We start from the raw sequence: 123,011 nt of genomic DNA on the forward strand, positions 1-123,011 counted from the left end.
TTCTACATGCTTCATGGTTAGCTCGAGCAACACCATGCCATTCCAGGGTGGGCCTTGGGACAACCCAGAGCACCCCCATGGCAGCAGACCAATCTAACACCCAACTGCAGATGGGAGAGACGAATGCTGGGCCGCAGGAGGGGGAACCAAAAGGGCTGATGAATCAATTTATTTGCATGAGAAAAACAATAATAAGGGATGCCCAAACACTACAGCTTTAATGTGCCAATGAACAGAGAAACTTAATGTTGTAGTTTAACAGGTGAACAAGGCTATTTTGATATGTGCTGTTGGTAAGTGTGGGAATCCTGGGGCTTGATTTTAACGTTGGTGATATACTTTTTTTGGCACCTTTTAAAGTTCCACACTTTCATGGATTGCATTCTGGATTGGATGGATTCATCCCATGGAGTACTTCCTGGAATTGAATTTACTAGCCTAACCACATAAAGTAGGCCTTCCAGGTACAATAGCAGACTTTGTGAATAGATGATTTTGTACCTTTCTGGAGCTTAGAGATGACAATCTCATAAGCCCCTGTGTCTCAAGACCTGGACTTTAACAGAAAGGCTATTAAAAGTTGGCGGCTGAGAACCAGGAAGGTGGAATTGCCCCTGGGACAGAAGAACTGGACGATCACCTGAGAACCCGCCAGGAGTCTCAATTTATCTGAATACCATATCTTCCTGGGCTAGTTCGGTGCAATAAGGATCACAGGAAAGGCCCCTCCCCTCTCACTCCTGTAAAGCAGACAAGGAAAAAGCTTTAATGGGGAAAGCTGTAGATCAAGTTGTACTGACCCCACAGAGTCATGATGGGATCTTCTGCAAAGGGCCAAGGAGCCCTGGGTCTGCTGACAAACTTGTCTAGTTTGTCATTGAACCTGGACAATAGAAGGCTCACGTCTGGCATCCTCCACTTGTAACAGAGGTCTCAAAACACCTGTAGGTAAAGGGAACATTCCCCTGGAACAAGATGCTGATGACAGAGAAAGCCCACCTGGCCCACATTCCAGCCCAACTGGAATGTGTACTGAAGACAGGACCAGAAAGTAAAGCTCCGTCTAAGCTCGAGTGAGGTTTGCTTCTCTTAGAGCTGCATGACTCTTGGTGCCCCTCCTGATAGCTAATGTATGTCACTGCTGTGGCAATGTGACTAAATCCTGATTGGAAGACCTCAATGTCAAGAGATCCAAAGTTGCAAGGACAACTAGATTGTTCAAGATGTTGATTGGAAGTTGGGCTTCTGCCAATGACCAAATGCTCTGTACAAAGACGGTATCCAGGACTCCACCCCAGCCCAACAGGCTGACATCTGTCTTACATTGGGAAAAGGGACTAATTCCAGTGTTGGATTGGAAATACATCACACTAGGGAAACCCTGGTTTTGTTGGTCAGATGAATGGGACAATCCAAAGATTGAGCTTGCTTGTCCCATGCAGCTAGGATGTTAAGTTATAATGGTGTGGAGCAATGATGACCCAGGGCGTATTTCAGACTAGGATCTGAACCCGTGTGCGTTAGACTGCTAGCAAGCAGTCACTTGTATGGTCCAATCATTTGTGGCCAGGGCATTCTCCATCCTGCAACTTCATGTGATTTGCCCAGTACAGGTGATAGTATCCTGGCGGACTTGCACGCTTGGGTTTAGATCTTAGCTCAAACATACTCAAGCTTATTACTAGTCCAGAGTGAAATTTTCCTTACTGCCTTAAAAAGGAGGCTACCATTAGGCCCATGACCCTCATGCAAACAGTGGGGCATCTCTTGTAGTGTAGGGTCTGAACATGGGAGTGGAGGGCCAGGAGCTGTCCAGAGGGAGGAAGACCCTGGAGAGTAAAGTGCCCAGAATCAGGCCTAGATACTCCAAGTGGTGGGTCTGGTCCAGCGCTGACTTCTGCAAATATATTATCCATCCGAACTTCTGCAGGATTTGAGCTGTCCGATTAGACATTGGCTGACAAGGTCTAGACTGACTGTTCATTCAGCAGGAAATCATCCAGGTATCCCACAATGGGGTTATCCTGAGAGCACAGCAGAGCTGGGACAGGAGCGAACACCTTGGTGAAGACCAGCGGTGCTATGAAGATGCCAAAGTAAAAGCAAAAAACTACAATGTTACATGCCCACAGCAAAACGCAAGCTGCATTCATGCGGAGCAAAGATGGGAATGTGCAAGTAGGCATCCTTAATGTCCACAGAGGCCAGAAGGTTCCCCCGATTGACCGACCTGACAGATTTCATACGGAATTTATGAACCTGTTGGGTTTTTTCTAGGACAGGTGAATAATACCCTGCAGGAGCTGCTGGAGAGCAGTACAGAGATCCACCTGCCTTTGTAGCCCCTAGATACAGCTTTCTGGACCCAGGTGTCTGAGATCCCCTGCGTCCAGATGACTACAGAGGCAGATAGCCGCCCCCAGTCTTTCTAAGACGAAACGTACGTCAGATGGTTGACGCTCTGACATCATCGCTGAGTACCTCGTCCACAACGCGTGTTTGCTGGCCGGCCGCTGTGTTTTATCCATGCTTTTAAATCCGCATTTCTACGCAAGTGCAACCTTTAATCCTAATACATTTTGATATTTATGGATTTACACTATGGAGAGCTGTCTTTTCATTTTTCTGGGTCCTTGCTGCTGACTGCCTATTTGCCCACCGGACGGAGCCATCCTGTTTGTCTCTTTCTATATGGGGAAGCCGTGCTGTGACGGTACCACTGATTGGGCATCTGGTTGATTTACAAGCTTATACAAAGCTTGCCTTTTGGTAAGTGTGCAATTTATTTGGTGGTGGATTTTTTCACATGGTGTCATCTGTGGAATTGCAAAGCCTCATTGCACCTTTACTGAACATCGCTTGAATTTTTTATTTGGACTTTATTTCACTGTTGGGACTATTCATCGGTGTATGTCTTTTTCACAATCGCCTTGGTTTTTCTAGTGCTTATTTTTGACACACATATGGGTCTATCAGGGATCTTTTTATACACAATTGTTATTTGTTTTGTAGCGCAGTTCACATTTTTTTATTAATACTTTGTGCATATCTCACAATTTTTGAGCTGCAGCTCTCCCTTTTTTACATTGTTCGTTTTTTAGGTAGCGCGGTAATTCTTTTTTGAATTCCTATTGAGCGTTTGGAGCTAGATAAGATTTCACAGGGCTTTGATACCATGCAAAGCTGAAGGGCCGCCTTGAGACAGAATTGTGAAATTCCACTATTTTCGCACCAAAGAGCAACTACTTGCTGCAGTACATGCAAAGGATTCTCTCACTTCCCAAGGAAATTCTTAGCAAATCTTTGCGTGTTTTGAAACCCCCTTCTTCAAATTCTTCAGCAAAATCAGATATCATAATAATGGGGATTTCCCTTCTCCGTACGTTTCACCCACCTAAGTTCCAAATATTGGTGCAAATCTGCTGCTGAGTTGCAAAGTGTACTACAGGATCTACATCTCTTGGACAGATCGGTTTCTTTTTCTGATGGTCCTCGCCGACGTACTACATCTTATTATTATGCAAGTGAAGCATCCAATACCAAGGGAAACGGAGGCCAACACAGTCCCACTAAGCGTATTCGCTTCAATTCTCCCGACAGAGATCTTGCAGACACTATGGACTGGATTCTTCTCTTTTTTTTCCTAGATCCTATTCTTTCCAAATGTTCCGACTTTTTGTGACCTAATGGTTACTTCTGGCATCTTTATCTCTAGTTCGTTCTTAATCAAACTGACACATTTATTACTGAACTTTAAGAACTTTAAGCGTCTCCTACACCTCTTATAACTAGGAAATATACTTTTTACATTATACTTTTTTTTATCCCCCCCATACCCCCCTTTTTTTTTTTTTTTAAGCTTTTATCTTCCCCATCTCATAGGTATAAGTGTAACCATATACCTTCTCAAATATAATCCAATAATCTTATACTTAGAATATTAATTATTTTAGTTAGTTCTAAATATTATTTAAGGATATATAAGAAAACTTTACAGATATAGCACTATCAACCATTTATGTTCACATTTTCTGTTAACAAATAAGTCCACGAGTATACAAACTAAAAAGTTATAATAAAATATAATAGATGTCTAGCCATTTTACCCTTCATCTTCCCCCAACCCCTCCCCCCCCGACTCTACCAATATTTCCTATTTACTTTCCCTTACTGAGTATGTATTAAAGCTGATTTTGGGTGCTAGCACATTTTATTTTTTAGATGTTTAAAATTTTGGCTGTTGTGATCCAGAGCTTGTCACTGCTCTCCCCATTACTCTATCCTCAGGTATTCCTCCTATTTGTTTTCTAGGAAGATTTCCTTGGATAGATTTTTGGTCTCTGGGTCTGTATTTCCTACACACCCAGTACGCTGTATTTTTACTTGTAACTTACATAATTGACTTATTATTAACTGTTCATATGACTCTTATTCCTGTCCTTCCTTCTACAATCTTTTCTATGTTCTTCTATAGATCTTTGTTTTTCCCCGGGGTATGTGTGGCGACGCGATTCACATATAACATGTATGACCATATTGAGTTCATGATCTATGGCCCCCTTAAATGTACTTACTTTAAATGTACAGGGCCTCAACATACTACAAAAGCGTACTAAAGTATTTTGCTCCCTAGCTTCAACAAAACCGCATATTGTATGTCTCCAAGAGACCCATTTTAATAAAATGTCAACCCCTAAAAATTTTGGCTCTTTATAGCCTCAAGTTTTCACAGCTTCTGCTGAGACAAAACAAGGAGTATTGGTGGCATTTAACTGTGCAACACCTTTTTCCCTCCAGGCAGAGATTAAAGATCCTGAAGGGCGATATCTCATACTTACAGGGTATCTGACTCACCAATCACATTAGTATCCTATTATGCGCCAAACAAAACTCCAATATCTTTTCTTTCCCATTTATTACAGGTGGTCAAAACTCATAAAAGGAGCACCTTATTAATTTGTGGAGACTTGAATCAAGTCCTTTATCCATTTCTAGACAAATCCCCATCTAGGAACCCCTAGATCAAGCTTCTGCAGATTCATTCTTCTGGCATATCACATTCCCGTCTATCCCCTTGGCCCACCAAGATAGCCTTGAAAATCCCATAACCACTAGTGAAATTAATATGGCTATTAAATGCCCAGGCCCAGATGGCTTTTCAGCCATGTATTATAAGAAGTTTGCTCATATCCTAGCTCCATTATTGACCGAAGCCCTCAATTCTCTTCTTGCTGGACACCCTTTTCGACCTGAAACTAACAGCAATTAGATCAATGATTCCCAAACCAAATTCAGATAAAACATCTTGCTCCAACTATAGACCTATTTATCGACCTAATTTAGACATTAAACTATTAGCGAAAGTCTTAGCAACACGTTTAAACAATATAATAGGATCTTTAATACATAGAGATCAAGTGGGAGATAATCTATGTAGGGCAACATTACTGATACATGCTGCAAAAAAAGTTGAATTTCTCTTTGCCTCTTATCCTTAGATGTCAAAAAAGCATTCGACAGTCTCGTGGCCCTACCTTCATTATGTCCTACAACGCTGGGGGATTTGGTCCCCATTTCCTTAGTTGGACCTCATTATATAACAATCCCAAAGCCTTTGAAAATAAGCAGGATACAAATCTAATTATATATATATATATATATAGATATATATATATATCTATATAGATATATATATATATATATATATATATATATATATATATATATATATATATATATAGATAGATATAGATAGATATAGATAGATAGATAGATAGATAGATAGAGGAACTAGTCAAGGTTGCCCACTTTCTCCACTTTTATTTGTCCTCCTCATCAAACCTCTTGCTCAATCAATTCGCTCTGACCCTTCTATTAAAAGGCATTGAATTAGGTGGTCATCAACATAAAATTTGTTCATTTGCCGATGACATTTTAATTTTTATGTCCTCTCCACATATTTCCGCTCCTAACCTAATCCGGAAACTGCATCATTTTGCTCACATATCAGGCTTAATCATTAACCTTCAAAAATCTTTGCCACTTAATATTTCCCTATCTCCTTCAGAAGTACAAGCACAGGCATCTCTTCCCTTCTCATGGTCCACTACTTGCCTTTCTTATCTAGGAGTCACTCTTACACCCAATCTTACTGAACTCTTCTCAGCCAATTTCCCACCTATTTTTTACGTCACATTACTTTATTACCACAATGGTCTTCTCTCCCCATATCCTGGATAGGTAAAATGAAGGTTATTAAAATGACTATATTACCCAAAATCCTTTATCTTTTCTGGGTTCTGCCCATCTCTGTTCCGGCGTACTTTTTAAGAATATTGCATCGTAAAATGACGTTTGGGGCTCTTCAAAACCCTGTTTACCTAATCATACTCTCTACCTTCCAAAATGTGAAGGTGGTCTCGGATTTCCTAATCTACCTATTATTATGCAACCCATCTAGCACAAATAACTAAATACCATGCAACCTCTGAAATACCACTCTGGGTAACTCTGGAACCAATAGATTGTGATCCGCTATCTATTTCTAATCTTTTATGGTTGCGATCGTCTGATCATAAAACAATCACTAATCCTGTTACCAAACATTCTCTTACTATTTGGAATAGATTTAAATCAGCATACGGCCTACAATCTCCACATATCCCACTTTTATTATTCATTAAAAATCCCCCTTTCCACCCTGCCTGGACCTCTTCTAAATCCTTTAAAGCCTGGACCACTTCTAAATTAACTCAACTACATGATCCGATATCCTTGACTTCCTTTATAACATTTATACCAGACTTATGTGAAAGACATGGACTTCCAAATTCAGAACTATTTAGATATCTACAACATTTTTTACACCCCATATCCAAGGAAAATATACACTTGATAAATTGTCACATTTTGAAAGCATATGCAAAAATGATCCCAGTGCAAAATGACTTATTTCGACCCTCTATGCCCAACTCGATACTAAACCGAATCCTGATCCACCCTCGTATGTAGCTAAATGGGAGGCTGATCTGGTTTTTTTGCTGGAAGCAACCAAATGGGGCAGTATCTAGAATACTACAAAATCCTCTTCACAAACATAACAATTGCTTTAGAAACGAATTATAAAGTGCTTACACGCTGGTACTTAGTCCCTGCCATAATTGCAAAATTTGCCCCCAATTACTCCTCATCCTGCTTTCGAGGCTGTAGAGATCTTGTCTCTCACCTTCATACCTGGTGGAATTGTCCAGTAGTCAAAAGGTATTGGAGAGATAGATTTCTTACGATTTCAACCTTATTTGCAGTGTCTATACCTCCAGATCCTTTGATAGCACTCTTAAATCTAAAGCCGACAATACTTTCACACAGCCAATTCAAACTTTTACAACAGATTACTACAGCTGTGAAACAATAGCTAAAGCCTGGAAATCTAACAAATTGGTATTAAATGAAACCGAGCATAGAAACAATCCATGGTTCATGCCGAAATAGAGGCTATAACTCAAGACAAAATAAGTTATTTTAAGAGTATATGGCTCCCTTGGGTGACTCACTATTTACCATCAAATTTTGATGAAGCTCCGCTGATGCCTTGATAATTTTACTCACATACACACTCTCTCTTCTATAGCCATTCTTCCTATCGCTTCTTTTTTTCTCTTTTCTCTTCCTTCTACCTCTCTCTTCATTATACCTTTATCTTTTTTTTCCCCTTAGGTTCAAATAGCAATACTTTTGTATACTCTACCTGGTTTCATAAAATCATAGACATAAGCTCCTAGAAGCTATATAACAGTGATATTCTCTTATCACTCTTCTCTGATGAATATTCTAGTTTAGTTGTAACTTTTTACTTATCTGAGGCTTTGGTATACCTTTATTATCCATTTTAGATTCCAGCCTCTATTGACTAAACTATAAAAATAGGATTTTTGACTTACCGTAAAATCCGTCTCTGACAGACACAGCCTTCTTCATTCAGAACCATAGGTTATATCGCCTCCGCAGGTGTAGAACTAGGCTGAACAAACAAAACACCTGGCCACGCCCATGGGCTAGCCTCAGTCAGTATATAACCCCCTCCCTGTTCTAGGTATTCAGTTTAGTAGCAAGCAGTAATAAAAGTATCAAAAAAAAAAAAAAAAAAAAAAACACCATAGAGGGATGGGTGCTGTGTGTCAATGAACTCAGAGAAATGGATTTTACGGCAAGTCAAAAATCCTATTTTCTCATTCGTTCATTGACAGACACAACCTTTTTTTATAAAGAACCATAGGGACGTCCCAAAGCAGTGCCAAACGTGAGGGGTGGGACAACGAAAAATCCCAAGGCTAACACAAGAGCCAACCAGGACAAGCTGGAACCCAACCTGAACAATACCCCTTCAAGAGGGAATAGACCCTCTAAAACAGCAACCTGCAAAAAAACTTGCGGCCAAAAGAGGCATCCGCAGATGCCAACCCATCCACTTCATAGAACTTGTGAAAATGTACACCGACGACCAGTGGCCGCCTTACAAACTTGCGAAACGGACGCCTGATGACAGAAGGCCCAAGAAGCACTAAGTGCCCGAGAAGAATGCGCAGTAACAGGGAAAGGAGGAACCCAAATCCTGACAGAATAGCCCAGAGTCATCATCTGTCCAATCCATCCAGAAACCAGGTCGCAGAAAAAGCAGACAGCCCCTTTCTTGGCCCGTTCGTGAATACAGTGAGCCTGACCTCCAAACAGACTCAGTGGCTGGTAAATACATCTGAATCCCCCAAAAACACATCCAGGGCAGATAAGGCAAATTCCTTCGGATGTGCTGATCAAAGACACAAGAAAGACAACACAATGTTCAAGTGGAAATCCAAGGACGGCACTATGTAAAAAGGGCGAAGCACCACCTTAACCTGGGTAAGGTGAACGACAAGATAACACCACCATTTTCGACACTCTGCTAGCAGAGGTGATAACCACCAAGAGGCCACCTTCTGAGACAGAGTAAGCAGTGGAACCTCCCGAATATTTTGAAAAAGAGAGAGGCTTTTGGAGAACCGAAATCACAAAGTTCAGATCCCACGGCAGCAGAAGAAACCGCACCGGTGGAAACAGACGTCTAACCCCTTGAACAAAAAGGTACACATCAGGGAGTGCGAGACCAGGGGACGCTGAAGAAGACCACCCAGGCTGACACCTGCTCTACGGTACTTGAGGCTTATTCCTGCTCATCCCCCTTAAATGGAGGTCGGAATCGAAGCCACCTAGAAAGAACGAGGATGAATGCCCGGTGGCTCATACCAGGATATATGTGCTGTCCACATCCAGACGTAAAAACCTCCTAGAAGGTAGACTCCCTAGCCATCAGCAGTGTCAGAACTGCAGCACCTGGCTCATCACAGCCTGACCGTTAAAACCAGCGACTCTAAAGCAGGATAGAAAGAACGGCCCTTGGGACAGTAGGTCCTCCCTGAGAGGCAGTTGCCAAGGAAACGGCGACCAGGCGCACCCAGTCGGTGTACCCAGACCGACGAGACCCATCCGGAGCCAAAAGAATGACCGGAATCCCCGCAGCCGTGATCCTGCGCAAAAAAACCCAGCAGGAGTTGGAGAGGATGAAAGGCGTGGAGCAAACGTCACGGGCCCCCTAGGCCACCAGAAGATCCCGTGACCTTGCTGGAAACCTTGGCACCGTCCTGTTGAGCCAAGACGCAAACAGATCTACCTCAGGAGTGAGTGCCCCAGCGGAGATAAATTTGATGAAATACGGCCCAGTGAAGGGCCCACCCCGTGGCCCAACCCTAGCCAACTGAGGTAACTGTCTGAAAGTATTCCACTCCTGGAATGCGTACGTCAGGAAGGGCCTGAACGAGACATTCTGCCCACCGGAGGATACTGGCAACAGCCGCTGCCTTGTCTGACTGGATCCGTACCGGGAGCCCCCAAATTAGAACCGTCCATGATCCAGATCTAGTCTGATCTATTGAAGTTCCAGGATATTACTCGGCAGTCCGGGTTCCACAAACGTCCAACAACCCTGAGCAGAGCTCAGTCCCAGGACATCTCTCCACCCAGACAGACTGGCATTGGTGGTCATCCTGTTCAATACACAGGGAGAAAGTATTTTTCCTCGCCGAAGAACTGGAGAGCAAAGCCACCAGACTAGGAAACCTCTGGTTTCCCGACTCCGAATGTAGAGACCTTGGGCATTTGTCCCATTATGCCAGGATCTCCCCGAAGGGAGCTTGTATGGAACTGTGCAAATGGAATCACCTCAAAAAAGGTAGATACCATCAGACCTAACACCCACATGCAGATCCGCAGAGCAGCCCACCTGCCGGACAGTAAACGAAAAACGCACCATGCAACTTCTGGAGTCTGTCCAGGGGAAGAAACATGCTGACCAGAGCTGAAGCCTGGTCAGGCTCAGATAATTCAATGTTCTGGCAGGGCCAAAGCAGACTTCCGATAGTATAGACAACTGAAATCAGTGAAGGTCTGTATAGGAACTTCGTTGCTCCTCGGGGTAATCGAGGTCTGAGATGATCATCGTCCAGGAAGCCCAGGACGGTCACCCCAATGACGTAACTATGCCAAATCTGGGGCCAGCACGTTCTGAACACCCGAGGAGCGGTGGCCAGATGAAAGGGCAACCCCACGCGCTGATAATGCTCTGCACCCACAGCAAAAACGGAGGAAGTGCTAGAGTCGTAACAGAATGCGTAAGTAAGCATTTGTAATGTTGTAGAAGTCAGAAAGTCCCCATGATGGAGTGCCGCCGCACGGATGGACTCCATCCTGAACTTCTGTACCCACACAAGGCAGGTCAGGGCCTTGAGGTCCAGAATTAGCTGTACCATGCCCTCCATCTTTTAGACTGTGAACAGGTTTGAATAAAACCCCTGAAACATTTTCCAGCACGGGAACCGGGACAATCACACTCTGCAGCAACGGGGCTTGCACAGCCCTCCGCGGAGAACAGCAAACAGTCTGGCAACAGACGCCCACTGGAAGCAAAAAACAAACTTTTTGGAGGAACACAGCCAGAAAATTATCTTGTAACCGGACAAACTCAAGACGCGCCATGATGTCATTCAGGGTAGCCCCCAAAAATACATGTCTAAGCACCATTGAGGAAATAGACTCAGCAACCAGGGGAACTGCAGCCAAGAGGCATTGCAGACAAACCTCAGCGCCTACACAATAGGTCCGCCAAAGCAGCAAAGGCAGGGGGATTCTGCTCCCCCTCCAGGTATGTCAGCTGGACCCTTAGAAGCCAGAGATTCCTCTATTGGAGTCATGGTTGCCTTAAGCAGCCTAGAGACAGGGGGTTCACTACTGGTGGAACAGTCCCCTTCTGAAGGATGGGCTCCCCAAAGAGGTACCTTACAGCAAGCGTTTTTGGAAACACAAAAGGCACTTTGGACACTCCCAGTCTTCATGGACAAATCTGTCAAAATAAGTGGGAGAAGGGAACGCCTTTGCCATGCAAGATGGCTTATCCAAACTGACCGTCCAGTACCGGCCCTCCACCGCAGCATCCCCCATCTTAAAATGTTCCCGCACAGATGTAATAAGTGCAACAACCAGCGCCCCTCCGTGCACGTCTGCCGTCATCCTCACTCCCTGACAGGATAAGGAGCGTGGTGAGCCACATCCGTGGCGGCAGAGCCAGATAGGATTGTTCGACAGAGAAGGTAGGGTTCCCCTCTATACTAGGCTAAATGCCTAAGCGCTACCCCAAGAAACTCGGGGGGGCGGTGGGATGGGTTGGGGCCCACCAACCAGGGCACAGACAGAGGCCCCTCGTAGAGGGCACAGACCGTCTCACGGGGTGCTGATCCTCAAAGCACCACCCCTCTGGAAAGAGGCGGCCACGAGGCCCAGCAGGCCGCAGAAGCCGCGGGCCCAGTAGGTCGCCGCAAAAGCTGCGGGGTAAATTTTTGGCCACCCGCCGCAAGCACGCAGCCCACGGGGGGACCGGACCGATCCTGAGCCCTGAACGGCCACTCGGATGGTAGGCCGTAAAGGAACGCTGCAACGCAGATCAAGTCCTGGTCATATGCGACCTCGCGAGACGTTTAATTTGCAGGGCCAGGCCCTGTCCAGTGGGGCTATGTCGCAGCCGACCTAGAACGTAGCTGCGGTCTGCATGCGCCCACTGGCCAGACTGAGGTGACCACTGGATCAAGTGTCCAGCCCGGCGGTTGTTTGTAGATCTCACCAGAAAAAAGAGAAAATAAACAACAAAAATTCCCAGGACTAGAGATCCCAGCAGAGAACTAGGTCCTTACTCCTGACTAGGCATAAAAAAAAAAAAACTGAATACTTAGAGCAGGGAGGGGGTTATATACTGACTGAGGACAGCCCATGGGCGTCGCCAGGTGTTTGTTCTGCCTAGTCCTACTCCTGCCGAGGCGATATAACCTATGGTTCTAAATAAAGGAGGCTGTTTCTGTCAACATCCCTGTAGATTTGACAAACTTTGGGGCCTGTGGCTAGATACCCCAGGCTGGAGTCCGGTGGAACTAGTGTTGGATAGACTTCTTATAGGCTAGGTTGGAGTTATCTAACTAATACGCTTGCCGACTAGTGCCAAAAGGTGAGGAACGCACTTCTGAATGTCTTTATTGAGGTTATGGCACGGTTTTCTTTTCGTTTTTTCGGATTATTGCCTTGCTCAACTGCTTCTACCCTGCTCGTTGACAATGTTTAAGGTTTTGTGTAAAGCTGTCTTGGTATTTCCATGCATGTACTGCTTATTGTTTTAATTTTTGTTTTTCAATAAAACTTTTCTTGAAAGAAAAAAATACATGTTTAAACAGATATAGAACACAATGTAAATCTTCTAACTGTGACAGGTGAGCAAACTAAAGACTGTATACAGGAAAATGATGCATGCAGTATAGTGTTAGAGCACTTTTCACACTGGAGCTTGTGAAGAAATGGTTGTGGTAGCTCCCAGCATAGATACCAAGGCAAGTAGGGTAAGCCCAGGTTCAGCCAAATTGTCCAGCAGATGCTTACTCAGTTGCCAGCTACATCGTGGAGGCCAGGGGCCTTACTGACAAGCTCTATTTCTGAATGTACCATTACCAAATAAGGGTTGCAGGCACAGGTCCTAAACTAAACTATTCTTGCGGCCATACAATCTTTTTAACACTGAAAATCCTATAGAACACATCTGCACACTCAATTCACAAAGCTTTAGACCAGGGGTCTCAAAGTACCGGCCCGCGGACCGGTTAAAAATGGCCCGCAGGCAGGGCCGATCCAGGACTAGAGGTCGACCGATTTTTGGTTATTAGGCCGATATATAGCACTGGCCGCCGTTCCTCCTCCCTTCTCCACACTCAGCGCTTGATGCTTGTGTGAAACTAACACATAACAGGAAGAGAAAGAGGGATCTGTCAGATTTGAGGTTGATGTCGGGGGGTGGGCGGGACCTGGCTAATATCAAACACCAGCCAATGGGATCTGGGCGGGCCGCTACGTGTATGTGGCCGCCCCTTTTCTTAAGCAGCCCAATCATTGGCTGGTGTTTGATAGCTGCTGGTCCCGCCCACCCCGACATCAACCTCAATTCTGACAGATCCCTCTGTCTCTCTCCTCTGTGCTACGTGTCAGTTTCACACAAACATCAAGCGCTGAGTGTGGACAGCTCCTTGTCAGTTTCACACACGGTTACACTCCGCTCAGTTAGCCACCTGCCAGTGCCAATCAGTGCCAGATGCCAGTGCCACCGCCAATCGGTGCCACCTGCCAGTGCCACCTCCAACCAGTACCACCTGCCACCGCCAATCAGTGCCACCGCCAACCAGTGCCTGCCAGTGCAAACGCCAACCAATGCCACCTGCCAGTGCCACACCTGCCAGTGCCACACCAATAGTGCCACCTGCCAGTGCCAATAGTGCCACCTGCCAGTTCCAAACCAGTGCCACCTGCCAGTTCCAAACCAGTGCCACCTGCCAGTGCCATTGCCAATCAGTGCCACCTGCCAGTGCCACCTGCCAGTGACAGACAGTGCCACCTGCCTAAGCCAACCAGTGCCATCTGTACTGAGGACATCAAGTGTGTGGTAGAGTGACAGGAGCAAGCAGGGAGGAGTGGAGTGGGTGAGGGTTTTTTTTTTTTTTTTTTTAAATCGGCCTAAAATATCGGCCACAAAAATCGGCATCATATATCGGCCATCGGCCTCCCCGATTTCTAAATATCGGTATAGGCCAGAGAAAAACCCATATCGGTCAACCTCTATCCAGGACGTCTTTTTGAACTGCACCCAGGCACCACAGAGGGGGAGGAGCCAAAGAGCTTTCCCTCTCCAACTCCTCTGTTCTCTCCGCTGCACACTGCTGCAGCCCAGAGAGAGAACAGAGCAGAGGAGGGAGCGGAGGAAGGATCCGATCATCGATCCGCCCACCTAGGCATTGACGATCGACCAGAGCCTCAAACCAGGGTCCTGTTGCCACCTCAGGGCGGGAGATTGCGTTCTCTGGGTCTGTATGGAAGCCAGGAGGAGAGGACTCGGGAGGCAGATGATCCTGACTGCCAGGAGAGGTGAGTGAGCCATCACACTGAGGCAAAGTCCTTAGTGGGGTGACTGGGGTAGAAATTTGTGCAGTGTAGGGGGTATTTTATGCAGTGTGGAGGGTGATTGTGCAGTGTGGGGGGTAATTGTGTAGTGTGAGGGTAATTTATGAAGTGCGGGGGGTATTTTATGGAGTGTGGGGCTATTTGTGCAGTGTGTGTGTGGGGGTAATGCTGGGGGTTAATAATGCGTTTGCTGACACCAATGCTGGGTTAATAATGCGTTTGCTGACACCAGTGCTGGGGGTTAATAATGCGTTTGCTGACACCAGTGCTGGGGGCTAATAATGCGTTTGCTGACACCAGTGCTGGGGGCTAATAATGCGTTTGCTGACACCAGTGCTGGGTATAGTATAGTATATTATTGCTTTTGAAGTTTTAAAAGTTTGCACGGGCCCCCATGGGATATGAAAACTTGTCATGTGGCCCTCAGGCAATTTGAGTTTGAGACCCTTGCTTTAGACAAAGATAAGGATCTGTGTTTTCAGGCACATGACAAACTTTTAGTTCTAATCTTTTTGAGGTTGAGGATTCTTATCCTGGTGTGTTTGTTTTACAAACTGGGTTTATTTTCTTCATTAACCACTTCCTGACCATTTGGCATTTATAAAATGGCAGAGATTGAAGAGGTTATACCAGAATCATGATTGCAGCTATAGTAGTGAGCCTGGTATGCATTTTTTTTTTCAGCTGGCGATTCTCTTTTATGTAAAGGGGATCCTAATGGCTATACAGCTGCTGGATCACTTTTACAGGTGGTGGAAGAGGTTCCCCACCTCTACATGGCTTTCCCGTCCCATCGGGGAGCCTGGTAAGGAAGCGACCGACAGCATTGGCTTCTGGATTCACAGTCTAATAGACCCCATATCTCTCTATAAAGAGGACCTTTTATGGCCCATGTTATCACAATTGACGTTGTTCATCCCTCGTAAAAGCAATAAAGCTGATAAAAATAAAAGGTACAGTGTAAAAAAAAAAATGTAAATAAATAAAATCAATATTAAAAAAAAAAAAATAATAATAATTTCAAGCGACCCCGTGCAATGCAAACACACATGTAGGTCCCGCACGCATATGTAAATGGCGATGTATCACCCCAAACGTCAGAGCAAGAATTCTAACGCCAGATGTCCTTTGCAACTCTAAACTGGTAAACTGTAAAGGCTTTTAAAGTGTCTGCTGTGGAGATTTTTATGTACCGTAGCTTGGCGCCAATCCACAGGTGTAGGCAATCTTAAAGCATGACAAGTTAGGTATCTATTTATTCGACATATCTTTTATGTTTTACCAAAAAATTGGGTATTTTATTGTGTTCACTAAAACTAAAGTGTATTTTTCTCCAGAAAATTTGCGTTTGACAAACCGTTGCACAAATATTGTGCGACATAAGAAATTGCAACCACCACCATTTTATTATGCATGATTTCTGCTTGAGGTCAGTACTCTGTGCAGGCCAGTCAAGTTCCTCCACCCCAAACTCGCTCATCCATGTCTCTATGGACCTTGCTTGGTGTACTGGTGCGCAGTCATGTTGGAACAGGGAGGGGCCATCCCCAAAGTATTCCCACAAAGTTGGGAGCATCAACTTGTCCAAAATGCTGACATCTTAAGAGTTCCCTTCACTGGAACTAAGGGGCCAAGCCCAACCCCTGAAAAACAACCCCACACCATAATCCCCCCTCCACCAAAGGTTTGTAGGGGTGGCCTAATACTTTTGGTAATATAGTGTGGATGAGTGAGTTTGGGGTGGAGGAACTTGACTGGCCTGCACAGAGTCCTGACTTCAACCCGATAGAACACCTTTGGGATGAATTGGAACAGAGACTGCGAGCCAGGCTTTCTCATCCAACATCAGTGCCTGACCTCACAAATGCACTTCTGGAAGAATGATCAAACATTCCCATAGACACACTCATAAACCTTGTGGACAGCCTTCCTAGAAGAGTTGAAGCTGTTATAGCTACAAAGGGTGGGCAACTCAATATTGAACCCTACGGACTAAGAGTGGGATGCCATTAAAGTTCATGTGTCTGTAAAGGCAGGCGTCCCAATACATTTGGTAATATTGTATATAATTTTTTTTATTATGTTTGGGGGTTCTAAGTAATTTTCTAGCAAACAAAATTATGATTTTTACATGTGTGACAGATATGTCAGAATTGGCTTGGACTGGAACTTGTTAAAGTGACCAAAATATGTAATCGATAGTGCTGTGTGTTAAAATATAAAAACTCAAGAGAGATTTATTGTACTTTAATAAGAACATGGAAACCCTAATCAGCCCTTCACAAAAATCAAGGTACATGAAATTATATTAAAAGTGTTCTACGGTATAACACTAAAAAAAATTGTAACTGAATATATATATATTTTTATAAACACACCTGCAAAGTGGCACAACTTTACAGATGAAGAAATGCTCACCTTTCCAGAGGTCGGTATGGAAAGCTCTGAAATGTAAAACATCGCTGTCCAGTCCAGCTTATTACAAGTTAGGTTCACAAAGAAACCCTGTGTTTCATGCACTTTCCACTAATTTGCTGTGCTAAGATGCCTAATAGTGGCTGTTAGCATTACCACTTGTTCTAGAATGTTTTGGAGATCATTGATTCATTTCTTGCCCTCTTGAATGAATAAATCTACAGAGAAAAGTCAATCTGAAAGGAAGACTAAATTGAATGTGCCTTTTTTTTTGTAACACATGAAAACAGAGGTGGATTTGTTAAAAGGTCTAAAAAGGTCTTTTTTCATGAAAGAGTAATTATTTTACTACAAACCTATTTTTCTTAATAAATACATATGTGCAACCCACTTCCCCAGTAAAAGCATAAATTCAGCACCCCTCCTTTGTATTTAGAACTAGCATATTGAACTATGCTGTTTAAAATGGTTTAAACAACTTAACCGGTATTGCAAAACCTACAAGGACAAAGTTAAACTTATCCATTGTGTTAGACAACTGGGTGTAACATATTTTCTCCTGTAACATTAACTGTTAGTCAATCTAAAATTCAGGTTGGAGGATTCTTCAACGTCCGGAGAATAGCACACAAAAATCCAAATGCGCTCCTGTTTGTCCCCAGCTCTGAATTGTACTAGAAGCACAGCTGTCCAGTGCTAAAACGATTCAGTTAAGTGCATAAGTGAAACACAGTCCACATTACCTCAGATATGAGGCTATATAGAAAACCTGGGTGAATTTTAATGAATCCATACTTTAAGACAGCCACCTCTATCAAAGCAATTGAGAAATCACAATCCAAAATGACAAAAAGCTTTTGTCACAGTATTCTTCAGAGCTAAAAAAGAAAAAAAAAAAAAAAAAAAAAAAAAAAAAGGCGTTGTCTATGATCGAGCCAACTTTGATTCTTGAGCTCTTAATGTTCCGACAGCATCTTTCACTGCATGATAGATAATATTTTTCACCTGGAATGAAAGTGAAATCAAAATAAGCAACAAAAAAAACACTACATTATAAGCATCATGGACAGATCAATGGAATACAAGCATTACCGTATTTATCGGCGTATAACACGCACTTTTTTCCCCCTTAGAATCAGGGGTAAAATGGCGAGTGCGTGTTATACGCCGATCCCCGCTGACTGTGAGCGGAGTGAATGACGACCGCCGATATATATACATAGATAGCCGAGTGTACTCGGCTAGGTTCGGCTAGCTCTGCTCACAGTCACGCCCTATGATGGACACAGGGACTGGGCGTGACTGTGAGCGGAGCTAGCCAAACCTAGCCGAGGCTATCTATGTATATGGGCTCCGCTCACAGTCACGCCCATCACGGGCAGGACTACGAGAGGAGCCGAAAGTGGCAGAGAACCACCGAGATACACAGGACCGGCTCTGTGTATTTGGCGGCTCCATTTTCAAACTGCAGTGACACTGGAATGTCACTGCAGTTTAACTGCAGCCTGGGCAAGGCTGCAAATGGACAATGACTAAAGCTGCAGATGGGCACTGACAAGGCTGCAAGACTGCAAATGACTGCAAATGACACCAAGGCTGCAAATGACACTGGACAAGCATGCAGATGGACGCTGGACAAGCATGCAGATGGACACTGATAAGGCTGCATTGATGGGCATTTAATGTAAGTTTTTTTTCCTTAAAACAACAACGATAAATACGGTATTTATTTTTAAGCAAATTCTTCTCTACTACTTTTTCTGTCTTTTGTACACATTGGAGATCAAACATGAATAGTCTGGCATCACATCCCAATCATGGAAATGGCAAAACACAAAAAGATAGTAAAAAAAAAATAGATTTTTAGAGATGCCAGATATTACAAGAAAACACAATTATTGAAAAAAACAAATGTTTTATTCAATACAAAAATAAAATAAAGGCTGTTGTATTCCCTCATTGTTATACCACTTCCCTGCTACCAAAACTTCACCTCCTAAACATTGGTAGATATTTTACTGGCTTGTGATTTATGCTGTGCTGATGCAGCGCTCTCAACAGACGCAATTAAATCCTAGTGTTCAGTCTGCAGCACAGGTGCCAAGGGGCTCAGTGCGTCTTCCCACAGTAAATACAATATATAAAAAAAGAGAAAAGAGTCCCTTATGCAAACATTTATTGGCTACATATGAGCATTAAAAAGGAAACAGCTGACGGGTTTCGGCTATGACTAAGGCTCAAGCCAAAAGGCGTCAGTTTGCTTTTTAATGCTCATATGTAGGCAATATATTTTTGCATCAAGGACTTTGGAGTTTCCAGCTCTTCTCTCCCATATACCACCAAAACTAGGCTGCCCTTTATCCTTGGATCTTAGCATGATATATAGGAATTTTGACAACAACCTCATTTATTTACTTGGTCTGGGCAATTTACCCTTTTCTGCACTACACCCACAATTTTGTGGGGGTAGGGGATACTGATTGAGCAGGGTGCAGCACCATTTTCAATGTATATTATCTATGGACTGAAGATGCTTTTAGCGAAATGCATCGGGACCTGGTGGACACACTCTGCATGACATACAACAGCTGTTGAACCACCTTTCTGTAATTTGCTGAGCTGTATTTGTATAAATAGTATATTATCTACAAAAGTTTAGGAGATGCAGTTTTGGGAGCAGGGAAGGGGTATAACAATGAGGGAATACAATTGAGGCTTGTTTATTTTAAGGAAATTATTTTATAATTTTGTATTGAATAAAACATTTATGGTTTTATAAATAATGGTTTGTGTTTTCTTGAGGTAATAACTGGCACCCATAAAAGTCCCTTTTCTCTTTTCTGTTTTATACTTTTTCAATGTCTGTCCTTCTCATCTACAGCCAGTGAATTTCAACAAATATTGGCAGACACTTTTTCCCTGATGTGGTGAGGGTTCTGCAAATTGTGAAGCATGTGAAACACAGTCTTGTCCCTTTCACTTAGAAGAAAACAGTGTAGGTAGATTTAGGCATCCATTTATGGTGTTCCATGTACCTATCAAGTGGGAAATGGACTGGCTGGCTACCTCCATGACTCACACATTAAAGAGCGTTATATGGGCTCATTCACACAGCCATACGAGTTTAAAAAAAATCATGTCTATTTGAAGTGCAAATTAGGAAACGGGTGGCTCCTGATGAGAAGCCACCTTGGTTGCAAGGATGCTTAGCCACAGCAGTATTCAGGGTCAATAAGTTACATTTACACTAAATGCGTTTAATCATTGGCACCAACGTTTTAACACAGCCTTAAATTCGGTCCATAATCAGGGCTGTGGGCGCAAATATTTCTCCAGTCAAATGCAGCTCCAGATTACAAAGTTGTGTGCAGCAGTGTATATGAGCTTATTAATTAACATACATCTGTTTTCAGATCAGTAAAAAAAAACGTATGCATTACAAATCTGAAAACAGCATATTTTCATCCATGTGCATAACTATTTTACTTGAGCATACAGTAGACTGAGAAGCCCAGGCCCCTAGTACTCACACTTGCTTAAGCTCAAGCAAACGGTGTAAAGTATTAAAGTGGAGTTCCACCCATAAAATGTACTTTGCAGAAATAAACAGCGTTATCCTTCAGCAACAATATTTGGAAATTATTTTTTAATCACCCCTTCCTCACCGTGGTGATTGACGTCATTTCCCTCGGCACCTGTGCTCGCTAGTGCTCCTGGGAGATGTGTGTCATCCTTTCCCAGGAGTCATGGGCAGCGCCAAGGACTAGCATCGCGTTCTTTAGAAACCGGAAGACAGTATAAAAAGCAAAGCATACTCACCTCAAACCAGCGCTGCAAATGATTCCATTGCATGCTGCTCTGAGGCTTTTTGTGTGTTCTGTAGATAGCTTATCTATGAAACCATAACAATGGGGCGGGCACTTCCTCCTTTGCCGGCCATTGTTATGGCAACAAGATAAGATTCCTTTCCCTGCGCCCTGTGTATATGGCGTACGTGCGAGAATGGGAGGTGCATGCTGTGTATACAGCATCACCATATCCCGGAAGAGACTGCTAGTGGGCTTCACATGCCCACAGCAGAGATGGAAGCGCTCTACATAGCAGAAATCTAAAGTAAGATCTAAAAATGGGAATTGAGCGGTGATTGCATTTATAACATTGGTTAATAGTGTTTAACTAGTTTAAGAGAACGGATTACATTGAAAAAAAAAAAAAAAAAAAATTCTGGGTGGAACTCCGCTTTAAAGGCACCAAGAAATCTCCAGACTATCCGGCGTGACATTGACAGGGAAGAATAGAAGTCAGTGTGGTATGTTTATAGCAGTGAATCTCCAAGTTTGGGAACAAGGCCAAAAGTCACACCAGAACCCTAATTAAAGTGGCCGTAAAGCCCACTTTGTGATTTTTACCTACAGGTAAGCCTATAATAAGGCTTACCTGTAAGTAAAATTAATATCTACTAAACTTGCATTGTTCAGGAGATAGTCACCCTGGATGCAGCCGCCACCGGCACATGCGCTCTGAAGGTCCAGCATACCATGCTGGACTTTCAGCGCTTCTTGCCGGAACCGAGTGCTCCCGCGCACATGCGTAGGGGGGGGACATCATCGCAGCTTCAGCCACTCACAGTGCCGGAGCCCACAAACGTGGAAGAAAGAAGTCAGCCCCCTCAGCGGTGACAGCGCGCCACTGGAAGCGCTTCAGTCTAAGGTAAGCATTCCATAATGTGCTAGTATGCGATGCATACTAGCATATTATGCCATTGTCTTACAGATGCTTTTTGTTTTTTTAAATTGCAGCCCTTTACTAAAGGAGGAAAACAGAAAAAGAACCCCAAAATTTCAGAGAAATGTTGATTTTACTTCAATGAAGCAAACATATCAAAAGGTAAGCTTGTAAGACAAAGCACAGCAAATACTCTACCTGTAGCTTGTCCTCATGGTTGGTGTGGGTATTTGACAGGTGCCTAAATTCCTGTGTTAGGCGGAAGCAATGCTTCACATGCTCTGGAGACACAAAGTCTTCGGCTACTTTTATACAGCTGTATAAATTGTGTACCTTTGGTGAAAGAATAAAAAAAGTAAGTATTGCCTTATAGAACACTGAGTGTCTGTTTTCCCATGAAAGAAAACCCAACATAAGAGGATTTGGGATACCTTTGCCATCATCTTTATGACAAAGCTATTTGCCAGACTGCCAGCCTGATGCTCTGGCGTAAATATTCTGAACCACACCCAAAAGCTTGCACCAAGCAAGGTCAAGACACCTGCTGCTGTATAACTTTTTTGTCAGGTATTTAGGAGGAATGGAAATGACTGCACTCCGGTTGCATATAACTTCTGCTGCATTTTTCTGCAGTCTTTTTCTGAAATGACGCATATTTTCATTGGTGCTCAGCTCAAACTGATTAAATTGTGATTTACTTTAAAAAGTACATTGTGACTGTTGCTTTATTAGTGCATGTCTGGCTAAGAATGTTTTTTAAGTTAACCCTAAATCATAAGCCACGCCTTGGTACCTGATGTGGGGCTCCAGCAGGAATGAAGACTGCATCGCCAAGGAACTGCACAATTGCCCAGCCTTGTACACCATATTCATCATAGAGACGTTTACGCAACGCCTGATCCAAATACCAACTCTGATCATGTATTGGGTCATGGTCTGGTGGATTCTCTTGTCCTTGTTCATCCCCAAACTACAAAAGGTAAAAGAAAAAGATGACATTGGGATTAAGCTAGCAGTACGTGTTTAATGTGAGAGATGCATTAGGGCCAGTTCATCCCATAAAAACGCAGTCCGGATGCGTTCCAGATGCTTTTCTGCATGCGCGTTTTTGACCCGTTTTTTGATGCATTCCAGTGCGTTTGATGTGTTTTTGATGCAGTCCAGTACATTTTCCCCTCCCCTTTTAACTTAACCTTAAATGAGGACATGTGTGTTCCAGTGCGTTTATTCCAGTGTGGTTTTGATACGTTTTACCACGTTCCTGTACAGTCCCGCGCAGGAAAAATGCAACGTGTTCTACTTTTTTATCTGGAACTGCAAGCACTGGTGTGAACTATGCCATTGAAAACCATATAACCTACGTTCCATGCGTTTTTGATGCATAAAAAAAAACACACTGGACTGCATGTGGTACAAACTGGCCCTAAATGGATATATACAGTACCTTTCTAAGCAGTTCCCGTATTTTCTCGGCATCTTTGGCAGCATAAATATGCCATAAAGCTCCAGGCTTTTCTTTTCCATCATGAATACGCTTTTTTGTTACTTCATCAGCATCTCCCTCTTCTATGGTCCTAAGTACCTCTGAAATGTAAATGTGGTTACTTAAACATTACAACTTTACTAGAATACAAATGTCTATGCTTAAAGAAAGTGCAGCATTGTCATAATGAATTATCAGCTGTCCAGTCTAATGGCAAGCAATACAAGCAGTGCACAAACTGTGGTTTTGTCTTAAACATATAGTCTTACCTTCATCATGGGCACTTTCTCCTTTTGGGATGCCAACATAAACCATGACGTTTACTGCGTCAGAGACATCCAAATGCAAGTTTGTTGTACCAACCCTCCTATCTTCAGCAGTTATTAAGCCTTAACCAAAGCAGAATCAACCAGTTAATATCATATTCAAACATGCACTACATTAACTTGTCTTACAAGGTAGCTAAGGAAAATTGCCAGACCACCAGTTGCCACATTTGCTGCTCTTTAGATTACTAATCCTACCAAAATATCTACAGTATTACTGCATACTAATTACTAGCATTTTTAAATGTCCCATAAGCATGGACATTATCCACATTCCTTGGTACTCTGAGGGAAAAAGCTGCTTTCAAGCAAAAAGCTTTGCGAGATACAAAAATGTACTGTATCCCAGTTTCACTGACTTCATCTGAAAAGACTCCAGCAATGTGGCCAACCTCAGGATAGTGTACCTAATAAAAGGTCACCCAGTGTTGTAGCAACACGGGGAAAGCATTTGCCAGTACTAACCTAGAAAATAGGTAAGGTTTCAATAGATCATGTGCCCCTCTCCCTAAGGCAGTACAAAGATACAGGGAGAAATGCTAAAACGTATCTGATCTTACACTGCATATTATCTCCAAGATGCACAATCACAACACTCAATTTTTAACTCAGTCTCATATGTCTCCAGTTATTACAAGTGGAAACGTAACTGCAATTACTTTTAAAATATCAGCATATTGTAAATATAACAAAAAAAAAAACAATGGGGATTTGTAGCTTCTGAAAGCAATGTATAGTAATATATATATTAAATGAAGTCACAACTAAAGCATACCATAGGCATTGTACATTTTAGGTCCAAGATCTGGTCGAACAAAATAGCTGGGCAATCTAGAAGCCAAATTAAGCCTCCCATCTCTTTTTGTATATTCTGGCAAAGGAAGGTTCTCCATCAAATCTTCAAATCTAAAACAAAGTTGAAATAACTTAAAATGTCAGCCTCATGAAAGCATTTTAACAATGAAGACATAAAGCAAGCTGGACAATCCCTTTGTTTTACACCACTAGGCCTCACTTATCTATTTCTGGAATAAGAACTGTGTACGCAGGTAACTGGTGAGGTTAAAATCTGTACCTAAAAATGACAGAATGTTAAGGATTGGTTGCTTTAGGGCAGTGGTTCTCAACCTCAGTCCTTAAAGTAGAGTTCCACCCCCCCCCCCACGCCCAAAAAAAAAAAAAAAAAAAATAGTAATGTGTTTAAAAAAATAAAAAAAAAAAACATTTGGAGGAAATTTTTTTTTACTCACCTCTAAATGCCTGTTGCTAGGGGGTCCCTCGTAGTCTGCCTCCTTCGGTGCCTGGGCTCCTGACGTCACTTCCCTCGGAGCAGGAAGGGAGATCGCCTATCCACCCTCCCTCTTGTCAATCATGTGGGACATGTGACAGGTCCCAGATGATTGCGGGGCCAGTGACGGTGCGCGGCTCGCACAGTGGGTGCCCGGCTGTGAAGCCACAGCCGGGCGCCCACAGTTAAAATGCCGGCGCCGCCGAGCGGGGGGGGGGGGGGGGGGGTGGGGGGGGCGAACGGGGCTTCGATCCCCCGCATCACTGGACCCTGGGACAGGTAAGTGTCCGATTAAAAGTCAGCAGCTGCAGTATTTGTAGCTGCTGACTTTTAATTTTTTTTTTTTTTTTTTTAATGGGAACCCTGCTTTAAGTACCCCCAATGGGCCATGTTTTCAGGTTTTCCTTTACTTTGCACAGCTGCTTTAAAATAATACCAGTGACATGGTATTGATAAGAGCTATTTTATCTAAGGGAAGTTCCCAAAACATGGCCCGTTGGGGGTACTTGAGGATTGAGGTTGAGAACCACTACTTTAGGGCACTCATCAGTTCTCACACAAATGCTAAACATACACAAATCATGACCCATTGTTGAGCACAAAGTAAAACCACAGGATGGCCATAGAAAGCCCTTCACAAGCTAACAGCAGTTACAATTACAGACAGTGTCAGAAAGGGTTCAAGTCTTTTGACTACATAGTGCTGAAGTCTGTCCAGTTGTACTCCGAATACCTCTATTCATCAGATTCGTCTGACATCATAAAGATAATAAATAAATAATAACTATCTAGCGTACCAGTGTTGCAGGCAAGTGTATGAAGCCATTTATTTTGTATTGAGTGTGTTACCGAATAAAAAAAAAGTAGGCTTGTATTCAATGACAGATGAAAGTGTTTTTTCCAGAAAAAAAAAAAAAAAGAAGTACACTTATACAGTATATGTACTGGTTGAGCAGGAACACATTTTACCTTGTAGGCATCATGTCCCTAAAGTCTTCCCCTGGTGGCCAATCCTTCAGTTTAAGAACCATAGGCGTCCCATCCTCTGCTCGTAATCTCTCTGCCAAAATATTTAATGTTACATGTTGCATTAGTAAAGGTAGAGATTTCAAAATCATTGCAACATTATAAGCATTTTCACTACAACATTAGGTGTTTATAATAAAATATAAACACAAATAAAGCTCTCTCCCTTTCACAGTTAAGGCAGTATTAAACCCAAAGCTGAAAATTTTATATATTGCAGCTTACCAATCATTAGATGTGGCGGCTGCATTCGTTTTCTTTAGCCCCCCCCCCCCCCCCCCCCCTCTGTTTTTACCTGGTAAATTGGCCAGTAACACACCTCCTGTATAATACAAACACTACTCAGTATGATGGGGAAGATTTGGACAGCAGCATTGTAAGTCTGGGGGAGGGGAGCGAATGATTTAAAGTGGTTGTAAACTCCCATCCATTAATTGTACCTATAGGTAATCCTATAATAAGGCTTACCTACAGGTACTGTAAATAACTCCTAAACTTGCACCATTTAGGAGAGATTTACTGTATATGCAGCCGATGACGTGATTGGTTCAGGAGTGATGTCACACGGCTTCGGCCAGTCACACAGATGGTGTCCGAGGACCCGGAAGGAAGACAGGTGAACAAGGATGCGGCCTCCAGCGGTGATATCGCATCAGTGAAGGGCTTCGTTTGCTGGTAAGTTTCACATAATGTACTAGTATGCGATGCATACATACACATTATGGCTTTACTTTGCAGGGCAGAAAATAAATAAATTAACCCTGCGGTTTACTTCCTCTGTATATACACTAACAAATTGAAGCTGAACTCCAGTTAATACTTTATAATCAGTTACAGCAAACAGTTTTTTTCCTTTTGAGATAAATGTTTAACATAAATAAAAGCTGATCATTCTAAGCACCTGTCAATGATCTGTCTCATCTGTAACTGCAAGAGAGAGCTTTTCTGTTAAAAACAGGCTTACTGGCTGGATCACCAGATGAAAATAAAAAAGAAAACTAATGCAGCCATCACATCTAGGAATTAGTAAGCTGCAATATAATAAAGGTTTGCTTTTGGGTTTAATACTCCCTTCACATGTAACATTTTCCAACAATGTTTGGTATTGGAATACCCAATCTGTGTTAATTAAATAATGTACAATCAGTAACCGGGAACATGTTTAAGTGTATGTAAATCCTAAAAACAAACCTCTCTTATTTGCTCCCTTTTCAGTCTGATAAATATACCATTGTAATAGTTTTGTTATATCTGTTCAATAAGTGCAAACAAGTATTGCCAGGAATCTTGAGAGATGATAACTTTCTGTTCCTGTGCTCTCTGCCCCAGTTACAATATTTCCAGTGGACTACAGAACATTTACTCCCCAAATTATGGAAAGGAATTGTTCTTTAGCCCTCTCCTAATATGAAAGAGCTGTCCTTACAAAGATTTAAAACAGTATGTGTTGCTCCTCCCCCCCCCCTTCTCCCCAGTACTGGAAGTGTGTTGCTGGAAGGAACACAAGGTAAAAATAAAGGGGAAAAAGCCTGAAAATTAAACTAATGCAGCCACCACATCGAAGAACTAGTGAGCTCCAATAAATAAAAATGTAACTCATTAAATAGATTTTGGATTACATAAATGCTTTTTTTTAATTAAAGGAGTGTTAAGAGTAGACAAACTAGACAATATCACTTAAGGCTTGTTCACACAGACAGGGGAGGGGTAGTAAAAATAGGATTTTTTTTATAACAGCTTACCTGTAAAATCCTTTTCTTTTGATGTACATCACGGGACACAGAGCCTCAGTAATAACTGATGGGTTATAGGGTATCACTAGGTGATTGGACACTGGCACACCCTTACCAGGAAGTTCAACCCCCTATATAATCCCTCCCCTTACAGGGTACAGGGATACCTCAGTTTTGTACCAAAGCAATATAAGTGTATTAGAATGTGTCCCATGATGTACATCAAAAGAAAAGGATTTTACAGGTAAGAATCCTATTTTCTTTCTCGTACATCACGGGACACAGAGCCACATAACTGATGGGATGTCCCAGAGCAATGCTATCTGAGGGGGGGGGAAACCACAACCAAGTATGGTGCAATCAGACCTGAGGATCCTCTAGTGCTGCCTGCAGCACACTACGCCCAAAGGCGATATCCTCATGCCTTCTCACATCCACCTGATAAAATCTGGTGAATGTATGAACTGAAGACCAAGTTGCGGCCTTGCAGATTTGAGCCATAGAGGCCCGGTGATGCACTGCCCAAGAAGCACCAATAGCCCTTGTGGAATGTGCCTTGATCTGAAACGGAGGATTCTTCTGTTTCAAACCGTAAGCTTGAATAATCATTTGTCGAATCCATTTAGAAATGGTCGCTTTTGACGCTGCCTGTCCTCTATTGGGACCCTCTGGCAGCACGAACAAAACATCCGTTTTGCGAATTTGAGCAGTTGCTTCCAGATAGGCCTTGACTGCTCTTACTACATCCAAGGAACGTAGTGACCTTTCTTCCGAAGAACAGGGATCTGGAAAAAAGGAAGGCAGAACAATATCTTGGTTTAGATGAAAATCTGAAACCACCTTCTGTAAAAAACTAGGATGAGGGCGCAATACCACTCTATCCTTGTGTACAATCAAATAATGCTCTTTACAGGAAAGAGCTGCCAATTCTGATACTCTTCTAGCAGAAGAAATGGCTACCAGAAAAATTAACTTTCTTGTCAACAAGACCAAAGGAATTTGACGTATTGGTTCAAAAGGCTGTTTCTGTAAAACAGACAGAACCAAATTTAAGTCCCAGGGGTTTAGGGGCGCCTTAACCGGAGGGTTAAGACGCGTCAACCCCTGTATAAAGTTTTGGACCAAAGAATATGAAGCAAGTGGCCGTTGAAATAATACTGATAAGGCTGAGACCTGGCCCTTGATGGTACTCAAGGCCAGCTTCATCTCTAATCCCAATTGTAGAAAATCAAGAATTCTACCTATCACATATTTTCTGGGATGCAACCCCTGGATTCACACCAGGATACATAAGCTTTCCAGACTCTATGATAAATTACTCTGGAAGTTGGCTTCCTTGCATTGATCAAGGTAGATATCACAGGACCTGAAAGCCCACGACTCCTCAGAATGTGGGTTTCAATAGCCAAACCGTCAAATTTAGCGTTTGTAAGGCAGGATGGAACACTGGACCCTGAGACAACAGGTTTGGGCGTAACGGTAGGGTCCACGGGGAACCCACCTTCATCCTTACTATTTCTGCATACCAAGTGCTCCTGGGCCAGGCGGGAGCTACCAGAAGTACAGACTTCCTTTCTTGCCTGATCCTGCGAAGGAGTCGTGGCAGTAGCAGAATAGACGGGAATGCATAAATCAGTGAGAACCGACGCCACGGAATCACCAACGCATTTGTCCCGTATGCAAGAGGATCCTTTGTCCTTGCTACAAATCTGTCTATCTTTCTGTTGAATCTGGATGCAAAGAGATCTACATCTGGAACCCCCCATCTTTGGCATATAGCCCAAAAGACGTCGAGATGCAGAGACCATTACCCTGGGAGTAACTGCTGGCGACTTAAATAGTCCGCCTGCCAGTTCTCTACCCCTGGAATGAAGACTGCTGATATCCATGGCACCTGTTTCTCTGCCCAGACAAAGATCTGGTTCACCTCTCTTTGAGCAGCTCGGCTCCTGGTGCCTCCCTGATGATTGATATAAGCCACTGCTGTGGCATTGTTGGACTGGATCCTGACTGGGCAACCCTGTAGCCTGAGAGTCCAGGCTCTTATGGCTAGATATACCGCACGGATCCCCAGAATGTTGATGGGTAAGGTCCTCTCGGTTTTGGACCATACCCCTTGGACCGCAGACTGTTCCAGAACTGCTCCCCAACCTGAAAGACTGGCATCCGTTGTTACCACCGTCCAGGTAACCAGTAGAAAGGATTTCCCCTTCTGCAGGTTTTCGGGTATTAACCACCAATTGAGGCTCTGACGCACCGCCTGAGACAGGTGCATTGGAAAGTCTAATGCCTGAACCTTCTTTTTCCAGGTCGACAAGATACTGTGTTGCAGCAGTCTTGAATGAAACTGAGCATAGGGAACTGCTTCGAATGAAGACACCATCTTTCCTAGTAGCCTCATACAAAGGCGGACAGAAGGACCCTTCTTGGTTGGTTGAGAATCCAACCTAGGTGTTCCAGATACTCGACCGTGGTCCTCAAGCTCCCGTTCAAAGAGGCTACCGACCGGTCTATCAAGAGCAGGCTGTCTAGGTATGCTATGACAGTTATACCTTGAGCCCTTAATCTGGCCAGAGGAGGAGCCAAGATCTTTGTAAACACTCGAGGTGCAGTGGCTATCCCAAAAGGCAGAGCCACAAACTGAAAATGGCGCCCTCCTCTCTCGAAGCGCAGGAACTTCTGATGAGCAGGAAAAATGGGCACATGCAGATATGCATCTCTGATGTCTATCGATGCCAGAAATTCTCCTCCCTGCAGGATGGAGGCTACTGTTCGAATTGATTCCATGCGGAAGGACCGAATCCTTAGGAATCGATTCAGATCCCTTAGATCCAGAATGGGTCTGACATCCCCATTTGGCTTTTGGACCGTAAAAAGGTTGGAATAGAAGCCCAATCCTTGATCCTTCGCGGGAACCACCATAATGACCTCTTGCGACAAAAGCCGCTTTAACGCTAGGAGGAGCGACTGCTTTTTCTCTGGATCCCTGGGAACATTTGATCTGAGGAAACGAGGAGAGTGAAATGCTTGGAACTCCAGTTTGTAACCCAAGGTTACCGTGGAGATTACCCATCTGTCCTGGAAGTCCTCCTGCCAGAGCTTTGAGAACTGTAGCAGTCTTCCCCCCACTCGAGCGAGCGGGGGCGCCCCTTCATAAAGAGGCCTTAGTGTCTTGTCTAGTAGACTTCTTCCCCCAGGACTTCTTTTGTCCCTGGGGTTGACTCTTGTTTCTTGACCCAGAAGGAGGAGGCCATCGCGACTGCCTGGAGACTGATGTCCCTGGCACTGGGGAAAGAGTCCGTTTGAAAGAGGGACGCTTACTCTTTCTCTTAACAGGTAAAAGAGTGCTTTTCCCACTAGCGATCCTTTGGATTTAGTTATCTAAGTCTTCTCCAAACAGCCTTGCACCACGAAATGGAAACCCAGCCAGGAGCTTCTTACATGGTGCTTCAGCTGACCAATTTTTTAACCATAAGATTCTACGCATATACACCAACCCAAGTGAAAGACGAGAGGTTTGCATGATAGAATCTCTGATGGCGTCAACAGCAAAACATAAGGCCGCTGGAAGGTTAGCCAACCCCTGGGCCTGCTGTTCAGGTAAAACTTTGATTACCTGCTTAACATGGTCTCTTAAGTATTGACAGACTCCAATCGCTGCTACTGCAGGTTGAGCCACTGAGCCTGCTAAGGCGAAAATATCTTTCAACAGGGATTCCATCTTTTTATCCACAGGATCCCTGAGCATCTGAGCATTGTCTACAGGACACGTCAGACTTTTTTTTATGGAGGAAATGGCGGCATCAACGGCCGGTATTCCCCACATCTTAATAAACTTTTCTTTCATAGGATAAAGTGTTGAAAACTTTTTCGGTGGAAAAAACATTTATCTGGGTGATCCCACTCAGAATAAAGGAGCTTTTCAAGTAAATTATGAACAGGAAAAGCATGTGCTGTTTGAGGAGGCTTCAGTGACCCCAACGAAGAAGAGGGTTCTTTAACTGATTCAGATACAGGCAACTTAAATGTGGAGCGGACCAATCCAGCAAGGATCTGCACTAATGCCCAGTACACACAGTCGGACGTTGACCGGACATTACGACAACAAAACCCTAGGATTTTTTCCGACGGATGTTGGCTCAAACTTGTCTTGCATACACACTGTCACACAAAGTTGTCGGAAAATCTGATCATTCTGAACGCGGTGACGTAAAACACGTATGTCGGGACTCTAAACGGGGCAGTAGCCAATAGCTTTCATCTCTATTTATTCTGAGCATGCATGGCACTTTGTGCGTCGGATTTGTGTACACACGATCGGAAATTCCGACAACGGATTTTATAAAATTTTATAGTCTGCTCTCAAACTTTGTCAGAAAATCCAATGGAAAATGTGTGATGGAGCCTACACACAGTCGGAATTTCCGACTACAAGGTCCTATCACACATTTTCCGTCGGAAAATCCAACCGTGTGTACAGGGCATTAGACTTTCTCATCCTGAGAAGCTGAAGAGGGCCCTTCTCCACCTGATTCCTCAGAAGAGGAATCATCCGTCCCATCTTGATCCTCTGAAAAGGGATTCTTCTCCCCTATCCCAGAGCTCCTCTGCCTGAGGGTCCTGGGTAGCAGTGGAAGGCCTAGTGCGTTTTCTTCCACTGAGTGCCATTAATCTTTCCTCTACACCATTAATGGTTGAGGAAAAAACCTCCTGTGTAATGTATACAGGGGCTGAAATGCCAGAAGCAAGTGTAGCCCCTGACCCCAACGGCTCCCCCTGGCTAGCCGTCCCTTGCCCCTCAGGGGGGGAGGATGTTGCAGAAAGGGGGTCCTCAGAACCTGAAGGAGATCCCCTAGAGCCTCTGGTTCTTGGGGTATTTGAACCCCTTCTACCCATAGTGCAAAGGAACAAGGTGGAGGTATCACAAAATGAACACTGACTGCTGAGCGATGTAGTCCAGCAACAGCCCTGCTACCAATGCCCAGTCTAGTGTTTCTTTAGTAAATGCTGCCTAGGAGAATGCCTGTGTCCCACCTTACATGCAACCTGTCAGCTCTGCGTCCCTCCAAAGGCTGTGTGCACCTATAAATTGTGCCTCTTATAGCCCTGTAGCCAGCAATGTGGGCGTCTAAGCACGCTGGACGCTGCACTGACGCACCGCCCTCCCCTCGTCTTTCAAACAAACGAGCGCTTCACGTGCTAACCGACCCTCCGGGTCAAGCGTGGAGGAAGGCTGGGGGGGGGGAGAGAAGGTATGTGCTCCTGGCAGCCCCCGGTGGCAACAATAGGCATAGCATACATTTACTTAAAGGAGAAACCTACTAGAATTAAAAAATTCTGTGGAATCTCCCTTACCTTATCCAGCCGCAGGGTTCTGTTATACAGACCCAATCTTCACCTCACACGGTGGGCTCCGTTTGAAAAAACCTTCAGAGACTGGGGCCCCCTACGGATACGGGGATCCACAGTTCTGGGCCTGTAAAGCACCCGGCCAGAAATAAGGCTAGAAAAAACATTTTCTGAAAATGTGGGGTCCAGCTCTCTAAAAAGAGGAAGCGTTACAGGTAAAACCTTGTTTCTTCGGACACGAGGCCCGGGTACCATCCAATTCGGCCTAGAAAGGACACTTTGAAATGGATCCGGTTCGCCTGGCTTGCCCCAGTATAGGAAATTCCCTTTGGAGCTCAGCACAGGACATCTTTACACGTCCAACACCTAAGACACTGGCTAAAAAACTGAGGTATCCCTGTAAGGGGAGGGATTATATAGGGGGTTGAACTTCCTGGTTAGGGTGTGCCAGTGTCCAATCACCTAGTGATACCCTATAACCCATCAGTTATTACTGAGGCTCTGTGTCCTGTGATGTACGAGAAAGAAAATCAAGTTGTGATTTTATTGTCCCTTGGCTGCCCCCAATAAGCTGCAACAGGGATTGGATGGGGTGTACACATTATACCCCATGTTGCATTCGGCAAGCAGTACTGCTACAAAAAATGACCCAAGTGAATGGGACTATGCTGCAACTGCGTATAATTCAAGCTGTTCTGGTATCGGATGAAAAGCAGGCAATATATGACCTCCGAGTCACATCTCACTTGCCATTTAAAAAGCAATCCACTGTGGATAGCTTTTTGGAGGGGCGGCAAGGGCTGCTGCAAGTGTGGTTGAGCTCTTAATTCATAAAATGTCAAATACTCACTCAGTTGGGTGCAGTGTTATTCAGAATTGTTATTACAAGCCAGTGAAAATATCACCATTGTACTAATTACTGTGTATGCAAATGGCCTGATCTTATGCTAGCCATACATCTGTTGAAAAATCGCTCGAACAAATTTTCGAAAAATGAACACATGGTCCTGAGAGCAAACGATTTTGCCATCATGTAATGACCGAAATCTGATCGATAAATTGTTCAACTGACATAAATTAATCTATTTTTCGTTCGTTTTGCCACAAGCTCAGTGCAAACTGATCGGGCGAAAAACACATTAAACTTTTTTTATCGTCTGTTAGGCCGAAGTTTTCCAAACTTTTCCTTTGATTTTCCGTCTCAAAAAGTCACAACCGATTTTCAATTTGTGCCTATTAAACAAATAAACTGTCCAAATGACAGATTTTCTAACAATTTTTCGTCTAGTGTATGGCCACCATTAGTGTTACAGTAATGATTTATACAACCTAACTTTTTCCAGCTTATAAGGCAGGGTCGGCAACCTCCGACACTGGTGCCGCAAGCAGCACGCTAAGCCTCTTTTGCTGGCACTCGACTCCCACCCCATCAGCAGCGCAGGGAAGTGTCAGTGAGACACTAATGCAGCTTCAGAATTTCCAATGCTGCACCTGTACTGGAGGGGAAATTGTAAAAGATGGGAAACATTGTTTGGTTCTCTAACTTTGCTGTAGCCGCGATCGTCAGTTTTTGTGATGGGGAGGAGATTGGGTGCAGTCCTGGGGGGGGGGCAGTCCCTGCTTCCAGGAGGAGGAGGACTGTCATTGGCCACTGCTAAAGCCAAATCATGATTGAGTGAATGAGAATACCACAATCAGGTGACAGTTTGCGGAATTATTGTTGAGCTTCTGGGAACTTTGTTGAAATGATTCCTGAACCTTTGCGTCACTTACTACTGAGTCCCTTTAATTCACAGCCAGTATTCAGCGCAATGAAAATCACACCCAACTTTTGCTGCGGCGCAGAACGCCACACTTTTTCTAAGCTGCGGGGTCCAACTTATAATCCTGCACACAGGCCCACTGCTTTCAGAAAATGCCCCTGACCTAAGCTCATCACTGCGCATCAATTCCAGATGCTTGTATATGTAATCACATACAGCACATACAAGCACGAGGGCTGGATGCAAGATGTGGATCAGCAGGATAAGTGTGCCAGGAAAGGTAGATGTGTCTCATCCGTTTCCTTTCACCACTCTGCATATAACGCATTTCATAAGTGAGAAGAGGGTACAGCTGTGGAACAGATGAGCAGGAGGGTACAGCGGTGGGAAAAATGAGCAGGAGGGGTTCAGAGGTGGGACAGAAGAGCAGGAGGGTACAGCGGTGGGGCAGATGTGCAGGGAGTGATGGGGCAGATATGCAGGGGGGTTCAGCGTTGGGCCAGATGAGAAGAGGGTTATGCCCTGTACACACGGTCGGATTTTCCAACGGAAAAAGTGCGATCAGATTGTGTTGTCGGAAATTCCGATCGTGCGTGGGCTCCATCGGAGCTTTTTCCGTTGGAATTTCCGACACACAAAGTTTGAGAGCAGGATACCAAATTTTCCAACAACAAAATCCGATCGGTTAAATTCCGATCGTGTGTACACAAATCCGACGCACAAAGTGCCATGAATGCTCAGAATAAATTAAGAGACGAAAGCTATTGGCTACTGCCCCATTTATAGTCCCGACGTACGTGTTTTCGGCTTTTCCGACAACTTTGTGCGACCGTGTGTATGCAAGACAAGTTTGAGCCAACATCCGTTGGAAAAAATCCATGGATTTTGTTGTCGGAATGTCCGATCAATGTCCAATCGTGTGTACAGGGCATTACAGTGGTGGGCCAGACGAGAAGGGGGTTACAGTGGTGGGCCAGAAAAGGAGGGAGGTAGCACTGGGGCAGATGTGAAAGGGGGTGTATTGGTGGGGCAGATGAAAAAGCGGGTTACAGTGGTGGGGCAGATGAGCAGATGGGTTCAGTGTTAGGACAGATGAGAGGGTGATTCAGTAGTGAGACAGAAGAGCATGGGGGTATGGCGGTGGGGCAGATGAGCGGGAGGTTACAGTGGTGGAAAAGATGAGCGGGGGGTTCACTGTTGGGGCAGATGAGAAGGGGGTTCAGTGGTGGGACAGAAGAGCAAGTGGGTACAGCAGTTGGGCAGATGTGAAAGAGTACATTGGTGGGGCAGATGTGCAGGGGGGTACAGTGGTGGGGCAGACGTGCAGGGGGGTACAGTGGTGGGGCAGACGTGCAGGGGGTACAGTGGTGGGGCAGACGTGCAGGGGGTACAGTGGTGGGGCAGACGTGCAGGGGGGTACAGTGGTGGGGCAGACGTGCAGGGGGGTACAGTGGTGGGGCAGACGTGCAGGGGGTACAGTGGTGGGGCAGATGTGCAGGGGGGTACAGTGGTGGGGCAGATGTGCAGGGGGGTACAGTGGTGGGGCAGATGTGCAGGGGGGTACAGTGGTGGGGCAGATGAGCAGGTGAATTGGGGCTGATCAGAGGTGTGAAGGTGCATAAATTGGGGCTGAATTGGGGCTGATCTGAGGCGTGCGGGATGTTAATTTCTCACTACTAAAGTAGTTTACAACATTTACTTTATAAAAAAATCCTTTTCGTGATTGAGAGTGTTAAGTTGACATTTTTTTGTTATAAAATCGGCACACTTTGCTCAAAAGTTTGCCTACCCCTGTTATAGGGTGAACTAAATTGAAACAAACTTTCACTTTGGGCTTTACCATCCCATTATGTTACATACAATCCTTAGAGTCTGGAGAAGTAATATCTTGAAGTAAAAATCTGAGGATACACAACTTACATATAGGTAATGTTGGGAAAAAAATGCATGAAAATGCACCCAAATCCGCTATCAAATAAAAATATCATATGTTTTGATGCATAATATAGTTGGATTGACTACAAGAACTAAAAGTTATAAAAAAAAAGTACAGCATTAACATCAATGAAAAAATAAAGACCTAAGACTTTGCCACAAGTCACATTGGATTAAAAATGTATTCACTATAAAATTTGCTTAGTGATTGGCTGTTTTCCCACATATTGTAAAGGAACAGCAATGAACAGTGAATACAATATTACTGACAGGATGTTTTATTCTTTTTAACCAAGCTAAAAATAAATCATGGGCTTACTTTCAAGAACTTCGAAACCATCCCAAAAATCTCGCACTTTTACATCAGAAATAATGGCGCAGTTTCGACAATTCACCAGGTCTACATCTTGATCTCCAAATTCCAGGCTAAAAGCCTCAGGTTTCCATAACTCAGATTTAAGTTTCTTCTGCACCCCAGAGACTAACACTGGCTAAGAAAAAAAAAAATACAAGGGTTTAAATTCATTTTCAATCTCTATTACTCTGGCTGTGTAAGCAGATAATTGTAAGTATTAAAAACAAAAAAGTTCTCACCTGGCCTTGTTTCCAACATTCCCTAAAGATTTTCCAGTTATTTTTGTTGCTAGGGTCATGAAGACAGAGCAGTCTTCCATCACAGAGCCAGGAATGTGAGGTGTGTGGATCTAGAACATTTAGACCCATCACCATTTCCTTTCCCTCCTTCAGGCTTTCTGCTGAGCTACTGGCTCTTTTGCTGGCATCGGACGTCTTTTTGTTCTCTACGACAGAAGCTATAATGTGGTCCAGGAAGTTAGGCAAGCTAGATTTCCCCTTTGCCTAAAAGATTTAAATGATTTGGTTACATTAGTATGATAAATTACAATTGTAAATTGCAAAACAAATGGCCATTCTAATGCCACTGTAGCTGAGTGGAAACCACAAATAAAGTTCAGTTGCTTCAAGGTTCCCACAATACACACATCATTTATGCTCCATTTTTATATCCTTACGTTATTTATATAAATCACACTAAAATTTGCCCACTGAAGCTCAATGACGCAGAGCCTTCATCAACTGGCAATTCCTGGGGCGTTGGATGCCTGTTTCCCCCTAACATGGCCTATGCTTCCTCCTACAGGCACCAATGTCACTACAGAACACTGTAGGAAGATAGAGGTCAGCAAATGGAACCACAGTGCACAGATTGGAAGTAGGCAACAGAGACACCAAGAAGTTTGTTTAAAGCGGTAGTAAAGTCCACTGGTTTACTTGTATCTACAGGTATGCCTTCAACAAGGCTTGCCTGTAGGTACAGTGAATGTCTCCTAAATGTGCATCGTTTTGGAGATATCATCTGTAGCAGCCGAATTCGCTGGCACATGCGCACTACACTCTGAATGGGCGGCACGCTCGAGTGTGCTGTCCATTCACAGTGCTGTGGCTCCCGTGCAGGAGTGATGTCATCGGGGCCCATCCATTCAAATGCCTGGAGCATGCAAACCCGGAAGGAAGACCAGGTGAAGATAAAAGTCCTGTCAGTGGTGACATTGTGCCGCTGGAGGGATCCACTTTATAAGTATGTCATAATGTGTGGTGCATAGTATGTGGTGCATAATAGCAAATTATTACATTAACCTGCAAGGGGCCATTTTTTTTTTTTTTTTCATCAAGAGTTAAGGTGGCTGTAAACCCTAACATATAACCAGTGAAGTGAACAGCCTCAGATGACACATGGAGATTAAACAAATCTCCCTACATAAGTTTTACACGTATATCTGCTGTCTTCAGCTTTATATACTGTTTAGAAAGTGCACATCCTGTTAGAATTTTCTCTTCCTAAATCACCTGTGGCTTCTTGCCATACACTGTGAGACAGCCGATTGGAGGAAAGGCACACACCCACTCTCCACATAGGCAGAGACTTGCAGAGCTGTGCTGTAAATAGACCAGCTCTCCGCTAATTTGTTTGAAGCAACCACCGTGACACAAATTTCAGCCTAATTTATCACAGATGACAGAGAACTTGTCAGAAGTTATTATGCTGATATAACAGAAGAACAGAGCAGGAGAAAACCACTGGACTCAGTGCTTTGAAGAGAGATAAGAAAACACTGCAGATATATGTGCCCAGCTCAAATTTCATGAATGGGGTTTACATCCACTTTAACCCTTACCCGCTGACCTAACACAAATTAGCCCAGCCCCACTGGACTGGGCTTTTTTACCATGGGGCTGCATATTTGCATATCTTCCCTTGTGCTGGGAGCACGCTGCATGGCACACTCCCAGCACAGAGACTGGGGTCTCAACGTGAGCCCCGGACTAATGATCGGCACCCAGAACTTCCGATTCGGGGGGTCACCTGATCGCTGTGATAGCCTCTGTATGGCTATCACAGTGATCAAGCACTGTGAAGCCCGCTCCTGTGTTCTCTATGTGACTGGAGGAGAGAGATATATCGTATCCCTCTCTCTCCTTGCAGAGAAAAAAAAAAAAAAGTGCGTGTGAAGATAGATAAATAAATAATATTAATTTAAAAAAAAGCCTAGATCAAGGTTTGATCTAGGTCAATACAAGGGTTAGAGTTTGGGTCAAGGAAGGTTAGGGCCAGTATTTATTTTTTCTTTAATTAGTATCAATGTGTTTTAGGTAGAATAAAAAAAAAAAAAGCAAAATGCGCACTTGTTTTTGGGATGTACTACGTGTACATACAACTAACATACACATATGTGGTATTGCTGTAATCCTCAGCATTAGAATTTAATTTGGGTTGTTATTTGGTGGAAGGTTATGGCAGTAACAAGAAATATACAGCAAAAAAAAAAATTCAGGAGATATCCGTTACCATTTACCACCAAATTAAAGCCCAATTTGTCCTAAAAAAAACGTGGTATAGTCCACCTGGATGCACAAAGTAATATGTACACTTTTACTAACACATGTCAAAATTGCAAAATTGTGCTTAGGCATTAAGATTTGTTAGGCTGAAGGGGTTAAGTTATTGATAAAATACTCATGTTTTCCCTAAGTACAATCTATTAGAAGTTCATCAGTAAAGTTACATATATAAGGTGTACTACTCACTGTAGAATTAAACACAGGTGGAAATGGTACCCCTCCTTCTGTTCCTTGTGACAACTTTCCAGGGCCAGAGTGGAGAAGGTCTCTTAAACTGGAACCTTCTGATTTTGTGTTGGAGGCAGCTGGGCCTAATAAAAGGCTGTTGAAAAGTTTTGGGGAAGTAGAACTCTTCACACTGGAATTAGGAGATTCCAAACTCACAGAACACTCTTTAGGTGGTACGGTCTTCACAGAGCTAGGGTCTGAAAAACAAAGACATTTCATTATTAGTTCAATATGCTCTGACAGACAATAAATGTTCAGTTTTGTGAATGAAAATAGCTCTGGATCCTAAGTTCTGGTTCCATGCAAGACCTTGATTTTCTCTTCAAGGTGACATTAAAGTAGAATTTCAGGCTAAACTTTACTAGTCTTAAAAATGCTCCCTCCCCCTCCCCCTCCCCTAACATCTATGCTGACTAAGCCGTGTAAGAAAGAGGTATAAACTCGCCGATTTTCAGTTCACTCTGGTCATGTGATCTGGCTCCCCATGTCAGTCAGCGGCAGCTGCAGGGGAGAGGAGGGAGTGTCGACAATAGCTGGGTCTCAGGAGTTGATAGGTAATGTCACCAATCAAAGCTTTAGCAACCATTGATCACTATCTCCTCTCCCTCTAGCTTCCGCTTGAGCGGTTTGAAAATAACTAGAGTGGACTGGAATGCACATGCATAAGCAATGATGACTTCACTGTAATGTTATAAAAGAGCTGTCACCTGAGAGGAAGGTCATTGGGTCGGTCGCGGTTTTTTTTTTTTTTCTTTTTCGGTCCGTCAGCGGAGCAAGAGAAGAAGACGACTTCGTGGGACAGTTGTATTTTTTAATAAAGGACTTGTCCCCAAGCCGTGTCATGTCATTTTTACCATTTTCACACTTTTTTTGTGAAATGGTAGGGGTACATTTGTACTCCCTTACCATTTCACACAGGGGGGAGGCCGGGATCTGGGGGTCCCCTTGTTAAAGGCAGCTTCCAGATTCCAATAAGCCTCCCGCCTGCAGACCCCCACAACCACCGGGCAAGGGTTGTGGGGATGAAGCCCTTGTCCCCATCAACATGGGGACACAGTGCTTTGGCTACCCCAAATCACCCTCCCCATGTTGAGGGCATGTGGCCTGGTACGGTTCAGGAGGGGGGTGCGCTCTCTTGTCCCCCCTCTTTTCCTGCGGCCTGCCAGGTTGCATGCTCGGATAAGGGTCTGGTATGCATTTTTGAGGGGGACCGCCACACCATTTTTAAAAAAAATTTTGGCGCGGGGTTCCCCTTAATATCCATACCAGACCTGAAGGGTCTGGTATGATGGAATTTGGGGGGACCCCCAGGAAATTTTTTTTTTTTAATTTTGGTTCGGGGGTTCCCCTTAGAATTCATACCAGACCCAAAGGGCCTGGTAATGGACTGTGGGGGAATCCCATGCCTTTTTTTCAATGACTTTTATGTGTATTGCCGGGACTGACAATTCAATATAGCCGCGAGTACTTTTAAATGACTTTTTTTCCTTTAGAAATGTAATTTTGTGCAGGGACTGTTGTAAACACGGGAAACATGCGCCACTTTACAGGCATACTATAGACATCCCCCAGGTACGAAATTTAAAGGAATATTTCATTTCTATTGTTTCACTTTAAGCATTATTAAAATCGATGCTCCCGAAAAAAATGCCGTTTGTAAAACTTTTTTTTGCATTGATACATGTCCCCTGGGGCAGGACCCAGGTCCTCAAACACTTTTTATGACAATACTATGCGTATAAGCCTTTAAAATTAGCACTTTTGATTTCTCCCATAAACTTTTAAAGGGTGTTCCATGGCTTTCGAATTTGCCGCGAACACCCCAAATTGTTCGCTATTCGGCAAACATCGGGCTCATCCCTACTAGCCACCAATGTAAAGGGTTTACACTGACCACTAATGTAATAGGAGCATTCACAGTGACCACTTCTAGATTGTAAGCTCTAACGAGCAGGGCCTTCTGATCCCTCCTGTATTGATTTGTATTGTAAGTGTACTGTCTGCCCTCATGTTGTAAAACGCTGCGCAAACTTTTGGCGCTATATAAATCCTGTATAATAATAATAATAATAATAATAATAATAATAATGTAAGGAGGGATTTACACTGATCACCAATGTAAGGGGGGCATTCACACTGCCCCTAGTGTGACTTAAAGGATTCCACACCAAGCCCCAATGTAATGAGAAGATTTACACGGCCCAATGTAACCAAGACATTTAGCCTATGTTCACATTTGTGTGCGTCAGGAATGCATGCAAAATCACTTTCCTGACACCACAGAAACGTGGTGTTCTTCAGCATATACACAGCAGTGCCATTAATTGTTAAGGACACCCTCACGCATCTGCTGATGTGTGCGCTAAAATTCGGTGTGTGTGTGTGTTTTTTTCCCACATTTCTAGCGCATAAAGCAGCCCGCTGAAATTAAATGGCTGCCCTACATCTTTATCCACCCTGTCAGTACACCTTTGCAGCCTAAAACCCCTGCACCCCAAACCTCTACCATCCACATTTAACTCTACATACATCCACTTTCTTGCTCATCTGTGCACCCCACCAAACTAATTCCTCCTCTGCACTGTTGGCTTGGTGCCAGATACCACGGCATAACTTCACAAGTCTAGTGGAGTTTTTGCCTAGACAAGATATGGTGGCTGGTCATAATGTTATGTTTGATCAGTGTATATACTCTGTGTCAAATAGACAAATGTGATGTCAGGCAATAGCAAAAAGGTAAAAGTGAGGGGAAAAAAAAAACACTAAGTCAATCACCTTTTGTCTCTTCTTTTGCTTTCTGTGCTGCTAGGTCAGCCAGCCAGTGCAAGGCAGATGAAGGCGTGGTTTCTGGGCACTGCTGTTTGTTGGCTTTATTCTCTGCACTGCCCTGATTAATAATTGGTTCAGTCTTTGAGTCCTCCAAAACAATATCAGCAGTTTCTGGTTTTGAATCGTCTTCCATCTTGATGCTGTCACTACACTCTATAGGAGTGGATGGTAGTGTGCCCTCACATACTGAAGAAGGATTTAGACTTGGAAGCTAGTAGAAAGGGAATAAGCAGATAAGTCACAATTACTACTTTGCTAGCATGTTAGCTTAGTTGAAAAACAAAAAAAAAAAAAAGGTTAAGAAAAGTTAAGGACATAAATCACAAGTAAAAAAAATATGGTTCTCACTGCTAATTAGCTAGACACCTCTGAATGTAATTTAGGGATATGTGAAACCCATTCAAGGGTAACTCTGATTTACAGTGCTCAGCATAAACAAGTTACACCCCTTTTAAAAAATAAGATTTTAATCAATATCTCAATGAACACAAGAACAATTTCCAAAATGTTGACAGAACAGAGTTTTATAGAACAGTTGTTTAGCTCTAATTCATGAAAATAGGGTTAATAACATAACTTAGATTACAAAATCTTCAGTTTTGCTAAAATTAGTTGATGCAAAAATGAAAACACCCCACAACAAAAACTACTACATCTAGTATTTTGTATGACCTCCATGATTTGTAAGAACAGCACCAAGTCTTCTAGGCATGGAATGTACAAGTTGGCGACATATTGCAACATCTATATTTTTTCCATCCTTCAAGAACGACCTCTTTCAGCCTGGATGCTGGATGGAGAGTGATGCTCAACTTGTCTCTTCAGAACTCCTTAAAGATGTTTGATTGGGATCAGATCAGGAGACATACTTGGCCAAAGAATCACTTTCACCCTGTTTTTCTTCAGAAATGCAACAGTGGCCTTAGATGTGTGTTTTGGATCATCGTCATGTTGGAAAAGTGCACAACAACCAAGGGCACGGAGTGAGGGTAGCATCTTCTCTTTCAATATAGAGCAGTACATCTGTGAATTCATGATACCATCAATGAAATGCAGCTCTCCGACACCAGCAGCACTCATTTAGCCACACAGGACACTGCCACCACGTTTCACTGTGGGCACCATGCATTTTTCTTTGTACTCCTCACCTTTGCAAAGCCATCGGTTCCAAAAACATTCATCTTGGTCTCATCACTCCAGGGTACAGAATCCCAGCGGTCATCTTCTTTTTCAGCATGGGCCCTGGCAAATTCTAGGTGGGCTTTTTTGTGCATGGGCTTTGGGAGAGGCTTCCTTCGTGGAAGACACCCATGGCATGCCATTCCTCTGCAGTGTACGCCGTATTGTGTCAAGGGAAACAATCACCCCAGTTTGGCTTTCTACTTGTCTAGCTAACTGCATTGAACTTGCATGGTTGTCAATTTTCTTCAACCCTTCTCATCAGAAGACATTCCTGTCGAGGTGTTAACTTCTGTGGACGTCTCTGTGAGATGGTTGCAGTTCCATATTTGTTAAATTTTTATATCACTTTTGCATATTCTGACTGATAAGTAAAGCTTTGCTGATCTGCTTGTAGCCTTTACCTTTCTTGTGTAAAGAAATTTTCTTTCTCAGGCCCTGTGACATTTCTCTTCCATGTAGTGCCATTGCTGACAGCATGAAATGGGAAGGGGTTTTCTTTGTTACGCAACACCTTTTATAATCAACTGTCTGCTGGACACCCATTTAATGAATAGACACACCTGTAGTTAAATTCTTGTTAATTAGGATTTTGTTGTCTAAAATGAAGCTTTGCTCCTTAGCCTAGGTTCATTTTGATGCGATTTGGCATGCGATTTGACATGTCAAATCGCATGCCAAATCGGCGGCTATTGCCGGCAATGGCACCGTCCGAATCTGTGCGACGCCAACTTTGCGGTGCCGCACCTATTCCCAAAAGTAGTTCTGTACTACTTTTGGCGACTTCAATAGACATCTGTGCAGGAACCTGAAAAGATGTCTCTGAAATCGCCCCCAAGTCGGACTGACATGCGGGTATGAAATCGCACGAGTTCTGCTGAACTCGCACAATTTCAATCCTGCTGTCAGTGTGAACCTAGGCTAAGACTTTTATTAGGGTGTATTCATTTTTGCAACATGGTCTTGAATGAATTTTTTAGGAAAAATACTTTGTGTGAGCAAACTAACAAATCTTGATTGCAATCAATGGCCCGCATTTGAGGGATTATGTTGTAGTATAGTGTCCCACAGAAAATGTTGATTCTGAAAGGAAAGTAAATGATTTTCTGACAAATCTGTTGGGGTGTAATCATTTATGCTAAGCACTGTGCCATGCTGTTGGATCAGAATAGGACAGTGCTAAAATTGGTGTTATTACCTGACATATATATTTATTGCCATTCCTCTAAGCATCAACAGTTCATGCAAATTCTCCTTGTGTGTGGTGGGTGCAACATGTTGTACTAGCTACGACGCAGCAGTAAAAAGGAAGTGAGGCTTCCTATCAGCACAAATACTGCACATAACTAAAAGTTGTTTAATATTTTATTAGTAGTATAAAGTCTAATTGATTCGCTAGAGGTATGAAGTCTAGCTTGACACTACCTTTGTAGTGCTACAGGAGAAGAGTAATGAAAGTCCCATGCAACATTTTCATACAAAAGGCTACATGTGTTATTTAAGATTTTGTCACCATTAGAAAGAACAAAATTAAACTCCATCAAAACTTTCTACTTCTGGAGATAAAATTTGGAAATGTAAGAACATCTGTCTAGTATTTATCGCCTCATTGGGGAGATTTTCCCTTACTCACTGTCAAGACAGTAAAGATAGGTAAAGCCTACACTAAAAAAAAAATGGTTTAAAAAGTATAAAGAAAGAGAAAAACAATAACATGAATCGCTGCTGTGGAGTATAAATGTATATTGATAAATATAAATACCTGGGCCATGCCATTAGTGACTGCCGGTCTTAAAACGTTTTTGTTGTGTCTGCTAATACATGGACAGTTTGCTTTAATACCCCATTTCCCCCTTGCAGCATGGACCAAATCTCCAATGTTGTAAAGAGCTGTAAGTAAAAACAAAAATAAATCAAACATCACAGTAAAAGCTATCTTAAAGAATATGTAAAGCCAACATTTCACATTCCCGATATGTACCTGCTGTACCATGTACTTGTAAAAAAAAAGTATCCTGTTCTCTTTGTATTGCTTCCTTTGTGTGAAATCCCTGGTGTTCCTGTCACAGTCCCTCTGCTTTCCCATTTTTAAAAAAACTGACCACACTAGGCATGAGGGTACACACCTGAACACCCCCTGCACAGCCTTTCACTTAGAAGGTCATTGTGCTGACGTTTCTCCTCCCCCAGCTCTTATGCAGCTGAGAACAGAGAGAATGTGATTACTTATAAAAATAAAAAAAAGGGGGGGGGGGCGGGGGAGTGTTTATCGTGTTTTTTTAATATCTATACACAAATGTTTTGCCCTACATTTCAGTTTTAAACTGAATGGGTTGTTTTACAAGGTGAGGGTTTACATACACTTAAACCATAAAAGCGCACACAAAGTAATTTCCATCTTCCACCTACTCAATGCAGATGCTGAAACCAACTTAAGATGCCGTATTTTGTACCATTCTAAGGCAAGGAAAGCCTTAAGCCTCTAGTGCACAAGTGTAATAATTTACTGGTGTTTATACTCATGATCTTACTGACAGAAAGCTCCTGAATACAATGTTCTGAAAAAACCTTGTGTTAATGTGCATGTGTATACATGCCTAAACTTCTTTTTCATTGTTGCAATATACAAACTAATTCATGAGTATACACGCATTTTTACATTAATGCACTCTGATGCTTTCTATTTTTATTCTATAGCTCTGTACTCATGGCTGCATTACTGATCTTTACACAGTGTGTTGTGTACATTGTTCCATACACAACAAAGCACCTGTATTCAGATCATTAACCTCTTTGCGCCGAACGGTCGCATATTTGTGTGCAATACAGCCAATAGAGCTGTGCCGAGAGTGCGAGCCCTGCTCGCTCCCGGAATAGTTACTGGTGGCTAACTAAAAGCTCCCGTTTGCTGCTTGCCATTGGGAGCTTTCTGATCATGTGACCGTAGTGGACAGCCAATCACAGCAGTCACATGACCATAAGCCCCGTCTAGCGGCATTCTAAAGCGCTTACAGGGCTAGCAGTTGCCGACTCTAAGGGGTTAAAATCATGTTTTTTTTTACTCCCGAATGCAAGAGGCCTTAATAGCACATAGGGTTATTAAATGCATTTCTATACAGTCCTTAAAGTTAAAACCAATCTTACCAGTGCCAGGGATAATTTGCGTGGGCATAAGGTTTTCAGGTTCATGAGACTGTCCTTTAGCACATTTCAGCCAGGAAAATACTTCTTCATCAGCCACTTCGTCTTCTAAAAAAAGTGATTATAGCAAAAGAAGGGTTCAGGACAAGTGTAATTTCACTCAACTATATCTTAAAGTAAATACCATACACACTGTCATTGCACAGAATGTGACTGTAGCAGCATCAATATAGACTTTACAGCATTAAATTTTACTTTTGATAAAAGCAATTAACTGACAGTGTGCTAGTTCAGCAGACAGATACACTGACAAGCTGATCGCAGGTGCAATGCTTTACAGGCCCAAAGTAAAATAAATAAATAAATAAAATTAGAGATGCACATTTTTTACCTTCAAAAAAAGATATGCATTTATTATTTTTATTTTTTTTTAGAAAGGTGAACTTATCCTTTAAAAAGTCTATCAAACGTAGACAACTTGGTTGGACGCTGTGATTGACATGGATGAGTGCGCAGGATGTTGCAATGGACATGGAAGACTTTGCTGGACACCATTAGTGACACAGATTACTTCGCTGGTTGCCGTGATTGATACAGATGACTTTGCTGCATGACAGACAAATTCACTGGACACTGCGAATAACATGGATGACTTCGCTGGAGACTATGATTGACGTGGACAACTTCGCTGGACGTCATAATTGACGAGGATGGCTTTGCTGGACACCGTGATTGATGTGGACAGCTTCGCAGGACCCAATGATTGACGCAGACATCGCTGGACGCCATGATCGACACGTATGACTTCATTGGCTGCACTAATTGATGCATATGACTTTGCTGGATGCCGTAACTGATGTTTATGATTTCGCTGGACACAGGACTTGACCAGGTGAACCCGCCTCACGTGACATCATTGACCAAATATGGACATATTCATATATGGTCAATGATATCACCAGGTGACCCCCCCTTCTTTGTTTACTTAAGAGGACACTCATGGATGTCATCTGCATTGGTTGGGTGTTGGCGGTGGCTTTTTTTTGTGTGCAGATTGGCAGCCACCGAAACAGATGTGGGGACAGTGGAAAAGGAGCTCCAAAGACACTCTCAATCAAAAAGCACAGGGGGCCAAGCTCCAGTATCCTCAGATCCCGGGATTCTTGTGCATGCGATCGCAGCCAGCATTAGGATGCCCATATCTATTCCTAAGGCTTGAGGGGGGGTGCCCTCACATGTGCCCCCATGGGATCGGCACTGCATACGGGTGCAAAGAGGAGGAATCCGGCAGAAGGGGACCCAATAAAGATCAAGATTTTATACAAAAGGAACATCAGGGAAATATCAGGCTAGCCTTGCTGCTTTATGTTGCGCATAGAGAACATGGATTTAAAAGAAAAGTAGGTGGGAGAGCATGTATCCATAGTTTAGTCTAAATCATTCTGTCAGCAGTGTTTCTTGCAGGAAAGTGTGGGTATACAGTGGCTTGCGAAAGTATTCGGCCCCCTTGAAATTTTCAACCTTTTGCCACATTTCAGGCTTCAAACATAAAGATATAAAATTTAAATTTTTTGTGAAGAATCACCAACAAGTGGGACACAATTGTGAAGTGGAACGAAATCTTTTGGATTTTTGAAACTTTAACTAATAAAAAAATGAAAAGTGGGGCGTGCAAAATTATTCGGCCCCCTTGCGTTAATACTTTGTAGAGCCACCTTTTGCTGCGATTACAGCTGCAAGTCGCTTGGGGTATGTCTCTATCAGTTTTGCACATCGAGAGACTGAAATTCTTGCCCATTCTTCCTTGCAAAACAGCTCGAGCTCAGTGAGGTTGGATGGAGAGCGTTTGTGAACAGCAGTTTTCAGCTCTTTCCACAGATTCTCGATTGAATTCAGGTCTGGACTTTGACTTGGCCATTCTAACACCTGGATACGTTTATTTGTGAACCATTCCTTTGTAGATTTTGCTGTATGTTTGGGATCATTGTCTTGTTGGAAGATAAATCTCCGTCCCAGTTTCAGGTCTTTTGCAGACTCCAACAGGTTTTCATCCAGAATGGTCCTGTATTTGGCTGCATCCATCTTCCCCTCAATTTTAACCATCTTCCCTGTCCCTGCTGAAGAAAAGCAGGCCCAAACCATGATGCTGCCACCACCATGTTTGACAGTGGGGATGGTGTGTTGAGTGTGATGAGCTGTGTTGCTTTTACGCCAAACATATCGTTTTGCATTGTGGCCAAAAAGTTCGATTTTGGTTTCATCGGACCAGAGCACCTTCTTCCACATGTTTGGTGTGTCTCCCAGGTGGCTTGTGGCAAACTTTAGACGAGACTTTTTATGGATATCTTTGAGAAATGGCTTTCTTCTTGCCACTCTTCCATAAAGGCCAGATTTGTGTAGTTCTCTGCAGTTCATCCAGAGTGATCATGGGCCTCTTGGCTGCATCTCTGATCAGTCTTCTCTTTGTCTGAGCTGAAAGTTTAGAGGGACAGCCAGGTCTTGGTAGATTTGCAGTGGTCTGATACTCCTTCCATTTCAAAATGATCGCTTGCACAGTGCTCCTTGGGATGTTTAAAGCTTGGGAAATCTTTTTGTATCCAAATCCGGCTTTAAACTTCTCCACAACAGTATTACAGACCTGCCTGGTGTGTTCCTTGGTCTTCATGATGCTCTCTGCGCTTTCAACAGAACCCTGAGACTATCACAGAGCAGGTGCATTTATACAGAGACTTGATTACACACAGGTGGATTCTATTTATCACCATCAGTCATTTAGGACAACATTGGATCATTCAGAGATCCTCGCTGAACTTCTGGAGTGAGTTTGCTGCACTGAAAGTAAAGGGGCTGAATAATTTTGCACGCACCACTTTTCAGTTTTTTAATTGCTAAAAAAGTTTAAAATATCCAATAGATTTCGTTCCACTTCACAATTGTGTCCCACTTGTTGGTCATTCTTCACAAAAAAATTAAAATTTTATATCTTTATGTTTGAAGCCTGAAATGTGGCAAAAGGTTGAAAAGTTCAAGGGGGCCGAATACTTTCGCAAGCCACTGTAAATGTCAGTGTCAGGAATGTTAAATATTCCCAGTAGACAGAGGAGTTCAGAGCCACTGGGGATCCCATATCATAAAGGAAGTTGATCACTTGCTGCCAATAATCCTGGATTTTAGGAGTGCATCCAGCAGCAATCACCGCAGGTAATCGCTGGCTGTGTTGAGAGCAGCGAATAGCTGGGGTCGCCAGCCAGCGGCCGCAGCAAGAATCTTTAATGCCATTACTATTCGCACCAGTCCAAATTGCTGGTGTGAATGTAGCCTAATGCATGTTTTCTTTTTTGTTTGGATTTTGAGGCTATTGTATAACATCATTTATACTTACATCAGAAAAACTGGTCCTGAAGTGGAAAGACATGGGTCTTTCACATAAAATTTATACACGACATTTGTATGATCAAAATAATATGTTTACAAGACATTGTGTATTTGTTTTTATGAATAGACCACCTGGGTCTGAAACCGCACCAATAAATTTTAGCACTTTTCATGCATACTTTCTTGGGTTTGATACCATCTAGTCTTGAAGGCCAAGCAAAGTCCTTTTGGTTTCTTAATATAGGTTATACATCATTACAGGATGGTGGTAATCTTGATTTACTACAATTATCTAAGATTCTTTGCATTATATAATAATTCATGCAATATTTAGGGCATAGAGGGTTGTAGGAGTGTTTTATTTTAGAGAGACAGATAGGGGAGAGATGTTCGACATATATTTTTACCTTGAGGGCTTTTCCACGGTAGGTGGGTTGGCTGACGTTTTCCTGCACCGGAGCAACAGCAGTCACCCTAAAAGCACACAGAAAACAACTGTTTTCTATGTGCTCTGTTAATGACCCCCAAGTACAGCAGTGTTGTGCGTAAAAACACATACCATAGCTCACCTTTTGTATACTGTCCATTTCTACGCATCGTAACAAAACAGAATGAAATGTAATTTTCCATTTCAATAATTTGAGATAAAAGGCTTTGAACAAAATTAAGAGATGCGCTTCTCAGTTAACTGTGAAGAGGGTCAGTAAGAACCATAGATTTGTGGACATCCGCCCCCCCCCCCCATTCTCTCTCCTCCTGGGAAGCTTTGATAGATGCAGCCCTACCCATGTGTATAGATTAACCTACATTAATAGAGGATGCCAATGGAAATATGACAAGGTGTGGGCCCCATGGGCGAGCACATAGAGACTATAAGGGTGGGGTATGGGTATGTATATGTTTACTAGCTACATATATCTTCTCCTGTTCAATCCTGTTTATCTCGGATTGCAAACGTGTACTTAAAGTGGTGTTCCACCCTAAAAGATAAAAAAAATGCATGAATGTGCCTAAAAAAAAAATTAAAAAAAACATTTGGAATTTTTTTTTTTTTAACTTCCCTCTAAATGCCTGTTGCTAGGGGGTCCCTCGTAGTCTGCCTTTTCAGTGCCTGGGCTGGTGACATCACTTCCCCTCGGCACAGGAAGGGCTCATCTCTGCTCCCTCCCTCTTGTCAATCATCTGGGACCCATTACAGGTCCCAGATGACTGAGCGGCCAATCACGGCGCGCAGCCACAGCCCGGCGCCCACAGTTGCAATGCCAGCGCCGCCGAACGGAGGGGGGCTTCGATCCCCCGCATCGCTAGACCCTGGGACAGGTAAGTGTCCAATTAAAAGTCAGCAGCTGCAGTATTTGTAGCTGCTGACTTTTTTTTTTAAATGGGAACCTCACTTTAAAAGGGGCGCTCCAGCCGTGTTTTTTTTTTTTTTTTTTTTTTAAGTCAGCAGCTACAAACACTGTAGTTGCTGACTTTTAATAAGGACACTTACCTGTCCAGCGAGCCCCCAATGTCGCCCCCTCCCGAGGCCGATCCGTCCATCGGATCGGCTGCCGGCACCACCATCTTAACGAAGGGAAACAGGCAGTGGAGCCTTGCGGCTTCACTGCCCGTTTCCTACTGCTCATGCGCGAGTCTCGCTGCGCTTTGTCAATGGCCCCGTTGTTTTCTGGGACACACACATGTCCCAGAAGGCAACGGGGCTGCTCGCCGAAGAGGAGGAAACGCCGCGGAGTAGGAAGAGGCAGATTAGGAAGACTGCCTAGCAACAGGGGTTTCTGGTAAGTTAAAAAATTTTTTTCTTCAAATTTTTTTTTAAGAATATTAATGCTATTTTTTATTTTAGGGTGGCTCTCTACTTTAATCAATTACTCTAATTAAGGTTGTCCTTACCTTCTGTATGGTATCCAAGCATTTTGTAAGGTTTTGTTTCAAGCTAATCTGTATGCTCTGTCTTATTCATTTTGACAACAATAAAGCACCTTTGTTCTGTTAAAAAAAAAAAAAAAAAAGAACCATAGATTTGCAGAGTTTAGGGTGGTCCGATCAGGGTCTGTTGGCAAGTTGCTTTGGGGCAGGACAGGTGATGAGCTAACTGTGAGGTTATGGTATCTCGATGTAGTAACAGTCTCCCCATGGACTTTCCGTTTTGGATCTAACCCTTTTGCCCTCTTAGAAGGCCTCCAAATCTCAGGTTGCACCTTCATAAGGTGCAACCTTAAGGTTGTTAAGGTCATCTTGGCGTTGCAAAAGGGTTTGAAGTTAAGACTGCTGCTGTCTGGAAGAGCATTCTGATTAGACGCGTTTCCGTTTCAGTGACCCATTTACATAATTTCTCCAAGAATTATTGCTGCACCTGCTCAGACTTCCCTGGCATGGTTATACCTACTCCCACTCTAGCGGGTGTAAATTTTGCTAGACCAGTTTGGTTTGCTTGTAAAAAATGGAGTATAAATAAAATGCCTGTAAAATACAGTATGCACGTTTATTAGCGCTTTTTCCAAAAATGGATTTTCACTTTACCTGTTCAGTATTCTGTTGCAAAACAATGTCTTTAGATATACTGACTCTTACCTCTACGAGGCCTGTTCTTTCTCAGTCTATAGCAATCAAGACAGACGCCAAATCCACATTTGCGACACACCCAATGAATGTTGAAAAGTGTTGTTTCACAGACATCACACATTTCCCTGACACCTCTGACCGCTCGTTTCCAGGCTACCTTTTCTGTACAGGGAAAAAAAAAAAAAAGTCAAATTTCAGATACAGTATGTGTGCATGTGCCGGAATAAAAAGTATAGGTATTTTGATGGGAAAAAGCAGAATGTAACAACATTCATACTCATCTATGTGGCTGCAGCATCGGTCCAATGCTGCAGCTGTCCCCCATCAGCTCTAACACTGAGAATTGAGCAACCACATGACCACTAAGTGCTCAGTTCTCGTTCTTCACGGAGCAGAGAGTGGTGACAGTCACTGCTCTCTGCTTTGCCCCTCCAGAGCTCAATGGAGCACTGGGCTGTGGAGGGGGTGGATGCAGCTGGCACAGGCTCTCAGCAGTGCACTGAGAGACTGAGCCAGCTGCCGGTCAGGTATCAAGGTGGATCCCGACATTATTGTGTCTGCATCCCTGGAGAGCCTGGATCAGCTATGTGGCATAAGCCGACAGAGGGCTTTAGCCCACTGTCGGCTGAAACTTGGTCGTAGAAGTGCAGAAATAAGTGCACTCCTGTGACCCACACGAGAAGTATGGCCAAAAAAAAAAAAAAAAAAAAAACTATCCAAGAAGTTCTATTCTCCAGGCTTTAAAGAAGTTCTAAAAGGTTATTGAGCACATTAAAGAGAAAAAAAAAGGCCCAGTACTGTTACTACCTTTCTGAGCTTAAGGCCCCTTTCACACTGGAGCGGTTTGCAGGCGCTATTGCGCTAAAAATAGCGCCTGCAAACCGACCTAAAACTGCCGCTACTGTTTCTCCAGTGTGAAAGCCCGAGGGCTTTCACACTGGAGCGGTGCGCTGGCAGGAGAGAAAAAAAACTTCTGCAAACAGCATCTTTGGAGCGGTGTATTCACCGCTCCTGCCCACTGAAATCATTGGGGCAGCGCGGCTATACCGCCAGCATAGCGCTGCTGTAGCGGCGCTTTTAACCCTTTTTCGCCCACCAGCGAGGGTTAAAACCGCACAGCTAGCGGCCGAATAGCGACGGTAAAGCGGCGCTAAAAATAGTGCTGTTCTACCGCCGACACCCCCACCGCCCCAGTTTGAAAGGGGCCTTAAGCATAAATTTAAAGTGACATTAAACCCACGTCTGTAAAAAGTATCAATAAAATGCGGTTTTGCATGCTGAGCATACTCACTTGGCCACTATAGGATTTGTCTTCTGTATTCTGCAAAAACAAAAAGAAAACCCTGCTGTTCTGTCCCTCCCTCCTGTCTGTGTTCCCCGCTGCAACTGGAGATTCTGCAGGGCAGCCGTTGCCACAGCTTGTGAGCATGCTCGGTTTTCAGTGTGTTTCTATGCCAAGCATATCCTCCCTAGGCAGCCCATGTGACTATTTACACAGGGATAAATGACATCCCACTCCCTCAATCCTCCAAGTACATACACACAAAAGACAAAGGCTGGAACGACGTAGAGCCGGCTGTGACTAGCAGAACCTCCCTCTAGATGTCATTACAGTGTACATTTGTTAACTCAATAGAAGGTCCGTTTCCCTGAAGAACAGAAAGAGGTTGGCAAAGTTACATGACTGCTGTATATTGGCTATGAGAAAGGGTACTTCAAAGTGTTTTTTTTGTTTTTTAAAAAAGGGACACAGTGACATCATCCATATATGTAAATAGAAGGGATAATGTATGTTAAACTGTCTTTGTTTGGTATCACTAATTCCTTATAGCAAAATGTTTTCTTTTTGGCCCTCCCCCTCTTACAAAAATGTTTAAAGTTTTTATTATGATTAGTACCTTTAGGTGTTTTTTTGTGCTGGACTTCCTGGTTTTTAGCCTAGGCTGGGCCCTACTGCTTCCTGGGATTGCGATGTCACAGCTATCCCAGGAAGCAGTATGCTTATGCACTTGCGCATGCGTGGAGTTTGTGTATGCGCACAAACACTGGCAGCAACTAGAGTGCCCATACAGTCGCAATGGTGACACTTGAGCGAATTCGGTCATCCCAGCACACAGGATCTGTGCCAGAATGTAAACTGAGCTGTTCACATGCAGCGCAGTGAACAGTCTAAGGAACAGAAGGATAGGAAATGGATGGCCACACACGCAACAGGATACCAGTAGTACACCTCTTTATTGGATGAAGACAGATAAAAATCACAGGAGTCCATGGATAAGGTTAACGCGTTTCACACAGCTTAGTGCTTAAACATATGATTATGGTGGCAAACCAGGCCAGCACCTGTAAGGTTACCTGCAGTGGGATTGATTTCCCAGTCTCACCTGGAGCGGCGATCCCTTCTCTTACATTCTAAAGACAACTGCGGGCAGGCAGAGCTCTACTGCAATAAAAAGCCTGCCAGTTTTGTCAATGGAGATTTTAGTTCCACTCTAAACTTTATGATGTGATCTTTAAGCAAACTTTTTGGATGTTGTAAGAGGATAAACAGGATAATTGAACTACCAACTGACAGGGGATGTGCTGTATAAACTGTTCATCTATATATAGAATATTACCTATATACACCAATATCAGCTGGAAAAAAAAAAAAAATCAGGAGCCTCAGAAAATATTGCCATTCTACATTTTTATTGCCTTTTCTGTATATCACAATCATAGGCATGTGGTCCTGGCTCCTAGATTGGGCTGACAGCTGAATTCTGTATTAATTTGTCTACACCAGTCATTAAAAAAATAAAAAAAATGTCTGTGCGATCAGAAATGAATAGTAGAGCTGCACAATTCTGGCTAAAATGAGAATCGCTATATTTTTTTTTTTGCTTACAAGATAGATCACGATTCTCACGGCGTAACATCGTCTTTCACATTAAACAAAATAATTGGGCTAATTTTACTGTTTCGTTTTTTTTTTTTAAATTCATTGAAGTGTATTTTTTCCCAAAAATTGCGTTTGAAAGACCACTTTGCAAATACAGTGTGACATAAAATATTGCAACAATCACCATTTTATTCTCTAGGGCCTCTGCTTAAAAAACATATATATAATGGTTGGGGGTTCCGAGTAATTTTCTAGCAAAAAAATCTGATTTTAACTGTAAGAAACAAGTGTCAGAAAAAGGTTTAGACTTTAAGTGGTTAAACTTCCTCTTTGACCTAAGATGAAAGAGTTACAATGTTGTTAAAAACTTGGCAGACTGCCAGAGCGAGCAGAGAACTCTCTATACTTGTTACATGAAAGAATGGGGAAACACTGCAATACAGATTGTCAGAGGGGGGTGAATCGAGATTGCGATCTTTTAACAATTAATTGTGCAGCTCTAATGAATAGCAGGATTTTATTTTTGCTTTTCAACAAGCACTGATTCTATACACAGATAAAAGTATTTAAACAGAAATTAACTTACGTTGCGGCTCCACCATCATCATAGCTTCCTTCTCTGACATGACTAACTGACAAAACTGATCTCCAACATTAGCTAGAATATATTTCGAGGTCTCCAAGTCAATGCCTTCAGCAGGAACAGAGGAGGGAACCCAAAGTCGCATTGCTTCTGAATCACTTTGCTGGGGACTCAGAAAGCCTTCAACACGAAGAATTCCTTTCCGCGTAAAAACCAGCCTAAACAAGGAAGTAATTAATTTGTCACAAAGCAAGTAGGCTACCCACTTAATCTAAATTAAAAGACCTGAAAGCACACACACAGTACCTATGAATTTTGCTATAGAAAAATAAGCATGATACCATAGCATGATAGCTTCAGGTTTTGAAGGAGATCACCTACAGTTGACTAAATTAATGTCATATATTAATATATGGTGAGTCTTAAAAAAAAACAAACAAAAAAAAACGCAAATACTCTAATCAAGAGAGCAAAAACATCGGAAAACCATTTATGATATCTTGAAACATTTATGGAAAAGCTGGAAAGATCCCAATATGCTAGATAAAATAGGAATTTTGTACTCACTGTAAAATCCTTTTCTTGAACTCCATTGATAATGCCTAAATCAGCTCATCCCACACAGTTATAACCTTTTGTATCACTTGATCCTTCCTCTTAGAGCGTAAGCTCTAAAGAGCAGGGCCCTCTGATTCCTCTTGTACCAAATTGTATTGTAATGTCTGCCTTCATTTTGTAAAGCACTGTGCAAACAAACTGTTGACGCTATATAAATCCTGTATAATAATAATAAATCTGTCTATATCCACTTGCCTACTGGGCACTTAAACCCCCCTCCTGCCCAGACCAATTTTCAGCTTTCAGCACTGTCACACTTTGAATGACAATTACTCAGTCATGTAATACTGTACCCAAATCAATTTTTTGGCCTTTTTTTTCATACAAATAGAGCTTTCTTTTGGTGGTATTTGATCACCTCTGGGTTTTTTATTTTTTGCGCTATAAATGAAAAAAGACCGAAAATTTTGAAAAAAAACGCATTTTTCTTAGTTTCTGTGATAAAATTTTGCAAATTATTAATTTTTCTTCATAAATTTTGGCCACAATTTATACTGCTACATATCTTTGGTAAAAATAACCCAAATTAGTGGATATTATTTGGTCTTTGTGAAGGTTAGAGAGTCTACAAGCTATGGTGCAAATCATAAAAAATTGATCACACCTGATGTACTGACAGCCTATCTCATTTCTTGCAACCCGAACAAGCCAGGAAAGTACAAATACCCCCCCAATGACCCCTTTTTTGAAAGTAGGCATTCCAAGGTATTTAGTAAGATGCATGGTGAGGTTTTTGATGTTGTCATTTTTTCCCACAATTCTTTGCAAAATGTAGATTTTTTTTACATTTTTTATTTTTTTTCCCACAAAATTGTCATTGTAATAGGTTATTTCTCTCACATGGCATGTGTATACCACAAATAACACCCCAAAATACATTCTGCTACTCCTCCTGAGTATTACGATACCACATGTGTGGGACTTCCTGGCCACATATCGAGGCCCAACATGCAGGGAGCACATCACATGTTCTAGGAGCATAAATGACACATCTAACGTGTTGACTATTACACTTTTGAAGGCCTGATGGCAGATGGCACTGATACGTGGCACTGATGACACTGATGGCAGATGGCACTGATACGTGGCACTGATGACACTGATGGCAGATGGCACTGATGACAGATGGCACTAATACGTGGCACTGATAACAGATAGCACTAATACGTGGCACTGATGACAGATGGCACTAATACGTGGCACTGATGACAGATGGTACTGATACATGGCACTGACACGTGACATTGACAACAGATGGCACGTGACACTGACAGGTGGCCCTAATAACAGATGGCACTAATATGTGGCACTGATGACAGGTGGCCCTGATGACACATGGCACTAATATGTGGCACTGATGACAGATGGCACTAATATGTGGCACTGATGACAGATGGCACTAATATGTGGCACTGATGACAGATGGCACTAATATGTGGCACTGATGACAGATGGCACTAATATGTGGCACTGATGACAGATGGCACTAATGATAAATGGAACTGATGACAGATGGCACTAATGATAAATGGCACTAATATGTGGCACTGATGACAGATGACAGTGGGGACGGATGACAGTGGGGACGGATGGCACTGACGTAACTTTTTTTTCATTTTTTTTTTTTTTTTTCACTGACCTCTGCAGCGGTTCACTCTCCCTCCTCACACGCTGTCTCTGTGTGAGGAGGGAGAGCGGCGATGAGAGATTATCTCATATGTTTACATATGAGATCATCTCCCATTGGCACCGCCGATCACACTGTAAACGGTCGCTGTGATTGGCTGTTTATGGCGATCTGTGACTGGCTGTGTCCAAGGGACACGGCCAGCACAGAACTTCCGCGATGCGCACTCCCACGGGCGTGCATCATGGAAGTAAACAGCAGGACATCCAGGGACGGCCACCTGGCAGATAGTGTCCGCGCTGCAGCCGTCTTTCAGTTATAGCGCGGGTGCGAAGTGGATATAGTAGACAGGGGATGGATCTGTAAACAAGATGTTTTACTTAAAATAGAACTCCAGCCAAAACATTTTTGGTTGTTTGAATAGCATGAGAAAGCATAAAGAATGCAGCAGAATTTCTAAATCTATCTGTGACCTTCTTTATGAAATTTCCCCTCATTTAGGCTACTTTCACACTGAAGCGCCTGTGCCGTTAGCACTTTTCAGCCACTAGAGGGGTGTTTTTTTTTTTTTTTTTTTTTTTACTTTTAACCACTTCGCTACCCGGCTATTGTAATATGACGTCCACAGATGGGATCTCCCATCCTGGGTGGACGTCATATGACGGCCTGGGCTTCCTGGCCGCCTAGGGGGCGCGCGCCCGCCGCGTTGCTCAGGACCCGGTGCGTGTGCCCGGTGGCCGCGATGTCCGCCGGGCACCCGCGATTGCCTGTTAACCGGGCCGGACCGTGGATCTGTGTGTGTAAAAACACAGATCCACGTCCTGTCAGTTGTGAGGAGACCGATCTGTGTTCCCAGTACAGTGGAACACTGATCAGTCTCCTCCCCTTGTACGTCCCCGCCCCCTACAGTTAGAATCATTCCCTAGGAAACATATTTAACCCCTTGTGGTTAACCCCTTCACTGCCTGTCACATTTACACAGTAATCAATGCAATTTTATAGCATTGATTGCTGCATAAATGTGAATGGTCCCAAAAATGTGTCAAAAGTGTCCTATGTGTTGGCCATAATGTTACTAGTAAAAAAATAAATATTTTTTTTTCTTTAAAATGCCATAAATCTATCCTGTATTTTGTAGACGCTATAACTTTTGCGCAAACCAATCAATATACGCTTATTGCGATTTTCTTTACCAAAAATATGTAGAAGAATACGTATCGGCCGAAACTGAGGAAAACATTTGTTTTTTTTTTAAAAAAAATTGGGATATTTATTATAGCAAAAAGTAAAAAATATTGTGTTTTTTTCAAAATTGTCGCTCTTCTTTTGTTTATAGCGCAAAAAATAAAAACCGCAAAGGTGATCAAATACCACCAAAAGAAAGCTCTATTTGTGGGGGAAAAAGGACGTCAATTTTTTTTGAGTACAATGTCGCACGACCGCGCAACTGTCGTTTAAAGTGCGACAGCGCTGAAAACTAAAAATTGGCCTGGGAAGGAAGGGGGTGAAAATGCCCGGTATTGAACCGGTTAAATAAATTAAAAAAAAAAAAAAGTAAAAAGTCCCATTTTGCAGCGCTTTTTAACGCGCTTTGAAAGCGCTGCCTATTCAGTGCTCCCAAACTGCCCCAAGGATGCTGCTTGCAGGACTTTTCCTAATGTCCTGCAAGCGCACCACGCCAGTGTAAAAGCACATATTGCACAGAATGGAAGGCAGTTTTCAGACGCTTTTTAGAGGCTATTTCAAGTGCTAAAACACCTAAAACTGCCTCAGTGTGAAAGTAGCCGTACTATTCCTATTAATAGTATTTCAGCAAGAAAAAAAAAAAGAGGAAATCCCTGAAATGGGGATAAAGAAATAAATGTATTTTAGTAAAAATTTAGCAATTGTCAAGTTTTTATAGCTGTGCTATACAGTTGGGGAAATTTTCCAGATGACAGGACAGCAATGAAAGCAGACAAAGGCCTTTCACCCTCATTTTGAATGCACGGATGTCCAGAAGTCTAGATCACAAGACATTTTAAAGGCCAAACCTCAGCTAAATTAAAAGTTTACTCTTTTGCTCATTTTCATCTAGTGAGGGGATTCCTATTAACTGCTGAAATCATTTTTCTGGTTTCTACTTTGCAGATTAATGACAAGTGTACCTCTAAATACCATATTACACACATCAGTCTGCTCAAATCTTTCCAAAATCAAGGAGCAAGCGACAATGCAGCTTTCGACATGTGCAGTCACCATCCCCCCTGCAGTGGTCATACTGTAGACACAAGTTTTCCTCATGTCTCCACTGTGTATAATAATTACCACAATGCCTTACAGTGGTCAGGCACAATAGTGCGCATTAAGAGTTCCCACACCAGAAGGGTGAGCTACCACACTGTGCACACTGCTAGGAGGCAGGATCCTGCTTTTCTTGTTCTACGCATCATTAGAAAGGAAAGTCATATGATGCACAAGCGCGAAAGGCAGCTTTTTTTTGTGTGGGTAAACTTATTGACAAGATATCCTGGAAACCAAAATTTACCTTAACATAAGCGACTACTGTCTAAAAACATACAGCAAGTTAAAAAAAAAAAAAAAATACCTCCGGAAGTGAAAGAATCTACAAGCCACAGTGGAATCATCCTGATCTTGTTCTTTAAATTTCCGGTACCGCTCTAATCTGCACTCACGACACTTGTGCAAATGTGGTGCGACATTGATGCAAGATCCATCTTGAAGAAAAGGTTCACCTGACTGCTTCAACTTTCTTACTTTACTCATATCTTTTAAAATGGACTGCCCTACTGTTAAAAAAAAAAAAAAAAAAGAATAAAAATAAAACCACAAAAACTATTATACCAATTACATTTTTAAAATTACATAACCCTTAAAGAGGGTAAACTCAAGCATGTACACCAGGGGTCCCCAACCACTGGCCTGTTGATGACTGGGCCTCATCACAGGAGGTGAGCAGCGATCGCAATCACCACGGGTCTATCACAGACTGCGGATGCCGCTCACCTCCTGCTGTGCGGCCATGATGTCCATGTGTGCTATCTTGGCTCCTCCGCCCACCCGGGCATCAATGTCATCCTATCAGCAGGGCAGAGGGCGAGAGGAGATGCAGATCGGAATGGAAAGCTGCAATGAGAATTTTGGGCAGGAGGGGTTGGGGGCAAGACTGTAGGGGCATGGAGGAGGCTGTGACTGCTAGGGGCTATGTAATATAAATTGCACTGCATTGTAATCATTACAGTACCCCGTTTACAGAGCAGTCCCCTTGACATGACAGTGCCCTCTTTACAGAGCAGACCCCTTGACATCACAGTGCCCCCCTTACAGAGCAGTCCTCGTTACATTAATGTAAAGGGGCACTGTAATGTAAAGGGGGGCTGTGATATGAAAGGGAACTGAGGACACTGCTAAAGGGGGGACTGTGCAAGGGGGGTTGTGGTGTGAATGGGGGCTGAGGACAGACTCCATGAATATCCCATTCCCCGACCCAGCAACGAAACACCACCCCCCCCCCCGGTCCCTGGGAATTGGCTGCCATGGAACTGGTCCCTGGTGCCAAAAAGGCTGGGGACCGCTGATGTACACTAAATTTTCCAGTACTGCAAATATACATTCTGCTACTTGCCCATCATACCTTTGAGTGGAGTAGTTCTTGGCCTTCCTCTCCCCACTTGTTTTCCCCTTCCTTTTCCCAAAAGTAAGTCAACACCGCGCTCTCCATTAGGTCCTAGCCTGCCAACAAGATGTTCTGGAATCCCTTTATAGCCAGCTCTAGAATTCAACTGCTCCTCTGAATCGCTCAGGTCACTCAAGTCACTATTAGTGCTGGAATCAGAATCTTGCTTTGATGTTCTGCTTCGCTCATCTAGAGTGAATCTATTAACAGACTCAAAAGCTGCTTTCCCATCATGAGAGAATTCTGTGGAAAAAACTACACCAGGTTGTAGTCTACTTGACAGAGCAGTGAAAGTTCTTAGCAATGGATTGTCTAACTGCCCAGATCCTATTGCGGGTTTGTCTTCAGTTGGACTTGATGACAATGTTGGCATCTCAATAGGCTGATTCAAGCTATTTGCTGGAGAATTTGACCTCCCATTTCCCAAAAAGGCAGAGCTTTGAAGAGATTCATTAACTGATGGGGTAGAAGGAATAGGCAATATTTTTAAAGGCTCAGTGGAAAGAAACAGGGGTTTATTTTTCATTGAAGAGCCAGGGTCATCAGCTTTATGCTTATCTTGCCAAAGTAAAGATGTAGGTGTACCAGATAACGAACTTTGAACTGGCTGGTTTGAGAAGCCAAATGGTGAAACATCTTTTGTATTTGAAAAGGCTAAAAATGGATTTGATGGATCCTCACGGGATAGTTTTGGAGGCTGCAGAAAGAGATTTTCATGAGTCTCAGGTGGCTTTGCAGCGGGCACTTTGCCGGGAAATGCTGGAGTAAGTTTTGGCATAGAATCAGAAAAAGGCAATTTTGCATTCACTTTAGTTTCTGAAGGAATGAGAGGCTTGGGCTTAAAAAGGGTTGAAGAGAGACCTTCCTTACTTTGTTTAAATGGGTCCTTGTTTGAAGACTCTTCTACAGGACTCTCTGATATAGCAGTAAAATAGTTTCCGGGTGGGACATTCTGGGACATACACTGAAAAAATAGGTTTTTAGATAAGTCTGTATCTTTTGAATCTTCTTGTAAACTTGACCCAAATTGGAATCCAGATGAATTGGTACCTTGCACTGTACCATTCGATGCATTTCGACCCTCTCCAAAAGCCAACGGGTGGACCGACATCCCAAAGCCACTATTTACTGCCACAGGCTTTTTGAAACTCTGAGGGAAAAAAAAATAAAAACATTGTAATGACATACAGCTGAATCTCTGAAATGAAACAGTTACGCTTGCCATACATGGTTAGATAACAGTTTAAACATTTGTAGAAAAATCGTTCATCAGAACATTCTTTCTTGCCATAGTTGAGCGAGCTAATTTCATTTGAAAGCCCGCAGCATTTCATTCAAACATGCCAGTTGAATGGAATCCGGGCGTATTTAACAGGTTTCGTTACAAAATGTATTTTATTTTTTGCAAACAAAAACCATATTCATGGTTAGAATGTCTTCTTTTTTTTTTTTTTTTTTTTTTTTAAAAACACAAACATTTTCATACAAGACTCTACTGGAGTATGGCCAGCTTTATTGCACTTTGACCTGTACTTTTCACAACTTTTGGCAATATTTTAAAATATTATTTACATATAAAAATTCTTTTCAGGGTTCATCCTCTTTTGCCAGAACATGGGTAAGAAACAGCAAGTCGTCCATAATATACTTGTACATACCCTTAAAATTTGAAAAAAAAAGCAATCCTGTAGTCCAACTACAGCTAAAACGGCTTTTATACAATTCTTTTCTTCAAACTTTAGAGTTGGGAAGGGTCAGAACCTCTGTCATGTTATTATTGATTTCTTTGCCCACACTGGGGAGACTCTTTCGCTACTTTCTTCCCAGTTTTTCAAAGAGGTCATAGGCTGCCATAAAATCCTGGCAGAAGTTCCAATATCTAACCCCTACCCTGTTCAAAAAGAACACCTAGCTGAAGATGGGCTTTAAAGCATATTTGCACAGACTTCCCCACCAAAATTCCCCCCTCCAACTATATGTGTCTGCCGTCAACATGTTTACCTGCTCTTCTTCTGCGTTTGGCTTCCCTAGCCATCTTGATTGGCCAGTCCAAGTATGACATAGCCCCCACGCATGTGCACAGCAGTTCAGTCAACCTGGCATACCAAGAATGCACACTGAGCTGCACATGCACAGTTCAGTGTACATTCAAAAGCAACATTGCTGGCACCCAGAGATTTTATTGCAGAAGAAGAGACAGAGTATTTTTTGCAATACAAGCCTACCTGCCACCAATGTTTCTAGTTCCACTTTAAAGAGTAGCAGTGATGAAAGGGCACTTCAACAATATCAATGTCAAAATTTTTCTTACTATGTCTTTGGATTTGTGAACTCTGTATCAACATGAGATCTAAAGAATCAAAAATGTGTATTTCTTTGTGTGTGCGCCGAATGGATGAGATTTCTTGGAATGTGGTAGAGGAATGCAAATCAAGGAGGAATATATCAAACTAGCAGATTACACATGATGTCCAGTGGGCAAGATTTACAAGCAAAGCTGTTAGCAGACAAATCGTCTGGTCAACAACATAAGATCAGGTAGTCACATGAAATGAAAGACTGACTTCCCCTTGAAGAGCATGTTCACTAGAATTTAGGGTGCAACATGTAACACTGTGCCATGGCCACATTATTCATTTGCAGAGATCTGTGAATGAATAAACTACAAGCCTTCCACCATGGTACATGGGCTTGTCGCTGCCGATGACACACAACTGCTGTGATTACCACTCATAGTCCACTGACGCTTCTTTCAGCTCTCTAACTGAAAGTCTGTACCTCGCTGTGGACAGAGAGCTGGAAAAAGTGTGTAAGAGCCTTAAACTGCACCCCAGATCCACTAATCGTGGGTGCATTGCATTGCAGGCACATTTGCAAAAAATAATAAATACACAATTGTTTTCTGCAAATAAAATGCATTTATTTATTTTTTGCAAAAGGTGGCTGGCCTTTACATTTTAAAATGTTGAAGATAAGGATTCATAAAAGAAGTAGAAGCAAATGAAAAAAAGTGTAGTACATGGATTTTTAGACACATTTGCATACTAAACTTAGACAGCTCACAGAAATTAGATAATGGTCAGTCTAAGAAAAGATCACATGTGTAAAGCTAGGGCTGAAAATCATCCGAAAACAGTCAGTTTAGCCATTACCGGACGATTTTTGACCTGTGTGTACAGCTCCTCGTCCAACAGAAGCTGAACACGACCGGCTTATGTTAAACGAGCATGCTGGAAGACAAGCAGCTGATCAGCATCCGATCAGCACTTGCAGCCAATAGCTGTGAGCACTGACCACTGTGTTCTGGTGGGGGGCATCCCCCTGTCAGAACACAAGAGCCCAGTGGGGGAGATTGCTACACTAACATTGCATAGTTAGTACAGCGGCCTCAGTTTTTTGTTTTTTTCGGCCCACTGGGTTAAACAAAAAGAAACTTCCTGTGTATACCATGCTTAAGACCATGACACTAAGGGGGAAACAATAAATCAATAGAATAGATCATGTGCTGCAATCGCTATTATTACTCCTGCTAAGATTGCACTGATTCCTCCTCCATCCTCATTTGTGATTGAGCTCTGACTTATACAAATTGCTATTCATTCTGAATTAGAGGTCCACTGAATGGAAATTTTGGTGCCAAGACCGAAAATGCAGGATGCACTTAGCCGAAAACCTATACCGAAAATGACATTTTTTTTAAATATATTTTTTTTTATATAATTGTATTATATTCGACTTTAATTAACATCATTAATTTAAATTAATATGAATTTATTGTTGGTAATTACAAGAAAAGCTAAAAAAAAAAAAAAAAATGCAGTCTGCTAATAGTATTAGCAAAATTTCCATTCAGTTCACCTCTAGCAGACATGATACAAGAGATCAATGCAGCCTCACCAGTACCTGTATCACACAGCGGCGAACGCACAGGCCTGGGTGGCCGCTTTAACAAAGTCCCACCTCCTAGACCGGCTCTTATGATACATGTCATGCTGATTAAAATTCCCGGCATTGGATCAGTGCGACACCTATCACAGGAGCCTGATCTAGGAGGCAGGACTTTGTTACAGGGGCTGCCGAAGCTCTGTAACAAAGCGGGAGATCGCCGCTCTGCATGACACTCACAAGGAGAGGAGGGAGGGGAGCGGTGGACTCTGACAGGGGCACGCCAGGATGACACCCCCACAATGTGTGACACCTGGGGCAGACCACCCCCTTTTTGGTGCCATTATCAGCACCCTATTTTCTTTTGGCCGCACGCCGAAAACACAATTTTCAGCGGCCGATATGTTTCGGTGATCAAAATTTTGGTGCACCTTTAGTCTGAATAATGTAAAGGACATTTTCCCCTCTATAATCCCTTCATGACCAAGAATATTTTATGCAGGGAGTGATCTTGGATTCAAAGTGAACATATATTTTTGCATAGTGCAAAGCAATTGGTCTACTGCAATACTGGGCTCTGCGGCAGCTTATACTTGCTTATGTAATATTGAATTTGTATAACTATTTGGAATCAGGGGATATGAGATCTAGGATTTCTACTTTGTGTCAGTAAGAATCAGGGTTGTATATCAGCTGTAATGCCAGTTTTCTGTTGGTTTTAACAATGTACACCACCATAGAAGTCTATGCACCAAATTACCTCTCCAATGGCCCAGCCAGACTTGTTATTTTCTTCTGATGTCACATTGGAAAGAACAACGTCAGAAATCCGTACTGTGGTTGGAGTTACTCCAGCAGAAGTCACTGCCTCAGTTGTGCTTTCAACATTGTCACCTTTGCTTCCAGACCTCACAGATTCGGACCGCAATGAAGTTTGACTTGCAATGACACTAAATGATGGAAACGTGGTCCCATCAGCAACAGGCTGATCTTGCACAACTAAAGTACGGCCATTCTCTTTGGTGTAAGTTGCAAAACGAATATTAGGATTTATTTGTGGAACAAAATGCAATAGCTTTGATCTTGAATCTGCTGTGGGATCTGTGATGCCACTTCCTTTCCAGGATCCTTGACTGACCTCAATTGAATCCCCAGCAGTGCTGTCAGAATCTTTCTTCTCAGCTTTTTGTTTCTTTGAAGAGAAATCACCTTCTGTGTCAGGGTTTTTTCTTCGTCGGCTATCCCTCCCATCTGCAGTTTCTTTTTTCTTCTTCGATTTTGATGCTTTTACCTTTACGAGTGTATCCTGCAACAAATCAAGCGTTAGCTACTTTTCATCCTAATTACACAATTTCTTCATAAAATTGGAGCAAAGCAAAATGTTAGAAACATCGAGGGGAATTAACAAAAAGTTTCCTGTGCCATTAAAATGAAGCATGAAACATGACTCGAATGGTGTGCACCACATTAACAAAGCAGACAGACTTATTTGTATCAGGTCTATTTGTGCCCCCCCCCGGCGATTCCCTTTAACCTTACAAAGGACCTGTGTTTCCTTGGTTTTATACGATGCAGACTAAACAAGAAATGGAGGGGAGGGTGTCCTATACTGTACTACATGGTATGGAGTTTACAGGCAAGTAAAAATTACTCTTATATTAATCATACAGTACAGAACACAGTCAAAGCATTCAAACACCCTGGGACATCCCCAAGCAATGCATGAGAAGGGAGGGCAACAACTAGACAAACAGAACTGTGCCAACAGGCCCAATAACAACAGTAGTCAAAATACCCAACTTAAAATGTATGTAAATCCAACGTTTCATATTCCTGATATATGCTTGCTGTACCATGTATACCATACTTGTATGAAAATGTATCCTGTTCTCTTTGTATTGCTTCATTTGTGTGAACTCCCTGGTGTTCCTGTCAGACCCTCTGCTCTCCTATTAGAAAACTGACCACACTAAAGCAAGAGAACACGTTGCAGGCAGTTCTCTAGCTATTCTGGGAACTCAGCCCACCCTCCAATAATCAGACTTGTCCTGTCAACACCCCCCCCCCCTACACAGCCTTTCACTGGGAAGCTCAGAGCACTGCTGTTTTTCCTCCCCCAGCTCTTATGCAGCTGAGAACAGAGGGAATGTGATCACTTATAAAAAAAAAAAATGGAGAAGGTATCTATTTTTTTTTTTATATCTATACACAAATGTTTGCCTTTCATTTCTATTTTAAACAGAATGGAGGTGAAGCTGCAGCCACAGAAGATTGGACGTCCACTGATAGAAGTATGAACACAAGTCCAGGGGGTAGCTTTACAAAACTGGGCTACAGAGGCCTGATCCCAGAAAGCCCAGGAAATAAATTCTAATATACTATAACTATTTAGTTATAGTATATTACCTATACTAGAACATAAACCCTTTCAGTCACCGCAATATCAGCCTTATCATGAATATCTTTAGCAAATCATATCATAAATAATCCATTTAATTATAGCAATACATGTATCAATATATCTAACAAATTATATTAAAGATTAAAATATACAAAAAAACAGCGCTGGCAGCTAGCCCAATATAAATATGAATATAGCTAAAGGTGTCACTATATATATGTGACTAAATTGCATTAGGTGAAAAAATATTGTTACTGTTTAGAAGCAGAAACCATAGGCACTCAAAAAAATGTATTCATAAATATATATACCTCAACATATAACCATAGGCAATCAAAAAGGTGTTGTTAGTATATATAACTCAGTAAATGAAAATAGACAAATCAATATGAATAAATATTAAAATAAATTCGGGGTGGATATAAATGTTAATTCAGGAAAAGACCCAATCAGCAATGATAGCAGACTTCCAACTGCTCATCCAAACGATTGCATAAAGTCACCTGAAATGCTGCAGTAGATATATGAAGATTGGAATGAAGCTTGGACTGATGACACTAAGATATAACCTTGGGAGCCATGGGCATCATATTCCACCCAAAAAACAGAAATAAGATATGGTGTAATACTGTGGGGTAAGGATCAATTGCGCATAATGGCGCTACTCACAGAATGAAGATGCAAGACAGGCATTCAGAGTTGGTCAGTGATCGCCGCTATATCAGCGTGCGCTCCACTGACTACAGGAAACAGCGTCACTGGTTTTCAGACGTGAGCCGGATATTGCGTCGACGCGTTTCACCCCTCCTCCAGGGCGTCAAAGAAATTTTGATGCGCAATTGATCCTTTGGATGAGCAGTTGGAAGTCTGCTATCATTGCTGATTGGGTCTTTTCCTGAATGAACATTTATATCCACCCCGAATTTATTTTAATATTTATTTATATTGATTTGTCTATTTTCATTTACTGAGTTATATATACTAACAACACCTTTTTGATTGCCTATGGTTATATGTTGAGGTATATACATTTATGAATAATTTTTTTGAGTGCCTATGGTTTCTGTTTCTAAACAGTAACAATATTTTTTCACCACATACTTTTTTTACCTAATGCAATTTATTTAGTCACATATATATATATATATATATATATATATATATATAGCGACACCTTTAGCTATATTCATATTTATATTGGGCTAGTTGCCAGCGCTGTTTTTTTGTATATTTTATTCTAAGTCATAGTACTTGTATCCAGCAGCTGCAACAAGGTTTTTGGTGCACTTATTTTATTTTGCGAGCGCTGCTTTCTTATATATTTGTATTAAAGATTAGAAGTCGATATTGTTGGGGGATGCCGTGTAGGGCTCCTCCAACCACTTAGCCTCAATTTTTTTGTATTTACAAGGACAACCCCTGTTCACATAGGTGTCTCTATGCAATGGTAAACTATTAAACCAGTTCTTTCCAGTATACTAATGTGGGCGGCAATGGCTTCTTCCAATACAGGACACTAGCTTTTCTGGCATAAAACAGAGTAATATCAACAAATGCCGCTCTGCCTCTGTTGGAAGAATATCCTTAACCAAACCCAACAAACACACTGACATAGAAAACTGGCATACGAGTGTGTAAAATAGAATTTAACAAAGCCACCACCTCTATATCCCAAACCCTACAATGTATGGACAAGTCCAGAAAATGTGTGTGAAATCTCCCAGAGCCACACCACATCGACAACAGATGGGAGAACATGTAGGGTTTATCTTGTGAAGTCGGTATGACGTAAAATATGCTCTATGCACCAATTTAAATTGAATCAAACGATCTTTTAACGAGACCAAAGATCGAAAGTGAGAATCCCACACTTCATCCCAATCATCATTGTCTAAATCAGAAATGTCCCCGCAGCCATCTCGCCAAAAGGCCCTCTAACACCGGGGGAGAAACTGTGATAAAGTGAGAATACAATCTGGAAGTAGGTTTCTCCAAACAATCAGACCGAAGTACCATTTCCAAAATAGACTGTTCGATCATTGGGTTAGTTTGTGAAAACTGGGCATTGAAGACATGGGAAAGCTGATAATATCTAAACAAATGGGAACGGTAAGTGAAGCAAAAGAGGATAACTTCTGATTAATTACAACCTGAAAAACCAACTTAACATTATACTTTGTCCATACAATAGGTTCAGGTAATTTATAGAACTGGAGTAAAGTAGGATTCAACCATAGGGGGGCATTTGGAGAAATTGCTGCTCTAGGATAATGCTCACATGTAAGGCCAGCCTCCCAAGCTCGAATAGTAGTAAGGGGTCAAATGATAGGGGGCCTGAGGGCCTCTGAATAACAGAAACTTTAGAGCTTCTTTAGAGATTCCACCACCGCTGCTTCCAACCGAATGGAAGGATTGAATAGATCTGGGCATAACCACCATGCGGCCGTCACCGAGTAGCTAGAAAATATTTGTAAACATCTGTAAATTTTGGAATAATTTTCAGAAGATTAATGCGTCCCAATAGGGATAACGGTAAAGATTCCCATGCCTTCAGCTTCGGCCGCATGTCCCTCAAAACTGGGGTCAAATTCAAAGAAATTAACTCCGAAGTCTGCCGAGAAATCACTACTCCGAGGTACTTAAAATTCTCTACCCACTGTAATGGGATATCAGAAGGAGCTGTATTTCGAGCTTCAATGACTATTGGAAATAATACTCAGATAACCCACTTGGCAAGTACTTAGCATCTTTTATTGGTCTTCCTAAAACGGGCACTGGCTGAGACCCCGCACAGGGGGCACCACTGGACCACTCAAAGGGGGCACTGGCTGAGACCCCGCACAAGGGACGCCTACGGAAAACCAGCACAGGGGGCACCACTGAACCCCCGCACAGGGGACACCACTATGCCCTTCACAGGGGGCATCTACCGAGGCCCCTCATGGGGGGGGGGGGCGAATATGGAGGGCCCACTTAACCCCCCCAAAAGGGGGTCGCTCTCAGAGCCCCAACAGCACCGTCCCTCTGGAAGAAGGCGTCCAGTGTGGCAGTGCGGACTAGCAGGCCGCAAAAGAAACACGGCCCGTCCCGCACATCGCCCGGTCGGTAGGCCCCAAAAGCCTCGGCCTAAATTTTCAGTCGCCCGCCGCGAATGCTCGGTAGGCCGCAAAGTCGCGGCCTAAATTAGTGGAGGGCCGTCGCAGGGGGCGTGGATCTGCCGGTGCCAAGTTGTACCCCCCCACAGCGACAACCCTGGAGGGGGAGGGTTGACAGAGTGTCCGAAGCACCTAAGCCAGAGGCCAGGGCCTCACTCGGGGGGATGTGGAGAACCCCAGAGGGACCGACCACCCCAGGAAGTACCTGCGTCCCACACCACTAAAGGGAAGGAGAGGAGGGGGCGTAACGCTCCCAGACAGATACTCCTCGCCACCAAAGTGGGGGACTGTCGGCCATGAGGACTGCTGCGACACAGGCCGAGACCCAGTTATATGTGATCTCGCGAGGCATTTAACTCGCAGGGCCAGCCCCCGTCCAGTGGGGCTATGTCACGGCCGACCTAGCACGTAGCTACGGTCTGCACGCGCTCGCTGGGCAGACTGGGGAGACCACTGGATCTTAGTGTCCAGTCCGTCGCCCAGTCCAGCAGTTGTAGATCTCACAGGAAAAAATCCAAGAGAAAAAAAAAGTAACATAAAAAGCAAAAAATTGTCAGGACCAGAGATCCCAGCAGGGAACTAGGTCCATACAAAAAAAAACTGAAGGCCTAATAGGCATAGTCAAGTCTTTTCTGCCTCGTGTCCTACTCCTGTAGGGGGCAATATAACCCCTATGGTTCCGAATAATGGAGCGCTGTGTCTGTCAATGAACGAATGAGAAATATTGGTTTGTGCCTTCTCCCTGCTTAGGCTGGGAGAAGAAAAACAAACAAAACAGATTGTTCCCTCTGTACAGAGTCCTGTGGTGTTGGTCAGCAGGTCTCAGCAATAAATCACTGGCTCAAACCTGTTGACCAAATCTCTGTGTCTATGCCCCTCCCGATCTCAGAAGACAGTGCCGACGTACAGGTACGTAATTGTATTTGTACGAGCCGCCCACCCAGAGAAAGGTGGGCGGGCGGCAGGTGGTTAATGGAACGTAAAGCAGTTCCATTGGAGTGCAGTTTCTTCTTTGTATAATATGTACAACTGTCACTTAGGATAGCAGACTGTAGTATTGCAAAATAGAGACTTTTTCCGAATCCTTACTATGCTGTGTACCCTTTGAATGGGACTGTGTTAACCACTTGCCTAATGGGCACTTTCACCCCCTTCCTGCCCAGGCCAATTTTCAGCTTTCAGCGCTGTTGAATGACAATTGCGCAATCATGCAACACTGTACTCATATGAAGTTTTTAGCATTTTTTTTTCAAACAAATAGAGCTTTCTTTTGGTGATATGTAATCATCACTGGGGTTCTTTATTTTTTGCTAAACAAAATGAAAAGACCTGAAAAAAAAAAAAAGTTTCTGTTATAAAATTTTGCAAAACAGGTAGTTTTTCTCCTTCACTGATGTGCGCTGATAGGCAGAACTGGTGGGGCTGCACCGATAATGGGGACACTGAAGATCAGTGCCCTGATGATCAGTGTAGATATCCCCTTTCACACTGGAAGGTTACCGGCTCTCCTCCCCTCACGATGTGACAGCACGTGAGAGGAATGCCGATAGCCAGCAAGTGTGTTTACATTGTAATGAGCTGTGATTGGACACAGCTGATCACATGGTAAAGTTGCAGCTGTGATTGCCCCTTTACCCTAATCTGTGATGAGCTGTGTCCTTAGGACACAGCGATCACAGAGTGCGCTGGATGTGTGTCGCAGTAGGCAAGCGGGAGGCCTGGTTCTGGGAAGACGTCAATAGACGCCCTCCCAGAACTGGACGACCGCACTGTAGCCTTCATTTTGCTATATCACGGTCGGCAAGTGGTTAAACAGATTCCCATTACAGATATACAGTTGCAAGAAAAAGTATATGTACCCCTTGGAATTAACTGTTTATCTGCAGTAATGTGCCATAAAACGTGATCTGATCTTCATCTAATTAACCACCATAGAAAAACACAATAGGGCTGATTTACTAAAACTGGAGTGTGCAAAATCTGGTGCAGCTCTGCAAAGAAATCAATCAGCTACCAGTATTTTCTGTCAAAGCTTTATTGAACTAGCTGAAGATAGAAGCTGATTGGCTACCATGCACAGCCGCACCAGATGTTGCACTCTCCAGGTTTAGAACGTCAACCCCAATAAGCTTAAAATTATTGTAAAGTCTCTTTAAAAAAAAAGATAACATGTTATAGTTACCTGCCTTGTGTAGCCTGGATCCTCTTCTTGGGTCCCTCTTCGCTGCTCCAGGCTCCTCCCTCCTGTCAAGTGTCCCCACAGCAAGCAGCTTGCTATGGGGACACCTGAGCCGAGCTGCAGCTCCGTGTGTGTCCATTCAGAAGCGGTACTGCGGTTCGGCCCTGCCCCCCTCTCTCTGATTGACTAACTGACTTTGATTGGCAGCAGCGGGAGCCAATGGCACTGCTGCTGTTTCTCAGCCAACTAGGAGGTAGAGTACTGGACGGCCAAGGGACTCTTGGACATCGCTGGTTAGAGATGGGGCTCAGGTAAGTATTAGGGTGCTTGATGCATAGAATGCATTAAGAAAAAAGAACTTCTGCGTTACAACCCCTTTAAGCCAATAACACAAAACCATTTCTATTTTCTTGCATTGTTAATGAACACACAAATTAAACATTCACAGTGCTGGAGATAAAAGTAAGTGAATCCATATACAAATTACTTTAACAAAAGCTGATTGGAATCAGTAGTTTTTACACCTGGATTTCAATTACTGAAATTACTTTGGAGGTGGGGTTTTGAGCTACTTTGATTGATAAGACACTCAAACATTTTAAGATCGCTGTTCATAAGTAACATCAGCTGATGTGAATCATGCCTCGCTCTCTGAAGACATACGATCATAAGTAGTTGATCTGCATAAAGCTGGAGAGGGATACAAAGCAATCTCAAAGTGTTTAGGCATCCAGCAGTCAACAGTTAGACAAACGGTCTATAAATGGAGACAGTTTATTACAGTTGCTACTCCTAAAAGCAGGCACCCAGCCAAGATGACTCCAAGGCACTATATGCATAATCCTCAATGAGGTACAGAAAAACCCATGAGTAACAGAAGACATCAGTGGAAATGGCAAACATCCCTGTTCATATGTCTACCATATTTAAGTCTTTGAACAGGCAGGGTGTCCATGGCAGAGTACCACAGAGGAAGAGACTCTCTCTTCAAAACTCTCTTCAAGAGACTGCTCTTCAAAAGAAACATTTCTGATGTGCCTGAAGTTTGCCAAAGAGCACCCTGGTAAACCGCAACACTACTGGGAAAATGTTTTGTGGACTGATGAAACAAAATTTGAATTGTTTGGGAAGAATACTCAGCACTATGCATGGTGCAAAAAGGGCACATCTTACCATCAAAAACGTCAACCAACAGTTAGGTATGGTTGTGGGAACATTAGGATTTGGGCTTGCTTCACTGCCTCAGGGCCTGGACCACTTCCCAAGCTTACCAAAATATGCTACGAGATAATGTCAGGGTGGCTGTAGCCCAGCTGAAGCTTAAGAGAAGGGTGATGCAGCAGGACAATAAACCCAAGCATCAAAGTAAATCCACCACAGACTGGCTTCAGAAAAAGAAAATGCAAAGATGTGTTCATATTCACTCAGCCACTAGAGCATTTGTTTTCTGTAGACTGCAAACATCCTGGTTGATCCTGCTGTTCCCTGTCTCTCCCTAAATGTCCATGTCTCTGCTGCAGCCTAAGATTTTAAAGACCAGCCATTGACATCTACCGAGCAAGCTCCAGTTTCAATTCCATTCTAAACTGTTAATGTGCTCTTTTTTTCCTTCTCTATGCAGCCCATAGGTCTGCAGGGTCAGACATCTGTGCATACACACAGTGGTATAGGACACCCTCTCTCCTTATCTTCTCCTCTATGTCCTCATATTGCTAAACACTATGGGGGGCAGGATATAAAAGGTTGATTGATCCCAGTTCCAGCACATACACACCATAGAAACATGCTGGAACGGCATGACACAGCCTTTGATTAGCAGGACCTTCTCCAGATCTCTTTATAGTGTGAACAAAGTGAAAGCTATTGTCAGTAAACTTAAACACCACCTACACCATGTTAATGCAAAAATAATAATAAACATTTGCTTTGAACATAGATTTGTATGAATCTTTCAAAACACTTTGAAAATTAAATTTTTAATGAAAATAACATTATTTGCAACAAAAAAAAATGTAAATACCTCAGGTTCTAAGACTGAGTCGTCAACTAGCACCACGTGTACTAATTTTGGATCAATCATTACAGTCTCACCTCCCTGTGAATATATAAAAATTAGTGTCAACATAAGGACAGCAACATATCTGTAACCAAAAAAAACCCCCAAAAAAAACGTGGATTTCGACAGAACATACAAATTACAGCAGCAGAGGCAGAGATTAGGTTGGCATTTCTGAATTTGGGGGGGGGGGGATACATTGGTTTTGTTGTTTTTTTGTCACCTATACAAGCCACCTCAGTTGTTAAGGAAAAGGAAACAAAAATCTGGGATTATCACATCTGATAATCCCCAGTCCTATCCCTCTTTTTCCCTGTCTTGTTGTTGCTGTAAAGATTAATAGTGTAGAAATTTAAATTCAGACTTCATACTTATACTAGTTGCATGAAAAATAAATACACAGCTGCATGAATTTTTATCTTTATCTGCCTGGGCTCCAGATTTACTTTTAATTTAGTTACCGTAATGAAAATATTGCATACTTCTGTTTACTTATGCGTGTGGGATCGACGCGTGCGTTTGCCTTTGGGCATAAGCACGGGGCGGGATGAGGGCGCTTTAAAAAAATATTATTTTTACACTGTCTATTTTATCACTTTTATTGCTGTCACAAGGAATGTAAACATCCCTTGTGACAACAATCAGAAGTGACAGGTCCTCTATACTGAGACATCTGGGGTCTATTAGACCCCAGATGTTTCCTCTGACCTTAACCGCATCAGATCAGACCAAGATCCATGTGATCCGATGCTTGTACAAACTAACAATAGCTTGTAAACAAAACACTAAAACCGGAAGTGACATACAGGCTGGTTTCTAATACCATAGAGGAATTTAGGTCTCTGAACCCCTCTACGAAAAGCCAGCTCAACCGCTGGCTAAACATACAGGTGGGACGGGATAGCCTGAGAGAACTGCGGGAGGCGGCGGGAAGAGGGGGACCACCTCTCCTGCCACCTGAAAAGCAATCCAGCAGCTAACCAGTCACTAGGATGGCTAATACATGTTAGAGAATCACTGGCTGAAAAGAAAAATACTGGGATGATGCCTGTAGCTGCAGGCATCACCCTGGCATAACCCCTTCAACCAGAGGACGCATGTGCACATCTTTTTGGGGGAAGGGGTTAAAGGTGAATGTAGCCTTTAAACATGTGTGGATGGATTGAATTAATTATTTCTTGTATAAACTAAAATAAAAAAAGTTATTGGCCTCTGAACCTACAAGCTACAAAATGGCAGATTTTACAGTGGTCATAAATGTATGAAATGATCGTGGTCATGACAGGGTTAACGCATTGCTAAGAAGCCATAAACAGACATAAAACAGTTGATTGTTTGGGTACACAGTCTTCAAAGAGATTAAAATTAGATTATTTTTGGAAATGTATACATACTGCGCTCATTGTTACATTTATTATACGGCTGATGGGATCTTGATGGGTCACAAGCCCATAAATCCAATCTTCATCTTCATCTGGCCTGAACACTTTAACCTCCTGACCTTGAATACTGCAAATTCCTAGACAATAAAAACAAATTAACATACTGTTACTGCAGTATATATTTCAAATAACTGCTTTAAATCACACTTTGGGGGACCTATTATTGTAGTATTCCTTTAAACCATACAGTCCATTTAAGACAAGAAAGCAGTCACCATAAGATTATCAGGCATTTCAGAAAGTTAAAACAGCAACACTTCCAGCCCCATGCAAACGCCACCTTTCAGAACATCGAATTGCACAGAAATTTTTCAGGGGTTGAAAGAGAACCCTAGGCAGGCAGTGCTTTATATGCAGAAGGTGGTACATGAAGGCTGAGAAACACAGGCTTTTGTCAAACAGGAACTCAACCCAACCTATCAAAATTACATTTTATATCTTTTTTTGTCCCATTAGCTGATAGAGTCCAGCATTGTCTTACTTGCAGGCAAAGTTCTCTATATTGCCATCTTGAATCGAGACCCAGCACATGCGCAGACACGCCAAAGAGGTCTCTGCCAGGTCTATGGGGCCTGGCAAAGACCCATCTGCGTTTCTGCGCATGTGCGAAATCCCTCGAACTGTCTCCTGGGATGAGTGACTTAGACATCTCAGAAAGCAGTTCGCGAGATCTTGTGCACAGAAGTGCCTCAGCGGCTCCTGGAGAAACTTGTGTCAACTCTGCGAATGCTCGGAGGACCCCATACACATCATCTTTGCCTAGGCAAGAATTGAGAATAGGAAGTTAGGGAAAAAAACAAAGTATTTACTTTTTTTTTTTTTTAACGGAGGAAGGGGATGAAGGCAGGAAAGAGAACTTTAACCACTTAAAACCACCCACTGTATATATACTGTGCCAGGGCAGCTCTAATGCGTGAAATCACGTACCTGTATGTCATTTTGTGCAAAAGATACTGTGGGCGCGTGGGCCCATTGGACAGAGGGGGAGAAAATCAATGGGTCCGCCGGCCACCGGCGATCGTTCCCCAGAAAGGCGTAACGGTGATCTGCCTATGTAAACAAGGCAGATCACCGTTCTGACAGGGGAGGACACAGATCTTCTGTTCCCTGTGTTCACCTAGTCAGTCCATCTCCCACACAGTTAGCAAGCACCTCCTAGAGACACACTTAACACTTTGATCGCCCCTGATGTTAACCCCTTCCCTGCTAGTGTCATTGGTACAGTAGCAGTGCATATTTTTAGCACTGATCACTGTAATAATGTCACTGGTCCCCAAAAAAAGTGTCAAAAGTGTCAGTTAGATGTCTGATTTGTCTGCCGCAATGTCAAAGTTCCGCTAAAAATCACTAATCGCCGCCATTACTAGTAAAAAAAAAAAGAAAGAAAGAAAGAAAAATGCCTTAAAAATATCCCATAGTTTGTAGACGCTATAACGTTTGCGCAAACCAAATCAATATACGCTTATTGGGATTTTTTTAACAAAAATATGTGGCAAAATACAAATTTGCCTAAACTGATGAAGAAATGCGTTTACATTTTTTTATTGAGAATGTTTTATAGCAGAAAGTAAAAAAATAGTTTTTTTCAAAATTGTCGCTTTTTTGGTTTATAGCGCAAAAAATAAAAACCGCAGGGGTGATCAAATACCACCAAAAGAAAGCTCTATTTGTGAGACACAAAAGACATCAATTTTATTTGGGTACAGCGTCGCATGACTGCGCAATTGTCAGTTAAAAGTAATGCAGTGCCGTATTACGAAAAATGGCCTGGTCATTAAGGGGGTAAAACCTTCCAGGGCTGAAGTGGTTAAGAAAAGGGGTGAAGGTCCACCTTACTTAGAAGATATGTAAGCAGTCATGGTTGAATTATCTTTTTTGAAAATCCTATTCACAGGGCTGTTAATCCAAAGTTTTTAATACTTTGGAGTAATTGACACAGAACAAGTATTTAGAACAGGAATTCTGACTTTCATTTAAAGAATATATTACCCCAACATTTCATATTCCATGATAGGTGTCTGTTGTATCACATCTATGTGTTAAAAAATATCCTGTTCTCTTTGTATTGCTCCCTTTGTGTCAAATTCCTGGTGTTCCTGCCAGTCCCTATGCTTTCCTATTACAAACCCACCACGCTAGGCATAGAATCCCATACATATAGAATCTAGTGTGGATAAAATAGCTGCGCTAAACAGTGAGACCACTAGTGATGAACCAGTGCTAAACAATATAAAAATGAATACATATAAATAAATGTGAAAATGATCAAAAAGAAACAACTGAACCATTGAACAATTGTACCAGAATCATAAGAATATACTGTGATCCAAGAGTGAATGTAAACCTTGTATGAGTCCAAATCGTCCACTAAGGTGAATATTAAACTGTGCAACAAAGTCCAAAGTCCTTGTCTCATACAAGGTTTACATTCACTCTTGGATCACAATATATTCTTATGATTCTGGTACATTCAATTGTTTTGTTTCTTTTTGACCATTTTCACATTTATTTATATGTATTCATTTTTATATTGTTTAGCACTGGTTCATCACTAGTGGTCTCACTGTTTAGCGCAGCTATTTTATCCACACTAGATTCTATATGTATGTACTCCATATATTAGTTGCTGCTTTATAATCACTTTTAGTTTAGTTTCTGTTAGGAGGGCAGTATTCTCTTCTGTTATAGAATCCCAGCATGGTCACTTTTCTGGCTGTGCTGGGAGGAGAGCCTGTCTGTCCTTCAATGAACAGACTTGTGCTCACATACCACACAGTCATTCACTGGGAAGATCACTGCTCCTTCCCCACCTCCACTTCTTCAAGCCCCTTATTGCAGCTGAGAACAGAGATTATGTGATAATTTATTTAAAAAAAAAACAAAAAACAAAAACACAAACATCTTAGACTTACTGGTAACGGTATTTCTAGAAGTCTTTCAAGACAGTGCCTGAAAAGAGGGCAGCTCCACCCACTTTCCCAAGAAACACTGCGATCAATGCCTTTTAAGCCAGGACACTTCCACCATGGCCTCAGTTGTAATTGAGAAACCTCCAGAATTCTTAAAGACAGAATCAGAAAAACAGGCAAACACAACATAACAGTGCAAGTCACAACAGAAACCATTAGGGAGGGTAATAGCTGCTGCCCTGAAAGACTCCTAGAAATACCATAACAAGTAAGTCTAAGGTATTCTTAAAATGTATTTCAAGACAGCACCTGGAGACAAGTGAGAACTTACTCTAGGGTAGGACTACCGCCTGCAGGACCTTCTGGCCGAAAGTCTGCTCCGAGGCCGACAGTAAATCATCTCTAGAATGCTGGATGAATGTAGAGAAACTTGTCCATGTTGCTGCCTTACAGATTTGCTCGGGTGAGGCGCCAGCCCTCTCAGCCCAGGATGTTGCTACTGCCCTAGTTGAATGGGCCAAGATACCTTCCAGGGGTATCTGCCCTGAGGCAGTGTAGGCTTGTTTAATGGCCGTCCTAAGCCATCTTCCAATTGTGCTTTTGGAAGCACAATCTCCCTTACATAATCCTGAAAACAGTACAAAAAGAGACTTTGATTTCCTAACTTGCTTAGTTATCTCTAGGTATCGTAGAAGACATCTCTTCACGTCCAGCGTGTGGAAAACTTCCTCTTCAGGACCAGCTGGGGATGCACAAAACGTTAGAAGAACTACTTCTTGTAATCGATGAAAAAGGAAAGACCTTTGGCAGAAAGCCTGGGTCCACGTTTAGAAATATCCGGTCTGGAAAAATCGTTAAGAAGGGTTTGACAATAGAAAAAGCCTGCAGCTCACCAACTCTTCTGGCAGAGGTGACTGCCACCAATAGGACTGTTTTCAAAGTCCAATCCCTTATTGTAGCGTTTTCTAGAGGTTCAAAAGGTATTTTAGTTAGACCCTGCAGAACCACTGACAAGTCCCGACTTGGAAAAAATTTGATAGGCACTGGTCTTGACCTAGCCAAGGCCTTAAAGAACCTAATTATCAACGGATCTCGTGATAATTGCGTTTCCAAAAAAACTGATAGAGCGGCCACTTGTGCCTTCAAGGTGCTAACCGCTAACCCCTTCTCCATTCCATCATGAATTCCAGGGTGGAAGTTATCTCCTGTGGCAAATACTGCTTTGAAACGCACCAGAAGTTGTAGCATTTCTAAACCTTGAAATAAATGTCTCCAGTAGCTATTCAGTAGCGTAGAAACTAATGTGTCCAACAGACCCCCTTTCCTTCAGCAACCAGACCGCTAACCTGAGCTGGCTTACGTTTGTATGAAGGATGGGCCCCTGATTCAGTAGATCGTCCCGCAGAGGTAACATCCAGTGAGTTTCTGCCGCCAGGTTCAGAAGCGTCAAGAACCTTATTCTCTTGGGCCAATAGAGGGTTACAAGTATTAAATTTGTGGATTCTTCCTGAAATGTTTGAGGACCAGCAGTGTTAACTGGAAGAAAGGGGGAGCATAACACAAAAGAAAGTCCCAAGGCTGGACCAGAGCATCTAAGCCCCTCTTTTCAGGGAAAATTAAGCCGGAACCCTTGCGTTCGAGTGAGATGCAAACCACCATCTGAAAAACTTCTGAATTTAGACTTCACTCCGATTCTGAAATTTCCTTCCTGCTCAGGAAATCTGCCATCCAATTCAAACTGCCCTTCAGATGCAGGGCTGACAGGGACGCCAGATTCTCTTCCGCCCACACTAGGATCTCCCAAGCTAAAGTCAGGAGAACCCTGCTTCTGGTACCTCCCTGCTTTGTCACATAGGCGACCGCCGTAGCGTTGTCGACACAAAATCTGAACATGTTGGCCCCTGATAGTCTCCTGGAACCAAAGGAGCCCCATCAGAATTGCCTTTAGTTCCCTCCAATTGGATGATCTTTTTGATTCTAAGCTTGACCAGGCCCCCTGGGCAAAATGACCCTCCAGAGATGTTCCCCACTCCCAGTAACTTGTATCTGTCATTAGCATTCTTGAGACAGGGAACATCCAAAGTAGGCCCTTGTTCAGATTTGACTGGTTCCTCCACCACCACAATTTTCTCCTCACTTGTAAGGGAATCGTGAAACACTTCTCTAATGGTTCTTCGTGCTTCCAATTTTGCTGTAGCTCCCTTGAGTGGAAGCGAGCCAATTCAACAGCCGGAATAGAGGATGTTAGGAGACCCAATGCTGACATAGCCGACCTGACCGTAACTGTCGACCTTGTCTGAATTTGTTTTACCACTTTTCCGTCTTTTCTTCTGGTAGGAAAATCTTTTGCTGAACTGAGTCGATGTTGTAGTCCAAAAACCTTATCACTTGGGAAGGAGCCAGATTCGACTTCTCCTTGTTTAGGAGCCAACCCAAGCTTTGCAAGTGGTGTCCTGTTCTGTTCAAATTTGTCAGCAGCTGTTCTTTTGAGCTGACAAACAGAAGAAGGAGATGTCTAGATATGGATCATCATAATTCCCTAAATCCTCAAAGGCGCCAAGGCTTCCGCCATGATCTTGATGAAGATCCTAGGGGCAGAGGACAACCCGAAATGTAGTGCTCTGAACTGCAGATGGGATATTGTGCCCTCTGAGCCAATTGCCAAAACGCAAAAACTATTACCTGTTAACTTGATTTCCAGGAATCTTCCTGGGCGGCCTTATGAGAGAGTGGCTCCTCCTATCTAGCACAGGAAACACAAATGCACATTAGCATAAAAGGACAGGCACTATGCATGGTCCCTCAGTAATAACAAATAACCTAAGGCCTATACCGTATACCTCTAATAATCAGAATTACATAATCATAGGGTGGGAACAGCGCCGTCCTGGAAGATTTCTGTAAATCAAGTTAACAGGTAATAACTTAGTTTTCCCAAGTCATCTTCCAGGACGGCCTTATGAGAGCAACATTATAGAAATAATACCTGTTAGGGAGGGACTACTGCTTGAAGCACTTTTCTCCCAAAAGCCTGGTCAGTAGATGATAAAAGTTCCAGACGGTAGTATTTTACGAAAGTCCGGAAACTCGAGCAGGTGGCTACTGTGCAGATAGCCCCTGTTTCTCTGCCCAAGAGGTGGCTAAGGCTCTAGTGGAATGCGCTTTGAGTTTTGGTGGTGCTTGCAGTGCTGCTATGGAATAGGCCTCCTCAATAGCGGATTTCATCCACCTAGCAATAGCTGCTTTTGAGGCTCCTTGTCCTTTCCTAGGACCTGAGTAGAGCACAAACAGATTTGATACCGTTCTCCATTCTTTGTTGTTTCGATGTAGCATAACAGACATCTTCTGACATCCAGTTTGTGAAAATCTAATTCTATCAAAATTGCGTGCTTGCCCGCATAAGGACGGAATTACTATGTCCTGTGATCCGGGAAAATCAGTGGACACTTTAGGTAGGAACCCTGGGTCCATGGACAAAATGACTGTCAGGAAAAATGGAGCAGTAAGGTTCAGCTATTGATAATTCTCGTGACTCACTCTCCTGGCTGACCCCAGGGCTACCAGGAGTACTGTTTTGTATGTTAGAAGTTTTAAAGAGCTTTCTTCCAGAGGCTCAAATGGTTCTTTCACGCAATATTGCCGATAGATCCCAAGGAGGAAATCTCCTTTGTTGAGGAGGTCTCTTCCTAGAGAGAACCTTTTTTATCAGTGTTGTCCACTAATCTCAGGTCTAGATAGTAAGATAACGCCACCACTTGTACGACAAGAGTATTGGGTGCAAGACCCAAATCTGTACCGTCATGCAAAAAAATCAAGTACAGCTGGAATGACAGACCAGAATATTCTGCCCTTATCCTTCCGCCAGCTGCAGAAGGACTTCCAAATTTTGGAATAAATTAAAATTAGTGGACTTCTTCCTGCTATTCAGATAAGTACAGATCACTTTTTCTGACAGGCCTTTGTTCTTCAGCAATTCTTCCTCAGTAGCCAGGCAGTCAGAGAAAGACGGCCCAGAAGCGGGTGAAACAATTCTCCTTGTACTAGTAAGTCCTCTTACTGGAAGTTTCCAGGAGTCTGTGATCGAGAGGTTATGGAGAACAGGAAACCACACCCTCTTTAGCCAGAACGGAGCTATCACGATGACCTTTGCATGTGTAGTTTGGATCTTCTGTAAGACTTCTGGAATGAGCCTGAAGGGGAGAAATATGTATAGTAGATTCCCCGACCAGGGGTGGGCGAACGCATCCATCCCTAAACTGCTCGGATCCCTGTGTATCGAGAAGAATCTCCCCATTTTTGCGTTTTTTCAAGAACGAAAAGGTCCATCTCTGGATAGCCCCAGTTTTGAGCGATTAGCGTGAATACAACTTTCCTCAGACTCCATTCTGTGTGAGAGATCTGTTCTCTGCTCAGAAAATCTGCTAATGAGTTTAACTTTCCTTTGATGTGTATTGGTGCAAGGGAAAGAACGTTCTCTTCTGCCCAGGAAAAAATTACCCCCGCTATTACTCTGAGGGTTGCTGAGCGCGTGCCTCCTTGTCTGTTGATATAGGATACTGCGGTGATATTGTCTTAAAGGATTAATCTTTACCTTTTCTTTATGATGGATGCATGAACCTCTGAAGAACTCGTGCAAGTCTGGGCACAGGTCACTGCCGGAATCGCAGCTGTCATCTGTCCTAATAACATCATTATCTTCCTGATGGATGCTGTGGGATTCAGTATGAGCCAGTCGGTTTCTGCCATCAGCGCTTCCCTTTTTGCTGTCGGTAAAAAGATTTTTGCCTCTAGTGAATCCACTATGTACCCCAGAAAAGTAACTTCCTGTGCTGTGAGAAAATTTGATCTGTGTTCAAAATACACCCCAGGTTCTGAAGGTGGTTTTGTGTTATGTTTAAAGACCTTTCCAACACCTCTGATGTTTTTGCGAATAAGAGTAGGTCGTCTAGATATGGTATTATCAGGATCCCTTCTGACCTTAAAGTCTGTAGTGCTTCTGCTAACACCTTCGTGAATATTCTTGGAGCTGATGCTAGCCCGAAAGGTAAAGCATTGAAATGGAAGTAGATTGTCTGTTTTGGGCCTTGTACTGTAAACCTTAGAAAAATCTTGGAGCATTCCCTGATGGGAATGTATAAATAGGCATCTTTTAAGTCTATTGTAGCTATGAATATCCCTTGAGTCAGTAGTTCTTTTGTTTGTAAAGATGGTTTCCATCTTGAATTTTTTGTATCTGACTGCCCTGTTGAACAGCTTTAGGTTTAGAATGAGCCTGAATCTTCCTGACTGTTTTTTTCTTAGAAAGATGTGAGAGTAAAAACCCCCTTTGCTTTCCTTTTGTGAAAGTGAAGATATGACTGCTTGGTCCGTCATTTCTTGGAGCAGGTTGGTCATGGCAGCTGCCATGTCTGCATTTTTCAGTACTCTGGTTACCAGAAACTGTTCTGGGGGGACCTGATTGACTTCTATGCAAAAACCTCTGGCAATTAGGTCTAAGATGTATGCATTGGTTGAAGTGGCTTGCCATTGGAGTAGAAATGCCCCCAGCCTCCCTCCTACCCGGCAAGGGGAGTCATTGCCCTTTTTCTCAGTTAAACAGAAAACCCCCTTTTCCCTTTTGTTTTCTATTTTGCCATGGCTTTTTCTGATCTTGCTTGCCACCTGCTTTCGGCCCAATTTTCCTAAAAGGACGAAACCCTTTTCTGTATTGTTGTTATTTGGGAATCGGAAAACCTTGTTTCTTGTCCGATGAATGTTCCAACGCGGAGTCTAAATCTTCTCCAAAGACTACGTTTCCTTTGAATGGCAGAGAGCATAACTGCCTTGGAAGAGGCGTCCCCTGTCCAGGTTTTCAACCAAATAGCCCTCCTTGCTTGATTGATTAAAGCTGTGCATCTGGCTGCTTCGGCTGAAGCATCAGAGATATAGGTGACCACCTTGTTAAGTACCGCAAGTGAATCCAGAAGCTCTTCTTTTGAGGTATCACTCTCCAGTAAAAGTTTTAGCTGCCTTAACCTTAGTTCAAGGGTCCTGGCAACGCAGGTGGAAGCAATGGCAGGTTGGAAATTTGCCGCTCCTGCGTCCCATGCTTTCCTAATGTAGCCTTCTGCCTTCCTGTCCATAGCATTCTTAAGCGATCCTGCGCCTTCAAAGGATAAATCTGAACGCGTTGCTACACTGGACAGGACTGCATCCAGTTTAGGACACTTCTCCCATAGCGACGCGTCCTTCTCTTTAAAACGGAAATCTCCTTTTGAGGCTCCTAGGGAGAAAAACCCTTTTTTCGGACTCCTATCTCCTCCAGAACCCCCTGCTCCCCCTCTGCAGTTGCAGGTGTGGGAATCAGAGTTGCTGAGCTAGAACCGGAAGTACTGGGTATAGCAGTATCTGGAGGTCCTGAATCTTGGAGGATCTGAAGGATTCAAAATGTTTTAACCATTTCTGTCTTCATTGTATCTAGAAACTTCTTGAACATAAAGCTAGTTTCTTTTTTGGCTAAAGCTTCTATGCAGTCCCGACAAAGCGATTTTTTCCATGAGGATGACAACTTATGTTTACAAGAGGCACATCTCTTTTTAAGGGCTTCAGCAGGCCCTGCTCCATCCTTATCTTCATGGCTCTTCCCCTGGGGAGGCACAAAAGATACAAGGAGCTTTTTAAGAGAGCTGCCAAGTGTAAGAAAAAATAAGAGTAAGGAAGGAAAAAAAACAAAAAACAAAAAAAAAACAAAAAAAACACCAGTGTCTGCTCTCTGATTTTTACCAGGAAAAATAAATAAGGACACCCCACTCAAAGTGCCCACCCCCCCCCGAGTGGCAGGTACGGATAAAATGATGCACAGCATCACTGTCCTACCTTGGGGCTTGGATCCTCCTGCGTCCCCAGATCATCCTCCTCTGCACAAGCCACCTCCATGATGCACCCGCAGGGAATGATCAGCGCAGGGTCCTTAGGTAAGCTGGGACCGCCCAGCTCAGCCCACGTCCTCCCTCTGCCCCCGCCCTCCTTCCCTATACATAATGCCCAGGGGAAGAGAGGAGGGGGAAAAACATAGCCCTATAGGTAACAGCCCTGAAGCCTCTGCGGCTCCTGCTCCCGCCACTGCCTCCATGACTGCAGCGGACGTTGTGGCCATCTCTGCCTCTTTTTAAAAACTCCTGGTCTCTTCACCACTGCGAAGATCAGAAGTGTACGCCAGTCAGGGCCTGCCCCACTCCTCCTGCGTTCCACAGGCCGGAACCAGAAGCCGTGCACCCGACCAGAAGTCCCTCCCCTTTCAGAAATGAAGACACCCGCCATCGGAACGAACGGAGGCCCGGGAAAGCCCCCCCGGCAGGTCCCCAAGCTCTTGCCGAGCGGGAAAGAGGAGGGGAGCTCCAGAACATCCCCACCCCTCTGGGAGGATGCTGGGATGGCCTAAGGACCACCAGGGTCTAAAAGAAAAGAAAGAAAAAATAAGGTATGTCATGCCCCTATACACAGGACTTCTGCCTGAAGAGAGCGCAGCACACCTGCAGTTCCTCGCAGCGCTTCCACTATGGCTGAGGAAACGCTACAACTGAGGCCATGGTGGAAGTGTCCTACCTTAAAAGAAATTGATAGCAGTGTTTCCTGGGAAAGTGGGTGGAGCTGCGCTCTCTCCAGGTGCTGTGCTGCAAGTCGTTTTGAGAATAAATAATTTATGTTTATATATGCACACTAATGTTTTGCCATTCATTTTTATTTTTAACTGAATGGGGTGTTTTACAAAGGTTCACACATACTTTAAAGTGGAAGTGCATTTATGCATTTGTTTTTGGGTTGTGTAATGGTGTGCATCTCATTCTGTGAATTGGTAGTGGAGATCCTGTCATTCAGCTGTTCCTTTACTAAACTTCAGCTTTAAACCTTCAATCCAAAAGCGGTAATAAACCAAAAATGTAGTATATTGCAGCTTACTAAACATTAAATATGGTGGCTGCAAATTGGGTTTTTTAGGCTTTGCCCCCTCCGTTTTCCCTTGATGATCTGGCCAGTAATACACCTCCTGTATTAGAGTGGCTCTACTCTGGATGAATGAGCACAGGGGCCACAGCATTGTTAGTCTGGGGGAGTGGTGGATATACTAGCATATTTAAAAACACTAACAGATTAAGCCAGCTCACACTTTTTATTCAGTTACAAGAAACAGTTTTTTTTCATTTGGGATAAAAGGTTTTACATAAATAAAAGCTGATCATTGTTAGCACCCCTGCCAGTGTTAAATGGTTTGTCCCATACCTGTAAACTGATACATCTACTGGGTGAAGAACCAGATAAAAATTGCAGGAAAAAAAAACGAATACAGTGGAACCTTGGATTACGAGCATAATCCATTCCAGGAGAATGCTTGTAATCCAAAGCACTCACATATCAAAGCGAGTTTCCCCATAGAAGTCAATGGAAACAAAGATAAGTCGTTCCACATTAAGTTCTATTGCATGCAATACCACATGTGGCCAGGAGGTGGGGGGCACTGGAGAGATTTGGAAATACTCGGAGACCACTCGCAAACACTCGGGAACAGAGTATTTCCGAGTGTTAGAGTATTTCCGAACAGCTCTGAACGGTTCCGAGTGTCACGGGCGCCCCCGCACCTCTGGCCAATTGCGGTACTGCACACGGCAGAGGCTTGAATCCTGCTCGTTTTGCGAAACATCACTCGCAAACCAAGAATTTTAAAAAAATAATTGCTCGTATTGCGAAACGCTCGTTACTTGCAATCCGAGGTTCCACTGTACATTTAAGAATTCATAAGCTGCATTATAATAAAATGTTTGCCTTTGAGTTTAAGATCACATTTATTTATAAATAAATCAAATCTGTAAACACTTAGATTTTAAAAATGTGTGCATTTAACCTCGTAAAATGATCTCCTGGATTTTTCTTGAATTGATCACATCAGTTACAGCATCCCTCAAAAAAGGCTGCTCTTTCAAAACCAGTTTGTGGCTGTCTACTCCCATCTGCTGGAAAATGGAATAAGAACAAATGTCATTATTTTTCACAGAGACTTTTTAAGAATATTGCTTCTCACTGTAAAAGGAGTTACCTGGTAAAGACGAAGTGTACTGGCATCTGGAAGAAAATGCAATATTTCTTCTAGGAGAAACTCTATAGGAACCAGTGTTCCCAGTCCCAACTTATCCACCAAAGTTGTGAATGTCTGCAATGTTAAAAACAGCTTGTGTCAGATCTTTACTTCACAACATTCCATAACTGAAATAGTCTTTATGAAGATATACTATGTAAACCCATGTACCGACTCTCATTTACCGATTCTTTGTACTTCAATCCACATCACAATAAATAACTTTGTGACTGACAGTCATGAACAATTAGGTGCTATAAATAATCTGTCAGAGGTGGCACACAAGTTACATAATTGCTTCAGCAGTAGATAAAACCTTACAGCATTTTGTAAATCTGCTCCTCACATATATCTTTTTTTTTAAATCAACCACGTTTCCACTCATTCCATTCAGTGATCATCGATGTCTTTGGTTTGATATTAAAGCGGAAGTAAACTCATAGATTTAACAGTTTCATGCCGGGAATGTAAATGTCACATTGGTTGTGCTCTCAACAAAACTGTCAAACCATCCAATGGCTGGTGTCATAACTGATCACATGTGCAGTATCATGGCAGTTGAAGATTAAAAAGAGGCCAAGATGGCAGTGTCCATGGCTGAAAATGATAGGGATTACTTTCACTTTAAAACAAAAACTGAAAAATCATTACCAAAAACAAACATTTTAGATTTCCAAAAACAAATTGCGCTGTAATGGGTGCATTTCTAAAAGATATATACAATCATATAGTGATTCCGCGCTACAGCAATAATGTGCAAAAAGTGCTCAATAAATAAAGTAAATAGACACTGTGTGAATGGTGCCCAATGAATTGGGATAATAAAAGTGCAAAAGTGATTAGTCCATAAGTTGGTATATCAATCTAGGGGCATTAGATTCAATATGATGATGGTCTCTTGATTTAACATTTTTCAGTAAATGTCCAAAAATAAATTGCACAGCAAACAGGCGAGAAGTTTATAATCCCATAAATGAGCTCACAGAACCCTCGCCTTCATATCTTGAAATGTCAGCATAAGGTAATCAACAGGGATCTATTCCCGTTATTCCAACTTCCACCACCAGGGGGTCCTCCGTTCCATTAAGTGTAAAACCTTGATATCTTGAAATGTCAGCATAAATAATGTACAGGAATCTATTCCGCTATTTTAACATCCACCACCAGGGGGTCTTCCGTTCCATTAAGTATATAACCTGAATGGATACTCCACATCTGCGTCCTCATGTATTCCCGTGCCCGCAGCAGAGGGGGGGAGAAATGGGTAAGGATGGGAGAGATAAAACTCCAATGGTGTAGTATGTTAGCGATAAATAAAACTTTATTAGAAGATAAAGCTGGACTCTTACATTAAAAGATTAAAAACACAGGCATAAACAGCTAATATGGCGTCTGGACGCCGTTCTCACATCACTTCCGGTATACCTCAACCTCCGGCCACTCCCTACGCGTTACGTCATCATGTGACTTCATCAGGATCCGTGACGTGATGACTTAATGCGTAGGGAGTGGCCGGAGGTTGAGGTATACCGGAAGTGATGTGAGAACGGCGTCCAGACGCCATATTAGCTGTTTATGCCTGTGTTTTTAATCTTTTAATGTAAGAGTCCAGCTTTATCTTCTAATAACATTTTATTTATCGCTAACATAAAAATAGCGGAATAGATTCCTGTACATTATTTATGCTGACATTTCAAAAAATCAAGGTTTTACACTTAGGCTCGGTTCACACGGGGGCGACTTGTCAGGCGACCTAGCCACCTGACAAGTCGCCTCCCGTGCTGTACAATGGAACCGTTCTAATCGGAGCGACGCAAGTCGCTCCGACTTAGAAGAAAGGTTCCTGTACTACTTTGGGGGCGACTTGCATAGACTTCTATACAGAAGTCGTCTTGCAAGTCGCCCCGGCAGTCGTGTGCAGGTCGCCTCGGTGAGGCGACCTGCAAGTCGTGCCGCATCTAGTGTGAACCGGCACAGAATGGAACGGAGGACCCCCTGGTGGTGGAAGTTGAAATAACGGAATAGATCCCTGTTTATTACCTTATGCTGACATTTCAAGATATGAAGGTGAGGGTTCTGTGAGCTCATTTATGGGATTATAAACTTCTCGCCTGTTTGCTGTGCAATTTATTTAACCACTTCCTTACCAGGCCAATTCTGACATTTCTCTCCTACATGTAAAAATCATAATTTTTTTGCTAGAAAATTACATAGAACCCCCAAACATTATAGATGTTTTTTTTAGGTAAGACCCTAGAGAATACAATGGCAGTTGTTGCAACTTTTTATCTCACACGGTTTTTGCGCAGGAATCTTTCGAACGCATTTTTTTTTGGGAAATAAAACAGTTTTGTGTCTAAAAAAAAAAAAAAACAAAACAGTAAAGTTAGCCCAATGTTTTTGCATATTGTGAAAGATGAAGTTACGCCGAGTAAATAGATACCTAACATGTCACGCTTCAAAATTGCACACGCTCGTAGAATGGCGCCAATGTTCGGTACTTAAAAATCCCCATAGGCGACGTTTGAAATTTTTTTACTGGTTACATGTTTTGAGTTACAGAGGAGGACTACTGACAAAATGATTGCTCTCGCTCCAACGTTCGTGGCGATACCTCACATGTATGGTTTGAACACCGTTTTCATATGTGGGCGAGACTTACGTATGCGTTAGCTTCTACGTACGAGCACACGGGGACAGCGGCGCTTTAAAATGTATTTTTTTTTATTGATAATTATATTTTGTTTTTTTTATTTTGACACTTTTTTGAAAAAAAAAAAACATTTTTGATCACTTTTATTCCTATTACAAGGAATGTAAACGACCCCATATCTCAGCACTAGGCTGGGAAGCCTGAAATTAAAAAAAAATAAAAATAAAACGATCACCGCTTCCCAGCCGAAGCGGCGCCGTTTTTTTGAATGGAGAGGCCGGGCGTGACATCATAACATCGCACCCGGCCTCCGATGATCATAGAGACTCCGGCGACCATCTGGTCCGCCAGAAATCTCTATGATCTACATCCGGCGCCGGTGGATCCGCTCTCCGCCTCACCGATCGTAACAGTGAGTCGGAGCAAGCACCGGAGGGTGGCGGGAGGGGGGGGGCGTCCCCCCTCTCGCCTCCCATAGGAATGATCGGCCGCTATGATCATTCCTATGGTGTAGAGATTCTCCGACTGATACCGGCAATATCTGAATGATGTATGTAACTACAGGCATCATTCAGATATACCCGCCCAAAGCCCAGGACGTCATATGACGCGGGCGAGAAGTGGTTAAACACATTTTTGCAAATTTACTGAAAAATGTTAAAGAGACCATCATCATATTGAATCTAATGCCCCTAGATTGATATACCAACTTATGGACTAATCACTTTTGCACTTTTATTATCCCAATTCATTGGGCACCATTCACACAGTGTCTATTTACTTTATTTATTGAGCACTTTTTGCAAATTATTGCTGTAGCGCGGAATCACTATATGATTGTATGTACTTATGAGTGGATTGTAAACACTGGAAGATCCTGCTGCAGACAGCTTTCTTCATTTCATTTGATTGCACTTTAATGCACAGTACGCACTTTGGTTATTTAATTGTTTATTTACAAAATTTATAGTTTACGAGGGTTTCCCTCTTTTGATGACTAAGAGATTATTTTGAACACATCTTAGTAGCGCGAAGGCCTTTTGTATTTTTACAATTTCTAAAGGATAAATTAAAGCAGAATTAAACCTAAAAAAAAAAAAAAAAAAAAAAAATGAAAAATGACAGACAGGTAGGAATTTTATGACAGAAGAGAAAATATTGGTGTCTTCAGTCATTAAGCGTTTCCCCAGCCTAACAACATTTGTGTACACTTGGCTGCACTTGCACAGCTCATCATACATTTATAGCATGTGTGATGAGACGACATGACTCCTAAGCGCATGTGCGAAAATGACATTTCAGCCCAGCCAATCAAGCAGCCAAAGGGTATGAACCTGGAAGGAAGACTGAGATGAAGATTAAAGTACCTATGACAAGCAGGAGTGCTGACTTTGCAACAATAGAGGGGGTGGTTTGCAAGGTAAGTCAGCCATAATGTGGTGCATTCTAACATTATGTTAAAAAGCTCCTGGGGTGCCATTTTTGTTTTTGCAGTTTTAATTTCATTTTAATTGCTTAAAAATGTTGAAGTAGACCGGCAGGAGTCAGTAATCAGTGGGCAGCGTTAAAGTCTACAATCTAGGAGGCGACCTAAGGCCAGCCATACAGGGTTCGAATCTGAATCGAATTCCTGCTGAACCAGCCGAGATTCGAACTGTTAATGGGCAGGCTGAATGTAACAAGTTGATCGGCCTGCCAGATTCTCTTGCGATTATGACTGTCTTCTCCTGGTGGGGACGGCTTCTCCTGCCCCTGCCGGAAGAAGGCAATTGCCTATTCCCCTATCAGAACTACCTGTGTTGATGGGGAAATCTCTTTCCTGCAACCCTTACCAGGAGCCTGTGGCCACAACTACTGTCTTCAGGGGGAGAGCAACGCGAGAGAGGGGCAAATCCATGCCTCAATCTCACACTGAAACAATGAAATCAGAAGCGATGATGAACACTTCCTGTTTCAGATCTCCCATTTCCTGGCCCGTACACAGCCAGGGGAAACATCTAACCGAGCTGATCTGGTTAGATGGTGTGATGGGCAGGAAAAACACTAATAGACTCCTAATGTCTCCAAAAAGAGTACCAGTCACAAGCCCAACGATATCACATGGAGATTTATTAACCCTTTTGTGATAGCAATCAAGAAAAAGGTTTTAAAAAAAATGTATTAAAAAAAAAATGTTTTTAAAAAATTGCTGTAGCCCCCGTTGCCCCACACACGCTCAAAAGCACACCCAGGGTGCGCACAAGTAGGTAAAGCACGGTCGCACCACATGCGTGATGTATCGCCACAAACGTTAGAGTGAGCAACTAGTTACACAAATACTTTTGTTAAGCCTTCTCAGACATGACACTAACAAAAACAAATTGGGGATCATATTGACTGTAGCAATGAAGGTTAATTTTCATGGTTTCTAGAGGTAGCAGATGAAGCTTGCTTAAAGCTTAATAAAGCAATGGATTCAGAAGGTATTCATCCCAGTGTACTAAAATAACATTGATGTATAGTTGTTGGACCATTAACTGATTTTTGTAACCATTCTATGTTAACAGAGGAAGTTCCCCATGACTGACGGACAGCTAATATGGTACCTGTCTACAAGAAGGTTAGTAAGAAAAGAGCTAACAGGCCATTAAGTTTAACACAGAATTAGGCTCCATTTGCACAGGCATTTAGCCACACTGCAGGTCCCAGAGACAGGAATGTTGTGGCTGGGATTGATAGCTATGTACAGAAAGCTGCAGCTGCCGAGCTCGTACAGTGCAATGACAGGCTGTCGGTGGCCACAGCTATTTGCACAAAGCTGTTAACTGACAACCAGCAGTGCTTAGCACACAAATACGAATCCATGAACAGAGAAATGGGGAATTATTCATTTAATTGTATTACTCCTCTTTGTACTTATCTCTAAGATGTTATAGTCATAAGTGATTCTGCTCAATTTTATATTGGGCAGTTTTTTTTCCTATCCAGACATAGTCTCAGATTGACAACATACACAGCTCCTGGCTGATGCACTCCCCCCGCCATATCTGCTGAAAACATGCACAACACGCATTTGCTGCACTTCCTGATGCCTTCTACTACACAGCCACAGGAACACGATTGGAATCTGGGTCTTTGCATCTTCTGCATTCTGAACACGCAAAAACCCATTCTTGTGCATCCCATTCCGTGAGAACTTTTCTTTGGATCATTTTAGCATGAACTATTTTTTGGGGATTGGAGAGAGTAAAGAAGAATAAAACTTCTGTTTTGTTGCTATCCGTGTTCTGTTGGGGAACTCTGATTCCCTCATTTTCTGTCCTGTGGCGCAATAAAACAGACGTAAGGGTTTTCGAGTGTTTATTTATTTAACAGAAATAAATGGAACCTTAAAAAAAATCTAGTTGGCAGTTAATTTGAGTGGCTTCTATTAGAGCTGCATGATTAATCGCTAAAAAAAAAAAATGCAGTCTCGATCCCCCACCCCCCCACAATCCTAATCCGACATTTCCACGATTCAGTGCAGAGCCGTTCTCTGCTCACAGCTGTCACAAAAGAAATAAAAAAAGGCAGCCTGCCAAGTTTATGACAACATTGCTCAGTGCTGAGATAAAAAGAAATAATGTAATCTGGTTCTTTTAGATCAAATGGATGAACTTCGATCTGTAAATGAGGGCAGTTTAACCACTTAAAGACTAAGCCTTTTTCTAACACTTGTTGCTTGCAAGTTAAAGTCAGTATTTTTTACTAGAGAAATCCTTAGAACCCCCAAACATTATATATTTTTTTTTACTGAGACAATTGAGAATAAAATGGCGGTCGTTGCAATATTTTATGTCACACTGTATTTGCGTGGCGGTCTTTCAAAAGCAATTTTTGGGGAAAAAAATACACGTCAATGAATGTAAAAAAAAAACAAACAGTAAAGTTAGCCCATTTTTTTGTATAATGTGAAAGATGTTATGCTGAGAATCCTGAGGGAATCGTGATCTTTATTCTAAGCAAAATAAAATTGTGATTCTCATTTTATCCAGATTCGTACAGCTTCTACTGACCATTACTTACCAAAGCAGGCCAATGAGTGGGGCAAATACGGCTCCCTTGGACAATTATAGGTTCCTTCCTTGGAGACCAAACTAGTGGTCCTTCCAGTAAGATTACCAAGACATCTGCTCCATGAACTTGTACCCATGACGGTGTTCTAGAACTTTTCTGGTCAAACTCCACATATACCTGAAAGAAATAACTTGCTATTATTACATGCAAACGATTACTGTAAAAAAAAAAAAAAAAAAAAAAAGGCAATGATAAGTTATAGTGAACTTGCAAAGCTCTGTTAAAAAGAAGCATGGCCAAAGATTTTATAGTCATACTTCTCTTCTGAGTCACAGGAGTACACTTACTTTTACACTCCTGTGACCGTGAGTCAGCCAACAGAGGCCTATAGCCTACTGTCGGCTGATGTCACAGTCGCTCCAGGCTCTAAAAAGGACCTTGACTATATTGCAGGATCCACTCAGATGCCTGACTGCTAGCTCTAGCTCCCAGCTGCGTTTGCCCCCTCTCCTGCCTGGTGCTCCAGTGAGCGCTGAAAACGTCAGTCATGCAAAACACTGAACACTGACTGAAAACACTTTCAATTACATTAATAAGACAAATGACTTAAATGAGACATAACATTTTTAAAAATGCTAATGGTAGGGTTTTTATGACAGAAGAGAACCCTATTGGTGAAGATGTGACTCCAATATGCAAGCGTGGGAGCGACATCATCAAGCAGCTGAACAGACTGAACCCAGAAGGAAGAATGGGAGAAGATGTGAGCGCCAGAGACAAGCAGGAATTATGACAGTGCAGCGCTGAAGGGCATAGTTTACAGGTAAGTAACAAAATGTGCTAATATGTGGCACATACTAGCACATTATGAGGAATTGCTCTTGGGAGCCAATTTACTTAAAAAAAAATTGTGAAGTTTAAGACTGATTTAAACACCAACTGAAGTTTTTCCATAAGGTACAGAAGCATTTACTAGAAAGCCAAAAGCTTACAGGGAAAACTCTTAATGTTTACACTGCTTTTACTGCCAGCCCCAGTTCAAAAACTCTAGATGGTATAGGCAGCAGGCTGAATAGAAAGACTGCTGCTCCCTCTCTGGGAGCAGCTGTGTCCATACAGCAGCTGAGCACATCCCTTGCCTTGCTAGCATTACACATTAGAAACTATATTACAGAGAGATTCAGAAAAACCAAAGCTTTGTGGTAACACTAGTGACAGACAGGACCATACATGCATTTTTTTTAAATTGACAGTTCCCTTACAATATAATTTAGGGTTCATGCACAAGGGTAAGATTTGACTACCTTCTACATGTCCTACAGTTTTTTTTTCTATTTTTATCCTCAAAAAGCTCCTTGCATAGTTTTAGAATACACCTGGAGTAAAGATTAAATCAAACCTGAAGTGGAAGTAAAATTAGTGGACTGATCATATTTGGAACAGGTATGCCTTGCATGAAGCCGCAGCAGGGCAGAATTTGTCTAAAGTCTGAAATTTGGGGGTTACCAGAGCACCCTGGACAAAGTGTCTGCTATGCCATCAAAGTCTGAACTTTATCATTTTACATACACTTCAAAGAATATACAGGCACGAAAAGAGATACATTGTTGGTCCTGTTTAGATCTGCAACACATGTATCATCCAGCAATGAAAATTTGTGCTTCCAACCGGTCTCCTAGTGGTGATATCAGCCAGCTGATGCAGTCTTCTGGAAAGTCAACGGCAAGTAACCACGTCACCCAAGCACAACATGGTTACCCAAAGGATGGCCCACCCACTCTGCAGGGATGAAGGGCATTTTTATAGAGAGGGTGGGCTACAGAGTTCAGCTTTAAAAAATACCACGTGTGGCTGTCTTTGTCTTCAATATATCTGAGTAACTAACCCTAAACAAATATGTAGTTGGTTATATCAGAACTTGAGATGTACAAGTGTTGAAGTTATTGGACAAGCAAATAGCTAGCATTTGCTAGGAGGGGAGGTAAGTAGTGGTAACCTTCGAACAGCGCAGGCAGTTTATAATATACAAATAAATAGATTTAACACCTGTGACCATAGCATCAATTCAAACAGGCAGAATAATTTGGGCAAATAATTCTTGTTTGTTTACATCTATTTTAATTCACTAAAATTTATCATACACATCTGCTGAATTTACTGTGTGTTTATGCTTATTCTGTCGTAATTTCACCAAGATTATAGCTTCTGACTGGCATTAAGACCTAAAAGGCAAAAGTTTTTCTTCATTTTGGATAGAGTAAGTGATGTAAAAAAAAAAAGAAATAAACCTGACAGGGATTATAACCATCTGTGTCCCACTGGGGAGATTTCTCTTCACTTCCCAGCAAAAAAGAGACCGGCACAGCCTCAGTGACAAACCTCCATCCTTAATAAATTTATAAAAACAGAGGAAAAGAGTAGTGGGACTTTAACCACTTGCCGACAACGGCAGAATGGCTCCCCTGCGTGAATCGCCATAGCTGTACGGCAGGTGCTTTGAGTATAGGGGTCGCCGCAGTACTGAGGAGCCAATGCGCTTGCCCGGCGGGCACCCGCGATCGCTCCTGACAGAGCCAGAACGAGGATCTGTGTGTGTAAACACACAAATCCACGTTCTAGCAGGGGAGAGGAGACAGATCATGTGTTCCTAGTATATAGGAACAACGATCGGTCTTCTCCCCCAGTCCTATCTCCCCTACACACTAAGGGGAACACATTTGACCCCTTGATCGCCCCCTAGTGTTAACCCCTTCCCTGCCAGTGACATTTATATAGTAATTAGTGGCTATTTTTAGCTCTGATCGCTGTATAAATGTCAGTGGTCCCAAAAAAGTGTCAAAAGTGTGCGATCTGTCCGCCGCAAGGTTGCAGTCCTGATAAAAATCACAGATCGCCGGCAGTACTAGGAAAAAAAAAAAAAAAATGAAGAATATATATATCGGCCTAAACCGAGGAAGTTATGCGTTTTTTGTTTTTTAAAAGTGGGGATATTTATTATAGCAAAAAGTAAGAAATATTGTGTTTTTTCAAAATTGTCGTTCCTTTTTTGTTTATAGCACAAAAAATAAAAACCACAGAGGTGATCAAATACCACCAAAAGAAAGCTCTATTTATGGGGAAAAAAATGACAATTTTGTTTGGGTACAACGTCGCATGACCGTTCAATTGTCAGTTAAAGCGACGCAGTACCACATCGCAAAAAATGGCCCGGTCAGGAAGGGGGTAAATCCTTCTGGGGCTGAAGTGGTTAAATGAGGGATGTCACTGCAAACTGGTAATGCATAATATAAAATATTAGACTTTCAATGATCAATTACATGTGAACAATCCATAATTTGGAGATACGCAATATGTTTTAGTTCATAATAGAAACAACCATATGCAAAAGAGCCAACATATGAACAAAAAGTATACATACATATAAAGGACATAATGCTTAATAGAAATATTATACATAAATGTGACCAAGGACCAATATATGAAAAGTGGACGATATGCCAAACTTGACAAGGCACCCTAAAAAAAAAAAAAAAAACTCTACGCGTTTCATGTCTCTTGACCACTCATCAGGAGTTAGGTACAAGGATGAACTATGAAAAATAAATACACAGAGAATTTATCTTTTATTTTATGACTACCCTACAATCCAAAAACAGGAAGTGAGAGAAAATCCCACTAAAGTGAGTGGGTCCTTGGTTGTCACCAGAACTAGTAATCCCACTGGAAGATATCCCAACTATTCCTGTTCTGGGGACAACCCAAAATGTGGGATTTACTTTCATTTTCAAAGATAATGGTAAACAGGACAAACAGAGCGGGTGAATTTCTCTAACATGGGGCAAGTGTTCTAATCCCTTCCTGCTCTATACAAAACTAAAAACAGCTTTGCCTTTAGTTTTTAGTTTAGTTTGCCTTTAGTGTGTGTGTGTATATATATATATATATATATATATATATATATATATATATATACACACATACACACACTTTAGCAGAGACCCTAGAGAATAAAATGGCAGTCGGGTCGTTGCAATATTTTATGTCACAACGTATTTGAGCAGCGGTCTTTCAAACGCAAATCTTTTTGTTTTTTTGTTTTTTTTCTAAAAAAAATAAACACTTTCATGGATTAAAAAAACAAAACAGTAAAGTTAGTCCAGTTTTTTTTCTATAGAGTGAAAAATGATGTTTTGCCGTGTAAATAGATACTTAACATGTCATGCTTTAAAATTTGTTCGTGGAATGGCGACAAGCTACGATAATTAATCACCATAGGCAACGCTTTAAAAAATGTTTACAGGTTACCTGTTTAGAGTTACAGAGGAGGTAACTTTAAACAGGATTATTGCATTATTGCTCTCGCTCTAACGATCGCGGCAATACCTCACATGTGTGGTTTGAACACCATTTACATATGTGGGTGTGACTTACGTAGGAGTTTACTTCTGCGTGCGAGCACGGAGGGATGGGGCACTTAAAAAAAAAAAAAAAAAAAAAAAAAAAAAAAAAGTTTCTTATTTATTTAACTTTTTATTTTTACACTGTCCCTTAAAAAAAAAAAAAAAAAAAAAAAAAAAAACTTTTTTCAATCAGTTTTATTTCTATTACAAGGAATGTAAACATCCCTTGTAATGGAAATAAGCATGACAGGTCCTCTATATTGTGAGATTGGGGGTGAAAAAGATCTCACATTTACACTTATTACAAAAAGTAAAATTTTTTTTTTTTTCTTTTAATAATAATATATATAAAAAAAAATTGTCCCTTTAAGACCTTTGGGCAGTGATGTCAGAGGCCGCTCCGGTCCTCCAGGGGCATAGAGTCGAGTCGGAGCTATCTTGCCCTCACTCGACTTCCTGCTCATTGCTCCACAGGATCGGATTGTTTTCACTGCTACCGACAGCTCCGGTAAGCACCTCTCCTGCTGACCATAAAAGTGATGCCGTTGCGAACCTGCCGCCAGAACCACTTTTACGTGAAAGAGGATCGCCTGCTGTATAAAAAAAAATACCGGGTTTATGGCAGCTAGCTGCTGCCATAACCACAGTATATAATGTCAAACTAATGATGTATATATACAGTGGGTCATCCAGAAGTGGTTAATATGAATTAACTGGTCGGCCATTATCAGCATCTTTTGAAGTGGTGGTAAAAATCCTGCTTGCTGCATTTTAGCTGCATATTTAATCAATTAAAAAAAAACGCACATCCTCATTAAAATGCATTGAAAACACGTGCATTTTTGATGCATTTTATGAGTCACATGATCTATCAAAAACACAGTAAAATCCCAGGCGGTTTCAGGGCACCACAGTAAAAACCCTATTTGGAGTCGATATTTTGGCATCACTTATGTTACCTGCTTTGTGCAATGGTTTTGCAGATCTGCCCCGGTCCCCCGCCGCTGCTCTTCATCCCTCCCTCCTGCCCAGTGCTCCCAGAGCAAGCAACTTGCAATGGGGGCACCCAAGCAGGCCCACTCCTGAGCCGCTGCTCTGCATGTCTATTCACACAGAAAGCCATGGCTTGGCCCCACCCCCCTCCCTGGCATTGATTGACTGCAGCAGGAGCCAATGGTGCCCACTGCTGTCTCAGCCAATGAGGATGGAGAGTCCTCGTGCACATCTCTGTATCGCGATGGAGCTCAGGTAAGTATTGGGGAGGCCGCAACACAGAGAAAGTTTTTACCTTCATGCATAGAATGCATGAAGGTGAAAAATCGTGAGCCTTTACAACCACTTTAAATGGTTTGTCTCATCCCTATAAAAGGAATACATTTTGCTGGAAAGTTTGTGTTTTTAAAAATAACAGACTTGCTGGCTGGATCACCAGATGAAAACAGAAAACTAATGCAGCCATCACATCTAAGAATAGGTAAGCTGCAATATAATAAAGGTTTACTTTGGGGTTTAATGCATAAATTGACAGCGCTATACAAGTACCTGAAATAAATACAAACAAACATTCTGCTTTAACAGTACAGTAAAACCTTGGACTGTGAGCATAGTTCATTCCAGAAACATGCTTGTAATCCAAAGCACTTGTATATCAAAGCGAATTTCCCCATAAGAAATAATAAAAACTCAAAACGATTTGTTCCACAACCATTTATTCATAAGTCCTTCAATTTATAGTCCATATCTTTTGGATATGAGGGAACACAGTTAACCCCTTGATCGCCCCCTAGTGTTTAACCCTTTCCCTGCCAGTGACATTTACACAGTAATCCATGGCTATTTTTAGCGCTGATCCCTTTATAAATGTCAATGGTCCCAAAAAAGATTATAACAATGTGATAGGTTGTGTAACCATAATATGTCCATCCACAAATGGAAGCCTCCACAAGGGGATTAGAAGCAAAATCCAGCAGGAGCTCCAGAGTATAAAAGAGAAGAGAGGCGCCTCTAATGTAGCAATATGGTTACATTTAATGAAGGTACAACATTTACCAACTCACATGGTTGATTAAAAGAGGCGCATGGCACAGGCATCTGAGGTAAAGCTGTCCACATAGACCATCCCCCGCACCACCGCCACTCACTGCTGTCAGTCTGCAGTCCTGACCAGGAAGACCACCCTGCAGTAGAGCGTTTGAATCACTCGTGGGGCACAGCATGAAAGGAATGACGCTGATGGCTATGCGGGGGATGGTCTATGTGGACAGCTTTACCCTGGATGCCTGCATACTTAGATGTGCCTGTTTTAATCATCAACCATGTTGTACTTTCATTAACCACTTCCTGACCGCCGATGTATGTCGGCAGAATGGCATGGGTGCGCAAAAGGGCGTACCCGTACATCCCTTTGTAATCCAAGGCTAGCGGGTGCGCGCCGCCGGTGGCGCAAGTGCACAGACTTGATGTCCGTCGGTGGCCTGTGATCACAACGAGGAGAGGCAGAACAGGGAAATGTCAATGTAAACAAGGCATTTCCCAGTTCTGCCTAGTGACATGACAGAGATCTACTGCTCCCCGTCATGTCAGTGGTAGCCCACCCCCCCTACAGTTAGAACACGCTGAGGGAACACAGTTAATCCCTTGATCGCCCCCTAGTGTTTAACCCTTTCCCTGCCAGTGACATTTACACAGTAATCCATGGCTATTTTTAGCGCTGATCCCTGTATAAATGTCAATGGTCCCAAAATAGTGTCAAAAGTGTCCGATTTGTGTTTGTTGCAATCCCCATAAAATTTTTTTTTAAAAATCACAGATCACAGCCATTACTAATAGAAAAAAAAAATAATAAAAATGCCATAAATCTATCCCCTATTTTGTAGACACAATAACTTAAAGTGGAGTTCCACCCAAAAATGGAACTTACCACATTTGGCATGTCTTTTTTTTTGGGGGGGGGGGGGTTTACGGAAACCCTTTTTTTTTTTTTTTTAGAGGGTTCCAGCTCCCACTTCCTCACGGCACCAGAAGCAAGTTCACCCCTCCTCCCATCCCTCGTGGCAATCATCTGGGACACGTCACAGGTCCCAGATGATTGCCCGGCCAGTCACGCCGTTCAGCTCCTGCATGTCCGGCTGTGAAGAAACAGCGGGGCACCCACGGTGACAATGCCAGCGCCGCAGAGAGGAGGGGAGACGAGCGGGGCTTCGCTGGACCCTGGGACAGGTAAGTGTCTGATTATTAAAAGTCAGCAGCTGCAGTATAGTATCAATATATACACTTATTGTGATTTTTATTTACCAAAAATATGTAGAGGAATACATATCAGCCTAAACTGAGAAATAATTTTTTTTTTTTTTTTTTTTATATATATATTTTTTGGGGATATTTATTATAGCAAACAGTAAAAAAACATTGCCTTTTTTTTTTTTCAAAATTGACGCTTTTTTTGGTTTACAGCGCAAAAAATAAAAACCGCAGAGGTGATCAAATACCACCAAAAGAAAGCTCTATTTGTGGGGGGGGAAAAAAAGGACATTAATGTTGTTTGGGTACAGTGTCGCACGACCGCGCAAATTTCAGTTAAAGAGACACAGTGCTGAATCGGAAAAAATGGCCTGGTCTTTAAGGGGGAAAATCTTCTGGACTGAAGTGGTTAAACGTAACCATATTGCTACACTTAGAGGCGCTTCTTTCCTCTTTTCTACACAGTTGAGACATTATTATTATTTAAGGTCCTTATATAGTGCCATCGGTTTACATATACATTCACATCGGTCCCTAACCTGAAGGAGCTTACAATCTAAGGTCCCTAACTCACATTCATAACATACTTGTATATCAAGTCAAAATTTATTTTAAAAAAATAAATAAATGTAGCTTGTCTTGCAAAGACACTCCAAAACCAAGTTACTCTCAATCCAAGTTTTTACTGTATATTCATGATTATTTTATTTTTTTAATTACACATATAAAACTTGAAATAACCTTCTAAAAAGACTGATATGTTAAAAACCATTGAAATAAAGCCATGTAAAGTTGGGAGAGTGCAGCCTAGTGGCATGGCAATAAGGACAAGGGTGAGATGTAATCAGGGACTGGCAGTCATGCCCGCCTATATATAGGACATTCACCCTCCTCTCCCCTCCCCCATTCATGTGTACGGCGCACCGTGCGCTCTGTTTACACGGGGTTGGGGGAGGGGCCGCCAGCACCGGATTGGGGCCGGATTTGAGGCGGTATGTTTACACGGTGTGTGGGTGGTGGGGGAGGGGCAGCCAGCACCGGATTGGGGCCGGACTCGAGGCCTAGGCGGGACACTCCCCGACTAACTTCCCCGCGTCCCCCCCCCCTCCTCCCCCGGAGTGGCCACTTACCGCCAGCTCCTCGGGCGCCGCTCCCTTCAGGCCCCGCACGGTTCCGCCCTCCCAGGCCCGCTTCCCCAGCGGGATAGACGGTTCGCCCGGGACTCCCTGCCGTCCGGCGGAGCTCTCGTCAAACAGAAGCCTCAGCCGCTTCCCTACTGGAGATACCGGGGCCGCCATCGTCCACACAGTGCACTGAGCTATCACCGGACGTGAAAGGAGCCAGGCCTCTCTGCAGCAACCCGCGGAGACGGCGCGTTACACAACAACGCCGCCCTGCGGCTGGGAGTGGGGTGCGAGGCGTGGACAGCGCCCCGTGTGGCGAGGAGGAGAAGCGCGGCTAGAACAATACACCAAACACCCCTTCGTTGTGTTCACTTCAGGTGCCGTTTAATGGTGATGAGCGCCCCCTGGTGTAAGGGATCCCAAAAAAAAAATACAGAGTGCAACTGCAGTGTGAGTAAAACGTTTGCGTAACCCACAGCGCCCCTTGTGGTTCGGAGTGTTCACTGCAGGTCATACCACCCATAGAAACAATGCGATTGGTTGACGTAAGCGTACAGAAGCCATGTTTACACAGAAAGGTAGAGGTTGTTATTGGTTGACTGATGACGGCAGGATGAAGTAACAATTTACATCTAATTGATTCCATTAAAACATATATGTTGCCTCAAATGCCCAAAAGTAGACATAGCTCAATAACATATCTAAAAGTGACCTACAAAAGGTGTGCATACCTGCCAACATTTTGAGATGGGAATGAGGGACACCTACTAACAAATATATGTAGGGATAGGACACGCCCCCTGCCACACCCCCTTAAAGGAGACTTGACAAAAAAAAGGTAAATTAAATTCACAAAGATCTTTTTTTACCGCTACTATTCCTTTATATTGGCTTTTACAAATGCAGCAATTTGGATGAAAGGTTTAGCGGCACGTTTATAAAGAAAAAAAGTGCATATATATATATATATATATATATATATATATATATATATATATATATCAGAGCAAAATGAGGGGGAAAGAGGGACATTGCTCCAAATCAGGGACAGTTGGGAGTTATGGGTGTGTCTGTCACTATGACCTCACATGATGGAAGTTATTTACTAAAACTGGAGAGTGCAAAATCTGATACAGCCATGCATGGTAGCCAATCAGTTCTAACTTCAGCTTGTTCAATTAAGCTTTGTCAATAAAACCTGGAAGCTGATTGGCTTCTATGCAGAGCTGCACCAGATTTTGCACTCTCCAGTTTTAGTAAATCAACCCCATGGAGACAGTGGGCATTGTCAATGCTTTATAGAATGTTAGGAAGGTTATATCATTCTTCTGAGAATTAGGGGGGTGACAGAGAAAAGGAAGTACAAAAGTGAGTCAATTAGAAGAATTCAGAGGGGCCACACCCCCCTTATGACCTGTCATTGAAGTCTCCTGTCTTGGGACTTTTCAAAGTCATCAATGGGCACCTGTGCAGAGTTTAGGTTTGCCCCCACACATTGCAGGCAGCAGATGCTGAGAATCTGGCTCATTGTAGCTTCAAGCCCAACTTTTTAGTGGTCGTAGTGAAGATCAAACAATGAAATCTCACCTAAGCCCTGAAGAAGGCGACTACATTACCGAAACTTGGGAGTAAAACTACAACTAACAGACTATAACATGAATCACCAAATTGTATGCCAATAGTAGGCACTCCTAATCCCACAACCATAAACCGTTCCATTGGTGGTCAGGGTAAAGTCCATGGATACATGAGACCTCTCTAATTCACCTACTACATTGTCAGTTAGCATAAATGCCATCTTTATATTGGTGCTCATTGGGTGAAGATTCCCTTCCTAAAGGAAAATTAGAGCCAAAACTCTTTTGGCCCTACTTGTCCTGTGGGTCACAGGAATGCACTTCATTCTGCACTCCTGGGACCAATGTTTATCCAACAGCACACTAACGTCTGCTGCCTTTACTCAGCCAGCACAGGCTCTGGATGGCTCCTGACTTTGTCAGGATCCACCCAGATACCTGGACCCGCAGCTGTCTCAGCCTCTGAGCAAGCTGCTGGGAGACTGAGCCAGCCACTCCCTCCACAGCCAGGCATGCCAGAGGGACAGAGCAAAGAGCCATTGACTGACAGTCACCAGCTCTCTGCTCAGTAAAGACCGAGAACTGAGCGAGCAGCAGTCTTTGATCACTCAGTTCTTAGTGTAGAGGTGGGAGGGGACAGCTGCAGCTGGGATGCAGCCATTTAGATGAATATGTTTTTTTTTTTTTTTTTGATCCACAAACTTCTCTCTTCTAAAATGGTTTTAAAGATAGAAGTCTCTCTTTTTCACCTAACGCATTCTGTGCATTAAAGTAAAAACCTTCTGCATGTAGCGCCCCCGTCCCCCCCCCCCCCTTTTTACTTACCAGAGCCTGATTTTGATCCAGCACTGTGCCCAAGAGCAGCTGCTGTCTCTGTTGTCTCTCGCTTCACTGGCCATGAAGGCAGCAGCTGGAGATATTGGCTCTTGGTGTTGTCAATCGCAGCATGTGGGGCAGGGACCAGCCGCACTTTGTGTATCTATGAATCGAGCCCATACGTGTGCCCTCATAGCAAGCTGCTTCTTTTGGGGGCACTTGGCAAGGGGGAAGGAGCTGAGAAGAGGAGGATCAGGGCTGCTCTATGCAAAACTAATACATTGATACTAAACACAGAATGTTTAATGCCTATTAACTTATATATTTACGTATAAAGATAATATCACCAAATTTAAAGTGGGAGTAAACCCTCATTTTTATTTTTACCTACAGGTAAGTCTTTAATAAAGCTTACCTGCAGGTAAAATGAATATCTCCTAAACGTGCACCCTTTAGGAGATATTCTAGCGAGCAGCAGCCGGTGATGTCTCCGGTGCATGTGCTCTGAAGGAATGGCATACCCATGCGGTTTCTGCAGAGCTCTGTGCCGTAAACCATGACTCTCACATGCAAGCTGCCAGAGCCCGCAAACCCGGAAGGAAGAGAGGGTGCAGATAGAAGCCCTGTCAGCACACCGCTTAAGAGCTTTGTTTTAAGGTATTTCATAATGTGCTAGTATGCGATGCATACTAGCACATTATGTAATTGCCTTGCAGGGGATTTTTTTTTCCCCAATGCCGCGCACGGTTTACTACCGCTTTAATGCAATATAAAAAAAATCATCTGGAGTACTTTATTTTATCATTGCTATTAAGCGGTCACATATTTCCCAGGTCTTCCCCGTCCTCAGGGAAAGATCTAAGGATGGCGTTTCTAGTACTCTGCTGATGTCTGGACTATGAATTTGTGTCTGCACAGCGCTGATTGGTGCTGTACCAGTAACAACATTACCAAAAAAAAAAAAAAAAAGAAACAGGTTTCAGAATAGAAAATAAATTAATAGCAACAAAGTATTTTAAAGCTTATTACAAAACTACACTATATTGCCAAAAGTATTGGAACATCTGCTTTTACACGCACATGAACTTTAATGGCATCCCAGTTTAGGCCCCTTTCACACGGGCAGACCGTTCAGGTCCGCCTGTCAATTATTTAGGTGGACCTGAACGGACGTTCCATACAGGTCTATGGAGCAACGGATGTCAGCGGTGACATGCCCGCTGACATCCGACCTGCTCTGATGCGCTAAAGTGTGACTGAGGAAAACCCTATTTTTAGATCCATCTGCGGATCGGATAAAAATGCACTCTACGGTCCGTCTTCATCCGATCCCCCATAGAGGAGAGCGGCGCTCTGACAGGTCCATCCCTGCACAGTGTGCAGAGACAGACCTGTCATCTGCCTGCTCAGCAGGGATCGACGGAGTGATCCCCGCTGAGCAAAGCGGAGCCCGGACACGTCTGTGTGAAAGGGCTTTTAGTTCGTAAGGTTCAATATTGAGTTGGCCCACCCTTTGGAGCTATAACAGCTTCAACTGTTCTGGTTAGGCTGTCCACAAGGTTTAGGAGTGTGTCTATGGGAATGTTTGGCCATTCTTCCAGAAGCACATTTGTGAGGTCAGGCACTGATGTTGGACGAGAAGGCCTGACTCGCAGTCTCCGCTCTAATTCAAGTCAAGTTCCTCCACCTCAAACTCGCTCATCCATGTCTTTATGGACCTTGATTTGTGCACTAGTGCGCAGTCATATTGGAACAGGAAGAGGCCATCCCCAAACTGTTCCCGCAAAGTTGTTAGAATAAAAATTGCCCAAAGACACACTCCTAAACCTTGTGGACAGCCTTCCCAGAAGAGCGAAACCTGTTATAGCTGCAAAGGGTGGGCCAACTCAATATTGAACCCTATAGACTAAGACTGGGATGCCATTAAGGTCATATGCGTGTAAAAGAAGGTGTCCCAATACTTTTGGCAATATAGTGTATATTTCAAAGCAAATATTTTTTGCAACATTGTGTAGGCAGAGTTTAGCTTTACTGACAATAGCTTTCACTTTGTTCACACTGTAAAGAGATCTGGAGGAGGTTCTGCCTATCACAGGCTGTGTCTCACCCCTCCAGCCTGTGTCTATGCTGGAACTGACAGGGACATGAAGCCTTTAATCGCTATCTTATACCCTGCCTCCATAGTGTTTAGTAATATGAGGACATATGAGGAGGAGGGAGAGGACTGTCATTTTCCACTGTGCATATGCCCGTATGTGACCCTTTAGTCACGTGGGCTGCACAGATAAGAAAAAAGAAGGAAATGAACAGGTTAGAAGGGAACTGAAACAGCATGGAGCATGCTCAGTACATGTGGCAACTGCTGGTCTACACAATCTCATATTGCAGTAGGGACACAGACAAGGAGGGAGGGACAAGGAACAGTAGGATCAACCAGTTTTTGTTTTTTTTTTTGCAACCTACAGAAAACAAATGCTCTAATGGCAAAGTGAGTATGAACACAGTGTAATATAGCATGTAGTGACAGTTTAATAATGATTTGGGTTAAATGACACTTTAAACAGTGTTAGTAGATCAGTGGTTACATTTTGAAATGGAAGCTGTTCTGGACATGCTGATTCTGGCAACTTCTGTGCCTGAATTATAAGGTACCGTCAAGTACCACCCATAGACCCAAAACCTGGCCAGGGTACTTTTACATGCATTGAAAGCACCCTGACCATTTCTGACCACTTAGATTCTGGGATCCATTGCAGGCAGGGGCAACCCCTAGGTCAGTGATGGCAAACCTTGGCACCCCAGATGTTTTGGAACTACATTTCCCATGATGCTCAACTACACTGCAGAGTGCATGAGCATCATGGGAAATGTAGTTCCAAAACATCTGGGGTGCCAAGGTTCGCCATCACTGCCCTAGGAAGCCCTTGTGTGGCTGTAGAACTAATGGGCCTGCAACTGATTAATAGTGCATCAAAACAAGATTATAATATTGATAATATTGCTTTGATGTAACATAGCAAAGGCCTTTGTCTGCCCTGAGCCACTTGGCTCACTACAGGTTTCTGCCCTGGACTCAGGAAGCCACACTGAATGCCATTGTGTATGGTCATTATAGCAACTGTTACTAGATTTAAGAAAAAAAAAAGTATTCTCTAAAGCAGGGGTCTCGAAACTTTTCAAAGGGCCCATAACTGCCCTTCAAGCTTTAGGGGGAATGGTGGAAATAGTAGCTCTGATAAGTGAACACACATATCGTCATATAAGAGAAACAGTGCAAAAATCAAATATACAAAAGTAATATGTATGGAAATGTGAAAAAGTCCAATGAATGAGGAAATCTGTTGAAAGGGGCCTTATGCATCAACCACCAAACGATGATAAATTAAGGATGGCATAAGCTGGCACTGTCCGGCATGGGAAGCATCAAAGATGATGCCTCAGTCTCCGCGTGTCACATGACGCTAGACCTGCCTTTTCGCGGGCTTTGTGTTTTGACGTCATTTCCTTTTGTTTGCCACGTGAGCCTGTGGTTAGGACCTTTTTGTCTGATCGCTGGTTGGCTATTTCATTCTCATGTCACACATTTTTAGTATACCATTGGTTCATGTGTTCTAGTTCCCGATTTCTCTAGTCAGGTGACCTCCATATTCCAATGGAAGGAAGGGATTTGTGTTCCTTAGATGATTGGTCCTGTATTATTTATTTTATCTATATATATAGGCAACGTGAAGGAGGTGATTTATGCCCCTGTTGAAGACCCTTCGGTCGAAACGCGTAGGGCTGCTACATTACTCTCCATGTTGCCCCTTTTTTAATGTGATCACATTTTATTGTTATTGTTTTTATAGAAATAAAATACCTCCTTTTTTTATCTCCACATATTATCCTGATGTGAGTTGGTATCCTGCTTTGGCACATCCACCGTCTAAGATCCAACTTTGATGTTCCTGATTTGGCGGTGGATTCGGAAGTTTCCTTTGGCTTCTCCTTGGATTACATCCTAGAGATCAGAACCACCTGGATTTCTACATACCTGCCTTGTGTGGCACACTGCCTTGATGACTCTATGTCACTGACAGAGTCCACCGGATCTGGTAAGAGCATACACTTATCATTCAGTCGCTAATGTTTTTTCCCCTTGATGTTGCCTTTACGGACAGACCTGCATACCCAATTCCATCTTTCTGGGATCTACACCACTCGGTGGTTGCTTTCTTCATGCACACAGTTGGACATTCGCGTATCTTATTTTTTTAGGTTACAGATAACAATTTTGCTTTATGCACATTTGGTTGATGGACTATTATTTTATATGGATTTTTTTCATTTGTAATATACAGACATCACAATATTTATGTATTAATGTTTTGCACTACATTTTTTACCACTATATTGTTCTTTATTTGTCACATTGTCTGTAGCTGCTTACTTCGCATCCATTTTTAGGTTAGCGCAGTGTTTTCCCATATACCTAAGCATCAAAGATGGTACATCTGCAACAAAGGGAAAAAGTATATATACTCTTACCGGAACAGGTGGACTCGAATGTCAGCGACAGCGAGTCATAAAAGCAAAGGTGCCGAACTCGGCGGGTAGACGTAACTCCAAGGGATCCAGGACCTCAAAACGTGAATCCAGGCATGTTGTGGGTGACTACCAAATGAACCTCCGATGGATGGAGCGCCAAGGCTGGTGCTTAGATGTAAAGAGACTGGCTGGACCACAGGGCAACTCTCATCCGGGTGGTTATGTAAAGAAAAAAGGCTTCCATATGGTGTAGGTTAAAAATTGGGGTGTTTTATTTCTAAAAACCAGCATACAGCAATAAATGTAAAAAGTGTGATCACAGAATAAAGCGTTTCATATAATGCCCTAGTCAAAGGCCTTTTTGGTTGAAACGCGTCGGGATAGGCTTATTGCTCTCCACATTGCCCTGAATTTTATTGTGATCACAGTTTTTCCATACATATTACTTTTGTACATTTAATTTTCGCACTTTTTCACTTATATAACGATATATGTGTTCACTTGTCAGCACTACTATTTCCACCATTCACGTTTTATATGTGTGTCACATTGTTTATGTAGCTGCTTTTTTCTTGACACTTAAAGTTAGCACAGTAACCCCCATATCCACAATACTAGCTTTAGGGGGGCCAGACTGTGGGCAGTGGAAGTAGAAAATGCCCTGGCATCAGTGGGAGTAAACAATGCTATAGGCTTGGTAGTGAGTGGGAGTAAAACAAATTACATCATTGGTGTCAGTGGGAGGAATAGTGCCCCATAATTGGTGTCAGTGGGCGAATTAGTTCCCCATCTCTGATCTCAGTGAGATGAATAGTACCCTGTTGTTGGCGTCAGTGGGAGGAATAGTGCCCTGTCTGTTGTCAGTAGAAAGAAAAGTGCCAGAAGGGCCAGATAAAAAGCAAGCAAAGGGCCACACTTGGCCTGCGGGGAGACCCCTGTCCTAAAGGAAAGGACTTCTGCTTACCTGTCCTGGCCTCAGTCTTTGCTCTGTTGTAAAGCTACAGTAGTTGAAAATGTTGGATGGCTGATCCCCCACTGAAGAGGTGATGATCACACATATCCAGATTATGACTTTATGATTAGTATATGAATATAGAAAAGGAATAATGTTTTGTTACCTAGGCTAGACAGGTAATCATGTCCTCAATTGAGTGGTAGGTAGGTGCATCAGTGTGAAGGGGGGCCTCAAGAAAAACTTTCCTTAGAAAACCATAGAGGCTGGTATTTTTGCCCTCTTATTCTACAAATGCAGATTTTTTTTTTTTTTTTAAATAACAAAAATGTCATACTTACCTGTTCGGTGTGGGCCCCCTGCCATCGCTCCTGGTCCCTCCTTCCTGCCGAGTGTTCCCATTGTAAGCAGCTTGCTATAGGGACACCAGAGCAGGCTCCCTCCTGACCCACTGCTCTATGTTTCCATTCACACATGCCCCCTCCTAATATATATAAACTTTTAATAGCTTAAAGTGGAGTTCCACCCACTTTTACAACTCTTCAGCATCCCTCACTAAACTGTGCACTGTAAACAAATTGGATATTTTTTTTTTTCTCAGCACCTACTGTATATCTGCTGTATTCATTTTTCACTTCCTCCTCCCTGGCCGTGGCCCATCGCATCATTTCCTGTTTGCAATGCCTTCTGGGAAGGGGTGGCAACTTCCTCTGACACTGCCGCTGCTATGGAAACCTGACCTGAAACCTATTACACTGCTTGTGCTGCACTGAGCATGTGCGTGATCTGCAAGGACGAGATCCAGGAAGAAATACAGTCTGGCTTCAGATGCCCACATTTAAGATGGCCACGGCCTGCTGTAAGTTTTTAAAATAACAAACTACTGCTATAAACTAACAAAACAGACCTTAGTTTACAGATTAACTTTACTAGAATACATTAAGCTTGTGTATTATAGGGGTATTTTTATTTAAAAACTATAATTTCGGCACACCACTTTAAACATTTTCAGGCAAATATGACTGTCCACATTTAGTGAGTAAATGCTGTAATACTTCAACTCTATATTGTATCTTGGAATGTGTATATCTCTGTATGCTAACGTAAGCGCTCTTTTTTTATTTCCCCTTCCCTCTATTCCCTTTTAGATGCAATTGAGGTATATATCCCGGAGGTAAGCCTTTCTGGATAAAGAAAATTTAAAAGTTTATATTTACAATACACTATCTTACGCAGCACTGTGCTTTACAATAGCAGATTGGACCCTGCTTCAATGAGGGGGGGGGGGGGGGGGGGGGGGGGGGACCCACGACAGGCCAATCACTAGACCTGTCAAAATTTTGTGACCGGCTTCTGCTTCAGGCACAGATCTCTCTCTGTTGCATCAAGCACCAGACTCCACAGCCTAAATAAAGAAACTGTAAAATTCAGGCAGCAGTATGGACTAACATTGCAGTTTACAACACCCCTGTGATTTTTAAATAGATGCGGGCCCCAGGACTGTCATCCTCAGACTATTAAAGTCCAACTCCATGTGTTTGGTGAACTTTAAAAAGCTAACACATGCAGGACAGTGCTGTGAAAAATTATTTGCCTCTGATCTTTTATTTTATGCATATTTGTCACACTTCATTATAATTCAGATCATCAAATACTAATACTACACAAAGATAACCCGAATAAATACAAAATGCAGTTTTTAAATGTTTTCATTTATTAAAAGGGAAAAAAGTTGTCCAAACCTGCCCGACCCTATATGAAAAAGGTGTCCCTTAAATCCCCTGCTGCATAACCTAAGTGCGCTTGAGGTCACGAACTGATGGCTGGACATTCTCCTTTAGGATTTTCTGGTAGAGCACAGATTTCATGGTTCCATCAGATATGACGTCTTTCAGGTCCTGAAGCTGCAAAGCAACCCAAGACCATCACACCACCACGTTTGACTCTTGGTATGATTGTTTTATGAAATGCTGTGTTAGTTTTATTTTAGGTAACAGGATGCACACCTTCCAAAAAGTTCAACTTTTGTCTCATCAGTCCACTGAATATTTGCCCTAAAGTTTTGGGGATAATCAAGGTGTTTTTTGGCAAATGCAAGACAAGCCTTTGCCTTGGAACTCTTCCCCGGAATGCCATTTTTTCCCAGTCTCTCTTTTTGTTGAATCATGACCTTAAAGTGATTGTAAAGTCTTGTTTTTGTTTTTTCTTTAAAAATAACAAAAATGTTATACTTACCTGCTCTGTTGCAGTGAATTTGCACAGAGCAGCCCAGATCCTCCTCAAGTCCCTCTTCTGTGATCCTGGCCCCTCCCTCCCGTTCAATTGCAGCTTGCTCTGGGGGGCACCCGCGCTGAGTCACAGCTCCCTGTGCCCATTAAGACACAGAGCCCCTGGCCCCACTCCCTCTCTTTCCTGATTGGCTAGCTGACTTTGATTGCCAATCAGGAGAGAGAATCTCAGACGGCTGAGACACTCGTGGACAGAGAGGGACCTCAGGTAAGTATTGGGGGTCCTGGGGAGGCTGCAGCACACACAAAGCTTTTTATCTTAATGCATAAGGATGAAAAAACCTTCTGACTTCACAATCCCTTTAAGTGAGGCCTGCAGTTCTTTAGATGTTGTTCTGGGTTCTTTCATGACCTCCTGGATGAGTCGTCATTTTGGTAGGACTCCTGGGAAGGATGACCACTGTTCCAGGTTCTCTCCATTTGTGGATAATGGCTCTCACCGTGGTTCACTGGAGTCCCAATGCCTTAGAAATGGCTTTGTGACCCTTTCCAGACTGATACATGTCAGTTACTTTGGTTCTCATCTGCCCTTGAATTTCTTTAGATTGCGGCATGATTTTTTTTTTGCTTTCAGAGACCTTTTAGCATGCTTCATTTTGTCGGACAGCTTCAATTTAAGCGAAATCTTGATTCAACAGGTCTGGCAATAATCAGGCCTGGTGGTGGCAAGTGCAATTACTTTTTCACATAGGGCCAGACAGATTTGGACAGCTTTTTTCCCATAATAAATGAATCCAGCATTTGCATTTTGTATTTACTCTGGTTATCTGTGTACTATTAAATTTTTTTGATGATCTGAATCATTTAGGTGTGGCAAATGTGCAAAATATAATAAAAATCAAGAAGGGGGCAAATACTATTTCACAGCACAGTATGTAGCCTCAGCTACATACACAATATAGTACTGTGTTCCAGAAGTGGAATGGGGATGTCCTGCTCCTGAAAAAAAACAGAGTGAGGTGAGCACTGCTCAGCCAGCCATTTACAGGATGCTTTGTGTTTTCTGAATACAAAGCCTGCTCTGATTGGCTGAGGCAAGCAGATGACTTTACAATCTCTGTCCCAGCCAGAGGAAGCTTTGTATTAGTTTATAAAATACAAAGCTTCCTTGGAAGGGCTGAGAACAACATGATTTTGTACCCCAAGTAAAATTAGGTTTCCATCCAGCTGCTGGAACACAAGACACTCTATGCAGCTGAGGCTATTTTTTATACAGCGCTGAAAGCCACTGCATGTGTTAGGCTCAGTTCACACTAAGCTAGCCCGACTCCAAAGTCTCACGACTTTCAGTGCAACTTTGGAATCAGACTTTTACACTCTGGCATTGAAGTTGTATCAAACTTCACATCAAAGTCCAAAGTAGAGCAAGAACCTTTTCTAAAGTCGGATGGACTTGTCCAGTATCAGTTATGACAGCTCTCATAGGGAAACAATCGAATTTCACACGTCATCCGACTTGGGGTCTCAAGTTGGATCCTATGTCGCATCAGTGTGACCCAAGCCCAAGTGAAGGAAATTGTTCCTTTGGACCAACTTAGTACAAACAAAATTCAAAGCAAAAAAAATAGTGTCTCGCTATATTCTACATTCAAATGTATCCAAGTGAATTAGGTCACAATGTGAATGTGGATAACAGTAATTATATAAAAATTTCTTCCCAATACATGCACTTATGAGCACTATAAATTCCAAGTCCATCAAAAAGTGTCCTTAGTGAGCTTTTTAATTCAATTTGTTCCGTGTGATAGTGCTCCAAATATATTCCATGTGTCACTACTCTCACGCTCAACACTCACACAGCCATTAGGGTCTAAACCACTGGCAACAAAAGTGAGTACACCCTTAAGTAAAAATGTTCAAATTGGGCCCAATTAGCCATTTTCCCTCACCGGTGTCATGTGACTCACGGTTACAGGGTCTCAGGTGTGAATGGGGAGCAGGTGTATTAAATTTGGGGTTATCACTCACACTTTCACATACTGGTCACTGGAAGTTCAACATGGCACCTCATGGCAAAGAACTCTGAGGATCAAAAAAAAAAAAAAAAATGAATGGTTACTCCTACATAAAGATGGCCTAGACTATAAGAAGATTGCCAAGACCCCGAAACCGAGCTGCAGACCATACAGGTTCCACTCAGAACAGGCCTCGCCATGGTCGACCAAAGAAGTCGAGTGCACGTGCTCAGCGTCATATTCAGAAGTTGTCTTTGGGAAATAGACGTATGAGTGCTGCCAGCATTGCTGCAGAGGTTGAAGGGTTCAGCCTGTCAGTGCTCAGACCACACGCCGCACACTGCATCAAATTGGTCTGCATGGCTGTTGTCCCTGAAGGAAGCTTCTTCTAAAGATGATGCACAAGAAAGCCTGCAAACAGTTTGCTGAAGACAAGCAGACTAAGGATATGGATTACTGGAACCATGTCCTGTGGTTGCGTGTTGAGTTATTTTGAGGGGACAGCAAATTTACACTGTTATACAAGCTGTACACTCTCTACTTTACATTGTAGCAAAGTGTCATTTCTTCAGTGTTGTCACATGAAAATATAACATTTACAAAAATGTGAGGGGTGTACTCACTTTTGTGAAATACTGTATATATGTTACGGTTATGCACATTCACATGTTTTGACTTAATTCATTTGAATATAGCGTGACATTTTTTGCTTTTGAATTTATTTTGCACATTTATATGGGACAGTGTCAGCAGCTGGTTACATATGAAATTTTGCTTTTTCAGTACTAGAAGGCACAGTGAACAAACATGGTAGCTCGCAAGGCTTTACATTTATTACAAACAAAATATTTGGAGTTTACTAAAACCTAGAGTTAATCTTAAAGGGGTTGTAAAGGTAATTTTTTTTTTTTCTTTTAAATAACAAACATATCATACTTACCTTCACTGTGCAGCTCGTTCTGCACAGAGTGGCCCCGAACCTGGTCTTCTGGGGTCCCTCGGCGGCTGTTTCAGCTCCTCCCCGCAAGCATTTACCACCTTAATGCGAGCTCCCTCGCACGGTGGTGAGTGCTTGCGGGCACGCTCCCGTGATACAGCCGGCGGCTATAGCCGCTCGCTGTATCACTCGGCCCCGCCCCCCGGCGCGCCGCGTCATCAGATGTGATTGACAGCAGCGCGAGCCAATGGCTGCGCTGCTTTCAATCCATCCACTGCAGCCAATCAGCGACCAGGCTGAGCTGCAATGAGGACGAGCAGCGAAGATTCGAGGCGTCAGGTAAGTAAAACGGGGGGGCTGGGGGCGGCGTTACGGTCAAAAGTTTTTTCACCTTAATGCATAGAATGCATTAAGGTGAAAAAATTTTTATCTTTACAACCCCTTTAAAGAAAACACCAAAGTGAGAAAGTAGGCAGCAAATGAAGACTAAAAAGTCTGAACTCCAGTGTTGAATGCTAGTTCCAGGTCAGTTACAAAAAACCCAGGACTTTGAAAACCCAAGCTATCTACAGCAGCTTTCTAATTTCTAACCCAAGTGGTTCCCTTTATTACATAGTGTAAACATTTTTACAAGAATCATCTTCCAGACAAAACATTGGTTGTAGGACTTTATTAAAATATTAGAGAAATGATTAGGAGACAAAACTATCCTCTAACAAATCATTTTCTAAGTACTATAAGTGAAAAATTAAAGTATTTGCAGTCAGACGAATTAAAATAAAAATAAAAAGGAAAAAAAACAAACAATGAAAATACAGAACACTTGTTTACAGACAGCTTTTCAATGTTTCACAGTTTTAGCTATCCAGCTGAAAAAGGCATATTGTTCATAGTCTACAAAAATATATTTCTGACACTCGAGTAATTTATAAAAAGCTGGTCAGCTGTGCATAACCTGTAACAAACCAACACAAGATTGACCACAAAACACTGCACCTTTAGGACACAGGGTCACATCTCAGCTCAGTCCATGCGGGGTTAATACAAGATCACCCATTGCAGATGTAGGGCCACTGTACAGGGAAACATACGTTCTAATATCCTCTACATGCAGATTGGGACATCACCTATACAGGAAAATGAAACTAGTCAAGGCTCCAGGAAGGAGTCGTCTTTTTGAGGGGCTTTTTTCACCCTCATCATCAATCCCATATCAGATGTGAAGTTCTGGGGAAAATAATGAAACATTACAGAATCCCACATAAATAGGGAGAAACTAACCAATTACCATAATGCACGGAATTAAAGCTATTAGCCAAATATTAAATGCATGGCCTGTATTCACAGATTATCACAAGGGCCCTCTGCTTATCTACACAAGCTTTTTTTTTGCAGTAACCAGGACTTATGAACCCCTAGTCATCCACAAAAACCTTGAATGGGAGAAAAAGAAACCTGCTATGTGCATGTCATACTGAGACGCGCAAAGTCTTGCATTGAGCTGATTTATGAAGCTGGTTTTAAAACAGTATAAAAAAAGGCTCCTTTTAAAGGAGAGCGGATAAAATACATGTTATATCACAGGATTCACGAGGAGATTATTTTCTGTGTGCTGGGAGGCTGTCGGAAAAAAACAAACAAAAGGAAAAAAAAAAAAAAAAAAAACCTTAAGACTTTGGTGAGTTGCTTCCCAGACATCCCAGTTAGAAATGATTACATCCGCACTACCAAACTGCACCAACCTTTTTCTCTAACTTGTTTATATTGTGCTCTGCATTGTTAGAAGGGCCCAACTCTTCACTAAAGAGTGGGGTAGGGAATTCGCAGATTTCCGGCTGCATACTAGCTGCGTACTAGTTTATTTTGCTTATAAGAGCTAATTGTTCGTTTAGATTTAGCACACCTGCAAACACTTGAACTGACAATGGAAAATCTAAACATGATGATATCAGACTAACAAAATTTACATATAACTTGCTGAAATGTTTCAACCAAAAAGGAAAAAAGAATAAAACAGGAAACTGGCAGGCTAAAATATGCAATCACCATTCCTTCCTCCCACTTTTGCCAACACCGCTGGGTGGACATAAAGCAAATCACTGAGATACAATGGTGTCTATGAAGAACAAGTGTATTTTATGGCTGCACTATACAATCACACTACAAGCTTACATTATTTCAGGTGACATTTGAAACAACGTGTAGTCCCAGTGAAGCCTTATGGCCCGCACACCTGATCAGAAAGTCGTACGAAAAATACAGCTTTCAAAACGACCCTACGATAATCTGATCATTAGTACACAGCTTTCGAGAGCCACAAAATGTTCTCGTACAATACCAGATCGGACGATTATAGTTGTACGAAAATACAATACAATGCATTACATCACTTTCAATTTTTTATTGTCGGACGAGAATTTTTGTAACTCTAGTAACCTCTTCATTTTCAATATGAGACTAGCATGCAAACAAAACAAAAAATGGACAATCATTTGTCCGATAATCTCATCGTGTGTACCAGGCATTAGAGTTGTGAGAACTATAGGATAGGATCTCAAGTAGATGCAATGGAATTCCTTTTTAAAGCTCAATTGAACTTTCAATTTAAAATCAGCTAAAATACATTATAGATGCATCAAAACAATTGGTGTACAAAGTCTAAAGTGTTTATTTTCTTTAGAAAGTAGCCACAGCCCAAGGAGAAAAGCCAGTCGTCTGTTAGCATACTGCAAAGGAGGACCCATGCTCTTTATGTGAAAGCAGTGCTCCTTTGCCAAGGTCCTACATACCCCTTGTTGAGTCATACGTCTAACCCTGCAATCAGCAAAGCCCATGCTTTGTTCTGATTAGGAGCTCTAGCTTTAATGCAGCAGGGGCAGTGTCAGACCACTGCACAGAGTCCACAGCTTCTACACAGACAGCAAAAGGGGTTGATTTACTAGAGGTGGAGAGTGCAAAGTCTGGTGCAGCTCTGCATAGAAACCAATCCGCTTCCAGGTTTTTTTTTTGTCAGCGCTTAAAGTAGAAGTTCAGGCTTAAACTAAAATCTCTAAATCTACTTTCATCCACAATCTAAGACCAACCTATCTAGCCCTGTAAAGCAAAAACTGCTATACATACTTTTTCTGAAACCGATCTGGTCTGGTCCCACGCTGTCAGCTTCTCCGTGTTGGAGTGTGCAGTAAGAGGCAGTCGACAATGGAAGCCCCATAGTAAGTATGGGTGACGTCACTTCCCAGCTGTTGTCAGCTGTCCTCCTGCACAGAACTTCCGCCAATGGAGACCAGACCGGATCGGCTTCAGAAAAGGTATGTATAGCGATTTTTGCTTTACAGGGCTAGATAGGTTAGTCTTAGATTGTGGATGAAAGTAGATTTAGAGATTCTAGTTTTATGTTGAACTTCCACTTTAATTGAACAAGCTGAAGTTAAAAGCTGATTGGTTGCCATGCACAGCTGCACCAGAATTTGCACCCCAAGTGTCCTTTGCTGCATTCCAACAGGGGGCAGTCTTTTCAAAATAAGGATGCAGCTGCTTTCTAATAAAAAGAAACTGAAATAATGCACATTTTTGTTTTGATGCACCTAGAATGTATTTGAATTGAATGATCAATTGGGCTTTAACAAGATATGAATTTACATCTCAGGTTTGGGTTATCTACTATATCTACTTTATGGCAAAACTATTGTCCCTATGGGGTTGATTTACTTAACTTGGAGTGCGCAAATTCTGGTGCAGCTGTGCATGGAAGCCAACCAGCTTCTAAGTCCCCTTTCACACTTATACGACTTGTCCAAGGATTTTGTACTGCAAAATCGTATGACAAGTCGTTCTCCATGATTTTCAATGACTACCATTCATATTGGCACAACTTTAAATCGTGCCGACTTCAAAGTAGTCCCTGCACTACTTTGGTCCAACTTCCATGCGAGTTGTACTCCATAGACCTCAATGTTAAACCCTCAAGTAGCATGCAAATCGTACCTGAATAATAGACACGATTTCAGTACGACTTTGTAAGCACAAGCCTCACACCATGTATGTTTTCATATGTTAAAGCCAAAGTTGTGGCAAAGTCGTACAAAGCAGTACTGATCCCAAATTGTGGTAAAATCGTGCCCGCGAAATCACAGTAAAATTGCGCGACTTTGAAGTCGCACAAGTGTGAAAGGGGCCTAAATTCTGTTTGTTCAAAAAAACTTGGAAGCCGATTGACTACCATGTACACCTGCACCAGATTTTGCACTCTCTAGTCTTAGTAAATTAACTCCTGTGTGTCCAACATACGTACATATTGCCAATACAATCTGAGTGGATAACTTAGGGAAAGTTTAGAGTTTGTGTGAAAAATGAAAACAATGTGTGATAAATAAGAAAATATTCATATACTGCACTGTCAATGCATTACACAGTTAATCTTTTTTCTACCTTTCTAGAAAATAGTATTAAAAAGATATCAGATGGTCTACAAGGCATCATGTATGTAGACTACTTTCAATTATACCAAACTAGATTTTTTTTTTTTACCCTCGTGCATATTACCATCAGAGTATCATGTCAGGTATAGTTCAAAGAGTAGCAAGCTGCCAAGGCTTGCCAATACCCATTACACTGATCATAAACATACTAAAAGGCAAACTATTTAAATATATCCACAAAATACTGGAGGCACACAAGCAATTTTGTTTTTTCAATTATCTAGAAAATATAGGCTGGTGTACCAAGTACATAGTAACACAATTGACAATGTTTATTCAACACACAAATGTGTCTTCCATACAGGTTAATAATTTACAAAAAAAAAAAAGAAACATGTTTTAGGAGTACTTGAATAGGAAACACACTCTATAATGTGGTTGTTTTTTTAGTATATCATGTAAAAGATGTCTACTGTCCTTGTTAAGTAAAAAGAACCACTATATCTACCAAGAATCAGAATTACCTCACACAAGCTCATTTTAAAATGCCATAGCCCCAAAACCCCAAAATGTAATTTTAACAAGCTATTAACTAAGAACTAGATGAAATATATCTTTGTTAACATACATGCAGCTGAGCAGAAAAGGAAATAAAGCCATAAAAATAAAAAAAATAAAATGGGAAAAGGGGCGGGTTTTATAACTTTATGCTATT

The 123,011-nt window shown here is 42.6% G+C and overlaps 1 protein-coding gene across 1 annotated transcript; it reads right to left on the reverse strand.

The window, feature by feature from the left end:
- Positions 1-16,805: 16,805 nt before the first annotated feature.
- KDM3B (lysine demethylase 3B) lies at positions 16,806-105,204 on the reverse strand. Its single transcript, XM_073620403.1, has 24 exons — positions 104,833-105,204; positions 96,072-96,239; positions 89,336-89,449; positions 89,144-89,252; positions 77,309-77,433; positions 75,879-75,953; positions 66,884-67,429; positions 62,197-63,388; positions 61,150-61,351; positions 56,321-56,535; positions 52,863-53,015; positions 46,917-47,021; positions 45,535-45,662; positions 42,540-42,804; positions 39,723-39,961; positions 37,212-37,475; positions 36,937-37,108; positions 25,781-25,871; positions 24,299-24,429; positions 23,467-23,586; positions 23,159-23,298; positions 22,508-22,684; positions 21,913-22,047; positions 16,806-17,994 (listed from the first exon to the last, which is right to left on the reverse strand). Exons 1-24 carry the CDS (start codon positions 104,998-105,000, stop codon positions 17,914-17,916), a joined length of 5,115 nt encoding a protein of 1,704 aa, XP_073476504.1. The 5' UTR covers positions 105,001-105,204; the 3' UTR covers positions 16,806-17,913.
- Between the last annotated feature and the right edge of the window lie 17,807 nt (positions 105,205-123,011).

This window comes from Aquarana catesbeiana, linkage group LG03 (genome assembly GCF_042186555.1).
Source record: "Aquarana catesbeiana isolate 2022-GZ linkage group LG03, ASM4218655v1, whole genome shotgun sequence".
Lineage (NCBI taxonomy): Eukaryota > Metazoa > Chordata > Amphibia > Anura > Ranidae > Aquarana > Aquarana catesbeiana.

Bases quoted from the DNA above. Each gene is read 5' to 3' on its own strand.
- KDM3B (XM_073620403.1), bottom strand. From the start codon at position 105,000: ATGGCGGCCCCGGTATCTCCAGTAGGGAAGCGGCTGAGGCTTCTGTTT. The intron at 89,450-96,071 runs GTAAGTAATGGT...TTAACATTGCAG, and splicing joins CCACTCATTGGCCTGCTTTG to ACATTCACAACTTTGGTGGA. The intron at 53,016-56,320 runs GTAAGTTAATTT...TTCCCTGTACAG, and splicing joins GATGATGGTGGAGCCGCAAC to AAAAGGTAGCCTGGAAACGA.